The sequence below is a fragment of the Candoia aspera genome, chromosome 4 (assembly GCF_035149785.1).
Source record: "Candoia aspera isolate rCanAsp1 chromosome 4, rCanAsp1.hap2, whole genome shotgun sequence".
Lineage (NCBI taxonomy): Eukaryota > Metazoa > Chordata > Lepidosauria > Squamata > Boidae > Candoia > Candoia aspera.
Window position 1 is genome coordinate 97,742,679 of NC_086156.1, and position 108,375 is coordinate 97,851,053.

Sequence of the window (108,375 nt, forward strand, 5' to 3'; positions counted from 1 at the left end):
GGTTGGACATACAGGTACAGTGACCATACGTCCTTTATTAGAAAGGTCAGTCCTTTATTTCAGAAAGCTCTCCTTTAGATTTAGTTAATTTATTTTTTTCTTGTTTTTGTGCTTGAATTTTGTTTTGTAAAGCAAAGTTATAAACATTAACAATTAATTTTTTTTTATCCTTATGAACCTCTTTCAGATTTACCCCTTTTCCATGTTTGCCCTTTATTTTTTCCAAGAAAATATGGTCACTGAACATATAGAAGTAGATACTCTATAGTGTGTTCCTGTTGTAATTTATGGATTGAGCTTATTTTGTGGATTCATTTATTTTATTTTATTTATTTAAACATTTGCCCAGGTCTTTGGTGAGGGTGATTGAAGCCCCCTTTAGTTTGTGTGAGTTGTTTTTTCTTTCACTTTTGTAATTTTCCCCCACCTTTTCTTTGGGGAGGGGCATTGTTTCCTTGCTTTTAAATGTTTTTAACAATTTCTAAACTGTCCAGAGTTGCTGGGAGTCAGATAGCATATTATTATTATTATTATTACTATTACTATTATTAATATTATTATGTCCATCCCCCTGAGGTGACTCTAGATGGCATACAAAAGTTAAAACCAGAAAAAAACCAAGAAAGAATGTACAATATATGCAATAAAACAATGTACAAGAATCATAATAGGAGCTATAACATACCACATGCCTGAGATAAAATAAATCAATCAATAATAACTCTAGGACAAACACTGAAATAATGACTAAACAACCAGCCAGTGGGGCTTCCTTAACCTCCCAGCCCAAATGTGTGTGGTAACCTTCCAGTCCAAAACGTTTTACAAAAGTCCAACAGGGCTGGACCAGCCAGATCTCCAGGGGAAGGCTGTTCCACAGGGCAGGCACAGCAGCAGAAACCCATTTTTCCCTGAAGTTGGGAAAAAACTATCATTCATTCATTCATAAGATTTTCCATGAGCTGGGCTAACTTAACTTCCCAGGATGAACTGGGGCATTTACCGACAAGGTCTTTGCCCTGCTCCAGCATCAGCTCCTGACCTGAGTGACCTCACCTTCTCTGGGTTCAGCAGCTGAGCTGATTTAGTTCCAGCTCAGCTATGATGCCTTTGAAAATCAGAGATGGTGATTGCTTTTTTTCTTCTTCTTTTGTGGTGAGTGCTGTTCTGCAGAGCTTTTGGGCAGCCACTGGCCCATTGGCAGGAGCCCGCAACAAAATCCACCTCCCAGATTTTGGGTTCAAAAGGACCTCCCCTCCTTCCCCATAGAGGTTCAGCTGTTACAGCATCACACTGAGACACTATTAATTCACAGGTGCTTTCAGAGCAACAGAGGGATAGGGCCTGGATGTCTTGCTGGAGCGCTTCCTCAAAGAAATCTCTTGATTTTATTTATTTATTTATTGCCAGTACGAATGCACATAACATAAACTAGAAATGTAACCTGGGGGAGGACTATCAACTGTTATGTTCTTTGCATTCCCTTCTGGATCAGTTGGAAACTGATGTGGGTGTTTTGACATCACCAGTAACAGAGACCACCAGTAGGCTAACCATATTTCCTTGAGACAAAAATGGGACATTGGGATGGCAAGACAGGGCAGGGCTGGGCAACGGGCTGGATCGGCAGGCAGGAACTTCTCCTGTTTTCTTGGGCTGTGAATCTTTGGATTCCTTCGTTTGCGAGAGGCAAGGCTGGGCTGGAGAGTCTAGTGAATGGTTGTCCCCGACAAGCATTCCTCCTCTGGCTGTGGTTTTACGTTCTTTGTTTCCCACCATTTCAAGGCAGGAGCCAATCGGCTCGCCCTTTGATCACCACCTATCAGCTGATCCTGTTTTTTTCTTTTTAGGTTTCCCGCCGGGTTGAGCTCTGAGGCTTTTTTCCCATTTCTGCTGAGCTCCCCCTCCTTCCACTCAAAGTCACACTGCATTCTGACAGGTTTGCAGGAACATTCAAATTTTTAAGTAAGGTTTTTAAGAAAGGGTCAAAATGGACATTTATATTAAAATGACGGGACGGTCTGGAAATGTTAAAAAAACGAGACTGTCCTATTCAAAACAGGACGTATGGTCAGCCTAACCACCAGGGACTGGCTTCTAACCACTTCTGAGGGACCCGAGAGCAGAAACATGGCAGTATGAAAACGCCCCCAGGAAACATATGCGCTAATTATTTCTCTGAGATCATAGGCCCTGGAGCTAGGAGAGATACTATTACAGAAGAGGATAGGGGTATTCAGACAAAACAAATGCTAATATCTTACTGGCCTGCCTAGTTTTTAGTTCAAGAGAGACTCTAATTCAAAAAAGTGAAAAAGGGAGTCATTCTGAGTCCTTTCTGGTTGCCTGTTTCGCTCTGCCTAATAGAACCAGCAACTGCAGCTGTCTTAGTCCTGGTCTCATAGGGGAGATGTTCAAAATGAGTTGTTTCCAGAAGCCTTGAGTGTTTCCTCGCGCCCTTCCTCAGGCCCTAAGTGGCCACTAAATACGTATTTTTGATGCGAGATTGAGATAAAATAATAAACGCGTGGGGAGTCATTGCAGTAACTGCATTTTAATGAAATGTAGTTTCTGTTCTGACCTGAACAAAAGATTTGCAACATCTAGGACAACAGCAAAAAAATAAAAAAGGGGGACTTCCCAGCTCTTCTCCACTGACTCGTACAATATTTTGTGCTGTCAACTTAATCTCTCTCTCTTGATGACAAGGGAGATATTGCCACACCCACTATCACTCTACTTGTTTAAGGGCTTCAAGATAAATCATTTTGTTTCTGAACCCTAAGGTTTGGCACACCAGAAACATGGAACCCAACAAGTCCTAACCAAACCTCAAGGGGATCCACTTTCTGACTGAGCTCACCTGACAACCAACGAGATTCAGGGCTGTCGAAGTTCACTGCTCATTAATCTGAGTGGCAGAGCACTTTTTTCCCAAGTGCTCTTAGCCATTGGAATATGAACTCCAATTATTACATGGAACAGAGGCGGTAAACCTGTGCGGTGCTAACCAGTCAGGATTTACAACCCACATTCCTGGGTCCTATGGGCGAGGCAATATGTTACTCCCCAGTCAGTGCAAATATACATCTTCTCCATCCCCAAGCAAAGTAATCTGGGTGAAGCCAGGACACACAGAAAGAATTCCTGCTGGAAATTGCAGAAGGACTGAACCGACAGAAGATGGGAGGCAGAATCTGGATCATAATGCTGCTGACAATCGGGGCTGAAGGGCTCATCCGGTGAGATAATACAAGATGGTTATTGAACTCCGGGCAGCAAAGGAGAGCCTAGGAATTTAGATTCTCATGGAAGATAGGATAGCCTCCTTTAGTTTCAGATGCTCCAGGGGGGTTGGATCAGCAATTCCCAACTTCCTAGCTAGCATGGCTCTGAATTCGGTGCACTGAATTCCTCACCCATGTAGAGGGCACCAGCTTAAGGGGGTATTTAAAAGTGTGTGGTTTGAGGGAGTGGGGATCCTTGATGAGGAAAGAAAGAAATGATTACAGGGAATTTGAAGAATCAAGCTGTTGGGGCACACAGCTTGCATTTCAAGAAAGAGGTGTGCAACCCATCTACTGTGAACACAGAATATGGGACCTGGGATACCTGGATGTAATTTGAAAAACAGAGTGGCCTAGTGGTTAGAATGGAAGAAAGGAGATCTCTGTAAAGTGAATGTGATTATCTTCTCTCACTTGGTTCCTTTCCTTTGTGCTGGACTACAGGGGGAATCCTAGCTGGAAATTCTGGAAATTGTACTTTCAATAAATCTGAAAGGCACCAGATTGTAGAAACTTAGGATAAATGATAGTGGTCAGTCAAAAAGGATTGATAATATTACTTTCAGGACTTTTCTCTCTTGAAGGGTGCTGACAACTTAACATGGGAACAGGAAATCTGTGGCTCTCCATGTGTGGTTGGACTCTAACTCCCAGCAGCTTTAGTCACCGTGTTGGGAGTTGTACCTTAGTAACATTTGGGGAGACAGAAGTCTCCCATGCCTCTTTTAATGGCTCTGGTTTCATTGCCTATTGAACTTCTCCTTGCCAGACAGGCTGCTTAAAAAACAAGGTTGCTACTTAGCGGACATTTCAGAAAAAACAAGAAGGTTGCTACTTAGCGGACATTTCAGAAAAAACAAGAAGGTTGCTGTATAGTGGACATTTCAGAAAAAACAAGGTTGCTATTTAGTGGACATTTCAGAAAAAACAAGGTTGCTACTTAGCGGACATTTCAGAAAAAACAAGAAGGTTGCTGTATAGTGGACATTTCAGAAAAAACAAGAAGGTTGCTGTATAGTGGACATTTCAGAAAAAACAAGAAGGTTGCTGTATAGTGGACATTTCAGAAAAAACAAGAAGGTTGCTGTATAGTGGACATTTCAGAAAAAACAAGGTTGCTATTTAGTGGACATTTCAGAAAAAACAAGGTTGCTATTTAGTGGACATTTCAGAAAAAAATGCATATGCAGGAAACTGTCCTCTTGGGAAGTAGGAGAAATAAAAATGCAGAGAGTCCAGGTAGGTAAAAAGTATATTCTGCATAATGAGCATTTTAGTAAAAGCACACTCCTTCCCCTGCCTAAAAATAAACCTTAAGAAAGATTTAAGAATTTGGGATGTTTCAATTACTTGGAGAGAAATGGAATTAAACAAGTTAGAAGAGAAAGAGTTTAGCCATAGGACTGTTTGTTTGTTTTTTAATATAGGTAAGTTCTTTACATTCCTGAAGTCTGTAAAAGGGCAAAATGTTTTCAACATGCCAAAACAAAAATTGTGAGAACCAGAACTGCTGGGTTCTTTAAAAGAACAGGAGACGAGTAAGTTGAATTTTAGATTTGCACAAACTGCTAGGTGAGGGTGCTCATGTCTCTTGACAGATTGTCTTCTTAGCTGAAGATCCCTCTAGCATGTGTCCAGTTTCAAGATAAAACCATGGCCTTGAAATTGCCCATCCACAGTTAGCAGCTGGGCAGCCAATCAGAAAAACACATAGAAACATCTGGTATTCTCTTCCTAACTCAACTGAGATGGATTAAATTTCTGCTTAAATTATTGTACAGACCAATTTGCAAGTCCAAACTTACACAAATACACATTTGTCCCCTTTTGGCTTTGTCTTTCATCTTTTTTAATGATAGGTAAAAGGTCTTTAGGTTTAATCTAGTCTTGTCCTGCTTTTAACAGAGATATGAAATTAAGGAATCCACAGGTAGGAACAGCCAAGAAGAATGGAGTACATGCTAGGGACCCGCTCAGAAGTTCAAAGTACTCACTGGAAGGGAATCCAAATATTCCAAGAATATTTGGTGATCTTCTTTTCAGTAGATTTGCTTTTAATGGCATGGCAACACCTAGCTGAACTCAAAAAGCTAAGCAGGATTGGACCTGCTCAATACTTGGATGGACACCTCCAGAACATCCTAGGGCTGTAATCTAGATTGAAAAGTTGAAAAGAATGCTTTGGAAGCATGGCCAGCCCCTCCTGGATTGTTGACACGAACATTATACTAGTGTGACCATGAAATAACCAAGAGTTGATCTTGACTCAAAGGAGGTGTTGCAACATTTAATAGCATGTACATAAATGTGAACTTTAGTTGTGTTGCTATTGTAAGGCACCTTCAGGGCATGGTTGAAAATTGTGATTATCCCATTTAGAAATAATGCCAGTACCTCTAGGCCAGGTCTGGATTCTCCTGAGTATCAACAGTACTCTACTGGAGATTAGGAGTAGAAAGAGAAATACTAGTGTTTTTTGGAATCTGGTAAAATTTCTGCACTTTTCCACATACAATTATAAACCCCAAGCAAATTAGAAAAAAAATCTGTTATATTTGTGTGACTGGTAACAATTAACAGAAATGTCCATTGTAGCATCAACTCTGGGAAAAATTGGTTAAATATATTTTGTTCTTTAACCTAAATAAAAGCAAAGCAGCTTTCCTGGAGTGAAACAAATACATGGGATACCCAAAGCCCAGTTGGAAAACAAAGTGTTTCTGTTGAGTAGAAGCTGGATCATCAGGATTAGCTAGAGGTCTCAGTGCAATTTGCAAAAGTTATGCAGAATTTTCATGCTGTCTTGAGCATGAAACTCATAAATCCATACATTTCTGCCTTAAAATGAAAAAGAACCAAACCCAGAAATTTCTGCTATATAAGGACATTTGAGAAAAACAAGAAATAGATTCTTGTGTGAGCTTGGCTCTTATGATGATCATGCTTGGCAAGGCTAAGGATGTGCCTGGAATAGCCTGTTCCCTGATTTGCACCACAGAACTGCCTGCGTATCTGGTTCATACTTGGGAGCTAATCAAAAACGTATTAGATCCAACCACCAGTATTTGAAATCTACTCACCGTTGTTCTAAGACAGGAGTAGGAAATGATTTTCTCCCTCAAAAGGCCACTGAGTTACGGGGGGAAAACAAACGAAGGTGCACAAATATTAATAAATTAATTTATTATTTATTTATTTTGTATCCCGCCTTTATTGTAATTATATTAATTAATTGTAAGGTAGGTGTTATTTGTTGAAAACCTGAAGGACCAAGTTGGGGACAGATCTTCCTGGAGAATATCTATGTGGTCACTTGATGGCACATAATCAATCAATCAGGTGTTATTGTTAGGTGAGAGACAAGAATATTGCTATTTCCTTAAACAGTGATTATGTCCTAACAGCCAGGAAACCACGCTGAGACAAGGAGTAGGTCTCTAGTGGTTTATTACTGCTATATCAGACAGAAAATCCTAACAAACTGAAGAAGCGTGGGAAAAACCCAGACAGTTGTTGTTTATTCGTTTAGTCACTTCCGACTCTTCGTGACTTCATGGACCAGCCCACGCCAGAGCTTCCTGTCGGTCATTGTCATGCGCTGCCTACCGTTGAATAATGCTCAGACACTGGTTTGGTGGATCAGGCTCTGGTTTATTCACAGCGCAGGTACAGCGTCGGGAAAAAAGCTGAGAGTGACAGGAGCGCACCGGTGCGGGGTTTAAATACCCCGCGCCGGTCAGCGCCCCCTCACTCGCGGTCACGTCACCCCCCTTTGTCCAATACGTTGCCCTGCCGGTGGGTGAGGGGTTGCGAGGCCCCGCTGGCGTTCTGGGATCGCCCATCATCGGGTTTTCTATTCATCCGGTGATTGCTGTCAGCTGGGCGATCTCCGTTGTATTAGCGCTGATGGCTTGGGTGTGCTCCGTGATCCGTTTAGCTATTGTTTGTTGGCCGTTAGTCGTTGTGAGTTGATGGCTACTTATCTTGAGCCCCTTCTCCTGTTTCCTTGCTATTGTCATGTGTGCCATTGCGCTGATGGCTTCAGCTCAACGGCACTCATGACAGTCATCAACACCCCCAGCACCCCCAGGGACGAGTCCGTCACCTCTAGAATATCATCCATCCACCTTGCCCTTGGTCGGCCCTTCTTCCTTTTGCCTTCCACTCTCCCTAGCATCAGCATCTTCTCCAGGGTGTCCTGTCTTCTCATTATGTGGCCAAAGTATTTCAGTTTTGCCTTTAATATTATTCCCTCAAGTGAGCAGTCTGGCTTTATTTCCTGGAGGATGGACTGGTTTGATCTTCTGGCAGTCCAAGGCACTCTCAGAATTTTCCTCCAAGACCACAGTTCAAAAGCATCGATCTTCCTTCTCTCAGCCTTCCTTATGGTCCAGCTCTTGCAGCCACATGTTGCTACAGGGAGCACCATTGCTTTAACTATGCGGGCCTTTGTTGTCAGCATGATGTCTCTGCTCTTAACTATTTTATCGAGATTTGTCATTGCTCTTCTCCCAAGGATTAAGCGTCTTCTGATTTCCTGACTGCAGTCAGCATCTGCAGTAATCTTCACACCTAGAAATACAAAGTCTTTCACTGCTTCTACATTTTCCCCCTCTATTTGCCAGTGATCAATCAAGCTGGTTGCCATAATCTTGGTTTTTTTGAGGTTTAGCTGCAAGCCAGCTTTTGCACTTTCTTCTTTCACCGTCATCATAAGGCTCCTCAGTTCCTCTTCGCTTTCAGCCATCGAAGTGGTATCATCTGCATATCTGAGATTGTTAATGTTTCTTCCAGCGATTTAAACCCCAGCCTTGGATTCCTCAAGCCCAGCATGTCGCATGATGTGTTCTGCATACAAGTTGAATAGGTAGGGTGAGAGTATACAGCCCTGCCGTACTCCTTTCCCAATCTTAAACCAGTCCGTTGTTCCGTGGTCTGTTCTTACTGTTGCTACTTGGTCGTTATACAGATTCTTCAGGAGGCAGACAAGATGACTTGGTATCCCCATACCACTAAGAACTTGCCACAATTTGTCATGGTCCACACAGTCAAAGGCTTTAGAATAGTCGATAAAACAGAAATAGATGTTTTTCTGAAACTCCCTGGCTTTTTCCATTATCCAGCGGATATTGGCAATTTGGTCCCTAGTTCCTCTGCCTTTTCTAAACCCAGCTTGTACATCAGGCAATTCTTGCTCCATGAATTGCTGAAGTCTACCTTGCAGGATCTTGAGCATTACCTTACTGGCATGTGAAATGAGTGCCACTGTTCGATAGTTTGAACATTCTTTAGTGTTTCCCTTTTTTAAGTTGATTTTTTCCAGTCTGATGGCCATTCTTGTGTTTTCCAAATTTGCTGGCATATAGCATGCATTACCTTGACAGCATCATCTTGCAAGATTTTGAACAGTTCAACTGGGATGCCGTCGTCTCCTGCTGCCTTGTTATTAGCAATGCTTCTTAAGGCCCATTCAACCTCACTCTTCAGGATGTCTGGCTCTAGCTCACTGACCACACCGTCAAAGCTATCCCCGATATTGTTATCCTTCCTATACAGGTCTTCCGTATATTCTTGCCACCTTTTCTTGATCTCTTCTTCTTCTGTTAGGTCCTTGCCATCTTTGTTTTTGATCATACCCATTTTGGCCTGGAATTTACCTCCGATGTTTCTAATTTTCTGGAAGAGGTCTCTTGTCCTTCCTATTCTATTGTCTTCTTCCACTTCCGTGCATTGCTTGTTTAAAAATAATTCCTTATCTCTTCTGGCTAACCTCTGAAATTTTGCATTTAATTGGGCATATCTCCCCCTATCACTGTTGCCTTTTGCTTTCCTTCTTTCTTGGGCTACTTCTAGTGTCTCAGCAGACAGCCACTTTGCCTTCTTGGTTTTCTCTTTCTTTGGGATGTATTTTGTTGCCACCTCTTGAACAATGTTGCGGACTTCTGTCCATAGTTCTTCTGGGACCCTATCTACTAAGTCCAGTCCCTTAAATCTATTCTTCACCTCCACTGCATATTCCTTAGGAATATTAGTGAGCTCATATCTAGCTGATCTGTGGGTCTTCTCTAATCTCTTTAGTCTGATCCTAAATTGTGCAATAAGAAGTTCGTGATCTGAACTACAGTCAGCTCCAGGTCTTGTTTTTACCGACTGTATAGATGTCCGCCACCTTTGGCTGCAAAGGATGTAGTCAATCTGGTTTCGGTGTTGTCCATCTGGGGAAGTCCATGTATAAAGCCGTCTCTTAGGTTGCTGGAAGAGAGTGTTTGTTATGCACATTGAGTTGTCTTGGCAAAATTCTATCAGCCTATGTCCTGCTTCGTTTTGTTCTCCCAGGCCATACTTACCTGTAATTCCAGGTGTCATTTGACTGCCCACCTTAGCATTCCAGTCTCCCGTGATGAAAATAACATCTCTTTTAGGCGTGTTGTCCAGTAGGTGCTGCAGATCCTCACAGAACTGCTCTACTTCAGCTTCTTCAGCATCTGTGGTTGGGGCGTATATTTGGATCACTGTGATGTTAGATGGCTTGCCCTGAATTCGAATTGAGATCATTCTATCATTTTTTGGATTGTATCCGAGCACTGCTTTAGCCACCTTACTATTAATTATGAAGGCTACTCCATTTCTTCTGTGGTCCTCTTGTCCACAGTAGTAGATCTGGTGGTCATTTGATGTGAAGTGGCCCATTCCAGTCCATTTCAAAATGTCTATCTTTAATCTTGACATCTCACCAATAACCACATCCAATTTGCCCTGGCTCATAGATCTTACATTCCAGGTTCCAATGGTGTGTTGATCCTTAGAACATCGGATTCGCCGTTCACCACCAGCACTGTCGGCCGCTAGCCATCCTTTCGGCTTTGAGCTAGCTGTGTCATCACATCTGGGGCTAGTTGAACTCATCCTCTGTTCCTCCCCAGTAGCATTTTGACCATCTTCCGACCTGGGGGTCTCATCTTCCGATGGTATACTGACATATCTCTGGTTGTACTGATCCATTGAGTTTTCACGGCAAGAATACTGGGGTGGGTTGCCATTACCTTCCCCAGGGATCGCATTTAGTCTGACCTCTCTGTCATGACCTTCCCGTCTTGGGTGGCCCTTCATGGTTTAGCTCATGGCATCATTGAGGTGCTCAAGCTCCAGCACCACGACAAGGTAACGATCCTTTGCTGAAGAAACCCAGACAGATAAACCCCAAAAGTCAAGGCGGGTCTGATCTGTGTCTCTTTGAATGGCTGCTTAACTCCTCAGTACTACGCATGCGTTCCCCCCCCCCCGGATAGGGGCCCCCTCCTGCTCACCATCAGTGCTCATGACAGGTTAATTGAGTAGCCATTAGAGCTGGATTCACCCATCAACAAGGAGTGGGAAATCTTTTGTAGACTGGATGCTGCACTTGACATTTGCCTGAACATGGTAAGTGGGCAGACTGGTGATGCGAAGTCAGTGGGTTCATGACCCATATATTGGGGGGCCAGAACTGGAGTGGGGTCTTTTCAGTTTGGGAAGTGAAGATTTGAGATTGCAGGGAGCATTTCAAAATGAGGCAAACCCTCTTTTAGGCTTTAGCTACAGCACTGACAAGCAGCTAGCTGACCTTTGCTGACTGTAAAAAAAGCCTGAGCTGGATCAGACCAAGTTAGTATTTAGATGGGAGACCACTAAAAAATCCCAGAATAAGGCAATATCATTTTTGCATTGTTGCCAAAAAAAGTTCGCAGACATGTCCATGGAGATGTGCTCAATTCAAGGGAGGCTTTTTAAGTTAAATTTTAAATTTTATGGCTTGCAATACTTGTTCTGTGAGTTTCCCACCTCAAAAAGCCAAACACTGTAAAACTGATTTTTGTTTTTTTTTAGTTATAGTCAGATCTTTGGAAGCCACAATCAGATCTGGTAGCCTCATGTAGTCCTGAGGGCCTTAAGATACCTATAACTGCATAAACAGTGGTTGCCTTATCCATGGTTTGTTGAAGAAGCCACTGTGACAGGGTTCACACAACATACTAAGCCAAGCAAGTCACCTTATGGTTTAGTGCAGCATGTGAACCCAACCTACAATTATCCTTGGAAGGGGAGGAAGCTACAGAAACATGCCCGCTCTTTCTCTTAGAGAGCAGGAAAGGTAGGGAGTGATGCTTGGGTATGACTACTAAGCAATGTGTGGAGTTGGAGCACTTTCAGGAACATCACCCAATCAACCTGTCTCTTTTTTGGGCATTCCCTTGTGGGAAAGGAGCACCATGGACATGCCCGAGTTGGATGGCATTAAGCATGGGGCTGATCAGGCTCACCCATTCAAGATTCCCCCTCCTAACTAAAAGGGTTAGTAAGTAAAATTTATAAAATACTGATAGAATGTAATTTAGCACAACAAGGAATGAAATTTAGTTGGGAGAGTGATTTAGGTATTAATATTACAGAAGAGGAATGGTCAAAGATTTGGACACAAAGAATTATGAAAAATATGTCTGTTAGAATTAAAGTGAATTGTTGTAAGACAGTTTGGAAATGGTATATGACTCCAATAATGTTAAACCATTATAATAGAAATAATTTAAAAAATTGTTGGAGGTGTAAAAAAGAAATTGGGACTTATTTACATTTATGGTGGGAATGTGAAAAGATTAAAAAAAATATGGGAAAAGGTTTTTGCTGACATTAATGAAATACTATCTATTAATTTGCAAATAAGTCCAAAATTGCATTATTGTTAAATTTTGGAAATATGAAATTAGAGTGGCAAAAGAAAGAGATGATAATAATTTTTGTTACTGCCTTAAGGTTTATAACAGTTAAAAAGTGGAAAGTGGATTATGATTATGAGCTTGAAGACTGGTTTAAAGAAGTATGGAATATTGCTATTAATGATAAATTGACATGTGAACTAAAATATAAAAAGGGTTTGGTGAAAAGGGATGACTTTGATGCTATATGGGGTGAATTTCTGGAATATGTTTTTGTTAAAGGGAAGGGAGTAAAACCGGATCAATACATATTATCTTTTTGGAGAAGAGGGCTTATTAAGAATTATTAACAATAAAAATGTGTGATAATAAAAAGTAAAGAGATAAGGAGGATTATAGGTCCCATGGGTGATGGGTGCACATAGAGGTTAAGTTATAAAGTTATATGTGTTATGTTTTGGTTGTTTGATTGAATTATTTTATGTTTTTTTTGTTATTATTGGTTGTGTGTTTTGTAATTTGTAAAAAAAGATTCCTCCTCCTGCTCTAGAGTAATAGGAATCAAATATTTCTGAGATCTAGGATTCATTTAGAAGCAGAGTGAGGCAGCAGTCTAGATCTGCCAGCCAGTTCCTGGTAGCGTATGTGAACAGAGCAGAGGGTACCAGTTTGGCACAGTTCCCTGTATCTTGAAGAGATAAGTACTATCCAGTTGATAACACCACCCAATCCTTCCAGGAAAACCCCATTTGCACCCACCAGTTCTGGCTCATCTTCCTCCCTAAAATTCAGATTATGTCCAATGCAAAATAAGAGGTTGGATATTTGGTTCCTCCCCACGCAGACACAGCAGTGTCATTCCTCAAAGGTGCCAAGCCCATTTTCAACCTGTGCCAGGGCATGCCACCCTGTGACTTGCTCAGCACTGATTAGTGATGGTACGTGGTTACAATTATTTCACCTGCCCAGCCCTGTCACTGCCCACAGGTGGGTGGTGCCAGGTATCGGTGTTAATTATAAATGTTCTCTTAGTATATGGGTAAAGATTTCTTTCTCCCCCATTATGGCTAATATTCTCCTACGTGGGTAGGTGAGAGGGGTTGAGGAATGGTGGATAAAGAATGCCAAGCTAACCCTACAGAGTTTTGAACACAGTAATGCCAGATGGACAAGAAATTTATGATTCTAATCGAATTATCTAAAATCCCAGTCCAAGGAAATAACAAACTCTACAGCCTGATTTGCCCATTTTATTTTTGAACTATCCCTTTTCCTGTACCTTTAACATCAGCACTCATTAGAAGAAAGCAAACACTGTTTGGGTCCACTTTACCTTAAACCGTAATGTTGTTCGTTTTTTCATGGCTCAGCAGGTTGTGTGAATCTGACCAGTTATGGATTTTTCAATAATTCCTGCCCTGGCCCAATAAAATATTTTCAGTCTGTAGATTGTAACCCCAGGCCCGGACTGTGCACCTTTCATCATCCAGAGGGGGCATGCAAATGAATCCAATTTGGGGTAGGGAAGAATGCTAAGGGGTAAAATGGTGCCTTAAATCCCACCCCCACCCCACCCCCATGTGGAAAGAACCCATATCTCTGGTTGTGCCTAATCTTGGGGGCTCTAGGAAATCCTTTCTGCCTAGTAGGCTCTGTATTTTTCATTTCTGTCCTAGACTTTGTCAAGCACCAGGCCCCTTGAATCATTATAATGGTGATGACTGATGGCAAGGGTACCACACACATTTCCGTTAACCCCTCTCTCTTCCATCTGCTTTCTTTTCCCTGGCAGGATCCCTCTGCAGAAATTCCCATCTGTCCGAAACCGGTTTGGCCAGTCAGGTCTTCCCATTGCTGAAGTGTTAAGGCGAGGTGGCTTAAGGACTGGAAAGCCACCTGCTATGGCTACTGTCACTCGCCAGCGTCTCCACAACTACATGGATGTATGTTTTCTTAGTAGAGGGCATAAGCTAGGAGTAAAGCTATAGAATGTTGCAGTGGTAAATGAAGGGCATGTGAACCAACTACAGGTAGTCTTCGCTTAATGATCACAGTTGGGACTGGACTTTCGGTTGCTAAGTGGTGAGGTCGTTAAGCAAACCCAACCCAATTTCATGACCATTTTTGAGGCAGTCATTAAGCAAATCACTGCAATAATTAAGCGAATCATATGGTCATTAAGTGAACCACGTGGTTGTTAAGCAGATCACGCAGTTCCCCATTGATTTTGCTTGTTGGAAGCCAGCTGGGAAGGTCGAAAATGGCAATCATGTGACCGTGGGATGCTGTGATGGTTGTAAATGCAAACCGGTTGCCAGGCACCCAAATCGCAATCATGTGACCATGGGACACTGAAATGGTCATAAGTGCGAGGACTGGTCGCAAGTTGGGTTTTTAGAGCCATCATAAGTCTGAACCATTGCTAAACGAATGATCCTTAAGCAAGGACTACCTGTAAGATAATGCCAAAATGACGATGTGCGCAGTGATGTCATCCCACAAATGCCACCATCCTGATGCCCAATGCCAGAGTGCAAATTGTTAGACTAGGTTTGAGGAGGTTCAAGTCCATCCTCAACTATGGAAACTTACACTATCTCAGCCCACCCTACTTTACGGGACTGTTGTGAGATAAAATGAAGAAAGATCCCTAGGTAAACTGCCATGAGCTTCTGGAGGAAAGGTAAGTTACAAATCCACCAAATAAACTGATGGGTCTCTGAGCAATGGAAACTTGGCTGCTGGATGGAGTCTCAAGGACTACACCTGCGTTCAACCATAGAGACAACCCACCAAGTGATTTGTTTGATTTTGGTTAGGTGTGTTGTCTGAACTCAGTCACTGTGATTAGTGCATATGATTACATGAGTCAATTAATCGATTTATCAATAACTTCAAATAACTTTCCACACCATTGAAGCCATCAGTCTGAGAGGAAAATAACATTTTATGGTTTGGTTCCAGAGGCATCTAAAATGAGTAAAGGGCAATCCATTCTTGCAAGAATTTCCACCAAGATCAATGCCTCCTGCAGCATATTTCTCAAGGGCCTCTCAACCACCAGGTTCTCTTCTTGGGTGAAGGTCACTGGGAAATGCCATAGGAAGAACACTTAGCTTCCCTTCCTCCTGTGAGGGAAGCAATGCAATCTTCTTTTTTTAAGAGACACGCTTAAGAGACAAGCTTGGTTTTAGATGAGGGTACATGGGGTGAAGTTTTGAAGATAGATTTGATTAATTGATTGATTGATGATGTGCCATAAAATTGGTGTCAGCTCTTAACAACCACATAGACCTTCTCTAGGATGATCTGTCCCAACCTGGTCCTTCAAGTCTCCCAACAGTGTACCCAGTACCACTGTAATTGAGTCCACCCTCCTTATTCCTGGTCATCCTCTTTTCTTCCACCTTTACCAGAATCATAGACTTCTCATGAGAATTGGGTCTTTGCATACTGTGTCCAAAATATAACTTGAGCCTGATCATTTGTGCCTTGGGTGAGAACCCTGGATTGTTTGTTTTCTTGCTATCTATGGTATTGTCAGGAGTCTTCTCCAACACCAAAGTTCAAAAACATCAATACTCTTTCTATCCTGCATCTTTGAAGTCCAACTTTGATTTCCATAGTGTGTCATAGAGAAAATCATTGCCAGCACAATTCTGATCTTCATAGGTGTAGACGCATCCCAGCATCTGAATATATTTTCCAGGCCTTCATTTCCAGACACCTAACAAATGCTAGCCTGTGAAGTATTTATTGAGTGCTGGTTACTCTTCTGTTACTAGCTCAGTGATAAAAAGCAGAAACCATCCATCACTTTAGTATCTCCACTGTCAATTGTACAACTTGTTTTCTTTAGTCTGATCTTTTTAATATTTAGTTTTAGTCCCATTTTTTTCACTGTGCTCCTTGATTTTTATTACTAGAGCTTTTAGATCCTTTCCATTTTCAGCTAAGGGTAGCATCATCAGCATGGCACAGGTTATTAATGTTTCTTCCTCCAATTTTATATATGTGCTCATGTTCTTCCAATCCAGCCTCCCTCAATATATATTCACCATAGATCCAGTTAATTTCTCTGTGTTCTGTACAGACTGTGGCTTCCAGTCCTGTAGATAAATTTTGCATGTGGACAATATGATGTCCTGGAATTTCTGTTTTTCTCAGGACATTCCACAGCTTGACATCATTGACACAATCAAAGGCCTTTCTATAATCAGTGAAGCACCTATTTTCTTTTTGTATTCTTTGGCTTCCTCAATTTTCTAGTGTGCATCACCAATCATGTCTCTTGGTCCTTGGATTTTTGTAAAGCCAGGCTAAACATCAGGCATTTCCCTTTCCATGCAGGGCTCCAATCTGCACCGGATGATCCTAAGTATTATTTTGCTAGCATGTGAAATTACGGATAGCGTACAATAGTTAGCACACTCTGTTAAGTCTCCTTTCTTTGATATTGGTAGTTGGCTAACTTTTTCCAGTCTGTTTGCCACTGTCATTCTCCAGATTTGCTGGCATAATTTGTTTAGAATTTTTACTGATTCTTCTTTTGTTGCTTGCTATTTTAACGTAGATATTGAATCAATTCTTCTAGCCTTCCCACTTGATAATGTTCAAAGTGTTGATTTAACTTCATCTTTTAGTACTAGAGGTTCTTGGAAACAGGGAATATCCTGAAAGATTTCTTGGATGTTGACATCCCTCAATTCCTCCCATCTTTGTTTGATCTTCTTTGAATCAGTTACTATATGTCCATTGGCATTCTTTAGCATACCAATTTGAACCTTCATCTGAGTTTGGAAATATTTTGAAAGATTTTTCTTGGGTTTCCATGTCAGTTTCGATCTTCAATGTCTTTGCAGGTATAATGACAAATACTGCTTCTTCTCTTTTAACAGTTCTCTGAAATTCTTCATTAAGTTCCTTCCTAAGATATTTGTCTTTCTTGGCTTTGCTTCTCTTGTCTTCCTGGCAATTTCCATCCTTTGTTCTGAAATCCAGTTTGCTTTCTTCTATTTCTTCATCTTTAGCAATCTCTTTTTACATTAATCCTTAACAACGTCTTTAAGTTTATTCCACAATTTCTCTGGTTACCTATCAATGAGGTTCAGGACTTCAAATGTTCTCTTTAAAATGGTAGGGATTTGTTCAAGATTACATTATGGAAACTGGCTGGCTTTATTTTTCCAATGTAGCTTGACTTGGAATTTGCACAATATAGAGGCATTGTTTTGGTTGTTTGAAGACTGTGATAGCAACAAAGAAATCGTTGGATTGGCAGACAGAGATAAGTCACTTTCCTACTTAATTTCTGTTTCCTAAGCCATACAGTCCAACTGTGTTTTCTTCCTCACTATTTCCAATCTCCAACCACAATTAGCACATCTGGCTTGCATGTTCTATCAATTTCAGATTAAACTTAACCATAAAACTTGTCTTCTTCTTCTGCAAAGTGTTTGGACCATAAAGTTGGATAAACATAGTATTAAAGGATTGTCCATGATGTCTAATCAATATTACTTGGTTACTGATTATATTGTTCCCAATTCCTCACGATGAAAGCAAGGGCATTCCTTGTTTTTCATGTCCTGAATAGTTAATAGTATGATCTCCTGATTGAAAGTGTCCAACTCCAATCCATTTCAGTCTGCTGGTGCCTGACATGTTATTTATAGGTAATCTATTTCATCTTTCACTCTACTGAGCTTTTCCATGTTCGTGCTTCTTGCATTCTATATACCCACTGTCATTCTTCTTTGCAGCTTCAGATTTTCTTTTCCTCCATGGCAACATCAGCAACTAAACATCTGGAAGGCCACATCTAATCTAGCCCCATCATCAGAATAATTAGTGTTGGCAGAATGCTGGGAAAGCCTTTAGCCCAGGAGAGATCAGAAAAGTCACACACACCAGGCATATCTATAAAAATAATTTATTTACAGAAAGCAAAACAAAAGCAAAACATATTTAAAGGACTTAGCTCTCATTGAGAGCTACCTGGCTTGCTACATGTCTGCACAGAAGAGAAAGAGGAACTGAAACAAGTCCGGGCAGGTTCCTTCCCTCAGGTGCAATAATTAACATTTGAAAAGGGGGCAGTTGAATTCAACCTCTGCACCCGGCCAAAATGATTAGAGACAATAGCACCTTAATCTGTTAGTAGGAAAACCATTAACACTCCCCTTTTTATACTACAGATTAAGATGCAAACCAATTTGCTTTGTCAACTCTTTGTGTCTTGGTACAGGAAGAGGTTTGGTTAAAATATCAGCAATCATGTCTTTTGATTCACAATATTTTAACATTATTTCTCCTTTGCTTATCATATCTTTGATATATTGATATCTAATATCGATATGTTTTGTTCTATTTCTGCAGGCTTCAGATTTTGCCATAGCAATGCAAGCTTGAATATCCTCATAAACAGTTATAGGCTGGTTCACTTCCATGCCTATGTCTTTTAACAAATGTTTAAACCATGTAACCTCATTACAGGTTTGTGTTAGAGAACAAAACTCTGCTTCTGCAGTGGAAAGAGCAACAAGTGTTTGTTTTCTAGAACGCCAGCCTAAGCTAGATCCAGCAAATTGAATTAAAATCCCAGAAGTGGATTTTCTGTCACTGACATCTGCTCCCCAGTCAGAATCGGCAAAAGCCTGCAATTTCTCGGTTCCAGAGGCATTTAGCTTCAGGCAATAATTCTTTGTTCCTTGCAAATACCTCATTAACCTCTTCAATGCTGCTTTTCCAGTAGATGTAGGCTTCTCTACCTGTCTACTTAAAATGGCCACAGAATTTGAGATATCTGGGCGAGAATGATTTGCAATGTACAGTAAACTTCCAATTGCAGATCTATATTTCTCTGCCTCAGTTAATTGAGTTTCTCCTATATCTTTCTGAAAATCTATTATCATCGGAGTAGAGACTGGTTTACAGTCTTGCATATTAAAATCCTCTAGGAGCTTTTGAATTTTACTACGTTGGTTTAACAGAAAGCTACCATCCTTCTCCCTGTGTACTTCCAAACCTAGGTAATTTGTTATAATTCCAAGGCTTTTTAATGTGAAGTGGCTTTTCATGCAGGCTTCAAAATCAAGCCTTTGTTTTTCTGTTGATGTGAACAGCAGCAAATCATCAACATAAATGCACAGTTACATACAGCCTTGTTTGTCCTTCTTCATATATACACAGGGATCTGCTTTTCCTTTTTCAAAACCAAAATTCTGCAGTTTTTCATCTATTTTTTGGTTCCAGGATCTAGCAGCTTGTTTTAACCCATAGATTGACTTCTGCAGTTCACAGACTAGATTCTCCCCTTTTTCATAGCCAGGGGGTTGCTGCATGTATAATCTGTGGTCTAAATCACCATAGAGAAATGCAGTCTGAATGTCATAGTGGTTAACTGACATTCCTTTCAGTGCAGCAACTTTTAACAGTAATCTAATTGATTCACCTTTAGTAACTGGTGCAAAAGTCTTGTCAAAGTCTAAATCTTTCCTTTGAGTGAACCCTTTTGCAACCAACCTTGCTTTATATTTTTGGATTTTGCCATCAGCATCCCTTTTCAGTTTGAAAAAACCCACCTACAACCCAGACAGTGTTAATTGGGAGGTAGATTTACCAGTTTCCATGTTTTATTTTTTTTCAAGGATGCTAATTCCTGTTGCATGGCAGAATGCCAATTTTGTGCAATCTCAGGTGGTAAAGCGTTCACTTGTTCTAAAGACTCAGGTTCTGTGAATATGTGAAAAGCCTTTACTGTTTCAGCCTGAAAACGTGATGGAGGAACGCCTTTATTACTTCTCTGAGATCTGCGAGGTAATACAGGGCTTAAATTTTGACTCCTATCACTTTCCTGAGAAGCATCTGTCTCATCAGACAGATCTTCAGTTTGCTTTTCTGGTTTAATGTCCTCATCAGGCAAAAGATCACCATCAGCAAGTCCTTGCTGTTCTCTTGTGGTGGTCAGATCAACTGGAGAGCTAGAGTTTAATCTCCCCCGGTTTTGTTCAGCAAAAGAAGCGCTTTTGCTAATTATTAATTTCTCTCCCATTATGAACCTGTAGCTCCTTTGACTTTGTTCATAGCCAACAAAGATGGCTTTCTTTGTTGTGGGGCCTCCTTTCCTTCTCTGCTGTTTTGGAATATGAATCCATGCAGTGCTACCAAACACTCTAAGATGATTTACCTTTGGTTTCACACCATAAAACAAATGGAATGGAGTGTCCTGAATCACAGAGTTATAGTCTGTTTTGTACATAACAAGCAGTAGATATGGCCTCTCCCCAATACTTAAAAGATAAATATGAATCTTTTAGCATGCATTTCATCGCATTTTGCAAGGTTCTGCCCTTTCTTTCAGCAACACCATTTTGCTGAGGGGTGTAAGGGTTAGAAAGAATTTGTTCTATCCCTTTTTCTGCTAGGAACCTTTTTCTGCTAGGAACCTTTTGAATTTGTGAGAAAGGTATTCTCCTCCTCTATCACACTGGAGTGCAGATACAGGCCTAGGGAATTTTCCATTTGCCCATGTCACAAAACTTTTAAATTTCTCAAATGCCTCATCTTTATGTTTTAAGATGTAGACAAATGTGTATCTTGAGAAATCATCAATGATGGTCATTGCATACCTTGCTTGTCCAAGACTTGGAGCAAAAGGACCAATAATGTCAGAGTGTACAATTTCCAAAGGTCTAGTTGTAACTCTGTCACTGTACTTACTCACAGGAGCTTTATGTGTTTCGCATCTTTGCAAACTACACAATCTAAGTATTTATCACAGGGTTTTATCTTTAGGTCAACACACAGCTGTGGCATTTGTGCTATATACTTGAAATTAGCATGACCAAATCTCCTGTGCATCAGGTGTACACATTGGTCATGATATGGCATGTTGCCAACTGCAGCCTTGCAGCTTGGCTTCCTTGCATTTTGCACAATGTACAAGGAGTCTTTTAACATACCAGTAGCACACAATTTCCCATTTTTACATATCTCACAACCATTTTTCTTAAATGTTATGATATACCCTGTTGCAGTCAATTGTGCCACAGATAAAAGGTTTGACTGTAAATTTGGCACATACAACACACCTTTTACAGTTTCTCCCAAGCAGGATAAATACAAGTCACCTTGTCCCATAATTTTGGTCACAGACCCATCAGCCAAAGATACACTTTGTCTTTCAGTTTTAGACAGTGACACAAAAGAGCTTTTACAATTACATAAATGACAATTGGCCCCAGAATCTAACACCCATACATCAGAATTACCCTTCTCAGCAACCTGTGCAATTTGGGTTGTCTGAAGAGCCTTCTTCTGTGTTGCCCTTGTGTTCTTCTTCTCTGTCTTTCTACTCTTGGGTCTCATGGCACAGTCTCTTTGCAAATGTCCAGCTGAACCACAAGTGAAGCATCGCTGGCTGGCTAGCGCTGTGGCCTCAGGTTCCTTTCCCTTCTTTTCCCTCATTTTCTGGTATTGCAGTTTTCCAGAAGAGATGGGGGGGATCTTTCCTCTCTCTTCTCCCATTCACCGAGTAAGCGCTGTGTAACATACGATGGGGTGAGGTCTGCTTCAGGCATAGCCTCCAGGGTACAAATCAGTGTGTCCCACGTTGCATTTAGTGAGGACAGGAGGATATATGATTTTGTGAGAGGTGTAAATTCCATTCCTCTCTCCTGCAACTCAACAAACAGCTGCTGAATATAATGCAGGTGCTCAGGAAGGCTATCTCCTTCTGCAAGGTAGGCTCTGTACAGCTTTTTTGTCAGGGTAACTTTACTCCCTGCTGTTGCCTTTACATACAAGTCTCTCAAAGCATCCCAAAGTTGCTTTGCAGACTGCATGCCTCGCATGTGGACTAGCTGATTGTCCTCAACTCCCAAGATAATGGTGACTCTAGCCCGCTCATCCTGTCTCAGCCATTCAGCACTGGGATTTTGGGGGGTTTGCTCACCAATTGGCAGCCAAAGATTCTCTCTGCGAAGATACATCTCCATCTTCAGGGCCCAATTCAAATAGTTGGTCTCTGATAGGCGCTCCAGAGGCATCGCTGAGGGCTGGGAGGTAGCCATGGCTTCTTCCTTCTTTTGCAAGTCACCTCAGCTAGCTTCTTTGTCCTGTAGACCGGCAGTTGCTGGAAAATCTCCAGGCAGCTCCAAAGAAAATCTTCACAGGTCTTTGCTACCTGCCTTTAAATTGTGCATGAGGTGTGGAGCTGATCTCTCTTTTCTCTCTGGGTTTTACTGGGCTTACTGGGCTGCTCCCTGGGCCCATAACCTGTTGGCAGAATGCTGGGAAAGCCTTTAGCCCAGGAGAGATCAGAAAAGTCACACACACCAGGCATATCTATAAAAATAATTTATTTACAGAAAGCAAAACAAAAGCAAAACATATTTAAAGGACTTAGCTCTCATTGAGAGCTACCTGGCTTGCTACATGTCTGCACAGAAGAGAAAGAGGAACTGAAACAAGTCTGGGCAGGTTCCTCCCCCCAGGTGCAATAATTAACATCGAAAAGGGGGCAGTTGAATTCAACCTCTGCACCCGGCCAAAATGATTAGAGACAATAGCACCTTAATCTATTAGTAGGAAAACCATTAACAATTAGTACTCTGAAACATCCTCAGATCTCCCTCACTAGTATGTCGAATACCTTTTGACCCCAGGTACCCATCATCTAGCACTATGTCATCAATCACTTTATCTTATCTATCCATGTGGTTTTTCTTGGCAAAACTCAGGAGTGGTTTACCTTGCCTTCTCCAGCGCAGCTTGAAATGATTCCTTTCCTGTTGTCATTAAAATGATCATCTACCTCTAGCATCTTCCTGTATCGCTGCTGCCTAGATGACAGCTTTCTTTAGGTGGGCAGCTGGAATGACCTTCACCCCTAGGTGACCCCCATCCTGGAGGAATATTCTTTTGGCATACACTCCAACCAAGGAAAACCACTTCTCCTGCCATAATGAGGCAGCATAGTAGGATTTAAGGGTGTCTCCTGTTAGAAAGAGGGTCAATCTTTGGTTCTAGAGTTACATAACCTTAATACCCCTCCCATCAAGCAAAAAGAAATAAAAACCTTTAACTCCCATTTTGTTAGAGAAATAAGTTCAAAGATTTCCAGTCTAACTAACCAGTTAATTCCTTCTTGAAGGTAATCAGGTATAGTAGCCATACAAATCCTCTACCCAACCATGGAAACCCAATAATAAACTGGAAGTGGAAATGGAAGGGTAGAATATCCTGTCCCATCCTCTCCAAGAAAAGTGTTGTTGTTGTTGTTGTTGTTGTTAAAAGGGGGAAGTAATCAGCACATCTAGGCTGCAGAAAGGAGGGCTTTTCAGCAAGTTAGTTAAAAAGTTCAAATCTAGTAAATTTGGTAGGCTTTTTAAAGGATTGGGCTGAATATCATTGGGCCTGATATCAATATCATATTGCTCAGAGATCATCCCTACTAAATTTTTATCCTTGTACTGACTTTGGGGGTACTTTTTGGATTTTATTTTATTTTAACATACACACAAGCAGAGAAGAGTCTTTAACAATAGATTATTTGGGGTAAAACAGAAATAAAAGAAGATTATCCATTAAAATATGTTGGTGAAAGTATATGAAAACCACAGTGCTGACTGATCAAAACAAATCACAAACTCTGAACATTGCCACTTGTTTTGCATGCCATCTGAAAAACAAAAGACCAATATGCAAAACTTCTGTCAATTAATTGTTGCAGTATAGGGGAGTCCGCTGTGCTCTGTCCACCTCAAGAATTCTGTATTCCTTCTCCTCCTCATGCTGGTGGATTTCTTTTTCAGCTGACCTTGACATGTAATCACTGAGTTTGCTTGTTCCTCATTTGCTGTTTTTGTCTTTTTCCTCTTCTTTAAGATTAATGTTTCTGAAGTATTTGAACTCTTCTGCAAATGTCAGTCTGGTGATATCTCTGTTTTGCCTTTGGAGAGTGCCATGTTGGATACAAAAAGACTGGCATTCAGAATGAGTTTGTTATTGGTGTATTTACTTAATTTACAATTACATTTTTATTTGCTTTTCCTTTAACCACTGTTTCGCAGTGTTGACAACTTTAAGATGTGTTGACTTCAACTCCCAGAATCTGGGAGTTGAAGCCCACACATCTTAAAGTTGCCAAGGTTGAGTAACACTGCTTTAGACAATCGAGGTAGCCTACATGGCAGTGGACGGTGGGAACAACCCTGTGAGGTAGGTTGGGCTAGGAGAGAATGTCTGCTCCAAAGCCACCCAACAAGGATCTGAACTTGGAACCCCCAACCCTGTCTCAACAGGGCTGCAACTGGGGGGGGGGGGAACCAGGGCATGTACCCCGGGTGCCACGCTGGGGGGGCACCAAAATGAGTGCTGGGGGGTGCCAAAATGGGCACGGAATCCATGTTTGCCCCGGGTGACACAGACCCTAGTTGCAGTCCTGTGTTTCAATACCATTTTGGTTCTCTCTATCAAAGAAGGATGAACAAATAGATAAAGAAATTGGTTCAAGTGATTATAAAATACTGACCTTTTCTTCTTCTTCCTTTGCTGTATCACAGGCACAGTACTATGGGGAAATCTGTCTTGGAACCCCCCAACAATGCTTCAATGTTGTCTTTGATACTGGCTCTTCCAATCTGTGGGTGCCTTCCTCCAAATGTTGCCTGCTACATTTGGCATGCTGTAAGACATAAAATCCTCACCTGATTCTCAAGGAATGGAGTGGAGGTGCATGAGGAGCAGCAGCTCAGGAGAAACATGCATGCTAACGTATCCAAAATGTTATGCAGGCTTTTTTTTAAAATCACAAACTGATGTGGTGGTAGAATGAACCAGTTGAGAAAATGAGAGATAGTATAACCATTGTTAGAGTAATCCATTCCTATCTTGGAGAAGCATAAGGGCTACTTTGTCAGCCAAATTCTCCCCAGTTATCAACTTAGTGGTGAATTATTTGAGAGAGCAGTTTCTTCATGGGAGTCTATGGCCTGGTTCACATGTAACATCAAATCAAGGAAGCCACAATAATCTACAAGCCCAACATCAGGGAAGATTTGGCAGGGCAGAAAGCCTTTCTCTTCTGTAAGGCCAGGTCAGCTTGAAATCAGAGCAAAACCATCCATGACTTGATCATGGATGGAGCCAACCTGGTGTCAAAACTGAGACCTGAGGAAGAAGACTAGTGTCACTGTGTGGGCTCCATTTCTTCCATCAGGGTACTCTCTTGTGGGACAGACAGGGGGAAGAAGGTAGGGTATAGGTGGTCTCACTGTGGGCCATAAAAAATTATTGCTTTCATTAAGATCTCTATGAAAGAATTGAATGATACTGAACGTAGAAAGTTGGGAGCTCTCGGGTAGATAGGAGTTAGCATACCATCCTGCCCGTTATGTAACTACCTCCCTAGCTGAGTCAACACAACTGGTTAGTGTGATTCTAAACTACTGTTAGAATCACACAAGTTTTTGATAGTGAGTAATCTCAGTGACCCTTTGGGATTTGCTTGTCTCTTAAAGTCTAGGAATTCATAGCAGCTATGAAAACTACAGATTTATCCCACTGAGTCCTGGGACTGTGATACATACTGCTGATCACATACTAAGTTCGGTCTTATGCTCCAATAAGGGAATGTTCTGTGCAAATAAAATCTTTTGCATCTGAGCTGACTGGGTTTGTTTTTTTTAATGTGACCATACCACAATTGCCTGCATTACTCTTGTGGTGTGCCAGTGGGCTAAAGACCATAACATAAATTGGGAAACATCAGTGGTGTAAGCCATCAAGTAGGCTTAGCATGGAGGGAGGGAGGGAAGGAAGGGAGGTCCTGGCCCAGTCTGTTCTCTACACACATTTAACTGCTTTTTCTCCATCAGGGGTACACCGTCATTACTGGTCGCTCTTTTCCTGCACCCACAAGGATGATAAAAGCAAATTTGCAATTCATTATGGAAGTGGTAGCCTTAAAGGATTCTTAAGCCGGGATGTTCTCAGGGTGAGTACAGGAAGCTGAAGAAAGCTGGTTCTCAGAAAGAAGTTTAATGTTGGAGGGGAAGGATAAGAGGAGGACAATATTTTTCCCCTCCTGAAGATAAAATTCAATTTTCTTCTGAATGATATTTCTAAAAAAATTATCTTACATTCTCTTTCCCATGCCAAGTCTCAGATCTGTAACATGCAATATAAGACAGAAGGAAGTGGTTTCTCTTCAATTCTTATACATTTTTTGACTTTTACTGAAGGCTTGTGAAACTTGTGATCAGGAAAAAGAAGCAGCTTTAGAAGAAAATTGGAAGTCTCTTCGTTATATTTTCTCTCTCTCTCTCTCTCCCCCTGCACTTTTAGCTTTGTCTTTTTCTTATCTTTTCCCTTTCTTCATTCTAAATATTAGTTCTTGTTAGTTTTTATCTTTCTTCTTAAAAGCTTTAATAAAGTTATATATGAAAAAAGGAAAAAGCAGCAGCTTTGAAACATTTGCAGGTTTTTCGTTATGCTAAATAAAGATCGAATTCAGCCTAAAATTCACACATCCATAAGATACCGGCTAGTGAGAGACACGGGTGTTTGGTCAAAATGGGGATTCCAGCATCATTTGCTATTTTACAGGGGAGCCCACAAGGTATGGTCAGAAAGTCAAGATGGCAGGCCCAGTGATGAAATCAAAGCTCCCCTTATTTTTCCATCTCATGTCATGACTGCCATCTTGACTTTTTGACCACCCCCTATGGGTGCCCCTGCTCATTTTCTAAAACACTGAAAACCACAACTCCTGACTGGTGAAGAATCAGATTAGTTATAGTTAAGCAATATTATTTCATAATGCATTCATATGCCTTCCAACAATCCCTATTTCTTTCATGTATGGGTTCTATTGCTGTAAAACAACTACCTCTATTTTGGGGGGAGAGGCAGTGGTAACTACAAAGATCATGCTGCTTGGGGATGGTGGGAGTCACAGTCCAACATACCTGGAAGGCACCTGGGTTGAAAAGGTTGCTGTAGCTCTACACTACGCTAGTTTCTAATCATCCCTTGTATTAGGATAGCATGCTACTCCTGTTTCATCAATGTATGAAAATCAATCAGTTCTTGAGCCAGTAGAGCATAAGGGTTATAGTGTATGACTTGGGCATGAAGCTCACTGTGTAATTTGGGGTCAGCAACTCCTATCTCAACCCAACCTATTTACTGAGAATTATAAATGGAATAAATCAATAATAATAATAATGATGCTTGGTAATGAGTCTGAGGAGTTCACCTTTATTTTTGGAATCTAGTTTTGCTTCTGTGAAAGTAGGAATTACTAAGAAAGAAAATCCAGATGGATTTTATTATTCAATTAGGGAAGGTATTTGTTTATTGACCTGCCAATGTATCTCTGCCTTGGTTGCAGTTTTGCATAGATGCAAACTTACTTGCATCTAGCAGACTGCGTAAAACTGAACAATTAGTCTATTTTAAGTACAGTTAGGCTATAGTTATATTATAATGCACAGGGCAAAATCTATGAATGCAGCTCTTTGCAGGCTTCTGTATGTAAAAAAAAAATAGGCAGGGATGTCTACCAGGTATGGTCAAAAAAGACAAGATGGCGGTCATGAAGTTTTGGTTGAAGCTTTACCCATGTGTTATATGCATTGCAGGAAACTTTGACAAGTCACTTAGCTAGTTAACTGATCAAATGATGCACATAAAAATCAGGCTGAATTTTGATTGCCCTTGTCATGATTTGCACCTTATGGACACCCCTGGCTAGATGGAACAGAAGACAAAATGCTTTGTATATTCTCTCTCTTCAGATTGGCAACATCACTATTCAGAACCAAACCTTTGCTGAGGCTACAGATTTGCCAGGTTTGGTTTTTGTGGCTGCAAAATTTGATGGTATCTTGGGACTGGGTTATCCCTCCATCTCAGTAAACAACATCACCCCACCCTTTGACAACATGATGAAGAAGAAGCTCCTGGAAAACAATGTCTTCTCATTCCATCTTTGCAAGTATGGCCCTTTTTCCTCTCATCATCTCCTCCTCCCTGATATCCAAAGCAGGGCCCTTCCCAAGTCCCATCCCCTAGGGTTCATTTTTATAAGTGTTTGGCGGGGTCCCTTTCTCATCCTCAGCAATTAGCATGCAACCCATTTAGCCCTGTGCTACAGAAGACCATCCTCTGCTATTTCTGCACAATCTCAGCCTTAGTTCACTGGGTTGCAGAATGACTGAGTGATTGAGAAGAGGCAGGCTACAAGTGGAGTAAATAAAAAACAAGATGAAGTAGACTTAAAAGTACATCAAATTGGCAGCTCAGAACTTGAGTTCCTTCCTTCCTTCCTTCCTTCCTTCCTTCCTTCAATTCCTTCCTTCAATTCCTTCCTTCCTTCCTTCCTTCAGTTCCTTCCTTCCTTCCTTCCTTCAGTTCCTTCCTTCCTTCCTTCCTTCCTTCAATTCCTTCCTTCCTTCCTTCCTTCTTTTTCTTGTACGACTGACTTAGTTGTTACAAGAAGGAGGAAGGATCAAGCTTCTGACCTAGTGCCTTCCAGAAGTGTTGGAATACACTACTATTGCTACTATCCAGGAGGATAGCTAGTGTTGTAATTTGTTTAATATTCTACTTCCCACTGACTCACGAAGAGCAATTCAGAGTTTCAAAACACCTCACTGTACACAGTACAATTATCAGCTGTTGAATACACTATAAGCATTACAATATTATGTATTAAGGGTGGCAGACAACATCCTTTATGTATGTGTGGGATGTTCAGCCTCTCCATTTTTAACTGTCTCTCTTCAAATTTTGGGTCATTCCTTTGGTCTCTCAGCTTTCCCTCATGATGTCTTCTGCCTTATGAGGGTCTTTCTGGCCCTCCTTTTGCAGTGAACTATCACAGTTACCCTATCATACCCCACCAGCACAGTCAAGGGCCAGGCTGGAGGGGACAGTGTGAATTGTCATCCAGGCAAGAAAATGTAGTGAGCTTATAGGACCAGTTCCAGGAGCCAGTTCCAAACCTGTCAGCGGCACCTTTCTTTCTTTTTCTTTCTTTCTTTCTTTCTTTCCTTACTTACTTACTTACTTACTTATTTATATTTCTACCTTGCATTTCTATCCCGCTGCAGTCATAAGCAGCTTCCCTTGCAGCTTACAATTGGAGAAAATGGTAAAGACCAATAAAAATTAAAAATACAAAAACCTAGAATCCAAAATAGAGAAGCCTCACGTGGCACAGAGTGGAAGGCGGCAGTACTGCAACTGAAAACTCTCCCCACGACCCAAGTTCGATCCCAGCGGAAGCTGGATTCTCAGTAAGCCGGCTCAGGTCGACTCAGCCTTCCCTCCTTCCGAGGTTGGTGAAATGAGTACCCAACTTGCAGGGGAAGGTGACGACTGGGGAAGGCAATGGCAAACCACCCCACTATAGTCTGCCAAGAAAGCGTCGTGAAAGTGGCGTCTCCCCCAAAGGGTCAGACATGACTCGGTGCTTGCGCAGGGGACCTTTCACCTTTTTTTTCACCAGAATCCAAAATGCAAAAAGTAGATTTCAGAGAATATCTAGCATCAGCCCCCCAACCCACTCTGGGAAAGTTATGATTTCAGAAGCTTCTGGAAGGCAGCTAGAATTGGGGCCAAATTTATTTTATTTTCTATCCTGCCTTTATTATTTTTTTAATAAATAACTCAAGACGGCAAACATACCTACTACTCCTTTGTCCTCCTATTTTCCCCACAACAGCAACCCTGTCAGGTGAGTTGGGCTGAGAGAGGGGGACTGGCCCAAGGTCTCCCAGCCGGCTTTCATACCTAAGATGGGACTAGAACTCACAGACTCCTGGTTTCTAGCCTGTTGCCTTAACCACTAGACCAAACTGGCTGTCAAATGCACTTTTCATGGGAGGCTATTCCAGAAGGCCTGCCCAGTGATAGGGAAACAATGCCTATGGGCTTGGGCCTCTAACTTCCTGAAAACAAGAGCCAATCATTTGCTTCTGCCAGCACAATCAAACTGGCTGGGCTGATCCCAGTGGAGAGATGCAATCCTGTAGAGGACAGAGGGAATGGCCTTGAAGGACAGGAGGCAGAACTGCTGCCAAGGCAACGTTCACATAAAAGAGGACTCTGTCCAGGGCAGGAATGTAACTTGGGACTACGTCCGTGCGAGATGGGCTCCTTTTTTATTCCCTAAGGTTGCTTCACTACGCTGACCATTTCCTTTCCTTTTTCCTTTCCATCTCTTCCAGACTTGGTCTCTCTCAGGGCCAGACCTTCCATCTGTCAAGCCCAGGCCTTAGATCCACGCACCTAGCTGCCCTCCTTGCCCTCACAACTCCACACCTTTTATGTCTTTTCCAAACTCTACATTTCGATTTCTTCCTGTGACTTCCCCCTCCTGCTGGAATTTCCTTGCAGGCTTCCCTTTGTCTGGCAAGAACCTCTTCCTCTTGTCCTGTGACCCAGTTAGCTTATTGCTCCTGTTTACCTCCACATCCTCTTTTTTTCTTTTCTGTGTCCAACTAATTATAAACCCTGAGCACTCACATTCTTAGCACCCAGTTATTTCCTTGGCAAACTCCTATCAGTTTGCATCAGCTACACTCATTTCCTCTAACTTTGCTGCAACTCCTTCAGTTATATTTACTTGGGATAAACAAATCCCATTCAGTTCAACAGAGCTGAGAAGTCACGAGTATTGGATTGCATTGTAATTAGAGTTAATGGACTAAACTGGTCAAGGGAAAAACATCAGTCTTACGTTTTCTGTTTGGCTTCTTGAAGCGTTATTAACATTCTCAAAACTTGGAGGACAAGGTGGTTTATCAGGGCAACTCTCTAATAGCCTAGTAATTATTAGTTAATTTCTCATATTTGGGCTTCTGGATTCTGGGATGTCTCACCCAACTGGTTTAACCATTCTACTCTTCCAGTTCTGAAAAGCTGGCTAGGAATTGCTTACAACAGTGTTTCTCAACATCGGAAGCTAAGATGCGTGGACTTTGACTCCTAGAATTCTTCAGCCAGCATGCTAGCTCAGAGAAACACTGAACTAGAATGGGGCAGAGCAGAGTTTTTCAAACTTGGCCACTTTAAGCTGTGTGAACTTCAACTCCCAGAATTCCCCAGCCAGAATGCTTAAAGTGGCCAAGTTTGAAAAATACTGGAGTAGAGGAATGAAATATTGGGGGCAAGGTGGGCAGGTGGATAGACATAATAGGACTAGCACCAGCATCTAGAAGCCGCAGTAAGACTAAGCCAAAAAAAGCAGGAAAGGAAATTGCTGGACTGGGGGTTTAATTTTCCAAAACATTGCAATGTTGTCCTGCTCTCCATTCCTATCCCCTTAAATCCACTACACACTTAAAACTGATCCTGGGTGCAGCTCATCACACAATCAGGAAAGGAGATGAGTTAACACTCACTTTGCACCATAATTGCCCCTTTCTGCAACCCTTAAAGTCCCAGGACCTTTGACCATCTTGGAAAATGGAAATAAATGATCCTGTGGCTTAGGATAGCTTTTTTAACTTTTGCAACACTTCTCTTAGCACCAACAGCAGCTCACAAAACAATGGTGGTGAGGTGGTTTTCGGAGGCATCAACCACAATGCCTATGTCGGAAAGCTCCACTATATTCCAGTGTCACGCAAAGCCTACTGGCAGATCAAGATGGACAAGTAAGTACACCTTGGAATCCCCATACTGGATGCCCACACTGATGAGAAATTATGAGGTTTGTAGTCTAACACACACACACACACACACACATACCTCAGAGGGCGTCGGCATGGGGAAAATTAATAGATAATCACTGGTGACAGCTGAGTTTACCTGCTTGCAATGACAGCACTCAGCACTAGAGGGCAGTGCTGTTGTATTTTAAAAGAATACATTCAAGTCTGCGGTGCTTTATTGTGCTATTTTCTTCTTTTTCCTTATCTTGTCCGACATGATATTCCTGCTTATTATCCTGCAAGAGCTCAAAGAAGCAAGCAGTCCCCTCCAACTCTCTTTCCCCAACACTAAACACAGTTTCCCCCCATCAAGTGCTATTTCCAGATCTGTTGGACTGCATGGCCAGTCTGGGGTCTAATACACCTGGAAAGCCAGATTGATAATGGCAGCATAGAAAAAGGCTGACTAGGCTGAGCAGCCCTCCCCACCCTGGCTGTCCCTCAGATGTATGCACTGAATTCCCCAAATCCTCTGCCAGCCCAGCCTTGTTTAGAAATCTGGGAAACACTTTTCACACTCCTAAATGGCACCAAGGTTGGATGAAGATGACAAGATGATGTATGAAAGAGAAGATTCTAGCCAGGATTTTGCAACCTGCCTTAGCACAACCCCTATTTCACCTGGAGTAGACATGTATGAGCTTCGTTGGGGAACTCTTGTGTGGAAACCATTACCGGCCCATAGGTACAAAAGATAGACCTCTCTTTCTTTCCCTGTGACACCTCACCTGACATTCTTCTTTTGCCCAAAGCGCCTTGGTCTTCCTTACTCACAGAGGCCAGGGGTGCAAATCATCTGGCCCCTATTGGGCACAGTTATTCTGTCTACCCAAGGCAACTGCCGATCCTGTCCTCCTTCCTTACGCCCCAAATGTTAAAGATGTTGCTAATGAAGTTGCTGTCATTGATCTTTCTTGGCTGGCTCACCCCATGTTTAAGTGAACAACTTAATTTGAACAATCAAGTTTTAAATTTAAAAAAAAGAATCAGTTTGCAATGGCCCAGCTCTATGCTTTAAAAGGGCATGGTTCTGTGAATGCCTTCTCAGACTGCAGATAATGTGGTAAATTTGCATCTGGACTCAGCTGAGGGCTGATTGGATGCAATTCCAGTGCATTGAAATCTATCATGTCAGCAAGAAGGTGGGGCTCCATCCTCTTCCCCAACGCACTGATGTATGCAGGAATGAAAGTAGTGGTTGGCTTTGGAATACTTTTAGCCATCTGGATTTTACGCTATTTGTTATAGTTATTTGTAATTATATTAACATTTATTGTATTATTAACCTGTTCTGAATTTCACTCTAGTTTTATTGTGAACTGCCCAGAGTCCCCCTTTTGGGGGAGATGGGCAGTGATAAATTTAACAAATAAATAAAATAAATAAATAAATAAATAAAGCAGCCTGTATTCAAATGAGGTTCCCACCGGATTCTAAAGTGGTTCAATCTGGGCAGGTTCTGTTCCCCCACAACCTCTGTTATTGGCAAGAGAACTGGATCTTCAGCTGGAAGAAGATGCTGAGTGCAAGCTCTTCTAGTTGCACAGGTAATCCTCACTTAACAACCACAACTGGGACCAGAATTTCAGTTGCTAAGCAAAGTGGTCATTAAGTGAATCTGACACAATTTTACAACCTTTTTGTGGTGGTCATTAAGTGAATCACTGCAGTCGTTAAGTGAATCACAGAGTTCCCCATTGATTTTGCTTGCCAGAAGCCAGCCAGGAATGTCAAAAATGGCAACCACGTGACCACGGGATGCTGCAACGGCATAAACGTGGACCAGCCGCCAAGCACCCAAATTGTGATCACGTGACCATGGGGATGCTGCAATGGTCCTAAGTGTGAGCACCGGTTGTAAGTCATTTTTTTCAGCACCATTGTAAGTCTGAACTGTCATTAAACAAATGGTCATTAAGTGAGGACTACCTGTATAGCCTCCCTGCCTCTGCCATAGTGTTTTGCCACTTTCTCTCACCTCCCATTGAGCCTACCCACCTGCAACCAAGTTTCAAATCACTGTCCTTTCCCAAACTCTCTGTGTAGGATAACCGCAGAGAGACAACCCAGGGAGAATGGACGCTGGCCGTGGAGCCTGTTCGACAAAAGCAATTCATCTACCTTCTGCGAGGACGGCTGCCAAGGCATTGTGGACACCGGCACGTCCCTCATTACGGGGCCAGGAACAGACATAGAGGCTCTCCACAAAGCTATTGGTGCTCAGCATGCTTTTGGTGGACAGGTAAAGAAGAGATGTTCCTTTGAGGGCGTGTCCTAGAACTACCCGATCTGGGCTGCAAAACTCCAGAGGACGCTGGGCAGCAACAAAGGGACGTCCCGGACACCAGCACTTTGCCGTCACCCAGCTGTCTTTCAGACGTCTGCAACCCAGATCTGGTAATCCTAGCACTGATTTCATTAACTTAGTGGGCAACTTTTGGGGACCAATCAGTGCATATGGACAATCCCTCAAAAGAGTTGCCGTAGCTTGCCTATTCCCAAAATGGCTGTTTACAGAAGGCTTCCCTCCCACCACCCTTTTCAGACCTCCAAAGCCCACGTTCACCCTTCATTTTGATGCACAAACCATGCCCCAGAGGGATTCTTGGAAATCATGATGATACTAGCGGCAGGTGTTCTGCTTCACAGCAAAACTGTCTGTTCCCAGTTTATGTAATTTCATGAAAAGAGTATTTAAAAAATGAAAGTCAGACGGGTGGGAAGCCTCCCCCGAGAAGGTACCTGCGATACAGTGATCTATATTGCCTACCACAAACTTTGCATCTTGCTCTACAGCTCACCTGCCAATGGCAGAATGACATTCCTCCTCATTCTAGTAGAGTCAAGAAACATGACACAGAATGGAACTACAGGTAGTCCTTGCTTAACAACCACAACTGAGGCCAGAGTTTTGGTTGCTAAGCGAAGCGGTCATTAAGCAAACCTGATCTGATTTTATGACTTTTTTGTGGTGGTCATTAAGCGAATCACTGCAGTCATTAAGTGAACCACATGGTCATTCAGCAAATCACGCAGCTCCCCATTGATTTTGCTTGCCAGAAGCCAGCTGGGAAAGTCAAAAATGGTGATCCCATGGCCACGCGATGCTGCGATGGTCGTAAGTGTGAGCACCAGTTGTAAGTCGGGTTTTTTAGCACTGTTGTAAGTCTGAACCATCACTAAACGAATGGTCATTAAGTGAAGACTACCTGTATACCAATCAGAGCAAGCCCCATTTCAGAGGCTGAGACCAAACTCAGCTTTTACTCAAACTTAGTGGTGTCTGCAAATGCATCCATGTATTCCAATATTAGTAAACGCTACCCCTTGAAGTGCTGCAGTTAGGAATCCTTGTGGGGGGTGGGGTCATTGTCTCTCTCCTTCTATTTGAATCTTTCAGGTCTCCCTTCCCCTCCTCCGTGAAGCCCTGATACCATCAATACTGCTTTCCTTTACTGCTAGTAATCAAGCTGTGAGTGCGATGCTTGTAAAGCCAAAACTTTGCACTCTTCAAGATGATGTAACATGGAGGAGGTTTGTGGTTGCAGATGTATTAAAAAGTTTGAAAAAATGTCAAAACAGGCCCTCATGGACTCTGTGACTAGCTGAATGACAATGGGACAGGCTTAGTGGCTGCAGAATGCAGACTAAAAGTTGGAAAGGGGAGGTGGGGGAAGTAGGATGGGTGGAAAAATGAAATGAAATGCTTTGGCTGGAACTCAAATAGGAATGTTCCAAGCGACAAGATGCTGTTGCTGGCCTCTCTTGCAGGTGGACTTCCTTGGGGATGCAAACACCTCTACAAAGGGTATTGAAGTGGACTCAGTGGCCTGAAGTCATTGCTTTATGACAGTGTTTCTCAACCTTGGCAACTTTAAGACCTGTGGGCTTCAACTCCTAGAATTCTCCAGCCAGCAAGGCTGGCTGGGGAATTCTGGGAGTTGAAGTCCACAGGTCTTAAAGTTGCCAAGGTTGAGAAACACTGCTCTATGATGTTCTCTCTCCTGCTGGCAGCAAAGTCACTATATGATGACACCATGTCACATGCTGAATTTTGCTGGACTTGACAGGGAAGAGAAAAACCAAGAAACAAGGTTGTCATTTCCAACAGCAGCTTGGGCTGCACTATGTCAGTTTTTTCTACCTATCTCAGGCAGCACGTGACGGGAATCAGCAAGCGATTGGCCTAGGAGAGGAAAAAATAGCACTTTTGTGTATGTGTGAGAGTGATATCAAACCCTTTCCTTCCTTCCTTCCTTCCTTCCTTCCTTCATGGCAATCTCCCTTCTCTTCTCCCAGTATTTAATAGACTGCAAGAAATTACCCGAGATGCCCAGTGTCACCTTCCATCTTAATGGCAGACCCTACACCCTGACACCCGAAGAATACACTCTTCAGGTGAGATAAGTGAGCAATTGGGGGTGGGAGCTGTAATATGCATCCAGAAGACCAGTTTTTCTTGGGTTTGTTTGTTTTTCATTTCTGCCCCCAATGTGAGGTTTAACTCCATTTACACCTGAACTGTGATGCAGCTGCACGAGTGAGAACTTCTTGTGGTGGTAAACAGATCATGGCCAGGGCAGAAGGCTAAGGTCCTACTCAACAGGAGGTCTCTAAATACAGTAGGGTTGGCTGAGCATATTTGGAAGCAAGGGTGTCCACAGAGTATGGCCAAAAAAGTCAAGATGGTGGCCCAATGCACATAAGCTTCAATCATCCTGTCGCAGCCACCATCTTGATTTTTTTGACTGCACCTTGTGGACATCTGAAGCCAGTGGAGTCCTGATTGTCCTGTAACATCATTAATACTGGAAGGAAGGAATTTGTTCCTCCAGAGACCGTATTTCATTTTAGAAGTTATAAATAAATCAAACAAACAAAGAAACCAGGGGATACAACATGGTAATGTCATTAGGGGTCCCCCTTCCAACTCTGGCCCTTTTTCAAATTTGGCGAGGTTTAAGGATATAAAATATAAAATGAAGTAATGCCATCAAATTTTGGGGACAAAATTTGGAGTTATTTTGAAGACTTCAGAACAGGAATTAGGGCATGTGTGGCTCATAGGCCACTCACATTTTCTGTAAATCCATTCAGTCCAGAGTTTAAATTAAAATAATAAAATATCACTGGATCATTCTGGGGAAGCTTTACTGACCCAATATCTTCAGGATGGGGGGAAGACTTGCAGTAGTATGCAGCATTTTTTTGTTAACCAACATATAGGTTGAGCAGCTGGGAAGCAAGCATACCTGTTTCCAAGGAATACTTGCCCCAAAGTAGCTTCCCCAGGCTGGCACTCTCCAGTAGGTTTGGGCTCCAATCACATTTAAGAGGCCAGAGCTTGTTATTGTGGCCTCACTGGGTGTAACTGTCAGCCCAGAAAGCTGAAAGTTCAGTTGATGGCATCTTTGATTACAAATGGCTCAGGAAGCTGAGGACTGGAAAAATCTCTGCCAAAACTCTGAGTTCCTGTCAGGCAAAATAAGTATTATTGAACTAGGAGGACAAAGGGTTCCTATGTTCCTCAGCTGTCATGGACCAGAATAAACCCTTGTTACACTCAGGAGAAGGAACAGCAGAGATGAAAATGTGAAGCCCTGAGGTTCATAAGCCCATCATTCAGGTCTCTCCTTTCTTCCACAGGTGAGGCAGGGAGGGGTGAGTACTTGTGTCAGTGGATTCATGACCCTCAACATCCCAAAGCCTGTTGGACCACTCTGGATCCTGGGAGATGTTTTCCTCCGGCGATATTACTCAGTCTTTGACAGAGATCATGACCAAGTTGGCTTAGCTGTTTCTAAACAAACTATATGTGGTGCTGGTTCTGATGCAAAGACAAACAACATGGCTGCAGCATGAAATACCGCCGCCACCCATGTGGTCAGACAATAGCTATCCCTTGTTTCGTGGCATTGGCATTAAGAACATAAGAAGCTCTGGGAGGGATTTATTTGCATACCAGTATAGGTGAGCCCAAAGCATGATGTCTGCATTCACCATATTTCTTGGAATAATTCCATTTTTAAAGTACAAGAACAAGTTTCCCACCCTCATGATAGGGATGATGATGATGATGAATCATTAGGTTTCCAGACTACAATCTGGAAATTCTCCTCTTATTGCTAATGTATTCCTGAATCAAGAAATTAGGTGCCACCTGTGTTTCTCCCCTCTACTCCTTTCTTCCTGACCACCTCCTTTTTGTTTCATGAACAACCTGGTGTTATGCAGGCCAGTTCAGAAGTAATTCTGCTGAGTCTTACCCCAAGTAAGTGAGCATAGAATTGTAGCCTATAGAGTCCTGCTCCCTATGGCAAATAGCAGAGGGTCCAGGCCAAATAACAGAAGGGGAAGGTGGAGTGAGAAAGGAGGGATACAGAAGCCAGGGTTGCCCCATCTCTTGAAATCTAGATTTCTGGGTGACAGCCCTAATGTAGAAGAAGCAGGGTAGCGTCTCAAATGCTCACAGTCATGTGTTTGAGATGATGTAATCCCTCTGAGCTATAAGTTCAGAGAAAACTTCTTTGGCATACAGGTGGCTTCCGTTTCAATCCTAACCCTCCCTTTAAGAAGGGTCTCTGTAGAAAAAGTCCTTTTTCCACCTGAGAAAAGTCAATAATGAGATAGATTGTTCATTAGGCAGCTGTGTTCATTCAGATGGAAGCATGGCTCAGTGGAACAGCTGTGACCTTGGAACACAAAAGGTACAATCCCTAACATCTTCAAAAAGGGTTGGGAGACTCAGGCCTGAACCCCAGAGAACCTCTCCCAGTTTCCTGTCAGCTAGAAGAACCAGCAGTTGATGGCAGCTTCCTGTCATGTACAGATTATATTGTTAAGTCAACTTTCTTCAGCTTCCTTCCTATTTGGCCACCAGGACAATAGCTAGAAACAATGCTGTAAGGCAGGCTGGAAGAATAATGAGTGAAGAACAGCCAGAGTCAAAATAGTAGCCTAATGTGCTTATGCTTAATACGTCTGATGTTTTTTGACTGTCTTAAATATGAATACCATTTCAGTTTGATCAGTCATCAGTTGTTATTCCAATAGTTTTGTGCCCATTGGCCAAACAATTAGAAGACAGAGCTCATTTGCTTCTGCAGGAGCAACTGCAGGTAGTCCTCGACTTACAACCATTCATTTAGCGACCATTCGAAGTTGCGATGATGCTGAAAAAAGTGACTTATGACCAGTCCTTGCACTTACAACCATCACAGCATCCCTGCGGTCATATGATCAGAATTCAGGCGCTTGGCAACCAGCTGACACGACGGTTGCAGCATTCCATTACAACGGTGATCACCATTCGCAACCTTCCCAGCCAGCTTCCAACAAGCAAAGTCAATGGGGGAAGCTGCATTTGCTTAATAACCACAGTTATTCGCTTGTCGACCGTGGTGATTCACTTAATGACCATGGCAAAAAAGTCATAAAATCGAATGTGACTCACTTAACAACCTCTTTGCAATGGGAGTTCCAGTCCCGATTGTGGTCATAAGTCAAGGATTACCTGTAAAGATGAATTGTGCTTTCATACCTTTATTTACATCCACTTAACTTAAAGGACTTTGAGACATGTCTTTTTTTAAAAAATGACAATAATAAATCAATAACCAACTGAGCATTTCAGGGAAAAGGCCAGATATTTTCACAACAGGGTCAATCCACTTTCCTTTCTCATGGATTTTTCACTCTTCTGACTGACAAAGGTTTTTCTTACTTGATGCCTTCAAGCGAAAATGGAGAGTTTTCTGTTGGTGATGCTTTGAGTTTCTTGCGTCAGCCAAGGGGAGAAGATTAGGCGGGTTTCCAGTCACATCTTACTCTGATTCTGTTTTACTAAAGTGGCACATTTTATACTACTGCTGTACTAATAATGGACTGTTCTACATTCTGCATTGATTTATGCAAATAAATGTGCATCCCATGCTTCATTTTCTTCTGATTCCACTACTCATTATCAAAAGATAAGGAATTAAGTAAGCCTGCAAATCACCTCTCCCTCCCTGTCCAATAGAAATCTAATTCCATGCCAAGTTTCTAAGATTTCCTCAGGGATCACATGCATGCCTTCAAGTGCACCTGGGAGAGACAGAAATATGGTTGCTTTAAAATGAAATAGGATGCATTCATGGGAAACTGAATCATTCACCCAACCCAGCTGCACTTGAATGAAGTCCTAGGATATCTATGGTCCTGATCTTCGCTTTTTTGTCTTCTGTCACCTGGAATAAAACAATTAATGCTTTTACTGACATCTCATGGAGTTGGCAACCACACAGTATAATAAAACTGATCACAGGTATATAATCAATTGCTCGGATCAATAACTTTAGCAAATGTCAAGCTCTGTTGTCTTCATGATTGGCTTAATATATTCTGCTAATAAAGAAAGGTCTCTTGCAAAGTTTAAAGCAGTGTTTCTCGACCTTGGCAACTTCAAGCTGTGTGGACTTCCACTCCCAGAATTCCCCAGCCAGCATGCTAGCTGGGGAATTCTGGGAGCTGAAGTCCGCACAGCTTAAAGTTCCTAAGGTTGAGAAACGCTGGTTTAAAGGCTTCCTCACAAATTCATCCCTTAGATGAATTCCACAATTCAGATTCCCACTGACCTTCACAATTGTCACAGGGACATGGCAGAACTGTTGTGTTGTTTGTATGGAGGTGGAATCGATGTGACGCCATTGGATTCTATTGTTGCTATTTATTCAATGCTTTAATTTATTTTTGGTATCAAATATTCTAAATGAAAAGTATAGCTGAAGACATAGATTCAAGTTTCTATGCTTTGGGAAAAGGGCTTGTAGATTTTCAAAAATTCCATGATGATAGAAATGTAAGGCTTTCCCCCCCCCCCTTATTCTGGTAGCTTTATTCTGGAAAAACAACATTTGGTTGAACAAAAATTTTGCAATGACTTCATCCCACCATCGTTTGCAGAGAGAGGGAGGTGTGGGGGGAGTATTCCTGGCTCTTTACCTTTATGTAGTTTGTGCGTGCGTTTTTCTAATGATTTGTTTCTGATTCTCTGCTGCAGGTTTATTAATGGCAATATGGTACAGTAGATATATATGCTCTTCAGTAATTAATATGGATACAAATTTTAAACAATTATGCAGCATGTGCATTTGAATGGAAGCAGTCTGATATTTCCAAATGGTTTGGATATATATGTGTGTAGGTTCCATTTCAGTTCAAAACTTTAGGTCAGCAGTTCAGTTCTGGAGGCTGCTCTTTCTGTAAGGCAGTGTTTCTCAACCACGGCAACTTTAAGCTTGTAGACCAACTCCCAGAATTCCCCCAGCCAGCCTGCTGGCTGGGGGAATTCTGGGAGTTGAAGTACACACAGCAGCACAGCTTAAAGATGTGGAGGTTGAGAAACACTGCGGTAAGGTTTATTTCCTCAACTGCATGCCCCCCAAGTTTATTGGAATTCTCCAAACATTTGGATTTTATTAGGTAAGGGAAGAATTGAAATGGGTATGGCCCATACAGTCCTTCTGATGTTGCTGAACTACCTTTCCCAGCATTCCTCACTGTTCTACATGCTGTTGGATCTGCTGGGAGTCGTGGTTCAGCATCTGGAGGACCATGCGTTGTGCATTTTATGTTGGCTTGGTACTTTCCTTTTTTTCTTTCCTGGTGACTCATCTCTGAGCCTCAGCTCAAAACAGAAGCTAACTCATCAGTTAGGTTCAAAGCCATTCAGTTGCTTCAGTCAGACATCATCCCTGAAACCGATGGATCGGACGATGTAAGACGGAGAAATTTTTATTCTCTGAGAACTGAAGCACGTTGCCGTCGCTACTGGATCCCCCTGAAGTGTGCTATGTCACCCTTCTCCTGGCCACAAAGTCCAGACACATTTCCCATGGAAAGCACAATGCTTACATGATAGCGCTCTCCTCCTGGTTCCACAGCCATGAGAAATGTGGACTAGGCTCATCACACCATAACATGTTGGAGTCAATCCCCCTTGAAAAACCTTTTAGTCTTGACAGAAACTACAGGAATGTTTACCAGCTTCTCTTTGGCAACTGTCAGACAAGCTGCGGCTCCTTAGCTAATCGGCTGCATTTCCCAGCAGAGGGAGAAGGTGTTTTGTAACTTCTAAACATCTTAACCCTGGTGTAGCTTCTCATACTGATAGCAAAGTCAGAGTTTTCATCCAGTTAGTGCGCCGGCCTTAGGCTTTGCTTTCTAATAGCTATTCTTGCATTCTGTTCTGCTTTGCCAGAATAAATATTTTGTTTATTTTGCCTTGGTTTATAATAAACATGACAGCCAGTTTGGTGTAGTGGTTAAGGCACAGGGCTAGAGACCATGAGTTCTAGTCCCACCTTAGGCACAAAGCCAGCTGGGTGACCTTGGGCCAGTCACTCTCTCTCAGCCCTAGGAGGGAGGCAATGGCAAACCACTTCTGAAAAACCTTGCCAAGAAAACTGCGGGGACTTGTCCAGGCAGTCTCTGAGAATCAGACACAATTAAAAGATAATAATAATAATAATAATAATAATGTGTTTTATCCTTATTATGCTACTCTACTTACAAATGTTCTGAAGGAAGATGAACGTGGATATGCCCAAGGCCAATCCAGCAACTCAAATAATAGTTGGAGGAGATGCCTTTATTTTTATTCCATTTAATGTTCCAGGAAGTGGTCCTTACAATGCAACGCTCCCAGGACAGGGAACATGTTTAGGCAATCTCATGGCCTAAAGTATGTGTGGGGGGCCTGTGGGATCAGCTATATATTTCTTGTGTATTTCTTCTTGCAACATCATCCAAAAGGCGACAGGGAAAGGGGCGAGGGAAAAATAGACAGTCAAAATGTGTCGCTCTGATTTCCATGCATGAGAATATTTGTTCTGTGAACTCCTGTTTGATCATCAGAAAACATTTCTTTGCTGCTGTGTTGTAATTGCAGATGGGTCCTTGCAATGGCTGATAGCAGCATCTGACAGGCTTTCCACAGAGTTTCACCAATCATTTTACCCACGATGCTCAGGGCCTATAAGTTTAATTAGAGTAGTTGACGCTTCTTTGAGAAATTGGCTAAATAACTGCTGTGTTCATGGGATTTCAAAGGAGAAAGGTGGGCGGGGAGGGGGAGGGGAGGACGTTTGGGTTTCTCGCCTAATTTTCTTTTGGAAAAGTGATGATGTAAGGGCCCAGCCAGTGCAACTTGGAGAAATATACTGTGAGAAGAAAAGGAGAGCAGGTGTTTTTCATCTGACCCGCTGTTTTCTGATGCATAACGTGAAATGAAACCGTCTGTTGCACAAAAGATTGGGGAAGGGTTAAGGGCAGGGCATCTTCTGAAGAAAGTAGATGGGTTTCTGTGTACTATGCTTCAGCAGGGAGCAAAAAAAAAAAGGAGGAAAGAAGAAATATAGAAATGGGGAGAAGGAAAAGAAAAAAGAAAAAAGGGAGGGAGGGAGGAACGAAGGAAGGAAGGAAGGAAAAAATAGACTGCACGCATGATTGCATGAATGCTGAAAGAGGAACAGAAGAGAGGCTGTTATTTTAAAGGAAAAAATGGGGATTGGCTCCGGGCATATCAACCACTAATTTGAAGTTCCAAGGAAAAAGAGTCTTTAAGGGGAAGGAGCTGGAAAAAGGGTTTCCTCACATTCCTCAGTTGTTTTTCTCCTGTTGCCCTTTAGACTGTAAGCACATAGGGCACAGACTTTTCCTCTGCAAAAGCTATGCAGACTGATAGCTGTCTGCCCCATTGCCCTCCCTCTTTCTACAAACATTTAATAATAATTGCTGATATTTTAAATTTTTAAATAGTGCTTTTTAAAAAAAAACAGACTATCTGGAAAGCAATAAGAACTTCCGGTATTGTAGCTCAAATTGGCCACACCCTGAATAGTTCTTAACATTTATTCTTCCATTTTTATCCCATGTGTCTTCCAATACTTTTTTGTTTTGTTTTGTTTGTTTATGCATTACACTTACCTACAGCAGGTGGCAGCACTTAGCTGATCTTGAAAGTTAAGCAGGACCTGACATAGTTAGAACTTGGATGGGAGACCACAGGGGAATACCAGAACTTTAGGCTAGACTGGAAAGTCCAAAACATCTTCTGGAAGGAGGCAACTGTTTTTAAATTGTTACCGTTAAAACTACAGGTTGTTTGTGTCCATAAAGTCATCAAGAATCAAGGGGAGCTTTACCTCAAATCAGTGTTTCTCAACCTTGGCAACTTTAAGCTGTGTGGACTTCAACTCCCAAAATTCCCCAGCCAGTTCTGGGAACTGAAGTCCACACATCTTAAAGTTGCCAAGGTTGAGAAACACTGTCTTAAATACTGCTTTTCCTTCAAGAAACTTAAGTGAAGCTCTTCTCCCCTTTTTTCTCCTGTGAGGTTGGTTAGGCTGACAGATAGCTGAATTTCACCCACTGAGATTTATTGCTAGATGTGGATTTGAACCTCTGTCTCCTGGGTCCACCATGCACTATTCAGGCTCTTGCTGCATTAAAGCTACTGGGTCCTCTTCAGATCAGGGAATAAGCAACCAATTTCAGCCTTGTGTCTAATAGGTTACCTGGTAAATTGCTGAAGTTCTGGGCTGTGAGAGCCTGTGACACACTGGGCAAAATTCCCATGACTGCTTGTTTTGCATGTTCAGCAGTTGGTGGCAATGGATTTTAGAACAGACTTTAGTTATCATGACAGAAATTGGATGAAAGCCAGAATGGTGGCCTTCTAATGCCCCATAAATTAATACCATCTTTTCTCAATGGCTCTGGATGATTGGAATTGATTTTTGTTTTTTTTTTAAAAATCCTTGCAATATTGTTTGGACTGAGATGTGGGGAGAAGAGAGCGAGCGACTGATTCTCAAACTTCTGGGTTACCAGGAAAATCCACATCCCTTCTGAGTGCAACCCAGCCCACCAGAAGAAAACCTGAGTTTTCTGATCATACAGTATGCCTGGGATGTGGGAAACATGCCTCAATTTCAAAAGAACAACAGTCCCTCTTAAGAGTTTCACTCTTCCACCCCAAAGGGAGTATTGTAGCCTCTTCCTGTTAGCTTCTTTTGTGTTTTCTCCAAGATAGTGCACATTTCAGATAAAAGTCAACCTCTTCCCTAAGCAAACCCTATCATATCCTGGTTTGTGGGTGTCCCCACAACCATCACTTCAGGAACAGCCTCCCCAACTCACCCCAGTATTTCAGCTCTCTTTTTCTTTAAGGTGGCTACATTCACCATCTGTACCTTTAGTCTCCCAAAAGGTTCTAATGTTTTCTAGAGTGGACTAGGCTACCTTCTAAGCACCATAATTTCAGATACCTGTGGTTCAGCAGAAGGTGAGATGGATGGATAGGTGGATGAATGGATGTTTATGTGTTAGCTCAGGGAACATAGCTCTTCAGGCCATAGTCTCACATTTATGCCCCCTTCCAATAACCACTTGTTTATCTCTGGTGGCCCCACAGCAACAGGGGGAAAAGCTGTGGGGTTGGTTGGTTGGCTGGTTTTTTGCAATTCCATGTGAGTCAAGTTGAACTGTGCTTCTCTGAACCTCGGTTCTCCCCAGTCACAGAAAATGAAACATTCTCCCACCCCCAAACTAAACCAGACCGATCCAAAAACTAGACAGCCTAGGAGATGCCCCAAAATTCCACCTTAAGAGGTAGTGATGTCATCACAGGGTCTGCAGTACCAGAAGGCGCAGCCCTGCATCCGGAGACCAGGGGTGGAGGGAGGTAAGAAGCAGCAACACACAAGGTGTGTGGGGAAGAGGCAGACAGAGTGACTCTATTCAGCAACATCCTGCGTCTCCTTCTCTCCCCCCCCCCCACCCGCCATCGATTATCGACTCCATCCTTCTGCGCTGGTAGAGCCATCTCAGTCCCCTGAAGGGGGTGGTGGGGAAGCATTCCATAACCTCGTTCCTGCTCCCCGATTTTTATTTTTTTATTTTTTGACGGAGAGGCGGGGTAATTCCCTCCACCACAAGCTTTCCTTCTGTCTCTGTCTCCCTCTCTCAAAAATAAGACTAAGCCAAAAGGGTTGGTTTAGCAGGTAAGTATGGGCCTTCAGTGGCTATATTGGTGTGTGTTGGTGTGTGTTTGTTTTCCCTGTTGGGTGGCCGAGGGAGGGGGTGACTCTGGTCAACAAGCTGGGGGACAGAAATATGGGTCGAGCGGTTGTTTTTCCCTGAAAAAGGAGCTCAGAGAGATCATGACGGGCCAGAGACAAGGAGGGGGGAGGAGAGTGAGAGTTTCAGCACCTGTGACTGGACAGCACCATGTTAAAAATGGGTGGAGGGATGGATGGCTTGCATGGATACTTACTGCTTTACCACCATCTAGAAGAGATAGTTTTGAGTATGCTGGCTATTTGCCTGCTCATATCTTTGTGTGTGTGTGAGTGTCTGTGTGTGAGAGAGAGAGAGAGAAGGAACCTTGATTGGTCTACATCTGTGCATTGCAGTGTGTGAATGCATGGGCCATGGCTTCAAGGGTAGTTCAACCTCCCCCAACTTCAAGCCCTCCAGTCATGCTGGACTACAAGTGCCATCAGTTTAAGGGAACCATTGCTGACTGGAGCGTATCAAAATCATAGTCCATTACATCTGGCAGAAGGGAAGGAAGGAAGGAAGGAAGGAAGGAAGGAAGGAAGGAAGGAAGGAAGGAAGGAAGGAAGGTTGGTTTAGAGGAATATGGAAACAGAGGGGAAATCCACTCAAGTATGTGGGGGAGAAAAGGCTATTAATTATGTCTGAATGGTCAGTGTGTATGAAAATATATGTGTCTCTGGGGTCTACCGATTATGACCCCAAAGGGAAGTAAGGTGTGTTTGATTGGAATTGGCGCATGAGAGAAACTAACATGCCTAAGCATGGGCAGCAATTAGGAAATGTTTGCGTGCAGAGCTGCCCATGAAAAACAGGCAACAATTTGGTGTGTCATTGTGTTCCTGTGTGGTGTCTGTGTTGGTGATGTTCCTCTGTTTTTGTTTTGTGTGTTATCTAGTGCTGTGTTGGTGTGGTAGGACAGAAATTGTGGGGAGAGAGAGAGAGGAAGTTAGAGTGAGATAATTCCCGCAAGAAGAAGACAAACACACTGATGTACCTCCTCACAAGGAAGCATAAAAAGAAATATGTAAGAACCAGATAGCCCCCACAAATATTAAAGTATGGAAGGCTTTAAAAATAATAGATAGGCTCCTGCCCCTGAACACAAGCAAGCATGATTGTTACATACATGGGCTCATTTATTATTATTATTACTATTATTATTATGGTTGGTCGCACAGCCAGCCAGATGTTTAGACTGGATTTGGCATTTTTGTCCACCTATCAAGTATTATTATTATTATTTCGATTTCTATTCTGTCTTTCTGCCTGGGAACACTCATTCCAAATTCACATAGGAGGTTGTTGCTAACTTCCTTGCATTTTGCCTCCAAGAGTAATTTTTAAAAAAAATAATTTGCATCTAGAAACAGAAAATTTTATCTTTGAATATACATGTAGAAAACAGACTCAGAGTATTACCAATGTATTAATTAAATGTATACACTTAATCTCAGCCACAGTCACTCCCAAGAAAGCTTACAGTGAAGGCAAACTATAAGAATCAGCAATTAAATAAATTGGCAGAGCAACCCTATTTGGATTTCCTCAGAAGGAATCCCAGCGAGGTTTCATGGGATTTGCTGCCTACGTAAGGCTGAACAGGTTGCAGACCAGAGTAATAACATTCTGAAGGTGGTTCTGTACGGAGGCAGTTAGATGCTGATGGCTTCTCCTGCTCCCAGATCTCTTGAGCTAGCTTTATCCCAGTGGAACCCTTCCAATCTCTGCAAAACTACAGTGACCATGATGGTTGGGAATGATGAGCATCACTGGAAGGGCAATTAATCTAAATATTTCACCTTATGCCTTTCCTCTTTCTTGGTTATCCCTCCTCCCACATTTATATATTTTGATTTAGAAATGTACCTGGAAGTGGATTATAGCTTCCACTGTATCTTGAACGGCAGATATATTTCCAACATCTGCACTCTACAAAAAGTATTAAGTTTGAAATGGGAAGTACAGGATTCTGGATTTTAAAAGCTGGAATCCAAAGTGAACAAATCAGTTAGACTCTTTGTGAGAACAGTTCGTTGGGAATATAGTTGTGTCGATCATCCTGCATGACAGACTCAAAATTGGGATAGTCACTTGCTCTCTTGCATGCTGTTTTCATAGATCTGTTTTTGCCATGTATTTGTACTCCGTCTACAGCCTTACATGCCATGTTGTCTAAGAACATTTGTAATACTCACACTTGAGACTTAATTCACATACACAGGCTTACATTCACTTCACAAGTATCTAAACTCACCTTCAGATGCATAGGAGCAAGCATTTGAGTGTATGTGCGCAGTTACTTATTGCACTAGTAAAGGAACAGCAATTAGTGGAACTCCAGCCTGCCTTCTTTTTTGCATTCACACAACCAATATGCCCAAGCAATCTGGCTCTTGAACAATAATCACCTCAGCACAAATGCTATTGACAATGCACATGCACACATTTGATTGCATTTTCATGCTTCCCATTACCGTCACTGGTCAGACTGGTTCTTCTCTACGTATAGGTCACTTGAAGAGAGAAAAACTTGATGCTTAGTGACAGAATGTGTGAACTCTTCATGGGGTAACTTTGCATTTCAAATACATGGAAACTTCATCCATGAAGTTATATTTGTTATGGCTTATTCACACATTGAGGTCACTGCCTTGCTTGATGCCGAGACATACGAGCATACATCAAAAACGTCAAAAAGCCATTCCTAAGGGCTGCACAGTCCCTTGTGTGCAGGCATCTCTTTCCCTAGTTTTCAAAACATGATACGGAGCATTAAACACATTGCAACTTCCTTCTGAGGAAACAAGGCAGGGTCATGGCTGAGAGACATTTTACAAACAACTAACTGCTGAGGTTTTGTAGGTGCATGTTTAATGCAATCAGGTTAGGCATTCATTGGCTAAAATTCCCCATTTCCTCCCAACTGATCTCCCAAGTTCCCAGAATCCAAGCACTGGCATTCATGTGAACGTGGACCTCTCTAGGCGTTCTCCCATCTAGGTAACAAGCAGATCCAGATGTGCTTACTGTAGCTTCACCAAGGCATTATGTGAGATAAGAGAAAAGGTTGTTTTTTTAAAAAAAAGTTTGTATAAATCTGGGGAAAAAAATACAAGCAAATTCAGGCCAAGAGAAATTGTCTGAGAATATGGTTTGTGCTCAAAGGGATAAATCTCCCTTATGCACTCATGACAAACTTTCCTATGTCCCTCCCCCATTTTCACCCCACCTTGTTATCCCAACTTCTTTAATCCAATAAGTATAGTGAAGTCCTCATTCCTAACCATGCCAACTCTCTTCCAGTCCTACCATCACATGCAAAGCTACCCATACACACAGAAGTGGGCAGAGAGTGTTTTTCCCAGCCTGGCAGTTTTGAGATGTGTTGGAATGCCACTGTGGCTGCACTGACAAATCTAGATCAACATACCCGAAGGACATGAACTAGGTGAAGCTTGCAGAATTGTGATTTGAGGGTTGTTGAGCTACAGATAGCAGGGAATCTTTGAAAAGCTAGTCAGAAACAATGTATACAGGAAAGGGAAGAAGGGAAGAGCTGGAGATCAGAGGCTGTGGACCTCTGGAGCAGTGGGATTACAAACAGAAGTGGAGGTGATGAGAAAGAGGGCAAGGGCAGAGCTATCTGGGCGCTGCATAGAATGGAGGATGCAAGAAGAAGTAGGGTTTCACTTTGGCCCATTGTGAGGAGTGGTAAGAGGCAGGATTCACCACTAAGAGAAGAGACCCATAAGACTTCTGTAGGGGAACTACCCCAGGGTTATCGAGATGAAAGGATTACAGAAAAGTCATTGATGGAGATGAGGACTGAAAGGGCTACAGTATGCAGTTAGTGGCTGGGTTCACACAACCCACAACTTGGTTACTGAATAAATCCATTTTCTGGACTTGCACAATTCACTGAATCATAAACTAACTAAACAGGCTGAGTTTTCACAACGCGTGAAAAACCCAGTTCAACTAAGATTTTTAAAATACTAACTAAGCTTGGCACATAGTGCAGTCTTTAACTGCTTAGGCATGTTGTGTGTGCCCAGCCAATGAGGATTGGCTGGAAAACTCCATGCTAGGATCTTCAAGGGAAGTCTGGTCAAGTATAGGAGAAATGAGGCAGGGGGCACAGAGGGGTCCAAGAGGGACCTAGGACCTGGGCGATGGGAACAGAAGGCAGCTCTGCTGTGGAATGGTTGCACAGAGGCAAACCAGAGGGTTTGTTTAAGGCAGCGCCAAGGGCCAAGGAATCAGCCAGCTGAGTGGGCTGGGGCAGTGTTATTTCAGAGCCAGCAGGGAAGGGGTATAGAAGAAGATGGCAAGTCTTGGGAGAGGGAGAAGAGCCAAGGAAGAGGCAGAAAAAGAGCTCTGAAAAGTGGCTCAGCGAGGAGAAGGAGTTGGGGAGGAGGAGGGAAAGCAAAGTCAAGGGAAGGAGGGGAGAGGGAAGCCGAGAGATGGATGGGGAAAGTGACAGAGGCAGTGGGAGGGCAGCGCAGACTAAGCAGCACAAATGCCAAAGAGGGGGATAGAGGAAGAAAGGGAAGAGGATGAGAAGAGGCCCAGAAAGACATGTCAGAAAGGAAGCCAAAGAAAGGGAAGAGGGCAGAGAGGGAGAGAAAACAGAAGCAAATGGGAGGAGTAGAAAGTTTGAGGCCTGGAGGACTAGGTGAAGCCAGGAATGGAAGGAAAGGCCAGCTAGCCAGCTGGGAGAAGACAAGATTTACTCCCCACCCCCACCCCGGGGAACACTGGCAAGAGTCTGCTTGGCCTTGTTCCTCCATCCCACCCACCGCCTGCCTGTTGGGAGGAAGAACCCTTCCCCTGAGGGAACCCCCCAGCCAGAAATGAAGGAACTTGCAGGGCAGAGAGGGAACGCAGGAGAAGAAGGAGCAGGAAGGAGACAGGAGGAGGCAGGGGAAGGGGTTCGGCTGTGGGAAATGAGGAGGCCAGACAGTGGGGAGGGGGGAGGGGGGAGATCTGGGGCAGGGACCAGGCAGGGGAGACAGGAGGAAGCCCGGTGGCGGGCTTTTCTGAGGAAAAGGAGAAAGTCTTTAGAAGTGGGGGGTGGGGGGTGGGGGGGCTGAGACTGGGAAAATGAAAAGCCAAGAAGTAAAGGAGGGAGGAAGGAGAAAGTGAGGAAGAGAATGAATGAGTGAATGAATGAATGAATGAATGAATTGCAAGACTCAGTGGAAAAGAAGAAGGGTGGGAAGAAAAGGAAGGAGGGAGGGAGGGAAAGAAAGAAAATGGAGGGAAGGAGGGAGAGCAAGTGAATGGAAAAGAAGAAGTAGGGAGGGAGGGAGGAAATGAATGAAAAGACTGAATGGAAAGGTGGAAGAACGGAAGGCAAAGGAGGAGACAAGACTGAGGGAAGGTGGCATAAGTGAGAGAGACAAGAGACGGAGGGGCGGCGGAGGGAGAGCTGCAAAGGGACAGAGATGCGCCAGAAATGGAGCGGAGTGGTGGCAGGATAGCGCGCAAGGAGGCTGCAAGGGTCCCCTTCGAGGTCAGCAGCTTTCGGCAGAGGGGATCCCGAGTGGCACAGGGACTGGCGGAGGAGGCGTGCTGAGGAAGGGCGGAACACAGCAGAGCAGAGGGGGCCACGCCTGCAGAGAAGCGACCCTCCAGTCTGGCCTAGGGGGGCGGCGCAGGTGGCGCGCTAGGAGCGGGTGGGGGAATGGGACAGTGGGGGGCGACGGGCAGGGGGGAGTGGGGAGAAGTCCGGAGCCGGGGTGGGTGGGGTGGGGTGGGGTGGCGGAGCAGCGTCCGCACTCACCTTCCCTGTCCCTTCCTTTCTCTCTTTTGCAGAGCCGGGCGCTGCGCCGCGGGCTCCCTCCTCTCGCCCTCCCGCCCGACCCGTCTAGAAAGAGCGGGAGCCAGCCCTCCGAGGAGGACGAGGAGGAGGAGGAGGAGGAGGAGGAGGAGGTGGAGCCGCGATGACGCCTCGTCCCCTGATTTGACACCTGCCCAGCCTCGGGGGCGGCTTCCCCCCCCCGGCCCGGCCCGCGCCCCCGATGCTGAGCTCAGTGTGCGTCTCCTCTTTCCGCGGGCGCAAGTCTGGGAACAAGCCGCCGTCCAAGTCATGTTTGAAAGGGGAGATGGGCCGGAACGAAGACAACGACAAGATCGTCATCAACGTGGGCGGCATCCGGCATGAGACGTACCGCAGCACCCTCAAGACCCTGCCGGGCACGCGGCTGTCCTGGCTCACCGAGCCGGACGCCTGCAGCAACTTCGACTACGACCCCAAGGCCGACGAGTTCTTCTTCGACCGGCACCCGCAGGTCTTCGCCTACGTGCTCAACTACTACCGCACCGGGAAGCTCCACTGCCCCGCCGACGTGTGCGGGCCGCTCTTCGAGGAGGAGCTGGCCTTCTGGGGCATCGACGAGACCGACGTGGAAGCCTGCTGCTGGATGAATTACCGGCAGCACCGCGACGCCGAGGAAGCCCTGGACAGCTTCGAGACCCCCGACAGCCAGGACGATGAGGACAGCGGCGACCTCAAGCGCCTCTGCCTGCAGGAGGACGGGCGCAAGCTGGGCTGGTGGTCCTGCTGGCAGCCCAAGATCTGGGCGCTCTTCGAAGACCCCTACTCCTCCAAGATGGCCCGGGTGAGTCGGAGGGAGGCGAGCGGGGCATCTCGGCGCCCTCCGGAAGGCTGCCTTGGAGCGCCTCTCCTCCCCGCAACACATCTGGCCCTCTGGCTGGTGGCAGGGTGGGAGGGGAGTTGAATCCCAGCACATCTGGAGCGTGCCTGGTTAGGAAAGAGCCCTCCACATGTGTGTCTTTCACATCGTATTTCCTCAGATCCTCCCCAACCCCCTTAGCACTGTTTAGGGGAAATAGTCGGTTCTTGTTACTGTTGCTATGAGTGGGACTATCCCACGATTATATCAATTTGTTGGCAAAGTAAATAAAGCAGGAGATCAACCCCCTAGGATTTTACAGCTAAAAATGTAGACAGTAGATGAGAGAATGGGGTGCAGGCAAGGCTCAGAGGAGAAGGATGTGTTGGGTTATATTTGGTGTAGCACATTCTAGAAGGAAATCCCACCATTCTATAGGATGAGTATCACAAATAAGAACACAGGATTAATGGCTTGAGCTGTGTAATGGGTGGATGGGTGGAAATCCTTTTCCTTCCACTGAATATGGTTATAGCTTGGTCCAGCCCAAGATTGTGCCTTAGAGTAGCACTAGCTCTCTTAGACAGCCTTCCCCAACCTGGTACTCTCCAGATGTGTTAAGACCGCAGTTCCCAGAACTGCACTGATGTGTTGACACACAAAATCAATTCCAGGGGAATTCTAGGAGCTGAAGTTCTAACAAGTTCAAGAAGGGTGCCGTAGAGTTTTCAGGTAGGGAAGAACTAAACTCAGTCCTGTTTAGCAATTTGGCATTGCCAGGAAGTGAACATAGATGTTCCGCATGAAAAGTATGCGCTCTGCAAGTAACTCAGGTTCCAGAATGAGCTGGAGAAATGGCTCATTCAGAAAGCAGCAACTGCTGTTTGATTTTGCAATTGAATCTCGATCCTCTCCACAAGCAGGCCTTTCTGCTTGTCCTGGCCCCTTCCCACACATCTTCTCCTCTTGCCCTTGAACCTTGAAACTACACTCTTAGGAGAAGGTGCAGGAGAGGGAAGAAGTGATGTGTCAGAAGGGGTGAAGAAGAAAGAGGGGGCTTCACTGGGATAAACAAATGCACTTTAACAGTAGACGTGCTGTGGTCTGCAAACTTTTCTCAAATGCTGCTTGAGCTGTGGCAGACCAAGTATGCCTGTCAAGGCACAATCTCTAAATACAGCACTTCATATGGATGAAAGGATGTGCCAGTTTGGAGGAGTGAGTGGCACTGAGTGTGGGGGGTGAAATCATTTTGGAAGGGGGAGGATGCAGTAGCTGTGTCTCATGCATAGACAAATTTGGACAAATAATGTGCAAAGGAAATGCCCAGAAAGTGAGCAAATGAAGGCTCTCATCTGGGATAAGGACAGGATGCTTAGGGCAATCTTTCTCAAGATTTGGAAGCCTTCAGAGACCACAGTTCTCATGATCCCCACCCAGCTTCATGAACAGGCTGCCTGGGACAATGGGAACTGTAGTCTAAACACATTTGGAGGATATCAGGTTAGGGTCATGCATGATACTGAACTGAGAGCTAAGCAGGTATGTGCCAAACATGGCAGAACGAGAAGAATTGGACTTGGCAGTGAAGGTTAAGGCAAACTCCTTGTCATGGAAATAAGGTCTGGGCTTGGGATGGGATGATGGTACCCAGTGGGGAGAGAAGGTGATCTGAGTTTCAGGGAAAGTGTGAAAGGGGCCAAGGAGGAGAAGTGGAGAAGTGGGAAAAGGAGCATTGAAAAGCACAGGGATAATGTGAGGACTATGCAGAGGTAGGTAGCAAAAAATATGGTGGGGAGTGAGGACCCAAAGTTGAATGCCACAGAACACAAGTGTGTGAATGGAAGTAGTAATGTGTAGCAGCAGGAGGGCCCTAATACGCATGCCCCAGAGTTATGACTGGCTTCTTGGTGTTAGAGAGAACGCCTTGATTTCCGGCAGGAGGTGCTGCTAACCCTTTATAAATCCTTTCCTCCTTGTTCCCCCCACTGAGGTCTCCTGTCCTCCTCTTTCCTGTTCTATCTGCCTTCCCTCCCGGTTGCTATCAGATCTTACTTGTACCTTCCCTTCTTCTCAGAATCCTCCTGTCCCATGCTGAAGTTTTGCCCCCTCGCTCTCACGCATGCATTGCCTCAGTGCCCAAGCAAAGTCTCTCGACACTCCATTGCATGCAATCCGTTTCACACAGGTAGGGAGAGACTCTGGATTTACAGACACACACTGCATTCCTCAGCACTGCAGTTCTGATCCCACCCCCCCCCCACCCCCAGCTTGACAATGTTCCTCCAAGTGACCCCCTCCATTTCTAAGCACTGCAGCTCAGAGATCCTTACTGTGCCTGCCTGCTGGCAGCTTCCTTTCTGCCTGTCTATGCAGTGAAATTCTTTTCCTGGACAAAACAGTTTTGAACTTAATTTTGCACAGTAACTCAAGGGAGGAAATGCTGCTGCTGCTGCTTGCTGTACTACCTCCCTCCTGGCCCCCCTTGTCGTGTTATTTCTAGGACAGTATTAAAGCTTTGCTGTCTTTCGAACTGCAGAGATAGCGGGTTGAGAAGGGGGGAGGGGGCACCGCAGTGCAGTGTGGAAGCCCCAGAGTTTGCAGTGCAAAGCAGGCATTTGGCAGTCTGTGGCAGCTTCCCTCCCTCCCAGGCAGTGGGTCTCAAAGGTGCAAGCACTGTCAGATATCTTCATCGATTCCCCCCTCCTTCTCCCCCCACACAGTTGGGAGCACAGCCAGGAAAAGTTGCAGTGGGAAGGAAGATGGAGAGAGAGAGCAGGATTTTAGTAATGGTGGGGGGTGGGGGGGGGGATGATGGCAGGAGCTGAGATTGTGAACTGGAGCTGCATTTGGTTGAGCATCAAGTCAGGAGTTCCATAAATGGAGCAGAGCAGCTCAGGGACTACAGATCAACCTGCTTTGCAAAATACTGTCCCCCCAATGCATTTAAAAAACATTTGGCTTCAAGTTTCAGTAGTTCCCCCCACCCCCAAGAAAAATAATGGGAATAAGGTATGAATACCTACTGAAGACTATGGAAGGAGACTTTTCATTGCCTAGCCACTGTTTCTGAGGTATACCTGCATGAAAAGCCTACAGAAAAAGGCTGCAGAGATTGTTTGGCCCATTTTTAGCATTTCTTCAGTCTCCCCCCCGCCCGCCCCCTTCTGACATGGTAAAAAAGGGGAGGAAAGGAAAGGAAAGGAAAGGAAAGGAAAGGAAAGGAAAGGAAAGGAAAGGAAAGGAAAGGAAAGGAAGAGGGTAGACTAGAAAGAGCAAGTAGACAACTAGCTAAAGGGGCAGAACAGAGGTTAGAAAGATACTGTAAACCAAACTCTTCTGGAAAAGGTCTATCCAATAAACAAAGCCAGATTTGCTGAGTTTCCATCCAAGAACCACCATAGATATGGCAATGCACAGGCAGGCTGGAGCTTCAAAACTGTATATTTGATAACACATATTTGATAGCTGCATCTAACAGCTGGTATACTGTACTGGAAAGAAGCTGAGTGTGTACATCAAAAGAACTCCTAGGCAGCGCATAAAGACCTGCATATATGCACATGGATCCTTCTTCCTTTCCATTTTTCAGGTTCTTCACATCACATCCATTTATGTAGACTGACCTTCCTTCCTTCCTTCCTTCCTTCCTTCCTTCCTTCCTTCCTTCCTTCCTTCCTTCCTTCCTTCCTTCCTTCCTCCCTCCCTCCCTCCCTCCCTCCCTCCCTTCCTTCCTTCCTTCCTTCCTTCCTTCCGGATAGCGTTCAATTCTGAAGCCTTTTAAATTCCTTCAAAGAATATAGACAAGCTGTTATCTATATCGTTTGTGTCCCACAATTTCTTCAGTAAATATGTATTTCCAGTAGTGTGGGTAAGGGAATAGTTTATACAGCATATTATGCCACTTGGATTATATTCACAAGATGTACATTGCAAATCTAAGTATCTTGCTGAAAATAAATCCCATCAAACTCAGTAAGATTTACTTCTGAGTAAAAAGTGGTTAGGGCTATTGCCCAAGTTTTCTTCTCCAGGTACATAAATGTCTGTGTTCATAAAATGAAGGCATACACCAAGAAATATATCTCACAACTCCAGACGTTACATTTCCTCCACATCACGGACAGACAACTCCACCGCAGAACTGCATGGACCTCTCAGGTTTTTCTTGCAGGCTCCAGAACTTTTCTGAGTCAGCTACCAAATTTCAGTTTACCTTCCTTTTGTGGTGAGGAATATATGGAAAATGTAGCATAAGCTTAGCATACTCTTAAAAATAAACAGGAAATTGTCTCCAAATAGTAATAATAATAATATTAAACTTGTATGCCTCCTGACTCTCAATGATTTACAGGGCTGTACATATTCTCACCTCTGTGGTGATCATGTACCCTCCCCCAAACTCATTAAGTATAGCCTCTGGGTCCCCCCAAATGGCTAACCCTCATTCTACAGCAGAATCACATTCTTGGTTATGCATGAGATGAGGCACGAGGGTTCACTTCACCATCAACATTTGCAGTCATCTGTATAGTTTCAGCAACAAAAATTCTTGGGGGACCTTGTAGACATTATAGAGAGTTGTGTTACTCTGTGGTGGTCAAAAATTAGGCAGAGGCTGGTCGCACATTTTCCAACTAACCAATTCCAACTAACAAATAACCTTGTGTCTATAATGACAGTAAGAAAAATTGTGAAAAAAGAATTCATCACATATTAAATGGCTTTAAGACCCCTATCATATCGTCCATTAACTCATTTTAATATGATCGCCTTCATTAGATTCTTTTGGGTTTTTAGGATATGTGCATTTTTAAACTTTCTTAGAAATATATGCAAGAGGAAAGGAAAAGAGGGGGAAAAATGGAGGACAAAAACCAGTCTCTTAACTCAGGACAAATCTGTTTCCTGTTAAGTGGAGGACTGTCTAAAATAAAGAAGGTCACGCAGTGTGCCAGGAAATTTGTATGAAGGAAAGTAAATGCGGATAATTTTATCTTTTAGTAATAGTATGACTATTGAATGGTGAGGTTCTTTTTTAGGGTAGATCTGTGCTTTTGACTAAAATAAGGAGCCAAGAATTAATTTAAGCATCATTTAAAAACAGCTATTTTCCCCTCTCAAGTACCTGGCTGACCTTGGCTGATCTAAAAAAACCAAAAAGGTCAGACCCAGTTAGTAATTGGATGGGAGACCACTAAGAAATTCCAGCATTGCAGATTACATTGGAAAGCTTTGAAAACAAATCAGGAAGAAGGCGATGTCAAATTATGTCCATATCATTGCTAACCAGGAGTTCAGTTTGGCTCAAGGCTGCCTTTCCCTTTAATGCAGCCCTGCAATGAGAGAACTGAATTAATGCCTGATATATCCCTTCCATACATTTAGTTTCGAAGTTGGACCTTGAACTAAGGGCAACTGAAGCATTCAAAATATTAGCAGAGGATCCATCCAGCAGAGTAGGATCTATCTGAGCTGAAAGAATTTATTTTTAACTAAATTCACTTCCGCTTCTCTGTCTCATGCTCGTTCACAACATCATGCATTGTTTTTTATTCTCAACTCTGAAATTAAAAGAAGTCTTTGGGACTTAAAGAGGGCGGTGAAGAACAGGTGCCCCAAACCCCACAACCCTGTACATCTCCCTGTACATGTACTCATTTTTCAGACCCTGAACAATCTGATTGCCCTGCCTTTGATATTAATTATTTTATTTTAATCTTCCCTGCATGATTAAATAGAGATACGGAAATTCTGGTTCAACTTCTTAGGGAATGTAAAGGAGGAGGGATGTGAAAGGAAATAAATAAGAGGGTTTTTAAAAGGCTTTTAATGACTCTTGTGAATAATGACTGCAGAAAGGGAATAGATTCCAAACATTGGCAAGAACCAGTTATTCTTATTTATTACAGTGTAGGGCTCAAGAGGCATTTCTGTTCTCCCCGCACATTAGATATACACTTCCCCGCTCAGTGAACCCACAAGTCCTGACATCCAACAGCCCTCATCTGAATTTAGCAGTCTCCATTTTATTTCCACAACTTTCTGGATTCTGCCCCTGACCACCATTCTGACCCACAAGACTGGTGTCCTTCCCAGTCCTAACTGCAAGCTTCCTTCCCTAGTTCTAACTGATCGCTCCCAATATTTTAACATCCTAATATTCAACACCCTTCCAAAAGAATCTGTCATGATTTTAACTCACCTCTCAGACCACTTTATCTCACTCCCCTAATTTAAAAGCCAGCAATTTTAATTCAGTTCTCCCAGTCCTTTTTCCCCAGATCCCAATTCTGCTTCACAGTGTAGTGCCTGACAATGTCATTCTCTTTCTTCGTTTTGATCTGTGATCCTTCTTTGCTACTTCACTAAAGATTCAGAAGGAACTACCCCCATTCCCATTCCCTCCTCAAATTCAGAACTCTGCAACATTTTTCTTCTCTGATTTAAATCAACAAACACAGGGGATAGTTTAGATTTCAGTAAGATGATACTGCTTGAGCTCAACATACTTCATTAGGCCTCCACTTTCTGGCACACTAGATGCAACCCCTCATTTCTAAAAGCTCAGAAGTCTTAATTGTGCATTGTGTCTTTCATATCTCCCACCCCCAATGCAACAGACAGTTTTTTCACAATATGCTAGATCAGGCTAAAAGGTTTTCAGGTACACTTTGTTGCACAAATCCAGCTATCACCTTAGCATGTTGTATGAACCATGACATCATGTGAAACCATGTTAAACTCTCTAATCTGGGTTTAGAGTCCAGTATGGTGTGTCGGCCCAGCCACCCAGAAACTTGCTTGACCTTAGATGGTGTTCACAGATGTTTCAGGAACTTTGTACCACCCCCTCTTCAATTTCATTTGACTGTCTTTTGTTCAACTTCTTGTTGAAGGACTTAGTAACTAGTGTCTGATCCCTTTACTCTAAGGCTTTCCACACCAAGCAAATATTTTCCTTCCCATCCCTCCCACTCCTGAATATGGAAAAATGATGCTTTTTGAGGAGCTGAAATTGGACTATTGCAGTTTTAATCCATTATTCTTTATGTTGCTCTCCATGGTACTGAAATGCAGTATTGCATCCAGCAGTAGCAGCTGATGGAAAGAATGCACAGGAACACAAGCAGACGCACAAGTGTTCCTCCTACTTCCAGACCTTGCTGGCTGAGGTTACTGTATCGTGCTTTGCATTAAAAATAAGAAAGATAGAGAATATTAATGACTTCGCATAGGGTGTCATATGAGAATGATAAATGGAATATCCCATTTGGTTATTACTACCAAGAAGCAGGACAAAAAAGAAATACGGGCAGTGTGGCTTTGGAAAGTGGTGTCTGTGTGTGTTTAAACCACTGTTGAAAAATATACAGTATGCAGGCAACAGGGGTTCAGCACAATTACTTGCTCCATAGGAGTTCACAAATAAAAACATGTTCAGAGAAGGACAAAGATGGGACAGTAGAGTTAAGCCAAACTGGATGATGGCACACCAAAAAAGGAGAATGACCAGCAAGGGCAGACTCCATTCTTATCCTACTTTTCTAGCTCCTGAGCCCTTTCTTTTGTTATGGCAGAAGGAGGGGTGTACAGCAAGCTTTTGGGGAAGAGGGGAAGAGGCATAGAGCAAAGGCATAAAAGGGAGATGTTGTCTCTCGGTTCCCACCCAAACAGGAGTCACTCCTGTTTCAGCAAGAACGAAGTGGTCCCTTGCTCATCTAGATGGAAACTATCCTGTGCTTCCCATGCCTTGTTTGCTCCCTTTTGCTTCCCCTCCTTTTGCAGCATTGATCTTCTTATCAAGCCATAATAAATTAATTAGGTGCCACAAGGCTCTGGGTGTTTTTTTTACAGCCACACACTCACATGACTGTTCCTCTGGGGAAAAGAACAGAGGCATTCTAAATAAATCACTGGAGAAGGATTATAGTTTAATTGCCATCAATATCCTTCATCTGCACTGTCATTTGATGTTTGCATATTTCACTATCTTCTCCCCTCCCTTTTCTTTTTTTTTAACTCATCTACTTATTTTGTTTCCTGTCTCCCCGTAAAATATATCTTCTTGAAACCGGGAAAGTATAGCCTTCAGGATCAGCCATTGCCTAAACCAGTGTTTCTCAACCTTGGCAACTTTAAGATATGTGGACTTCAACTCCCAGAATTCCCCAGCCAGCTGGCTGGGGAATTCTGGGAGTTGAAGTCCACATATCTTAAAGTTGTCAAGGTTGAGAAACACTAGCCTAGGCTGAGGCACTCTACAGTAGAGACTTAATGCCACACTACTTCATTATATTACTTCCAGCCATAGTTATCACCCAAATTTACCTCCAAGTGGCTAGTGACGAGATGCTGGCTTTCCAAGCAATGGTACCTGTTTTTTCTGGCAGGTCTGTGCTTATTTGCCTGTTTCAAGGAATCATACAAGCCTTCCAACCATGATCTATCCATCTGTATACACTTTCTGGTCTTACTGTTCAGAGAAACCATGAGCCCTAGGTTTTCCAACAATGCCTTTTCAGCCACCATCAGTTCAGGCTCTCATAGATCCAGACAGCCAAGCTTAATGGCCCATGTAGACTCTTCTCAAGCAGTCTGCAGCACCTCTCAGGCCTGATTTAATCTCAAAGTAAACAGAGAGAAGGCTAACTCTATTGGTAGTTTAGAGTTTCTGATTTCCAGTGATAATAAGGAAAGCTCCTCCATCTTAAATTTGAAACTGGAGAATGCCTGAGCTGAAAGAATGACGACTCTGGGAAAAAAGCAAACTCTGAATTGAATTTGGGCTCAGGGGTCATGTTTCCGATGGTTACTCTGGAGGATTCTAGCAAAATGGTTCCTTCAAAACCTGAGGACTGCTGCCCATCTTTTAATGAAATGTTTCTGAACCTGTGCAACTTTAAGACATGTGGACTTCAATTCCCGGAATTCCTCAGCCAGCACATGCTGGCTGGGGAATTCAAGGAGTTGAAGTCCACAGTCTTAAAGTTGCTGAGGTTGAGAAACCCTGTTTCAATGTGACAGGCCCCAGCCTTTTCCTGAATATTTAGAAATATTATTCATTTTCTACTTACACCACTCCAGCCCCCTTCCCCCAACCCACCCATATTTTAATCCCAAGGAGAACAATCTAAGACCTCAGGCTGCATGTGTCCAAAAAGCCTTAGGTACACCCACTGACTTGCAAAAATTGTTTATTTAAATGTAAGTGACATGAAGGCAGATGTATTTTTTGTTCTGGCCACTGCTTTTTGGAACCCGCCCCCACCCAGCATCACATTTAAAGGCCGAGGGGGCCTTTCAGTCTAGTAGAACATCCTTATTCTTTCCCATTAGTTTCTCTTTCCTAGAAACCAAAACTTTCTACATAAAAATAATACATATCTATTTCAAGCTCCACACTCCAAGGCCACTTGGCAAGAAAATGAAAGACCGAAAAGAGTTGTCTAAAGTGTGAGCTTCTGCTTTGGCTCTTCTATAAGAATAAGTGGCTAGGTAATGCTTGCACCTTGCATAACGCAGGAAGAATAACTCACCATATTTACTGGATCTATTCACAGATTTTCTTTCCTCTCCCCAACAGTTGTACAATTTGTAGAATGGAAGCTTTGAACAGCTGAGTTAATGATAAGGTCATCTCAGGGAATAATATTGGCTAAGTGCGGATTATTTCAGAGATTTCAGAATAAAGTCCTCTTTTTGACCTTGTGCCTACACCAAATGCATACAAGCACACAAATGTACTTTTTTTTCCCTCTCCTTCTTTCCACCCCTGCTGGATCTTCCATCTGCTACTGCAATATGTTCCCTCGTTCATTTCAAAGAAGAGGGACTATTCCTCCACTGACAGAAGGGCAGCCCTAGCCCTGGGAAAAGATGTGGGGGTGGGTTAGCCAAGGCAGCAGGGCCAGTGACAGTCCCAAATGGCTAGGAATCCTGAGTTCCCTAATGGGTTGGAGGGAATGCAGAAGACCAAAAATTGGGGAGTTCTCTAGAAGAAGAGAGATTAAAAAGATGATGGTGAGTTGACCATGTCTTTTTGAGCACTTCATCCATTTGCTATGTGACATTGTGCTAGTCTCCTTCCTGCCTCAGAAACACCTTCCATGAATAATATCCATTCTCTTTCCCACGTACTCTGTCCCCAACCTTGCCACCTTTCCCAGGAGACAGAAGTCATTATTTCTAGCAGAATGATTTGGGACTCCCAGCGCTGCTTGAAGGAGGTCCCATATAGGCTACTCTTCATTACTTTTAGCAAGGACAATGAATGTAGAATAGAGTGTGTAGCATTGGGGGATGAGGGCATCATCAGCCTGTTCCCCAAACCTCCAGCAGCTGGAAAGGCTGTAAGGGATATGCTCGGCTCTGGAAGTGGGTCAGAACCACTAGACAGTTTCTGGGAAATGCACTCCTTTGGGATTTCAAAAGACCTGTCCCTGTTTCCCTTCCCTCTATGGAGAATGCCATCCTTAAAAACAAGATTCTACCCAAATCGTTCCCCTACAGTATAAGCATAAATCTAACCATCAGTTTTCTCATTCTCCTCAATTCCCTCCCTCCTCCTTGAATCCCTTGGCTTTCCCCTTCATCTTTTCCTCCTCTGCTCTTACCCCCTCCAGTTCCTGGGCACCGCACTGCGCTTCAGAAAGGATTCTAGGATTTGTTTGTAGAAAGTGCTGACGGGACGGGAATTCTATGCAGTGCAGAGGGAAAGCAGCAAGGTTGCCCTGCCAAAAGGAGATGAGTGTGGAGTGAGAGAGAGTTTGCACACCTAAGTGTAAATCTGAATGGGGAGTGTGTGTACATGGTCATGTTAGCAAGGGCAATCATGCCTGCCTTTGTGTTATGACATCCATACATCTGTGGTGTGTGTAGCAAGCTCCAGTATGTGTGTAGCCTAGTACAGAAAGGTGCTGCCAAGGAAGATTTTGTTACATGCATGGATAAAGGCAGGTTTGGTGCACAGCCTACTGCTTTGCTGCGTGCACTACAGCAGACAGCGTATGAGGATATAAATTCATCTTTCTGTGAAAAGTATATATACTTTAATATATAAACATGTGCACGCAGAAAAAGTTTGAGTGTACCAACACACACTGTATGTAGAATGTGCTAGTGTCTATGGAAGGGAGTATGTAGTTGCATTGTAGTGCAGATATATGCAAAGCTTTGTTTGCATCTCAATCTGCAGTTAAACCAACAGAAATTTAATTGAAATTGCTAAATGCAATTCCATTCGACAATGACCTTATTTGTACTGTAGGTAGACTGGCATGGTGGTGTGGGTGTAGAACCGCAGAGATACTGTATATGGACACGCACGATGTTCTGTAATTTTCAAAGTGGGTTGTGGAAGGAATGCATGAATAGGTATGGTCTCCCCAGAGACTGTGTACATACCGGGCCTATAAAACTGTACCTTTTTATAATGAGCATTAATTCAAAGCCTGTGACAGCGCAAGTTGAAGGTTGTATGCAAATATTTGCCTGTACATGGTTGTTGTAGATGGAACATACCTCAGAGGACATGTAAGAGCCCATGTGATGACGAGGCATTCTGTAATGATGTAGCAGCTGAGTATGAGATGAACCTCCTGGACAATCAGAGCTTGTGTGTGCTTGTGTGTGTGTGTGTGTGTACCAATGGGGAATGTGAATGAATGTGATGTGCTCCATATATGTGCAAGGGAGCACATGACTGTTTGCGTCATTGCTCTCTTTCGCTGTTTTCTCAAGGTGCTAAAATAGGAGAATGGTGTAATAGAGGGTGCTTGAATGCTGAGCCTGAAATCTCAGCAGAGCCCTTTCTGTTCTGTGCTCTTTATTCATTAATCCAAATTACTGATGTTAGGATAGCTAAAACATTTACTGCTGAAAAACAGCAGAAATTCAAGAGGGAGGAAAGAGCAAAGGGAGAAAAAAATTTTACCATCTTGAAATTTCCTTACAAAGGGGCTTCAAATCCCCAGTTTGTTCCCCAAATTGCACAATGGGTTGGGGGCACATTGGATCTTTCCTCTCCTTTTACTTTCCTCTCCTTTTACTTTCCCTCTCTGAAAAGGAACGAAAAAAAATGGAACTCAGTTGACCTCAACAGAGCTGTGACAGGATCACTGCAATTCCGCACAAAAATAAACCAAAACTCACACCAAGGGAGCAGATCTGCAACCTGCATTCACTATGCAGATTAAAGAGCAAATACAGTCATAAGGAGGGGGAACTGACATTTTTTTGAAATTCAGGCTCAGAGTCTCAAAGCAAAATGTTGACTTTTGTATCGCATAAGCCAATCATGTGCCTGCATAGGGCAACTGCCAATGGGTGAATACTAAATAGGTGTTATATTGTAATGATAGCTTCCTGTTCCTCTAAGAAATAAAGCAGATTCTCCTTGGTTCTCTCCTCCCCAGTCGTTTATTGCATCAGTTTTATAAGGTAGGTTAGACTGAAGAAGAATAATCAGCCCAAAGTCATGGAGTGAATTTCATAATTGACCAGTAATGGAATCCAGTTTTTCTCTAGTCCACCATCAGCTGAGAACTGATGTAGAGTGAGTGGCTGTAGCATTAGACTATGATTGGGGAAGCACAGTTTTGAATCCTTACTTTGTTATAAAGCTCCCTGGGTGATCTTGGACTAGTAATTTCAGTGTATCTCAATCTAATCTTCTCCCACAAGATTGTTGTAGATAAAGCACAGAGCAGTGTTTCTCAACCTTGGCAGCTTGAAGATGTGTGGACTTCAACGCCCAGAATTTCAATTTTGGGAGTTGAAGTCCACACATCTTCAAGTTGCCAAGGTTGAAAAACACTGGCAAAGAGGAATATGGACTGACCTATGCTCCTTTGGAGTATTGATAGGATAAAAACATAAAAAATATTGCTGATATTGGGGAATGGCCATACTGTAGTTCCAAGAAAAGCTTCCTTCAAGGAAGACAATCTTGCCCACCCCCACTAATGAGGCATGCAAAGATAGGCCTTGCTACTCCTACAAGATGTTATGATTCCCCTTGTCTTTGATGGCTTTAAATCAAATTGGGGCCCCTAAATGTTTCAGCCATGCTAGATAGAATTGTAGGAATTGCATCCCAGCCCATCTGAAAGATACCATATTGGAGAAGGTTGCTTTAGAAGGTGGCCAGGTAAACACAATCAATGGCTACTAATCATGATGGCCATGGAGCAGGCCCTAACAAGAGCTATTGTGAGTTTAAGGAGGAGGCATTGTTTAGAGTTGGACAGATGTCAAAAGCTCTGGGTCCAGTCAAATGGAAAGGAAACGCTGGGAAACAGCTTCTACCAAGGAACCATAATCGAAAAATAGGGCAGACACTAACAAGCTAGAACTGGGCTTGGAAAACAATCAGGATTTACTGGTAGGACTCTAATGACATGCAGTTGATCAGCAAGAGTTCCTGACTCCAATACTTTAATGACAGCAACAAGAAAATACATGTATGCGCGTGCACACACACACACACACACACGCTCACACCTCATGGTTAGCATCCCTGATCCATCCCTGCGTCAATCAGATGCAGATCAATCCATTTAATGGGTAATGTAGTATAATGAATGGAGTGCAGTAAGCATATAAGCCACCATATCAGGATACTACTTAAAACAGAATAGATCCCTGCAACATAAGGGCTGAGATAAAACAGAGAAACAAGGGTCAGAAAATATAATTACTCACTGCTACATCATTTCATGAGGTTTTTTCTTCCAATAGTTATTAGCCATGTCTTACATATATTAAGATGGTAGCAACGACTTCAGCAGGGGATAGGGTACCATTTCTGAAAGCAGATCCCTCCATTTGCTCAAAAAAAACCCTTGTGCATAGGAAGGAAACTAGGCTAACCCATCAGTAGCTAAGCTAATTTTCTAGGTATGAGGATTTTTTTTTTTTGTGGGCAACATTTTAAAAAGTGAAAGACATCCTTCCCTCTTACCCCACACCTCAGTTTTGCCTAACCATCATTGGGATGAAGGGGGAAAATAAGTGGGGTATTTGCTGTCTCTTTGGGATATATGTAACAGCTGTTTATTGAGGAGGGGGCAGTTTTTGGGAAGGGACTGACTTCTGTAGGGTAGGCTGCTGGAAGAGTTCGTTCTTGTACAATTATGAGTTAGCACTAATGGTTTCCTCCCCTGTCCTTTCCTGTTACACATTCTCGTCTCCCTTCTGTTCCTCCCTGTCTGCTTCTTCCCTGTATGTGTGCCCTTCTGCATCTCTCCAGTATGTGGCCTTTGCCTCCCTCTTCTTCATCCTCATCTCCATCACCACTTTCTGCTTAGAGACCCATGAGACTTTCAACCACTTCAAAAACAAGACAGAAATCATAAAGACGGGGAACAGTACCAGCATAAAGGTGGACTATGAAATGGAGACAGAACCCTTCCTCACCTACGTGGAAGGGATGTGCGTCATCTGGTTCACCTTTGAGTTCCTCATCCGTGTCATCTTTTGCCCAGACAAACTGGAATTCATCAAGAGCAGCCTCAACATCATCGACTTTGTGGCCATCCTGCCCTTCTACCTGGAAGTGGGCCTCAGTGGCCTCTCGTCCAAAGCAGCCAAGGATGTGTTGGGCTTCCTGAGGGTGGTAAGATTTGTCCGGATCCTAAGGATCTTCAAGCTGACCCGGCATTTCGTAGGACTGAGGGTCCTAGGTCACACGCTGAGGGCCAGCACCAACGAGTTCTTGCTCCTCATCATCTTCTTGGCCCTAGGGGTCTTGATCTTTGCCACCATGATCTATTACGCTGAAAGGATCGGTGCTGACCCAGACGACATAACGGGCAGCAAACACACCGTCTTCAAGAACATCCCCATTGGGTTTTGGTGGGCTGTAGTGACCATGACGACTTTGGGCTATGGTGACATGTATCCTGAGACTTGGTCAGGCATGTTGGTGGGAGCACTGTGTGCCTTGGCTGGTGTGTTGACCATTGCCATGCCTGTGCCAGTCATCGTCAACAACTTTGGCATGTATTATTCGTTGGCTATGGCCAAGCAGAAACTACCAAAGAAAAAGAACAAGCACATCCCACGAGCCCCCCAACCCGGGTCACCCAACTACTGCAAACCAGACATGCAGTCCCCACATCGCAGCAACCAGGGTGACTCATGCCCCCTGGCCCAAGAGGAGATAATCGAGATTAATCGGGCAGGTAAGGGGGAGATGCTATGGGCAGAAATAGCTAAGAATTCCATCTGTGTGAGTCAACTCTGATTGAAGTTGGTGACTTTCAAATGTTCTGGCATCCAAGGATTCCCTTCCTGTTAAGAAACAAATACAGTAGGGAGGGAGGGATGCAGAAGCAGGCATGTTGAAGAGGATTCCTGAGAATCTTAAAGAAGCGTGTTTTCAGTTCACGTAGGCTTTTATCTATGTTTTTTGGGTCCCACTTTTGTACCTGTTGCAAACCAAGGAGTGCATCTAGGAATCAGTCCTCTTCCCCAGCCTTTCTCAAGCTTGGCTATTTAGATGTTGCTGTATCACAGTGTCCGTTATCTCAGACCACTGACTGTGCTGGCTAGAGATGAAGAGGGTCTGGGATACCAAGGTTGGCAACAGTTGCCTTTGCTATTTTGGGTCTATGTATTGCAAGGAAGGTTGATAGAGGAAGTTTTCCAGGCAAGGTTGCCCATTAGCCCTGATGTTTCTCATTGAAGAAATCTCGGTAAATCTGTGATAAAATAACAAGTCAAGGGTCAACTACTAGCTGCTTACAGGTGCCACAACTATCACCCTGAGAAAGTTATCCATGAAATCCCTCAGATTATATTAGTTTTTAAAAGATGGCTGAAAACTTGTGGGATTGTAAAATCTTGCAAGATTTCAGTGTGATGTTGCCCAAATAAAAAACACATATGAGAATGCCAAAAGTCCATGTAAGAACTTACAGGTTTGTATCACTATTTCTAAACTAGCTGGATTTTATGAAGGAGAAAAGATCAGAGGAGGATAATGCTTGTTTCTTCCAAACAAAATGGGGATTATTATTCGATCTGTTTTGGAATGGAATTATATAATGCATTCAGTTGCCAACCATAAAAAAGAAAAAAGAAATAATAATCAAGAGCAAGGAGTTAATGTCCTATGTATGTAAATGCATATATTAGAGGTACCCCAGCTGTGAAGTTCTACGTTACTCGTTACTATGTTTGTGTCTCAAGTGCTACACAAGTGCAAAAGTTGGAAATGCATAAATGGCCCACCATTGTGAGAAACTCTGTTTAATTTTTTAAAGCAAGTTATTAGCCTTTAAGTGAATCTCTGACTCTCCAGATGTTGCTGATATCCTTCATTCAGCATAGGCAATGGTGATGGATGCTGGGAGCTGTAGTTCTGATTCAGAAACATCTGGGAGACCACATCTCTTTAAGATTAGGGTGGTATGGGTGGAAAGATCTTATGAGATAGAAGAGACACAGAACAAAATTTTCGGGAATCCAAGGATGGGTCTTTGGTTCCTTACCTTGCTTCTGAAGGCAATCCTTTGCCCTTCATATTCTTGGTGGCATTTTCACAGAGTGCCATAAATGTCCTCAGTGTTCTCTTCCTCACTCTTGTCTTGCCACACTTACTTCTTTGCAGCAAAGAAAGCAACCAACTACCAGCCACTGAGCTGGTCCGATGGACTGTGAACGATGGAGGGAAAGCCTCCATCTGTGCAGTGTCATGTGCCTTGAGGAGGGAGTTGGGAAATATGAAAAATAGGGAGGCAGGACAAGTTGAGAGCTACTGACAATGGGAAGTCATTTTCCTGCAGCACTTCAAAACACTTTGAAACCACCTTCCCAGAACTCTCTCTGGAGCAGTGTTTTTCAACCTTGGTGACTTTAAGACGTGTGGACTTCAACGCCCAGAATTCCCCAACCAGCATGGCTGGCTGGGGTATTCTGGAAGTTGAAGTCCACATGTCTTAAAGTCACCAAGGTTGAGAAACACTGCTCTGGAGTATCTACTGAGCGAAGAGTTAATCAGCTCACTTGTGGAGACCTCTAAGAGCCTCATGACATCATGCAGACAAAGAAGCTTGGTTGCAATATTGGATTGGTGAAGCCCTTCCATATGGAAGTGGCTTTGCCCTTCTCAAAGAATTGAAGAGGAAATTAGGCAAAAGCTTCTATTTTTGTGTGAATTCGAATTGTTATTTTTAAAGGAACTTAAGCATTTATTCACACTTGTTCAATAAATAATGTAAAACCCTATCATCTTTGTTGAATCTAGCCCGGTTATTAATTATTGACATAGAAGTCAGTGGTAGCACTGAATATTTTACAGCTGGTCCACAAGATGGAACTCTCTTATTCCTGTTTTACAGGTCACAGTTTTAGGCATACTAGCCTGGCTGTGGCTTACCTGGAGGACACAGCAGAGGCAAAAGTGTTCTGAGGCCAATATTTGATCCTCTACCTCAACATCCAAATGCCCAGCTTTAAAACTGGGGTTCACCCATCACTCTCACATGGTAGGCTGCAGTTCTCCCAAATGCAAAAGAATAGATTCCTTTCCTCATTAGCTATGGGGCTGGAAATATGAGACATTTTGAAGTGAAAATCCTTTGGAAACCAAAACATTTTCAGCTCCAAAGTCCTCTTGATGGATTGTACAAGAGCTGGCTGTTTTCCATGCTGTCACACTTAATGGCACTAAAATCTATTGTCTTGAGCCTCTTTTCTTACCTTTACTATAAGACTCTGTGGTCTTATAATAAATCCCAAAGATTACATTGTTATCACCTCAGTGAAAAAAAAGGGATGATCAAGGCCATATTTGGATTAGAAACTCTTCCTAGACTTATTTAATTTATTTAATGGAACTTGGAGTGGAGGTTAGCTATATTAAGAGGGTTGACCAAAGGCAGGGCTGACCTATTATTAGAGTAAGGCAAACAGGGGCAGACAGCACATACTGGGGAACAGCAATGGTGCTTAAGGCTATAGCTGTTCCCTTCTGTTGCAAGACAGATACATTGGCTAAGGACCTTGGCCTGCATCCCAGGCGATCATAGTGAAGTAATGCTCAACTGGCAATTCACTCAGTTCCTGTAGGTGAAATATTGGAGTAGATTCCAAAGTATCTTGGGCCAACCCTATCCAAAAGCCCTAAGGCAGCTAAATAAGACTGTCTCATGTAAAAAAAAAATCATCTTTACTTTGGGATGCAGTAGGCCTAAACTAATGCAAAAATAGGAAGGTGGTAAAATATAGGCAAGAAATCTCTGGCATTATTAAGGCTGGGCTCAGTCTTTGTTGGGCCTCAAAATCACTGAGTAGATGAACCTGGGTCATCTCACTTTGTCAGAGGAATGCAAAAGACAAGAGGCATTATGAGAACATTCTCAACTGATACACCTCCATCCACTGGTAGTATGATAACCAAGCCCAGTTCTTAAAACTGGTGCTGTATTCTTAAGACTCATCAGTTTGCCTGGTAGAGTGTCAGATTCCAGTAGGTCTGATCAGCACCCTGGAAAAAGTGAAAAAATTCCTCAGAACATTGCTCAAACTCCTTTGCAGCCCAATTGTTGGTGAATGGAGAATTCTCTGTGGGTCAGTAATCTGAAAGCAGTGGCCAATGCTCATCCTCTCTCACACACATACCCCACCCACACACTGTTTCTCTCCAGCCACCTTCCTTCTTTATGTTTCTAACTGCTGATTCTTTGAGGTAGCATAAAAGCTACCACTGCATAAAAAAGACCTACATGTTGTTCAAGAAAGTAGTCTAGGTTATTCCATCTTGGCTGTGGATTTGGAAGGATTTGTCCTTCCAAAATGACTCATATGTGAAGATAGAAAGGCCTGTTTTGGCAATTCAAGCCATTTTCTATATAGAATAATAATAATAATAATAATAATAATAATAATAATAATAATAATAATAATAATAATAATTATTATTATTATTATTATTATTATGGAGAAAGGGGTGGAGAAAAGGGGATGGTATTGGCAGTCATGCTCAGATATAGGTGATTTAGGTGCATGGGAACATTTTCGCTTAATTTACACCTACAGTAGATTCATTAGTGATTTGTGGAGAAAGGGATTGAGTTTAGATGGAAAGGTGTTTGCCAAAACATACAGGGCCTCCTAGTTCCTCTTCTTTCCTTTGAGCAGACAAAAAAGAAGATTGCTGATCATTGATTGCTCTGAGAGAGACAAGAGAATACTTCTTGCCTACATCCTTGTCTTGGGAAAAGTGTATCCCAATAGCCAAGATGCACAGGGTTGGACAAGTAGATTGGCCCCTCTATGTGCTGGCAAGGACAGGAAAGTTTACTGACAGAGAATCCCAGAAGAGGGGTACCATGCACATCCCTAGTAAAGGCTGAGAGCCAGGACATTTGGGTTCCATAAGAAAAAGAGAGAAAAAGATCAAGGGATTGAATTAATTCACTTTATTTGTTAGATTTATATCCTACAAGACAGCATGCACAGCACTCCCCTCCTCCTAGTTTTCCCCAAGTAACAACAGCAGTTCAGTTGTCACTGGGTTGCCAGTGACTGGCTTCAAGTCACTCAATGAGCTTCCATGGCTGAGGATGGACTTGAACTTGGGTTTCCCAGGGCCAATCCAACACCTAACCACTACACCACACAGGCTTTTGCTTAGTTCTTCAGTGAGAGTTTGTAAATTTGGAGAGGGGATGGTTATGGTTGACCTGCAAGGTCTCTAGAATTCAAGATTAAAGCAGGACTGCCTTAACAGAAAAAATAAAGAGAGTTAACCCTTTTGGGCAGAATGGAGCTGGGTAGAGAGGAAGCCAATAGCTTTGGAACAATCCAGATGCAGAGAGCATGCAGGCCTGTGATGGGGGAACCCAACTGCAACCTGAAGCAAAGTGAGCACCACAACCACTGCCACCCTGTGAGGGCACATGCCTACCCGCAAACCTCTTTTTCCTCCCCTTCGGGGTTCGCTCACTGAACAGAACCTCAAAACAGGCCATGACAAGGCAGAAGTGGGAGGAAGAGAAGGCTGAGTGATGGGGAGCCTTCAGGGCCTGCAGTCAACTGCTAGCTTGCCTTCCATCTGTTCCAGGTCCTCTGGGCCAGAAAGGCCATTTGCAGCAAATACAGCAGATGAGCAAGGATTCACTTAATTTAACAGGCTCTTGGCTATGCACTGCATAGCAGGGGAGGCCAAAGGGGAGGTGGTTGCTGAAGCTATTGCTGTCAGGGCACAGCATCACCACCATCCGATAACTGCAACCTCAGTCTTTATTGCCCAGCTTAATTTTACCTTAGTCTCTTTTTACAGTACTTCACTAACAGCCTTACATTTTCCACTTCAGTTGCCTGATCACCCAATGCCTTTTGGTTCCCATGGCAACAAGTTGCCTGCAACTCCTTCAACTCAATTTATACCCTCATTTCAATATATGAAATGATTAATATCAGTTGCAGGATTGTCTCGGAAGGCCTTTCGTTCGAACACTATTTTAGGGAAAGTTATGCATGCTAATTTTTGTGTATCAAAATTGATCAAAAAGGAAGCAATCTGAGCTGTTTGCCCCTAGTAGTATTCTGGGCACAGCCATTAAATGTGGCAGAGTGCTTACATTGGGAATTTTTATTTTCTTCCTTTGGCAACAGATTTTCTTTGACTAGCCCTTGTTCTGCGTGTCAGGCTGCTATTAAAAATACAAGAGCAGGGACAGTAATAACCATAAAAGTGGGCAATCTTGAGGATCTCAATTAACGTAATCCATTTAATTATCTTTGAAACAAACAAAGAAAATATTCAGTTCTGTAAAGGAAATTTCATTTTTAAAAAATGCAGAAAGGCCAGGACTTATTTTGGGAAGATCACTGTTTTGAATAGCCGTTAAAAAAAAAAATCTACATGAGCATTTAGCGAATGAGTGCTTATTCAGAAAGATCTGGGAAGAGAAGGGGAATTAAAACATTTTTAAAAACTTGAAAAAACAATATTAGAAATGGTTCCAGAAGATGTCAAAAATCTATTTAATTAGCTCCTTTGAGTCCACACTGCCTATGGCTACCAGACAATTATGAGAGAGTTTTCTGTATCTCTCCACTGCAGACCGGATTTTGCATCCCAGATCTGGTAGCCTTCGTACAGCCATATCTGGCACACGGTAATCTGAATAGCAATGAAGGTAATAACTGGGTATCCATGTGGTTCTTCGAATGCCATTAAAATGAAATACCCATACAGTGGAGGCATGATTTGAGGAATGAGTTACATGTTTACAGATGGCTTATAAATGATTCTCAAATGGGAGCCATCTTTTCAAACAGAATACCTTCATCTAAACTTTTCATAAGGTTAGCAGTACTGAAGCTCCCTCCCTGACCAAATAAAAGCATGGTCTTTCATAGTATAATCCAAGCCATTGTCTAAAGTTGCAGAGAGACCAAATCAGCTTTGCTTGCTATGTATCAACACTGATGGCCATGCCATCATGGTACCATATTTAAATCATTCTTCTAATCCAGATTGAGTGGAATGGATTTCAAAGAGATCCAAAGGGTTGAACATGACTCAAATACCTCGCCACTTTCCACATCTTGTTACAGAGAGGTTAATGTACATCGTGTTACAGAGAAAGATAATGTATTTTATTTTGGCTTAGTTACCATTCAGTTGGGATAGCTTATTTAGCTTTGGGCACAAGAGCATAAGAAGGATGTTGACAAGAAATTCCAAGAAGAGCTATAAAGATGCTAAAGGGTCAAGAAGAGAAATATATGAGAAAAAGTTGAAGGAACAGGGTATGTTGAGGCAATCCCTGCAGTTTTCAAACTGTTCCAGGGCCTCTTCTCTGACATTAAGGAATTCCATGGAGATGTGCAGCATTTACTCAGCTGACAAATCAATACAGGCTGCAGAAAGATTTCCAGAGGGCAAGAACTATGAAATCCATTAGTTTGGGGGAAAAGATTGGAGGAGAGGCATAGAAGAGACAATTGTCCGTGTGAGGAAGAATGGAAAAATGATTCATCCTATCTGCTAAAAGAGCAGGGAAAGAGGCAATAAGATTAAATTTAGGAATGACAGAGGTTTTGTGTCAGTGTAGATGAGTGTGAAGAACACATACAAATGTTGATTGGTGCCCAAAATCCTTACAGACATCTTTGTTCAAAGAAGCGGATCTCTTTCAGCACTGAGAGCTTGCCAATGCTCAAACATGACTACAGTATTTTGTCACTGGGTAAATGGGATCTTTAGCTAGCATTTCAGTTGCTATTTCAAGTGTTGGGTAAAATGTGATTCCACCAGGGTCCTAGGCTATACCCCATCATGTCCATCAAAATCAGAGACTGTACAACTTGAGCAAGGGGTGCCTCACCTAGCTCCCAATTCAGTATAAAGCAATGCCCTTCCTCTTCAGCAGTGTCAAGCTTCATCCCCTTCTCTAAGAAAAACTGTTCTAACAGCCTAGGAAGTTTCTAGACTAATTCCCTCACAAGATAAAATATAATGATCTATGACAAGTAACCTATGATAGCCTCATCCACTCAAGTGTCAAGTGATATTATCAGGTTAAAAATAAAACCACCAATCCTTCACAGGATTGCTTGATCCTACCTGATTATATGTGGTTTATTTTAAAGATCAGGACAAGAAATACTGTAAGAACGCAGCTATGAAGGCCAAATTTTATTTAGAACACTGTCTCCATATAAAATAAAATTTGTATTTCAGACTATGATCATTCTAGAGGAAACTCAAAATCTCTTACATATCCTCTGCAGCAAACTGCAGTGACACCGTTGTGTGGTGATGTCATCACACAGATGTGACTTACATACTTGCGTCACAATGTCTGCTGCAAGTACATAAGCCACAGCATTTGTATAATGACATCATCATGCATGTTTTATTTGCTCCCCACCCATGAATACCCTTTATTTGTAAATTTTTTGATCTGGTAGCCCTAGCAATTTCAATTTCAGGTTATTTTTCCCTTTTGAAACTGGTTAGTGAATTGTGCTAAAAATGCTCTTTTGTGCTTGCTTGTTTTCAGGGACCCTTCTCCAGTACAGATTTTAATTGGTTGGAAAGCACCATCTGTTATAACTTCCACCACAGAACCCTAACACTAAACTTCAGTTCCTGGGGTGGATTCCTTGGGGACCAAATCAATATTTTAAATAAATATGGGAACCCATTCTCAACACATAATCCCCTACTGACAGAAATGATAAGTACCTTCATTTTAATGTTCTCGAGCCACACACTGGGGTGCAAAATCAAGGCTAAATTGGCATGTAATGCACATCAACGGAGCTGAGTACTGGACAGTCCAAACTATAAGAGCAAGGGAGTTAGAGGCAGAACTCCCTCCTTTTCTGAGAGGAGAATAGAGTCAACACTAATTTTTGAACAGAGTTTACATTTTGACAAAATCTTCTGGAACTTGAATGTGAATTGCTTGTCACTTGCATATTAAAAGAAATAATTTACCTCTTGGATTCATAAGAAATAAAACTAAATGCCTTGCTTTTCAGTAACATGTACTACTTTAAAAAGGTTAGTATTTGGGTTAGGGAACTATTGACTGGAATTTTCACAAAGCAATCTGAGAAACTTGTTTAAAATTTCCCCTCCTTTTTCAAAACACGTGATCTACTTTTAAAAAAATAAGGAGAGCCTGAATTCTCCTGGATGAGACCAAAAGCCTATTTAATCAGCATCCGCTTCTGCAAAGACTATCAGAAGCTTCTAAGATATCTGCAGGGCATGAGCATCAGATTTTGTTTGACTTCCCTACTGGCTGATATTTAGACTTTGAAGGTATTTGAGTGATCTTCTTAAATCCGCCCTACATTCTTTTTCTTCTCTTTCCCTTTCCAGATTCCAAGCAGAATGGAGATGCAGCAAATGCCGCTCTGGCTAATGAAGACTGCCCCACAATTGATCAGGCCCTGTCACCTGAGGAGAAGTCACCTGTCACACCTGGTGGCCGAGAGCGCTATAATCGTGACCGAGCCTGCTTCCTCCTCTCCACAGGTGATTTTGGGCAGTCACCTGATGGAAACATCCGAAAAGGTACGTGCATATACAGTATGTCACCATCATTGTCTCCCTATTTCTGCAAAGCTTGCATTCCATCCTCTAAGCTTGTACCCAAGTATGTTATCTTCCACCCTTACCACTAATACCACTGTAACCTTTGTCTTAGTAAAATCTATGGCTGCCACTTTTCAGGGATAAAGAAGACAATTGCTAATATGTAACTGACTTAAACAAAAGCCTAATCCTGAGATCAAAATGTGCAGAAATGGGGAGATTGGGGGGCAGATAATGTCCTAGCAACTAGCAAGGTCTCCATTTGTTCCACTCTAGCACCTTAATAACAGCATGCATTGCTCAAGGAACAGCATTATCTAGTACAACCTTTGCCAGCCTGGCGCTTCCAGATCTGTTGGACCACAATCCCAGAATTCCCATTGGCCAAACTGACTGGGAATTCTGAGAGCTGTAGTCCAGTCTAGCTAGAGCAGCCTTTCCCAGGCTGGGAAGACCTGCCATGGTACCTCCTTCCAGAAGACAATCCATGAACACAGCTGATTTTGAGCAATTGGGTTCCTGGGGGAAGCTGGATTCTCCACCCCAACATTGCTAGTCCATTATTTTCAAAACTCTGTTACATTCTGTGCACATATCCCCAGCTTCATTACCTCATCCCCTGAACAAAGTTGTTTCCTTTATCAGCTTTTGTTTTTCATCAATTTCTCCCCCCTGTCCCCACCATGTTTTCTCCATCATATGTATCATTCTGTCTCAGAGTATTTGGCTGCAGTTGCTCTTCATGTGTTTCAGGCTGTTCTTTTAAGGGAAGTTGGTTAAGGCACCAGGCTAGAATCCAGGAGACTGTGAGTTCTAGTCCCACCTTAGGCATGAAAGTCGGCTGGGTGACCTTGGGCCAGTCCCTCTCTCTCAGCCCAGCTCACCTCACAGGGTTATTTTGTGGGGAAAATAGGAGGAGGAAAGAGTATTAGGTATGTTTGCCACCTTGAGTTATTTACAAAAACAATAATAAAGGTGGGATAAAAAATCTAAAAAAAATGACAACTAGCTATTTTACAGGGACTCATTGTGAGGGCAGAAGAGTGGCCATAAAGTGTTTGAAGTTATCTCCCATTCTCCAAACTTGTATAAATAGAAAAAGTAAGGCTTGGACCCAATCGACTTGTTTCAAATTCTTGCAAAATCTCCATCTGTAACATAGAAATAATAAGCTACTACTGTAGTCAGAGATGTTGTAATGAAAGATTTTTCCTGTTGCAAACCTTGGGCTGGACTTTGGCTATAAGTTTAATTGAAGAACTACTAGCCCAGGGTTCCCCAAAGTGGTCAGTATCGACCCCCAAGAGTTGATGGGACTATCCAAGAGGTCAATGTTGTTGTTGTTATTCATAGTCCTATTAAAGTAGTATTTATTAAATTATTTCCATATAATAAATTTTGGGGGGTCAATGAACAATCTGAAACTTCATGAAGGGGTTGATGAGCTGAAGAGTTTGGGGACCCCTGTACTCGTCAATCATAGCTGGACTATTTTGTAAAACAAATAAGTTGCCATGTAAAAGAAACGTACCTTCCTGGTACTCAGCTTGCTTATTCTGCGCTTTCCTGTTCCAGAACCCTGCAGGCTCCAAGTCTTTTGAGTTCAACAGGAATAGGCTGAGAATTTGGCACTGATGTAATTGGATAGGAAATTGCTACCAATAGGCATGCGATGCTTCTTTCTCTGTTCCTCAGCCTCCGTTTCCTTCAAAGGTTCTCCTGTCAAATCCTCTAATTGTTTTTTTGACTCAGGTGGGTCTCAAGAGAGGTTTGTCAGGAGATTCCAGATTGCAATTTATGATCAGGAAGCTGCACACTTAGTGCTTGTCCAGGAACTGTGTATCATGCTGGGCAATGAATTTTGGCTATAAACCAAACTGAAGAACTCCTAGCCCAGGGTTCCCCAAAGTGGTCAATATTGACTCCCAAAGGTTGCTGGGACCATCCAAGGGATCAATGTTGTTATTATTATTCATGGTACTATTAGTTAGAAACTTGCATCTTCACATCAAGAAGGCTGAAAGCAGCTATCTCACATCTTTTCGGATTAGGGCTACCATGTCTGGCTTGCAATATGCTGGATAGCCATTACAGGGCAGTAAAGAGGCACAGAAACTCTAACTCTGTGCTGCCAACTAGTTACCGTCCAAAGCTTTACCATTCAGATACACTAGCTCTATTCAAGACTGACCTCCAAATCAGCATTTATGGATGAATCAGTCAGAAAAATTCTCATGATCTTTAATAATTCCATAATTCTATCCAAAAGCTCCCAACGAGTCCATATTGCTTTTTAAAAATCATTGATGCTAACTGCATGACCAAATAACTGGTTAGGAGAATATTTTACTTCTAGGTTACCACTGTCTTTAACTCTGGATATAGTGATAATTAACTCTGCCCTGTCAGTGATACATCTGATGTTAATACTGCTAGAAAATTCATCAGTAATTTTTAGGGGATTCTGCATCAACTCTTTGTAATGCTTCGTTCTACATTAGGTGAGAGGGGACCTTAGCTGTGTTCATCTCTCTCTGTGAAAAAGAGTAGGAGAACATGATCCCTCTAGCCAGGAGTCATCATCAGCATGTTTATGTGTTGTGCAAGTTCTGGTCTAGCATCTGTCAGAAACTGATCTTCGCAGCAGGCAAACTTTCAAACAGAGACAAGGTTGCCCCTATCACAGCAGGCAAGCAGGAGGTGACAGCAAATGAAAGCTGGCGAGGAGTTTAATTCCACCGAGGGAGTGAAAGCACAACAGACTTTTCATGGCGTTGCACAGCAGGGAGGACCAGCAAGCAGTGGGCAAAGAAGAAGCACAGAGGTGGAGTGGCTTGTCATAAGGTCCAAATTCTGAGAATCGCCTTTCTATTCTAGAGACTTAGACATTCAACACAGGATTAAGCAGAGGTCAAAATGGTTTCACTGAACTTATTGCTGTTCATAAGAGTATGCAGGCTCTTTAACTTCATCAGGTGGAATGAAGGCTGTCATCCAGTTAAAGGAAGCAGACCTGGTTAATCAAATGAGTTTAAATTAATGAATCAGTTAAAGCAGGGATAAAAGTTCTGAAGGCAGAAGGGTGATTCCTTTTGTTTTTAGGTGGCATCTGCATACAATGCAACTGCACAGGCTGTGGAGAGGCTCTCCTTCCTGAAGGACTGTTGTCTGATATTCAAACCAATATTAGTTAGTAAATCCAACCACTGCATTCTATGAGCCCAACTTCCAGCTAAGGAAGAGTACAGGAAATATTTTAACACATAAAAACAATGCATCTCTTAGTGGAGGTTCTATATATTTACACTTGCTGTGACCTCAGAACTCAAGTTTAAATTTAAATTCCCAGCCTGTATTTTATCCTTTTTTCTTTCCTTCACCTTCCTCCAGCCAGGGACTATATCAAGATGCAGCTCCATAAAATGTGGCTTACCACAACTATACTCAGTGGCTTCTTCCTCTGAACAGTACAGATGCAAACTATCATCCATAATTTGTTTATGGCTCTCATACCATGTGAACCTGGTTTGACAGTTTTTTCAGCTGGAAGATGCCAGAGAAGGAATTTATGACTTTTTAATGTTTTCGCATGGCCTTCTGAGTCTTGTGGTGTGTGCACTACAAAAAAAAAAAGTTCCACCCATCTTCTCTATGTTTTAACCCTGCTTTCCTTTCTTAGTCCTCCATACCATGAAGATGTAAGCAGGAGTGTCCCCTCCTTATCCTTGTTGCCACTCTTAAGCTTCTCTGTCCGGTCCCAGAGATGCTCCATGGCATTCTGGGATACAATTTGGAAAAGCATGGATGGCTATAAATGTCCTTGGCTGAAAGCCATAGCAATTTTGCCAACCTGTAGAAAAGAATTCTGGACAAGCATGAAAAAAGTGATGCAGTTATTGAAATATCATCTAGTACCACAGGATAGACATACATTCATGAAAAAGCAGATTTGGGGCCATATTGTAGCCTGTTCAGCATACACTATGGACAGATTGCCTGTTTGAATAGACGGGGCATTTCTAAGCACACACATTGCTAGTGAAGAAGAAACAAAAGGTTAGTGGAGAAACAAATGATACTGTTCACACGCAAGGGCTAATGAATCCAAAGGTATGCAGATTGAAAATTGTGAGAGGGACAGAGCATTGTTCGGGTGCTGGTGCTTATTAATTGAAGTACAAAAAACAGTGTGATGCTCTTGAGCAGTGTTTCTCAACCTTAGCAACTTTAAGTTGTGTGGACTTCAACTCCCAGGATTCCCCAGCCAGATCCGGCCCTTAAAGCATGTGGCCACACGTACAATTCACGTGGATGTCTACTCTGTTGAGTTGCTTCCTGTGAATGGTGTGAGGGCCAGGCCAACAAGTGTGTGTGCATACACACAAGGCCCTGGACCTGCAGTGGCAGATAAATTGCTTTTGGAAGAAGATGGTTTGTGCTACAGTACTGATATTTTCACTGAAAAAGTCCGATCAGCTTCCGAGGAAACCAGAAAGGCTAGAAACATAGTTTGAGTATCAGTGAAAAGGCTGCTCTCTTTGCAGAGTTTTTAGCAAGACAAAATAAATGGTGCAATTAGGTTAGTGTAGGGAACCAGCAGTATCCTTTATAGGATTGCTCCTAAAGTTTCCAGGTTCTTCTCTTAAATTTTAATCTACAGAGAAATGGTTTTAAAACAGCCTCAGGCATTTGCCAACACTCTTCAGAGCAAATAAAAGCATGTATGACTGAGGGAAAAATCATTATTAATTTTCCTATTGGTACGTGTGCATATTTCCAAAACACGTTGGAAATAAGGCCAACTACTGTTTGGCCAAGGATAACCATAAAATCCGATTTCCGTTCAAGGAGTCGTTCCTGAAGTAGGTAATAAGACAATAAGAAAAGGTATCTGAGCACAGAGGGCACCCTAAATACCACTGAGTAAGCTGCTTGTACTCCACGTTTACAATTAAAGAGCATGATTTCAAAAATAGGGGAATTCAGACTGATTTCGGCTGTGGCCTGTCTCAGAAATTAAGCACCCTATGAATCTTAATCCAAAATAAATGATAAGTAGACCATGGTTGATTTGCATATGACTGCTAATCCACATATGTACAAAAGAAAATTTTCTATTGCTTAGCACCAAGGCTAAGAGTATGCAGACTTACACACAAAATTTAGATGTAGTTTAAGACAGTGTTTTTCAACCCCAGCAACTTTAAGCTGTGTGGACTTCAACACCCAGAATTCCCTGTGTCACATGTTCTGTAGGGGTTCTGAGTCTGATTTCTTACCGGCCAGACTGACTTTTTTAGGGGAAGGGATCAAAAGTTAGGGCTGCAGCTGGTATTTTGCATATTTATTTATTTATTTATTTGCTTGCTTGCTTGCTCATTCATTCATTCATTCATTCATTCATTCCATGGTTTTTATAACCTACCCCAAGCTGCGGATTCTGGGCAGAGTGCCACAGAGTAAACACCTGGAATGAAAGGACCACCCACCCCAAGATAGCTACCAAAAACATTAAAAGCGTGGTTAAAAGCATAGTGGAATAGTTTTGCTTAAACAGCTTTATAAAATGCTGGGAGGAAGGCAGAGGTATCCATATGCATGGGTCAAAGAAGTCAAGATGATGGCTGCAACTGAGTAATTGAAGCCCTGTTCTTACATGTGCAATACAGAGAGGATCAGGCAGCCTCAGCCACCATCTTGACCTGTCAAGCCTCCAGAGGACAGGGACCTACCTTTCTTCCAAGGTGGCCAAGATAGCATTAAAAATCTGCCTACAGTTTTTTTAGTAACTTTTTTACCAGCACAAGAACCATAAAGACTCAGTTGGGTTGAACAATAGAGCTGTGCAAAGGTGGACTCCATTTCTCTAGGACAGTGTTTCTCAACCTCAGTGACTTTAAGATGCGTGGACTTCAAGTCCCAGAATTCTCCAGCCAGCCATGCTAGCTGGGGAATTCTGGGACTTGAAGTCCACACATCTTAAAGTCACTGAGGTTGAGAAACACTGCTCTAGGACATTACTAGAAAGTTTTCCAGCTCATTCAGATAAACAAAGATTCAGAACCAAGCCAGTGATAGCGAACTGCTGCCTCAGAGATTAGTGTGGCATGATCTGACAAGAAAAACATAAGTTGCAAGCAATAATAAATAAAAGACACTGGCGTCATATTAGACTGTCATTAAAAAATCTGAAAGGAAGAGATTTATTAAACAAAATTAAGAAATTCAAGAACAATTAAGCAGTCATATTCCTACTAAAATTACAATACTGTATAATATTTAAAGAGGATGCTTAGCAAAATTTAAATTCAAGCTTCTATGAACCTGCCTCCACACCATGCCTGTTCTGTTGGGTATTCTCTGAAAGAAAGAAAATACTAATGATGGTTCGACATTGGAACCCCTGGGCGTCCAGAAGAAAGAGACTGGATTTCTGGACAGCAAAATGATATTTTTCTTTTAAATATTATATAGCTTCACTTCTTCAATAGGCAGCAGAGAAAAATCATGAGCCACTAATGGTGTTACCCTTACAACACCAAGTTGTCACAAATATTGCCCCCGTAGCCTTCAGGGCCAAGAATAGAATTGAACTCAAGTGTGTCTTCAAATCAAAGCTAGCATTCCTAACCATGGCATCATTCCATTTAAGCAGGAGGAGAGATAATTCACTAGAATTAATGAGGAAGACAACAACAGCCTTCCACAACCTGGCATCTTCCAGATTTTCTGGGATGGCAACTCCCAAATTTTCCAGCCAACAGTTTTAATAGAGACCTTCAAAACTGCCATTCTGGAGTGCTCAGGTTTAGAAGGGTTGGTCTAATAAGTGTTTCTCACCCTTGGCAACTTTAAGACGTGTGGACTTCAACTCCCAGAATTCCCCAGCCAGTATGGCTGGCTGGGGAATTCTGGGAGTTGAAGTCCACACATCTTAAAGTTACCAAGGGTGAGAAACCCTGGTGTAATAAACAGGTGAGTCAAGACACAGCTTTCTTGAGTTCAGGCTGGGAGCAGGTAAGCGGGTAGGTGGTTCTCCACAGCCATGCCTCCCTCGACTTCATCACATGCTCATCTTCAGTGCCTCCTCCTCACACCACCTCTGTCTGTTTCTCCCACCCCGACCCCCTTTTCATCTCCATCCATTGCTCCTGTCCCTATCCCTCCCTTTATCCCATTGCCCACCAAACCTGGGCCCACAGGCGCCCGCCGCCTGCCACCGACAGCATCTGCCACCTCCTGGTACCTGCATGACTACAATGCCAACGCAGCTCCCTGGAAGCATGAGTAGGAGGCCTGGAAAGCAGGGAATTGGTGAGTAGGCTTTCCACATTGCTCTCCATCCCCATTACTCACACTTTCAGTTTGGTCTACTTGCACTTTGCAACCCCCTCCAAAGGAAAATTTGACATCAAAATGGAAGCTTTCTCCTCACCCAACTCAAGTTGTTGTTTTCATTTAGGCTTTGGTGATGATAGATTAACATCAAAAAGGGGTCACAAGAACTGCATTGTGAGGAGGGAAGTAATTTGAGGAAACAGTGAAAAAACAGCTTTCCTGATGCTAAAAGAGCAACGACAGATTAGACTAGATCATCCAGCCCAAACACTGTTTCTCGTTTCTGTGTTGGTTTTCTTTCTGCAAAGAGTTTTTGACATTTAAAAGCATTAAAAATGTAATCACCCCTTTTGTAGTCTGAAACGGCGCTATCAGCTCGTCAACTCGCTAGCATATCATTCTGTTTCATGTTTAAGCCAGCCTTCAGTTGTTCTCCCATGTGATGTAAAATGGGACAGAATTATACTCTCTTTTTTAGCGCAGGAGACTGTATGGAACAGTAAGTCCTGGAGTAATCTTTAGGGGTCATAGAACCTTCATGTTTGAAGGTACCCCATAGGTCATCTAGTCCAACCTTCTCCTTAGTGCAGAATAGATTATTTCGGGGGGTTTCAATGAGTTAATTTTAGGTATGACTTAAAAATATGACTCTAGGTATGACTGAAGTAGGGGGCTAAAAGATCTGGGCTGCAAAACTCTACATAATCAATTGATGGCAGCAAACAGATACAGAAAACCTATTCTTGCTTCCATCTAGTGGTTCAGTGGACTTTTTTGCAACCCAGATCTGGTATCCTTACAGGACACTTCAAGAAGAACCCTAATAGATTGAACCAAATTTTTTTTTTAAAAAAAAATTACAGTATTTGTATACTGCCCAATTACAGGAGTAATTATTATTATTATTATTTAGTCCAGTAGACTTTTTCCCTCAAAGACCATTTTGTAAATAATTATCCCTGTTGCCCCCTAGTAATGCTAATTAGTAGTACACTGCTATTGAACATGGAATTTCCATTTATTTGTAATGGCCAAAGGCTATTTAAATGTTGTTTGTTTCCATGAGTAGATTTGCCTCATCCTTATTAAAGCCATTTAAACTGGAAGTGATCATCTCTTGTACCACTGATAGCCTAGTGTATCTCTGTCACTCTGTCCTCTCTATTCATGACTATAAAAACAGTTCCCCTGAATGACTCAGAACTTCTAGTGTTATAGGGAAGAAAACTTTAGTGTAATCACACTACTCCACTCTCCTCATTTTATAATTTTAAACTTCAGATGAGAAAACCTGCTTGCTCATGTAAAGGGCCCCAAGTTTTTTTTCCTGGACTAACAATTCCTGTATATTCCATAGAATCTGTAGCAGAAATGTCCACTTAATAAGTTTATTACTTCTTTTAAGAAATTACATATTTCACTGAGCTGTAATATATTTTGGGATGTGCAGCACTAACAAGCTTTAGTGCTTGACAGACCCTTAATATATGCCAAATATATAGCAAATAAAGGTTAAGTCTGTATTTGGAGAGCTTTCAGAGAACAATCCACTGAAGATGTTTTCTATAAATTAGTTCAATGTTTCTCAGACTTGGCAACTTTAAGACAGGTGGACGTCAACTCCCAGAATTCCCTAGCCAGCTGGCTGGGGAATTCTGGGAGTTGACGTCCACCTGTCTTAAAGTTGCCAAGTTTGAAACACTGAAGTAGCTGGAAGGGCTACCTTCTGTTGGAATCTCAGTAGGTGGCAGTATCAGGACAACCTTGTTTAAGCTTGGGAGCTAAGCTGTGTCTGCTGTGGTTAGGACTGGGGAGAACTCAGAAGGTGAGTTTCCAAAACCTTCCAGTGGAAAAGCTTACTGATCTAAGAATGGTGTCCAACGAAGAAGGGCAAGACAACAGGTTTGTCCATCAACAGTTAGGATGTTGGCAGTATGCCATTGGCAGTATGCCAGGCTGATACACAGGATACTTGGCAAAACTGTTTTTCCCTCATAGTAAACAAGGACCTGTTCAGTGGTAAATTGGTAACTGGCACATTCATTACTGTTGAGGACAAGCTCATTGGTTTTATTCAGGGGGAAGGGGTGTTACACACATTCATTTATCATTGTAAGGGATTGTGCTGCAGTGTTTGCAGGGAGGAGGTCAAAAAGGTCAAGATGGCAGCCACAACAATGCACTTGAAGTCCTGTCCCATTTTTCCCTAGGATCATGACACCACAAAGTTTGAGAACCCTCACAGTAGTGATTTCCACATGTGTATTTATACATATAGAGCACTCTACAGTATATGTCTTCCCCATGCTGGCTGGGGAATTCTGGGAGTTGAGCTCCACACATCTTAAAGTTGCTGAGGTTGAGAAACACTGATATAGAACAGTATTTGCAAATATCAGGCAAACCACCAACCTTTTTAAATCCTTAAGCAGTGCTTTCCTACTATTGGAGTGATGCTATTTATACTGTCCCTGTAAAGCTGTGTCAAGAGCTTAGATCCACACAAACAGGCAGTGCGTTAGTGCCAGGCGGTTCATTGAACTGCACCCCATTTCATATAGTTTGAAATTCCAGCTTCCTCTGTTTACCAGAAGGATTTTTCCCCTCTCCAAATTCTGAAAGACAAATCATACAAAAACAGAGATGGAGCAGGCTAACTCCTCACTATTACCTTGTATAGATGAAGTAACAATTAACTACTTCAGGTTATTAACTGCAAGCCATAGCATACCATACTAATCCCTTGCCAACCCCTCTTTCCTGCCAAATTAATTGTAAGAGTTAATTGTGTTTAACTGAAGACCCACAGAAAGCCTCAAACCCAGGGAGTTATGATCTAAATCAGGGTTTCTCAACCTTGACAGCTTTAAGATGTCTGGACTTCAACTCCCAGAATTCCCCAGCCAGCATGCTGGCTAGGGAATTCTGGAAGTTGAAGTCTAGACATCTTCAAACTGCCAATGTTGAGAAACAATGATCTAAATTATGTATTGGGGAAACAACAAAGGGAAAGAAAGAGGAGGTATGGCCAAGAATTAGCAAATGTGAACAAATTAAAAGAATGTATTTTTAGGCATGCCGCATGATCTCAATCCCAGAGCTCAGTAGCGTATTCCATATATAGATTTCTCCAACCTGTGGTGCTCCAGATGTGTGAGGCCCTCCAGAGGCTGGATGGGGTATTACAGGAGTCAAGTTTCCGCACATGGAAAGGGCACCATGTTGGGGGAAAGCTTCTTTAGTAGGCATGCAGAGAAGTTGCAGCCCTTTTTTTACAATCCGGATTAAAATTTAAAAGAGATTGGGGCAAAACAGCTGCCAAGTCAATCAAGATTTCACCTGTTTGGGTGGGGAGTGGACATCTTTATTTCTAATCTTCTCCCTACCCATCATATAGATAGATACAGACCCATACATACCTCCCTAATTCCCCCCTTCCTCCCATGTCCTATGTGCTTTGGCTTTATTTCATTATTATCTGTTTTCATTTTCAGGGCAAATATTGCGCCTGTCCGTGGAAGGGAACCGATGGACAGCCCCATAGCTCTGGAACTGAGGGTTGGGATGTCAGGCAGTAGCTGTCCTTAAAACATAGAGAGGAGAGAAATGGAAAATGCTTTAAGGCAGTGTTTTTCAAACTTGGCAAACTAAAGAAGTGTTTTTCAAATTTTAAGATGAGTGGACATCAACTCCCAGAATTGAATTGAATTGAATTGAATTCTGGGAGTTGAAGTCCACACATCTTAAAGTCACTGAGGTTGAGAAACACTGCTTTAAAGGGACATTGAAAACAGGCACCTTTAGGGGAACAAATTGGTGGAGTGTGGAGCTAAGGGTTCAGAGCTGAGGTGAAACTGGGAGGAGCTGATTTGTTGAAGGGGTAAAAAAGCAGACAAGGCAATCCGGTGGCTTAACTGGGCCACCAAGAGAGGTGGCATCTCAGCACATGGGGCCACAAGGGCCACTTCTGTTCCTGGCAGGGGCGGGGCTTCCCTCGTGTTCTTCCCAGGGATGGGTTGCACCAATATTTGATTCCAATTAATGCCCCATTTCATACGTCTTGTAGGGTCTACCCTGTATTCTCGTAACGCCCCGACTGCGTGAGCCAGGTACGTATCTTGTGCCATACACCTCAGCCTACTTACTTTATACTCCTGGGGGCGGGGGGCGTTCTCCATTTTTCACAGGCAGCTGGGCAGAGAGGTCTGGAGGAAGCTGGGCTTCATGCCAGCATCTGGGGTGGGGAGGGAAAGGATCAGGAAGAATTCCCTCAAGCAGCCTTTTCAGTAAGACTCCTTGTCCTGGCCTAATTGCCTGTGCTAATATTTGTAGCCTCAAAGGATCAAAAAAGTCAAGCCATGAAGATTCTGTGCATTAGGTGCAATTCGTAGATGTCCTAGCCTTGGTTGCACTGTTCCTTTGCTCAGCAGTACCATGGTTCTTACTTTATGCCTTCCATTGGGTCTGCTTCAAATAAAGTTGTCAATACAAATCCTTGGTACAATTCTTGCCATTTGCACTTTTCAGTTTTCCTGGGTGTGCAAACAAGTGCTACTCTCCTTTTTCCATGTGCCAGTTTTGCATATGTTCACCTAAGCACCTCTTTTATTCGCATATGCAAAACCCCCAATAATTACAAAGGAAATAAAGGTGCGACTTGCCCTTGTTGCAAAATTGAATTCTGGGTGTGTGCAACAGTGTGTGTGAAAAGAGGTAAGTGTTGAACTGAGTGGCTGGTGAAATGTTCGGATATCGTTGCATGCCACGGAAGCTCGGCTTCCCATTTGCACATGCAAAACTGGTGCTAATGGGACAGAAACCATAAAATGCATCTGCATGTGTACCTGGTTCCTAGCTGCAGGTGAATCTATTCTGCACATGCAAACTAGGGTAAGTGTGCAATCTGCTGCTTGGTTGCATATAATTTAAAGAGTTGCACGTGCAAATAAACCAGATAGTCTCCTTGCTTCTTAAGTTTCGCTCCATTCAAGTGATTTCTGTCCAAATTTCACTTGGTGTGAGCGAATCTTAAAATGTGCAAACTGCTCCTGTGCAGGTAAAAATGGACCAGTCAGCACAGGAAATCTGCACTTTGCACATGCTGTTTTTCCTTTTGCTCCACGCGGTGTGCCAAAAGAAGGGGTGAGCACACACTGATTACATGCACAACCCTCCTTCTTCTGCACACAAAGGAGGGAATGTTTGCTTGCACAAGCTGTCCTGCTTAGCATTTCCAGCCCGTGTGATCAGGTATCTGTGTCTTTCTTTGTTCCCAGCTCTGATTACCGCCTGAGACTGGCTAGGCATGTGAACTCCAGCGCCCCTTGGAGGAGGTCAGCCCTGCTCTGCTTTCACTCCAATCTCACTTGTTGCTTTTGGTGTGGGGATGGGGGCTGCCTGGCGAATGAGAAAGGAGGCCTTAGGACTCTGCCCTCTGTGTGTAGTCAGGGCAATTTTCCCCATCTTGCTCGGGGCTGAGTTGGAGGCATCACATCAGGACTGTTCGGATGTCTTTGCATGACCCCTCTGGTTATTAACTCAATTGTGGACTCACAAACTAATCAGACTGGTTAGGTTAGCACATCATGGTTAAGCTAAAATGTTTGTGTTCATTGTGTGATGTGAACACACCCTTTGTGTAGCAGGGCTCAGCGGCAGCCATCTCTGATACACAATAACTCTCCTGCATGAAAGTAGAACTGAGTCACATTTGAGAGAGAGAGAGAAATGGAGACGGATAGGGAGAGATGGAGCTGGGCTTCCACAGGCTAAGAAATGGCACCAGATTTATAAAAGATTTAGTGCACTGCTTTGGTCAGAAAGCTAATGCCTCTGTGTTACATACTGTGAATATGCAAGAGCATGATCATCTGATAAGAGCATGCTGTGTACAGAGTCCCTTTGATGACATGTGATGACTTGTTACCTGCATGCAAACCTACAAGAGCATTACATAGTGTATACTATGCTGTATAGGTCAGCAAAGAGCACGCTGGTATACGGGGTAGTATGCTTTACATGTGTATATAATGCAACATACTATGCCTTAGATCATCCCATTCCAATTCACAACATCTGCAGTATGTATGCTGAAGTGCTGCAGATGGGCTGTGCAAGCACCACAGTAGAACTCCTGGTGTTCATTTGTATTTGTCTAGATCAGCTTCTGCTGTTTGGTGGTCTTCAGATATATAAGACTAGAACTTCCATAATTCCCAGGCAGCGTGATTAGTTTATCTAGAGAATTCCAGGCTGGAGGTGGATGGATAGATGGGTAGATGGGTAGACCAACAGACCAACAAACCACCCACATACATAATATGCCTTCAGAACACATGCACCTCAGCACAGTATTCATGGGTCATGTGTTCTCCACTGCTTTGAAACTTCTTTTAACGGGAAGGGGTTTAGAAGTATTTTAAATAAAATAAATGTTAAAAAATAAAACAAATCCCATGCATATTAACAGCAGCACATACATTATACTAGGTTTTTTCAAACTGGGTTTTGTTTGAATTTGATGGGGTTCCCAGAGGAACTAAGAGCAAAAAGCCCCCACAAATAACTTAAATATATAAAGTTGCATAAATAAATTATACACACAAATTTTGTTTTATTGGCAGTGTTTATACCTGCAGTATTGCTTTGCCTCTTGATCAGGGATTCCAAGAATTTTTTTAACAGGTTCTGCAGCCTGAACAGTTTTGAAAACCCCTGCCCTCTATTATATGGCACATGTATCAGCCAAGTTTAACCTGGAACATATATTTAAATTATGTTTTACATATTCCTGCATCAAATAGCATGTTAATTACATGCACTACTGTAATGTTCCTGCATATTCTTACAACTCTTTGGTCTTCACATGCACCATCTAGAATAAACCATGTTACACTCTCATTTAATAGAGATCATGCTACCAAGAGCCCATTGTGAGCTATAACCCCACGTATTCATATGTTTTTAATTCAGCTGTAAAAAGGTTTCTCTCTTAAGTGATATTTTTCTCTCTTACGTATCAGCATCTTGAAGGCTTCCTTTGCTGAAAGCTACACCTCACTTTTCTCACAGAGAAAGAGATGAAATAATGCATTCTAGCAGGCAATGTGAGATTGTGCACCACACTTCGTAGAACTCGTTTTCCCTAGGAATCGGCCTTTACTGCACCGTATGTGGTGACAACCATCTGCCTGCCAAAGCAAGTTTTAGTGTGCTAGTTGCTACTTACCTGCATGAGATACACAAAACACTTAAGTCATAACATGTTCAAGTCCCATGCACCTCCTCAACTGGCATATTGTCGTATGATACCAGTATGACATGCATGTTTCTATCTGTATTGTACAACTGGCTGTGAAATGTATACTGAGCATGTAAACGGTGACAGTAAGGATCTTCTGCACAAATAGGCGTGAAATACGGGAAACAAACAGGTTGTAGGAGAGCGGACAGGGTGGGAAGTCAGGGTGGGAATCACTTTGGCAGCAAAGGGGTTTTTCAGGTTAAATCCCTGCTCCTCTATGAAGTAAGTGATCCGTATAAAGATCAGCCTTTCCTTCTGGAGGATAATAAATGCATTTTTTAAACCTGCCAACTTTTTCTCTCTCTTATGCAGGATATGCCCTTTATTTTTTTTCACCCTGCATTTTACATATTCTGAAATGATTGGGGCTGGGAGGAGGGTATATATAGATGCCAAGCAGGATTATAAAGTTAAGCAGCTATAGATCGGTTGACATAAAGGGTGTCCCCCCCTAAATTAGGCAAAATATATGTGTCTGGGAGAAAGATTATTTTTTTAAAAAAATAGCCTTTTTTCTGACATTCTACTTTTGGATCAAGATGGATCTTTTATTTGGGGGAACCATTCCCATCTGGAATGGTAACAAATCCAGGCCAGATGTGTCCACGGGGTAGGGAGTAAAAAAACTCAAGATGGTGGCCACAACCGTGTGATTGAAGCCCCACTCCTTTTTTACATGCACTGTGACACACTTAAAAGAGACAGGGCTTCGATTCACATGGTTGTGGCCACCATCTTGAGTTTTTGACCTCTCCCCTGGGGATAGCCATGATGGGCCACAGATGGACAAAGCAAAGCAAAGCTTTGCAAATATGAAAAGGTGGAGGGAAATGATGATCTCTGCTGCTTGTCCCTCTAGCAATGCTGTGAGAGCCTGTAGGGTATAATTTCTGAAGTGCTGGACCACAAGTAGAAAATCAGAGCTCAGATTGCTGCTTAGAGGGTGATGTCATTAGAATAAAAGAGGGACAGGCCTATTTCAACCAAGTGTGGTTCCCTCAAGAAAAAATAGAATAATCACATAAAGAAAAAAGAGTAGATAAAAGTAGACATGAATTGGCAATAAATTTGATGTTATCAAGCTAATTGATTAGAGCGGCATAGATGGAAAAATACCATAGTCCAAGGATTCATGGATCTCTAAGCTTAAAAGAAGGCAACGTAATGGTATGTGGAAAGACCTTGGGAGATGGGGCAAAGAGATGCTGCCTAGGGAACAGTCAGATAAGAGAGGACACGGCCCACAGCTGCATAACGGGCAGAGCGAGCGGCTCAGAAGGGACCCTTCCTAACTTCTCAGGCTGTAAAGGAGACGGTAGGAGATTTGTACTTTGACTTTATTTATTTATTTAACAAATTTATAAGGCTGATGTCAGGCCCAGCCCAAGAACAACAGTGAGTCAGTGCATTCCAAACTCCAGTTCTTTATTGCTCTCACCATATAGACAGAATCTGCCAGACTAAAGCTATCCTAACTAACCTAAAGGGAAACAACCTAGGAGACTCTAGGGCGGCTACTCTCTTTGACTATCTGCCAAGGCTCTCTAGACTGCAAGTCCTCTTATCTCCTTGGAATGCGCTCTCTCGTTCCTGAGAACCAGTGGCAGCCTCGAAATCTACCACATCACCCCCCCTCCTTCAGGGACACATTTCATCACAGCCACCCAACTCACACACAGAGACTCCGGGCAGCTTACAGAATTAAAGACTTGCAAGATTCTGTTAATGTAGCCTTACAATAAAGTAGGATTAGCTCATCTGGTTGTGTTTCCTGTCTGGTCTACCTGGGAAGACTGACATCATTTTTGCAATCTGTGACTTAATATTAGTCAAAGCTGTTTTAATCAAAACAAAATAAAGCCAAAGTGCCCCAGTTTGGACCTAACAGCCAGTATCTCTGCAGCTGAAGAGGAAATGGGAATGGAGGAGAAAAATCTGCTGCTTCAGAAATCACGATTATGAAACCGCAGATTTTTAAATGCAGCTAACAGTGGGGTAAATGGAGCAGATCTGAATCAGTGTAAAGTTATATGAAGCATAGCAGAAAGTAGCTCTTTTCCCCTGTATGCTGTTGAGATTGCCCGAGAGAGTGCCTTTAAGTCTTAAGTGGACTTACCTTTCGTTCATTCATTCACTCACTTCTCTCATCTCTCTTCTTCCTTCCTGACAGCACTCCCCACAGGCTATGAGAAGTCCCACAGCCTGAACAGCATTGCTGGTCTACCTCCATCTTCAGCACCCCCTCCTTTTGGCTCACCTGGTTCCGTCCGACGTCCTCGCTCGCCCATCCCTTCCATACTCTAGAGACACACCAGGGATGCTTGGGGTTAGCTTGTATGTTTGTTTCTTTAAAACAAAAGAAGAAGATGAAGGAAAAGAAAAAAAAAAGGTAATGCCAAAAATAGGGGGGTGGAGTTAAAGGAAAAGAAAACAATATCTGCCAAATGCATTGGAACACGTGAAATGCAGGAGACACCATGCAGGTGGTGTTGCACTAAATTTGCACTTTCTGGAGCATCCATGAGAATTCTGAGGCCTGAAGCCTTCGGTCCCTGTAGCTTTGAATGAGGAGTACAGCTTAAGCATCTACTGAGGGAGTAAGGGTGAGGGATGGTTTGCTCTGAAAACCCAAACGCTCCAAAAGCAGGAGAGGAGATGTGTGAAAGACAGACGTTGCAGGAAAGGCCCAAGGCCCTCCTGTCTGGATTCTCTGCATTCCTTCCCCTCGTCAACCTTACCAGACTGCACAGTATTTCTCTGGCCCTGGCTTGGCAGTTTCTCTCTTTGCTTAATGCTCTTTCCCTTTTCATCCTTTTACTCAGGACTTTAATGAGCCATAGAGCCTTCCGTCTTTCATTTCTTTCTTTCTGTTTTGTGTCTCTGGGTCTGCCCACTGTAATCTCTGTTTGGTTTCTCTGTCCTCTGAACTTGTCCCACAGAAAATCTATCCCTCTGTTAAATCTCTCCCCATGACTGACATGCATCCAGTCTCCCTATCTGTCTCTCTTACTCTCCTTATTTCCTTAATGAGCGGTTCTGGTTCTTTACACATATGGACCCTCCACAGTCCCGCTGGAGAAGGCCACCCCACTCACCTGCCTTGGGCCTTCTCTCTTTCCTTGGAATCGTTCTTCTGTTTTGTGCATGGATCTTCCATCAATCACAAGCAATAAGGTCAGACGCTCCCTTCTGCCTGGATGCATGATAACGACTTTCCTATGATGTAGATAATCCAAGATTAACCAAGTTCCCACAGATGAAAGAGCTGAGGGTAAGCACAGAGACCAGGATGGGGTCGGGGAAGAAGGCAATTCCAGCATCTGACTAGGCTTGAAGGAGAAGCTTAGAGGACCATCCTTCTTCTTTTGCCTCTCTCTCTCCTCTCTTCTGTTTCGTTTCTTTTTCCGCACACAGAAAATGACAATGGAGCACTCCTTGTTGAGGTTGGTGCTTTCACTGTGATTTTTTTTCCTGTTTCCATCCAAAGGTGGGATGGGATGCTCTTTTGATCTGATTGCAAAAAACAAAAACCAAGAGTGGGGGAAACAAAGAGATACGAGAACAACCACCAACAGAATGCAGGAAAAAGAAATCTATTTTTCAACAGAAAAAGAATACTATAACCGCAGGATCAGAGAATTTGTCGGCGGCTGCACGGGGAGAGATGCCTTCCCTAAGTTTCTTCTGGAACAACAAAATACGGGACATGTCATTGAGCACTTGAGTATGGGCCCCATGGTTTTTTCAAAGCAATGCTGCTGATACAGACAAAAGCATAAGGAATAGCACCACCGAGCTAAACTATTTAGAATCTGCATTTTCCAAGCCAGCATGTATTTGCATGTGATACTGTAAGCGACAATATTTAATGTTATATGCAAAAGCAAATGAAAAAAAAATGACAAAAAAGAACTACAAAAAAGCAAAAAGAGGTATATTTTCCTTCAGGACTTGCAATCCCCTGCAACAACAAACATCACCAAATTTAGCAAGTACCCCGTCCCCCTGACCTGTTTCCATCCTGCAAGGGGGTAAGAAGCACTGCACATTGTAGGAGCTGGATATATCCTAAAGGGCTTTTTCCTTCCCTGGGTGTATGTCACAGATGACAATAAGATGCCGGCAGAGTGAGACCTCTGTCCTAGAGCAAAATCCAAGGGCCTCCTGTTTGTAAGAAAATGTTCATATGATCTGAAACAATGCAAGGGAGAATAGTAGGGTATACGCATTGCTAATTCACGTAGTAAGTTCCAGAGGAAAAGGCAGTGCAGAGGCAGCAAAGGCTGGCATTTTATTATGTGGACATTGAGAAAGTAGCTTGGAGGGAGTATAAAAGGCAGTAATTTGGTCAAGCTGGGAATAGGACGTTGAGAAATGCTGTACTACAATCCCTGTATATAAAGGTGTTATCTTTAGCTGATATATATTTTAGCACAGGAATTCTGTTTCATCCGAGTGGTGTAATACTCAAAGCAGTGTGTTCCTTTTGTAGATGTTATCTTATTGGAGGCTACCAATCTTCAGTGCCTCAGCTTCCATTCAAAACCTGTTTTCCTAGCAATTAATTGTAGGAGAAAAATTAAGCACCTCAACATGGTTCAGAAATATACACAACCAGTCTGGTTACCGATTTATTTTTTTTTAATGAGTGGTAAGATTTGCAGATTTGCACAGCTCAAGTTTTCCAATGAATGCACTTTTGAGGAATGCAAAATACCATGTTTTGCAAAGATGCTCAGGACTGAAGAGTGAATTGTTGGCAGCATGTTAGTTTCTTGCAGTTTTTAAAGAGAATTTCTTAAGTCTACCAAGCCTGTGGGAACAGTTCTGGAGCTTGACTGTACCAACAATGTCTGTCACAGGCAGGTTGACCACTTTGGCAGCAAAATACTATATCTGGCATATTATCAGAGAGTGAATTTAGCTGGGAGAGTTGTAACTGGAGCAACATGGCTCATTCCATATGCAGTCTAAAAATGTAGCTTTCTAAGGCCAAATATCACAAGTAGCTGAAGCAATAGTTGTCCTATTGTCATGCATTGTTTCTCTTGCCTCTTGTTGACAGGCTTTTCATTGACGGGATACAGGCAATGAATGGCACAAACCAAGCTATTCTGTGGTTGCAGCTAGTCAACAGTGGTCCAATTGATTTATATGTTATTGGTCCATGTAAAGTCTGTGAACATGGCTAACTGCATCACAACTTCATCAGCATCTGAATGGCTTCTTAGCAAAGGGATGACTATGTCCATTAAATAACCCTCTTTAGGATCTTATGGTTAAAATAACCAGCACCAGTAGCTACATATCGTTATGGTGGGTGTTCAGCTCTAGAGAGTAATAAGTGATCCAAAAGCCCCCTAGAAGCACTTCCAGTATAGGTTTGACTCTTTTTTTTTTGGTCATATTTCTGCTCTGACTTTCCATCTCTTCCGGAGCCCTTCCAAACACCCCACAAAGTGTGATGGTACAATTTGCAATATTCAAGAAATAGTAAAAAAATTAAAACATAAAGTACTTTTCTCTTTTTTAGTCATATTAGAAAAAACATTGTTTAGCTTAGACCAGTGCTTCTCAAACTTGGCAACTTTAAGACATGTGGACTTCAACTCCCAGAATTCTGCAGCCAGCAATTCCACATGTGTTAAAGTTGACAAGTTTGAAAAACACTGGCTTAGACCATGGATATTTAAACTGTAGTTTTTCTCTCCAGCTAATGGCTACCACATATTAATAGATCAAAGGAGCCACCATAGTAAAGAGTTAAGTGGTAAAATGGTATAGACTTTACTCACATGTCATCAGACCAAAAGAATTCATGATCTAGGTCTATGCTTATATGTTATTATTTCAACTGAAACTTGAAAAGGCCTTACTTTTCAAAGTGTTTGGCCTAATGCCCAATCTACATCAGCACTTGTAAAAACAAAATGCTAGCCTTCCCTATCAGAGTAGCAATCTTTGTATAAAAGAAGGATGATAAAACAAACTGAAAGAGAAAGGAAGATGAGATTGAAATATTTATGGACCGAAAACTGTTAGAGACAAAACCAGTATTTGAATAATACTATCTCTGCTTAGTTAGATACAGACATGTAGACTCTTTGTTTCTCCTTTCTTATAGTTCCATAATACAAATCTGGAAGTCTTTAATAACTTCCTTCCTTCCTTCCTTCCTTCCTTCCTTCCTTCCTTCCTTCCTTCCTTCCTTCCTTCCTTCCTTCCTTCCTTCCTTCCTTCCTTCCTTCCTTCCTTCCTTCCTCTGAATTAGGAATTTCTAGTTATGTCTCTATGAGATAAACAAGGTCTTAAATTAATGTAAAGAGCTGGAAATGAATGAAGGTGTATTTTGGCTTAATACACTATGTTTATATGAGGGAAAAGAGTAGCTAGTGCATTTTCTTAGGCTATTTTTTTTAATTGTTCCCACTGACAACAATTTTTGACTGGCCAAATTTATGGAAGGGGTTATAACGTACTGAAGGTTGCTAAATTGATAAATGAGTGTGCGTGGGTGTGTATGAGTGTAACCTGTTTTTATAACAATAAAATTGGTCTCCAATAGATATGAGGAATACCTGGAATTGATTTTGGAAAAAAGGAATTTAATAAACATGAGATGCAGAGACAATTGGATGAATATCCATTAGATTCAAATATAATAACAATTGTTTGACATTGTTTTGCAAAGTTATACTTGCAAAACCTTCAGGCTTGTTCACTGCCTTCTTCTTCCTGTACATGAGGACCTCTAAAACCTGCTTTTTAAACTAACCATGGTTCCCCATTATATCTCAACTTGGAAATCATGGTTGCTCTAGCTGGACTTTGTTAAAACCCATCAGATAAATTTAGATGTGATGGGAAATTGTGTTTTGCTCAAAAAGAAGTGTTTCAGAGCTCCTTGAATGTACAAGACAGAATGGGGAGAAGAAAGGATGCAAATCTTATTGTACACAAAATATTTTGGCATTGCAACTGAACCAGGCAGGAATGCATTGAAATTTTTATATATATATATATATATATATATATATATATATATATATATATATTTGCCAGTATGTGTTCATAGCTTACATATATAGCGTGTAGCTCTAGGAAAGCACTAAAAGTGATCATCCGGTTTCCACAACTTGTTCCTCATCTCATAAAGTCATTGTTCCTAGACTTTCTTGGAGAATAAAGTATGATAATTAAATTAGTTCAGATTTGTGGTAGAAATAGATATTACTGTATTTTTAAACCCCAATTTTCTATCCAAGCATAATTAGAATCAGTAAATGGACATAATAAAACAAATAACAAAATTAAATTAACTGCCCATCGTAGCATATTAAAATCCCTCAAATAAGAAAAAGCTGTATGGCCAATTGAAACAAAATTGTCCTAAAAGCCAGTAAAGATGAAGAGCATTTTAGTACTTTGATGAAACAGCAAAAAAGTTCCTGCCACATGTGTTCATTTATCTCCTGCACGTGCCCTAAATTATACGTTCTACCCTAAACAGCATGCCCTAAATTACACATTATTTCATAGGCAACTATCATCTCACCAAATGAATTTAATCAGTCCAAAATCAGTTCCAAGGTCCTCTATATTTGAAGGCTGCTTCAAAGTGGTATTAGATGCAACCAAAATGTCATGCCAATAGCAAGCACTTTTTAAAAGTTTTGATTTTAATATATCCACTTCCTTGTTTTTGTAGTCTAGGATGCTTGTTAAGAATTTTAGAGATAATCAACAAAACATAGTCCATATTAATTATATTGTAAATCTGGCTCTCCTTAATATTTAGAATTTCTTGTGGTTATCATAACTTATGGGCTAACATAGACTAGTTTAATTCATTACAGACAATTTGTTTTATCTTTTTTATAGAATATATTTTTCAAGTATCTTTGATCCAGCAGAAATTCTGTTAAAAATCAGTAGTTCTTTATTCTGAGAAAATGTTAGTGCACAAATTATAACAAATTATTAATTATAGAAAAGAAAAAGAAAAGGGTTAGCACCAAAAAAACCTAAGTGTTAAGAGGAAGGATTTCTAGCCAACTCTCTTTTTGCACATTTCAGTTTTCTACTTGCAGGAATTTGTTTGAAGAGCATATTACTGTAAAGAATACATTCTTCAGCACAGAATAATTCCATAGCTGGTAAAAGTACACAGAATTGCATATGATGGATATGATTAGCCAATTTTCTCTGAAACTTTTCTTTTTCCTAAAAGCTTTCTGTGCCCATACAAAAAGAGGAAAAAAAAAACTTTAGTGGCCCACCACACCCATCTTACATACTATGCAAACATTTCCCTACGTCAGTGGGTGCACTTTGATCTCACCCCCTCCCCAAACTTGCTCTCTCCCAATGATGGAAGCTCCTTATGCAATGATTTCTATGCAAAATAAATAAAAATGTAAAACCTGGCTAGATTCAGGAGGGAAGTTGGAAGCATAGGAAAAACATGGGAAGGATGGATTAATGCATACTACTATAAAAAAAATGTTTCCTTTTGTGGTGCATTTTCCACCTATCTACTTCCAAGCTGGGAAAATGGGGACAGTTGTTAAGCTGGTCATATTGACCCATGTATCTCTTTGAAGGACATGCAGTTTCCAGTGTATATTATGGTACGATCAAGGAGATGGGGAGGCATTTAAGAAAGGGCTGCTCTTGACAAAGGCTGTTAATGTGGCCGTTTTGTCTTCTCACTGTCTAGATGCTCTGAACAACTAAGAACAAAAGACAGTGAGCTTTCTAAACCAGAGATTCCATCAGCAAAAGGCTCCTCTACAAATCATGTTCATGTTGACTATGGATTTTTTACCAAGAGCTCCTATCCTCCCTTCAAAAAGTGGATGCAGGAAGAGGATGGGGCTGCTTCGTTTGGGAATTCTGCTGTGTTGCCATTCTGCACTTTAAATACTGCCCCCTTCCCACCCCATTTACCAGGGCTGGAGTGCAATTCCCTTTAGTAACAGTTTCATTAATTTTAATTGCTTTCATTTGTATAATTCGATTCGGCTGGTTTATCAGAGTTGATTGGCGTGTTTGCGGAGTACAGATTGTGGCCCAGTTCTCCGGGATTGTACCACTTCAGAAGTGGGTTGGTGGGTTGGTGGAAGGAGGGTGCCCAGGCTTGTAAATAGCTATTCTCTCCTCTGGCTTGAGGAACATTGTCAGGCAGAGGAATTTTGGAAATGGATTAAAATAAGTCCTTGATTTTTCTTGATTACATTAGTAATATGCATGAGAATGTTAGCTAATAATATTTTTTTATGGCTTAGCAACCTGTCTGGACTTGGTCTGTGTATTTGAATGCAAGCCCACATCAAAACTATTGTTGGTAGAAAACTAGCAAGTCAGGTAAATAGGCTAATCTATAAGCTTGCCATGGTAGGGGAAGAAAACATTCTTGCTGCAGCCAAGAATTCTATAGTCACTGATTGCATTCAGAACTGGTGCAGGCCCAGGAGAGTCCTAACATCTGTCTTTTGAAAGTATATAATTAGCTCTGAATAAGTAGCTTGAGATAACATTTTTATAGAATTGATATGGGGTGTATCTGTACCATTTAAAGATCAGTATCACTTTCTCTTAGGTCCTTTCACTCTTCTTTTGGAGTATTTTTTCCTTGACAAGATGAAAAAATACCCGTTTTGTATGAAAAATTATGATAGCAACACAAACATTGCCTTGCTTTTCCATTTACGACATTTTCTTTGGAATCATTTTTCTTTCTTGTACTCTTTTTGATTGTTCTGGAGAAGTCATTGGTCACTTACATGACAACAGAAACATTTTGGGCCTCCTCAAATGTTTGGATGTCTTTTAATTGTGGACATTTGTGATTGCTTAATTCAATACCACTGAGTTAAGAAAAGAAAGAATTTTCATTTTTTAAAACTAATTTATACCATGTAGTCTACTTGCAAGAAATGAAGCCAAGGAGTTTTGTGTGTTTTATGTTTAACTATTCCAAATCATGGAGAAAAGTAATAAATTTAAAATAGGAACTTTTCAATAAGAAATACGTGGAAATGCTAAATGTCACTAATAATACCACATGTCAAATACTGTGGTTATCATTGCGCTTGAAAAATAGAATACTGAACATTTTTTCAAATTTTTGACATTTCTGACCCTCTATCACAATAGAAATGTACCTTTGAACTCAAATTTAAGCACAAAGTTAAAAATCATGAAATATGTTACAATGCTTTTTCTGAGATGTTTAGAAAATCAATGAATTAAACGACAGCATCATTTTTAATAAACAGTGTTTGAACTTGCCACAACATGCTAATTTTTCCATTTTTGGTATGCAAGAGACCTGTTGCTGTTATTAAAATTTGCAGTTACAAATTTTACAATTTTACAAATGAGGAGGGTTGGATATTTAAAAATTTGAAGGATGCCATAGCTCCTGAAGAAAGCCCTGCTAGGGTTCTGTCTGTCCTTTTGGTTTAGAAAAGAGATGTAAAGGGGGGAAAAAATGAGGAAAACTGGAATAGTATAAATGAATACTAATTGGGGAGAGGGGTCCAGTTGTGGTAGATCTTCAGAGAAATATACTGCTGTGAGTTCACAGTGTCCAGCTCAACAAAGACTATGGCTTTAATTGTCTTGAAAGAGAGTGAACATTCCACCTGGGCAATTTAGTTTCTACTTGGATATTTGTGTATGCGTGTGGATGTATTGACATATCAAAGGTATGTTTGTGATAGTTATCCTCTGCCTATTGCTTGTGTATGGCTATGCATAAGTCTTCTTTTCAATCAGAATACATCACTGTTGCCTCAGAAACTCATAAATAATACCTCTGAGTATGCATAGAGTGCCTTTCCTGCACTAATAAGAATCACCAATCTCCTGGGACCCTTGCTTCATCATGTAAGTACAGCTTACATGATGAATCTGTAAGTTTTAGGCTGGGACAATCTTGGCAAAAATGATCATGTTTGGGTATATTCAAACGCTCTTAAGTCTGGAAGGATGTCACTCTTCCTCCCACGCTCCAGTTTAAAATAAATAAGGCTACTTGTTGCTTTGTTAAGAGAAGGTGTGTACCGTACTGAACACAACAATGACAGCAGCAGATTTACCTCTTTCCTTTGTACTTTGCATAGACGGATAAAGAAACAGGGAAGTGGCCAAGGTTCCGAATAAGACATTTATCTTATTCCAAACTCTGATTTCAAGCACAGCAGCTCCTGGGTGAGGAATTTTCAAGGGAAAGGCATCCTACACACATTCAGAGGTACTCTTTTTTCCAGTGGGGATCTTGCGAGAGAAAAAAGGATTGGGTTTAACAATAGAGAAGCAGCTACTGAGGCGAAACAGCAGTCAGCTCCAGGAAACCCCTCATGTGTGTGTATTATTCCTTTGTCCTTTTCTGTCCTTAGCAAATCACCAGATGCAAACGCAGCCTAATGGTCTAGACCCTGGATCAGGAGTACAGTGTCAGGCTGCAAGGGGTAGGGGAAATAACATTTGAACAATATTTCCTCCTGTCAAAAACTTCCAGAAAATTAGACTCTTCTTTAAACATGGGAGGAACCAGCACAGTCCCAAAGTTCCATTTTTTCCACTTGAACTTATTTTTATTTTCACCAGGGATAATGTTCAAAACACAAGTTCTCCTTCACAGTGACTGATATAACCCATGGTCCTGTTGCACAATCTTTCATTCACATCACTTGCCACGTTGAGATGGCATTGCAGCTGTTAAGTGGGGTAATTACGTGTGGTGGGTGCTAATGGATCTGTCCATGCATATTTGAATCTTCCATATGTAGCTTCTGCATTCTCCTGCCAGCACTTGATGACTCAGTACCTCTGAATTCATACGTTTCTAGCCATTGCCCACCCAGTCCGAGACCTGTTGGTGCCAGAGGCAGAACAGAAGTCTACTGATCTTTATTGTGTGCTAGAATATGCTGCCAGAGACAAGTAGCTTCAGCCATCTGATAACATGTAAGGTAAAGTCAAGCCTTATAGGGTGGAAGAGCTGGCCACGAGTGACTAAATTTTCCATTCAAATCTTTCTTTGTGAATGTTTTAGATCTATACGCCATCTAAGAATGGAAGGGTTTTGCTAAATCCCTTCTCTTTGTTGCCAGATTAGCCGTAGCTTTCCATTCTACTCAATGAATAAAAATTTGTCTAGTAGTAGACTAAAGTCACAACCAGAAGTTGTTCTCATAAAAATCAGGCTGCTTTCTAACAAATATGTTCTTTAGCTCTGTCAATCCTCTGCTACATGAAAAAAAAACCCCTGTATTTGTGTGTCTATGGGGGTGACTGACTGGCTGTGTCTGCTACAAGACAATCTCTCCTCACCTTTGCTAAGCTAGATGCCTGCCTCTAGGTACATTCCCAAGGTGGATGGACCTTAAGAGAGTAATGTCCTGCTCTTGCATTTTTTAGGTGTAATGTGAAGTCTTAGAAAGAGAAGGGAGAATAGACAATATGCTCAGAAGAAACTCCGAGTATTCTAATACTGTCCTTCTAGCAGTGCTTCTCCCCAGTGTTGTATGAAATTAGGAGCAAGGGTGGAAAAAAAAATGGAGGAAAGACGGGTGATTTTAGACTCAGGAAAGATTGGGATTGGGTGGGTGGGGAATGGAAATGTGATTTTTGCCCCATTGCTGATGTGGCGGTGAGGCTTATGTTTGGCAAATGTTGGTGCCAAAAGTTGGTGAAGATGGGTGGGCTCAGGGACGATGGGGGAGGGACACAGAACTATTTTTTCAAAACAGATGTACTATAGTGATTATAATTTTAAAAAATTGAAATTGATGCTATTTTTTCATAAATCCCTTTTTTCCCCCATCCAGTTGCTGGAGCAACATTTTTAAAAACCCTGTAATGGAGGCAAAAGGATTTCCCACGGGGGCAGACAAGGGGAGGAGAACTATCAAGGATGCAGGTGGTGAAAGCAGAGTGGTGTTCTTTTGCCAAAAAAATATGTATGAGAAAGATTTCTTTGTGATTTTCGCAGTGTTTTTCTCCCAAATGAAATTATTTCTTCTGCTCACACTGAGCAAAAATATTAAACCAGGTCAAGAGGTCAAAAATGTTTTATAGTTTTTCTAATTCAAGAAAAAAAATGAAACTATTAACTTTTATTCCCTGAAAATATACAATTTAAATAATACTTATTTATGTTTAATCCCCAATCAGAAGCTTTAATACAGAAAGCTCTATTTTAATGCCTTGAAACTTGAATGTACATTTTACTTCCTTATTCAATGTAGGTGATTCAGAATCCTCCAAAATAAATCATGTTCCAATCATTCAATTTTCAGAAATGTCAACCTTTTTTTTTTTTTTTTTTTAAAAAGCATTTCTTTGATTATTCTAAAAAAGAAATCAGGTGGGAAAAAATTAAATATGTCAAGACGTATAGTTAATCGGGGCAATTAACTGTTTTCTTCTGCAGATGCAAACGTCAGGATCTTTATTCTGCTTGATAGCCCGTGGTATTTCCTTCCTTCACGTAGAATTGATGTGCCAAAAATGTTTAGAATTCTTAAATGTTAAATTATTAACTGTTGGGGAGGGCATTTGGGGGAGGGGGCTGGAGAATCAAAGGAACAAAATTCAAGTTTGTATTAATGTACTGATCCTCTGTTTTGTCCCCCTCATTCCATTATTTGTTTGCCCCTGACATGAAACGACACATACCCACATACCCCAGTGCCCATTCTTCATTCTAGAGAAGTAGCCCTATTCATTTTTTGCCAAGCAAAATCTCATTTTGATGCATTTAAAATTAGTTCATAATTTAAAATTAAGATCATAATGCAAATTCATATTGGTTATATTTATGGTGATTAACGATGATGGCTTCCCCAAATGTATTTTAGTTTGGTGAAGATTGTATGCTTCCCCTTTTACAGGATTACAAGTTTCCTGCTAAAAAGGGGAAACCTGTTTAAGTGTCTGATCTGGATATGATTGAACAATTTTATTGTAGCAGGGCTTTCAAGTGTAGTAGATTATCACCTTCACCTCAATAAAATTGTTTAATTTTCAGGGTGTCACAAGAACAGTTTCCATTGTTGGTGTTGTTTGCAGCTCCTTACCATCTATTCTCATCCTCTACCTTCCTCTTGAAGAAACTTTCTAAGGACTGAAATGTTATTCATATTCATTTCACACACTCTCAAATCATTCTGGGTTCCAAAGAGAGATGCAATGTATTTTCTCTCCTGGATATCCCAGCTTGTCTTGAAGTTAAAAAAGAATGACCAGAATAGAGGCTTCTTTAAACAAAGAAAGGAAGGAGTTGATGGGATCCAGTTAGATACAGCCACTTCAGTCCAATTCATTTCAAATAATATACTTCCCAGAAGATACATCACCGAAGCAAGGCATATTTCACCAGACTTAAGAGCATATCTATCTTCTGTCCCATTCAAATTGAGCCAATTTAGCTGCTTCTAAGAACCTGACCCTGTGTTTAGTGCCATTGCCTGCAAGAGGGCTCTTAATAGCAACTTCATCAGCAGTGATTGGCAGTTGGCAACTTTCATCTCCATGTAATGAAAAGCTTCACCTGGCGTTCTTGGTGCTCTCTGAGCTTGGTTGTTTGCTTGCAGATGTTTCATTACCCAACTAGTAACATCATCAGCACACTGATGGTTTTTCTGTCACGGCTCCCCTCATTATCAAATAATGCTAGGAATTATAGTTCAAGCATAGCAAAGAGAGTCTAAAACCCTCTTAAAAACATTCTGAGTGTAAGTCAAATTCTACTTCTTGGAGCTCCTTGGGAGAAGCCATGGCTATTAACTCAACTCATTACTGGCTTGGGTTTATGGCGCATTAATGTCTGGGTAACATTAATTATCCCAGTCATTCCATAATCAGTATTCAAACTTGGGGCAATACACAGAGGTGTGTAGCCCATGCATTTACGCACAATCAACACATCTATGCAAAGCATGGGCTGATAACTCAAACATTTGCCTACACAATTTTGATTTACATCATCAAGGCCTATTCATACTCTAAATTTAACCTTGGTTATACAGAGTTCTGCTGTCATGGCATCTTTCAAAGAATTCTTGGAGTTAGAAGTTTGTAAGGATTCTATGACCACTTTGTTTGAGATCTCCCATTTCTAATCATAGGACCACCATTCTCAGATTTCTCTAGAGAAAAGTAATGACTATTGAACCAGGTTTCAGTTCTCTGCTGACAGTGCCCTTGTTCCACACATATGCACACGGATGAATGGTTGTATGCACGTGTGTGTGTACGTGTATGTATTCACACACAGAGTAAAAAACAAAGAGAATAGGAAGCTACCTTATATTGAATTTGTCCATTAATCCTTCTCAGTCAGTGTCACTGACCTTGAATGATAGCAGATATCCAGAGTTCGCAGCAAGGGTTCTTTTGTAGCCCTACCTATAGCTGTAGGGAAGTGAATCTGGACGTCTTACATCACAACATTATGCTCAGCCACTGAGCTCTGACCTTTCCAATAGCAGACATGTTCAAAATGTAAACTATATAAGGGGATGCATACTCATACAACGCAGGCCATCAGTTCCCTATTTTGCAACTGTCTGTTTTCAGTGGTTTGATTTTCTAGCTGCTGGGCTACAAGGAGAGGAAGGTAGCCACTGTGGGCTGCACTTCAAGATGTTGCTTTTGGCCCTCTTTCAAAGACATTTATACAGCTTGTTCTTCATCAAGCTCTGCACATGCTCTCTTAATAGGAGAAATACCTCCAGGTCAATCTCATACAGAAAGCAATAAATCAGTCCCCATCACCAGTCCCTCATAATAACAGAGAAGCTTCCTGAACGCAAAGGTGAATTCACATGTTCTGCCTTGTGGTGACAGGGCACTTGGGGCACCAATCCTTCAAAAGCCAGCTAATCCTCTTTCACCTTTAGCCAACGCTCTTTCTACTTCTCTCCCTCCACTGTAATTCAAAGCCAGAGAAGCTACTCGTTCCAAGTCAAAATCAGCTCTTACTTTCTTGTTTCCTCTCATTCCAACAAAGACATATCCATCTATTTATACCACCAACCAGTCCAAAATTACACTTTCCATCAATCCCTTCTATTTTTCATTACAGTGTTCTATCCCTTCCAGTTAACCTACATCAACATTTTAATTAAGATGAAATGTACCTGATAAACAATGGTAAGAGATGCAGATATTCCTGACATATGTAGGAAGGCCACATTTGTAATGTTTTGCCACATTATTTCAGAAATACAGGACATTACTTCTATCCATCTATGCTAACATTCTCCAAGGCTTATTCATTTATTGGATATTTGGATATCTCCAAATCCAGATATCAATGGACATGCAGTGCAGATCAACATTCATTTATGTTTCCACTATGCTCTTTTCCATCCTGCTTCATCAGCCTGTGACTCCAGCGTGAAGCAATAACCCATCTATAATGTACACAGTGTACAAGATCCATTCTTCTTTTTCGTCATCACCTTCTGCCCCTTCCCACCCAGATGCCTCATTGGTCTTGAACTTCAGTATGCCCAGAGAAGGAGGAGAGATCAACCAGCAAAATCCAGACCTCTTGAAACAAGAAACCATTGGGCCATTTGGTTTTAGCTGCTCACCATCACCGATCCTTCCATCCTTCCATTGCCATTCAACTCTGGTGCTACAAGGGACTCCTGGATGAGGGTTGGGGCCTAAGTTCTACTGAAAACTCCTTAAGATCTGGCCCTACTCCCATTCCTTCGCATCTCCCCTTGAGGGTCATGGAGAAGGAGGTGCAGTTCAGATTCTTTTCATTTTGCAATGATTTTTGTTTTCTCATTGTTATGTTCCACTCACTCTGCTTTCTCCCCTCCCAGCACACCATCTTCTCCTCACATGTCTCCCATGTCCTCTGGTCTTCAATCTCTGGGACATCGTAGTGTCTGCATGAGCTGACATGCCGAGGTTACCGCATGTAATAAAATGATTTCCTTTTCATTTAAAACTTTCAAAAAAAAAAACCCACCAGCTGCATCCAGAGTGTTATTCATTGGCCGAAGGTGGGAGGGAGGGACACTGGGCTGGCTTGATGGAACAGTGAAACTACTCTTCATCTCAAGCAACAGGTCTTGGGCAGCTGGACTTGTCTCCAACCTGCACCATAACCTGTTTCTCCCACTTCTGTTGTCCACAGAGGACAATGTGACATCACTCTCTAAGGTGCCGGCGTTATCTTGGAG

The 108,375-nt window shown here is 42.3% G+C and overlaps 2 protein-coding genes across 2 annotated transcripts; both read left to right on the plus strand.

The window, feature by feature from the left end:
• The first annotated feature begins 13,043 nt into the window (after nucleotides 1–13,043).
• On the plus strand, nucleotides 13,044–37,569 carry LOC134496769 (cathepsin D-like). The gene is made up of 9 exons (XM_063302480.1): nucleotides 13,044–13,066; nucleotides 13,773–13,923; nucleotides 24,547–24,670; nucleotides 25,861–25,979; nucleotides 27,784–27,983; nucleotides 31,522–31,650; nucleotides 33,754–33,949; nucleotides 36,007–36,105; nucleotides 37,354–37,569. Exons 1-9 carry the CDS (start codon nucleotides 13,044–13,046, stop codon nucleotides 37,567–37,569), a joined length of 1,257 nt encoding a protein of 418 aa, XP_063158550.1.
• Nucleotides 37,570–51,833: 14,264 nt separating this feature from the next.
• LOC134497378 (potassium voltage-gated channel subfamily C member 1-like) lies at nucleotides 51,834–93,468 on the plus strand. The gene is made up of 4 exons (XM_063303033.1): nucleotides 51,834–52,433; nucleotides 66,700–67,633; nucleotides 76,303–76,497; nucleotides 93,342–93,468. The coding sequence occupies exons 1-4, from the start codon at nucleotides 51,834–51,836 to the stop codon at nucleotides 93,461–93,463; spliced, it is 1,851 nt and encodes a 616-aa protein (XP_063159103.1). The 3' UTR covers nucleotides 93,464–93,468.
• Nucleotides 93,469–108,375: the final 14,907 nt, after the last annotated feature.

Bases quoted from the DNA above. Each gene is read 5' to 3' on its own strand.
- LOC134496769 (XM_063302480.1), top strand. From the start codon at position 13,044: ATGGCTAATATTCTCCTACGTGG. The intron at 33,950-36,006 runs GTAAAGAAGAGA...CTCTTCTCCCAG, and splicing joins AGCATGCTTTTGGTGGACAG to TATTTAATAGACTGCAAGAA. The intron at 36,106-37,353 runs GTGAGATAAGTG...TTTCTTCCACAG, and splicing joins CCGAAGAATACACTCTTCAG to GTGAGGCAGGGAGGGGTGAG.
- LOC134497378 (XM_063303033.1), top strand. From the start codon at position 51,834: ATGCTGAGCTCAGTGTGCGTCTCCTCTTTCCGCGGGCGCAAGTCTGGG. The intron at 67,634-76,302 runs GTAAGGGGGAGA...TTCCCTTTCCAG, and splicing joins AATCGAGATTAATCGGGCAG to ATTCCAAGCAGAATGGAGAT. The intron at 76,498-93,341 runs GTACGTGCATAT...CACTCCCCACAG, and splicing joins TGATGGAAACATCCGAAAAG to GCTATGAGAAGTCCCACAGC.